The following is a 144,179-nucleotide window of genomic DNA, read 5'->3' as shown; positions in this document are numbered from 1 at the left end:
CCTTATTTTACGGTTTGACTCATTTCCTTTTGGGTTACTTGTTACTAAAAGCTCAGATTACTTTTTTACTCGTTACTGTATCGTTTTTACTCTAACTTGGCCCAGATTTTCGACCTTTTGCTGCTTATTTCACTTAGCTCAGTGGGAGAAAAAAACAATATAACAGCTCCATGTACTCTTCAGTGCTCTTCTTCGTGACTAGCATCGTATTTAACTGTTAATTTCCTGTTACGGTTCAGCATTCAAGATGGAGGGATAGTTATTTTAGGCCAAGTTGAAATAAAAATCGTATAGTTCCACCTTCAGTCATTACTTTATTACGTCACCTGTCATTAACCATCTAATCACTCGTTACCTGGCCAATCATTACCTTATTATGCCTATCATGTCATTACACCGCTAGTCATTACTCGGTTGGGCCCCGATAATTGCTTGGTCAATGTTAATTACACTCTGTCATTATCCTGTTACGCTCTGACAGTCAGTACCCCACCAGCCATTAATTACAGCGGCTTATCATCATCGTTATCATCATCATCGTCATCATCATCATCACCCAAACCCTACCTCCCACTAATTATCATCATCATCATCATCGTCACCAGCACCACCCTAACCCAGCTTCCTACTAATCATCACCATCATCATCATCATCATCATCATCATCATCATCATCATCATCATCATCAGCACCACCCTAACCCAGCTTCCTACTAATCATCACCATCATCATCATCATCATTACCTTACCCTCCACTGTACCACATACCTCCTTAGAATGCCTACAGAGCTAATAAAATGAAATGAAAAATTGAACTTACTGATGCCAAACAAACCAGAGAAACAAGGAGGGGAACAGGGAATTCACCCCCCCCCCTCGACCTACAATTGCTCTAAGCCAAACTTTTGACCGTATCCCGTAACTTTCACTTCCGACCGATTGTTCTCAAAATCGATTTACGTCATCCTTGCCTGATACTTAACCCTTCCCTCAAGTATGGTCCAAATCGAATCCAAAGAGCTTAAGTTAGCTTTGCACTGTGGCCCTGACCTTTGGCATGTTCCTCTTCTTAAAATGCAATCACTTCATCGTTGGCTGACCTCATGTCCTTCCCGCCAGATTTGGTCCACTTCGAATCAGACCCGTTTAAGTTGAAGGACCGAATCTTAACTCTGCCTTGTGACCTTTTATCTTCAACCAATTGCCATCATAATTTAATCCCTTCTTTCTTTCCTGACCTACTGCCGTTACACCAAGTTTGATCTAAATCGGATCAAAACTGGCTGAGTTGACCTTGCTTTTGACCTACGACCTATGACCTTTTTCTGGCATAATTTATTCACATGTTCCTCTGATCTTCAAGTAGTAGAACAAGCAGCATCATTAAATCTAACTAGTCATTACGTCACCACACATAATGAGTCATAGTACCTCATACATCATTACGCTCACCTAATTACATCATTACGCATATAATTACCGCCCATGTCCCACGCTCCGTCTGTGCTCCATCGTAATTCTCGTCCTCATTATCATTTTTCAGTGTCTGCCCCCGTCACTCACTCCCCATCCAGTTTCTTACGCCGTTTGTCTTCTTCCTTCCTCCTCCTCCTCCTCCTCCTCCTCCTCCTCCTCCTTCTCTTCATTATCTTTCTCCCCTCCTTCACCCTCCACCTCGTCCCATCACTCCTCGTCTCTTCTTCTGTCTGTCTGTCTTCTTCCTACTTCCTCCCTCTTCTTCCTCTTCCCCTCACCTCATTCCTCTCTTTCCCTACATTCTTCCCCCACGTTCATTCGCCATCTTCCACTCCCCACCCAATCTTTCTCCTCATTCCCCTCACTCCCCATCCTCTCCCTCTGCATTACTGTAACTCCTCAAGCTGTCTCTCCATTCTCTTTATCAACGCCTCTCCTCTTCCTTTCTCCTCTTTTCTCTCCCTTCCCATCCTCACCCTTTGTCCCCACCCCCACTCTTCTCTTTGTCCCCAACCTCACTCTTCTCTTTGTCTCCATCCTCACTCTTCTCTTGGTGCTCACCCTCACTCTACTAATTTCTCACCCTCACTCTTCTCTCTTTTACTTCCCATCCTCACTCCTCACCTCTTCCTACTTTCACTCCTTTCTCACTTCTCACTTTTTCCTCAACTCCACTCCCTCCCCACCACCCCATCACTCTTCTTCCTCACACCCCAGCCCCCCCTATACTCAACCCCCATACCTACCTCATCACCCTCTTCCCCCACCTTCCACCCTCCCCACCTCCGCTCAACCCTGTCATCCTCAACTTCCATTCCTGCACCCCACTTCCATCCACCACTCAACCCCCACACCCACCTTCCATCCTCCTCACATCTCCCCAGTCGTCCTCCCCTCTACACCTCCAGCCCTGCACCCATCACACCCCCATCCGGCCTCAAATCCATGCATATTACAAGCAAATATTTACTCCCGCCTCGGTAATATTATAAACCCCGGGATTTTATGCTCGCTGAACTAAGAGCTTAATAATTACCAGCTCAGACGAACACACGGGGTCACGTCATCATCGTTTATCACGGCCTGGGTGATTACAGGTTAACTCCCCTTGTTTACCCTCATTTCTTATTACACACACGCTCGCGAAGTGAAAGTGATGTTATGTTTTGATCGGTGTGTGTGTGTGTGTGTGTGTGTGTGTGTGTGTGTGTGAGAGAGAGAGAGAGAGAAAGGTCGTTAACAATATAATTGAAACATATTTTACTAAGTTTAACAGAACTTGGTGGAAGGGTTGAGGGTTAACCAAAGAATAGCCTTATTATTATGTAGAACAAATAGATCAGAGGTCAAGGTAACAATCCTAGGGCAAAGTTTACCTAAGAAAGATTTGGGAACAGTCAGAGGTCAAGGTCATAGGGCAAGGTCGAAGTTCAACCCATATGTGTGTGTGTGTGTGTGTGTGTGTGTGCGCGTCTTTGAACTAAAACATCTTTGATCTGAAATGGATGGGTTAAGGATCACCATGTTGCAATTACCCTCAGCTTTCCCCCATTCCCTCTCCTCTGTCTGGCTAATCGTTAACCAATATCCGCCCCTAACATAAATCCTGGATACGCTGGTAATTAAAGCCCATGTCTGACCCTATATCCTCCGAAAAATCCCCCTTAAGCTCAACAAGAAATCGCCTGGAAGCATCAAGAATAAAGTACAAAAATCGTCCTCTTGGTGATGGAACTAAAAAATATAATGAGGGCTTATTAAACCCCTTCAGTCCGATTTTTTATTTTTATTTTTACTATCTTCAGACGATTTTTTTTTTTCAGTTTTATATAGATTTTTTTTATACTTATGGGTTAGATACAGCATTCATATACCTTTTTACCGCCAGATGGCAGCAAAAATTAAATGAAAAAAAGTTGCCCTCCTCATGAAAGGGTTGATTAGAGTGTGTATGAAGTCCATTTAAAAGAGAAATGAAGACTATAATATGTGCAAATGGTTAGGCCAGTGAGATGAAGCCAGGATTCCAGGGGCTTGAATTATGTGTGGATGATTGTGTGGACCATTTTCCTGGGCATGATTTTGATAGTTCTCACATTTATTCTACTAACTCTTTCCTTTATTTCTGGATCTTGCCTCTCTCCATCTTTAGGTGGGAAAGAGTGAGGATGAAGAGTAGTAGTAGTAGTAGTATCGCTATTAGTATTAGTATTATATTATTATTATTAATCATTTATATTTCTCACCCCATCATTAAGTGGCACAAAGTCAAAATCTTGTCGATGATGATGATGATCATAATGATAATGATGATGATGCCTTTTAACCCTGCTACCGCGCCTGCAGATGTGGGGTCGAGGTGCTGTGGCTGCTGCGGGCGTGTGGGTGTGGACGTGGGCGTGGGCAGGCGTGTTGGCGGGGGTGGGCGTGGCTCAGAGGCCCCCCTGCTACAACTGTCACCCGTACCCCCACCCGCGATCACACCCACCAACACGTATTACAGTAAGGCCAAAGTCTGTTCACAGCCATTCATCATTCCTACCAAGCCTTTATACACCGCCATACATCATTCATACCAAGCCTCTGTACACCACCTTACATCATTCATACCAAGCCTTTATACACCGCCATACATCATTCATACCAAGCCTCTGTACACCACCATACATCATTCATACCAAAGCCTTTATACACCGCCATACATCATTCATACCAAGCCTCTGTACACCACCATACATCATTTATACCATGCCTCTGTACACCACCATACATCATTCCTACCAAAGCCTCTTCACCACCATACATCATTCATACCAAAGCCTCTATACCACCATACATCATTCCTACCAAAGCCTCTATACACCACCATACATTATTCATACCAAAGCCTTTATACACCATCATATATCATTCCTACCAAAGCCTCTGTACACCATTATACATCATTCCTACCAAAGCCTCTACACCACCATACATCATTCCTACCAAAGCCTCTGAACACCACCATACATCATTCCTACCAAAGCCTCTATACATCACCATACATCATTCCTACCAAAGCCTCTTCACCACCATACATCATTCCTACCAAAGCCTCTTCACCACCATACATCATTCATACCAAAGTTTCTGTACCACCATACATTATTCCTACCAAAGCCTCTATACACCACTATACATTATTCATACCAAAGCCTTTATACACCATCATATATCATTCCTACCAAAGCCTCTACACCACCATACAACATTCCTACCAAAGCCTCTCGAAACCACCATACATCATTCCTACCAAAGCCTCTACACCACCATACATCATTCCTATCAAAGCCTCTCGAAACCACCATACATCATTCCTACCAAAGCCTCTGTAAACCACCATACATCATTCATACCAAAGCCTCTATACACCACCATACATCATTCCTACCAAAGCCTCTACACCACCATACATCATTCATACCAAAGCCTCTATACACCACCATACATCATTCATACCAAAGCCTCTGGAAACCACCATACATCATTCTTACCAAAGCCTCTATACACCACCATACATCATTCCTACCAAAGCCTCTATACACCACCATACATCATTCATACCAAGCCTCTGTACACCACCATACATCATTCCTACCAAAGCCTCTATACCACCGTACATCATTCCTACCAAAGCCTCTTCACCACCATACATCATTCATACCAAAGCCTCTACACACCACCATACATTATTCATACCAAAGCCTTTATACACCTTCATATATCATACCTACCAAAGCCTCTACACCACCATACAACACTCCTACCAAAGCCTCTCGAAACCACCATACATCATTCCTGCCAAAGCCTCTACACCACCATACATCATTCCTACCAAAGCCTCTCGAAACCACCATACATCATTCCTACCAAAGCCTCTATACACCACCATACATCAATCATACCAAAGCCTCTATACACCACCATACATCATTCCTACCAAAGCCTCTGGAAACCACCATACATCATTCCTACCAAAGCCTCTATACACCACCATACATCATTCCTACCAAAGCCTCTATACACCACCATACATCATTCCTACAAAAGCCTCTATACATCACCATACATCATTCCTACCAAAGCCTCTATACATCACCATACATCATTCCTACCAAAGCCTCTCGAAACCACCATACATCATTCCTACCAAAGCCTCTATACATCACCATACATCATTCCTACCAAAGCCTCTGGAAACCACCATACAGCATTCATACCAAAGCCTCAGAGTACAAACACACTCCTACCACAGCATTGCACCATTATTTTTCCCATTCCCATATTAATAACTCTGATATGCATTAATGTCAAGGGCTGTTTGAAATGCCGTATGGAGAGCAGTGGGATACCCGTGATGGGATAATTCATGCATTAGCACTGTATAATAATTCTGCAGCCACGCTTTCTGTATCTCGTGCCACAATTTTATATATCAGTGTAACTTACTGGGATTTTTATCATAGAAATATAAGTAGAAGAATATGAAATGAATTCTTGTATATCGCCGAGGGACACACAAGAGCTCTCCGTCTTAGGCAGGAAGCGGCTGAAAGGCTTGGGGCTTTGGGAAAACTGTATTTCCTGTTGAAAATCGTCTTTTAAAGATGTGCTGCACTGAGGCCGGCGTCGGTCTACAGAAAATTCACAGAAAAATATCTGATCTTTTTGTTGTTGTTGTTATAATTTTTCAAGATGTGGTCAGCTTTGTCCCCCAAAAAATATAAGATTTTTTCTAAAGAACAGTTTTGTTTATACCTTTGACTACGTAGTAGTAAATTAGAAAACTTGACAAGTCTTTTTTTAAATACAAATGTGTGCTTCTTTATCATTCATATCGACAGAAGGAAGTATACAGTATTTTTTTATTTGGGAGCAATAGGTGATTATTACTGAAATGTTCCTTTAAAGAATGAAAACTTTATCAGAGAGCGCAATAATAATTCCTGATTCAGTGTATTAACGTTTCTATTTCTAGATGAGGAGCACTCCGAGTGAGATGCCAGAGTTTAATCCTCGTCCATGTGAACCAGTTAACCAGACGGCGTAGGTGTAATAAATAAGGCTAAACAGCGTCGTTGTTAAGGCGAGCTGAGGTAACAAAAAGCCATTACAAAACTGGAGTCGGCCGTGTGTTGGCAGCAGCTGCACAGGAGGCCATTCCGCGTGAACCCTTGCCCACAGCTGAACCTTATTAATGTACTTAGCGGGCTGCAGTTAGTGCCGGGCTGCTGCAGGTAATGGTTCCTCCTGTTGAAGGTTTTACAGCCCTTTGCCCCAGGTTGCCCTCGTCGCTAATGTCGCCCCAGAGTCGTTAACAAAGTTCCTCAGCACCAGACCCGCTACACTGCTCCGGGATCATAATCGTTGCTGTGTATAGCGCTTTATATATCTGGTATGAGGCTGGCTGGTTCAGTGAAGGAGAAACTAAGCATATCGAAAGTATGCCAGTGTGCTGTGTTACCGACATGATGCTGGGTAGATAAAGGTGAGACTAAGCACGTGGCAGAAGAGTTTACTGGTGTTTTTGTGCCCTCGGTTTGGTGATTGATTTTGGGGAGATGAAGTAAACGCATCGCAGCAGGGGTTACCAGTGCGTTGTGTCTTGGTGGCTATAGATGGATTATCATAAAGCAGAAGCAGTTGGTTTTACCCATCAACTTGACCTAAAATTACCATCACTCCATCTTAAGTAATGAGTTGTTATGATAGATTAATGCTAAATTAGGATGTAAGTCACGAAGTTATGCTATAAAAAGGATGTAGAGGCACCGTATTGCCTCTGAGCAACGTGACATATGCTGCAAAAGAAGGAAAATCTTTGCCAAGTTAAAGTTAAAAGAGTATAGTAAGTTTGAAGCTGGGGTGTTGGAGAGAGTTAATACGCAGCATCGGAGGTTACCATTAAATCATCCTATACAGTGTGATGTCAATGGTTTCCCATAATGTGGGTACATGAACGAGGCAGTAAACACACCGACAGTTAGGTTACCGTACCAGTGTGCTGTGTTGCCGATATGGTACTGAGTAAATAAAGCAGAGAGTACACACATCGTAGAATTTACTATTGTACTGAGTTACCGATATGATACAAGGGGAAACGAAGGATTAAGTAAACACGTACGTAGCAGCAGCTACTAGGGTATTGTGTTTATGATATGAGTGCCATACCGGTGTTTTGTAGTAAAGTAGAAGCATTAGTAACCACGCAAACTAACTTTATTTCATTATTTGGATTATCATTATCATGGAAGTATTACATTTTGCATTTATTACAGCCAGAGCGCGAGCCTCGTGTTCCGCTATAGTACAGGACGGGTGTGGATGCTGTTGGGTGTGTACGGAACAGGTGGTAAGCTAGTATATCGATGTGTCCTCACCTGGATTTTTTTTTTTCAGGTGGGAGGGTCGTGCAAATATCCTTGTGAGTGCGGGGAGGTGCCAGAGTGCGGGCCAGGTGTTCCGCTTATCCAGGACGGGTGTGGGTGCTGCCGGGTGTGTGCGGGACAGGTGGGGGAGCCGTGCCACCACACCGCCCCCTGTGACACCGCCAAGAACCTTACCTGCATTTATGACACGACACCTGGGCACACCGGCACTTGTAGAGGTAATGTGCCGTTGCCTTCATTTTCACTTTTTGTTTTTCTGTAAGTTTTTTCGTACCTTTATCGTCTTTCTTTTACTACTTTTCGTTTTCCCGTGTATTTATTTCCCACTTTTACTGACTCGTTTTTGGTGTATGCAGTTATTTGTGTATTTTCATTGTCTTTCTTTTATTAGTTGTTTACATACTTTTATTGCATTTCTTTTACTTTCATTTTACCGTATACAGTCATTTGAGTATTTTGTTCATCTCTCTTTACCGGATACTCCTTTGCATATATTTGCCTTACAGTAATTTCAGTGATTTTAGATTTTCATTAATGCTCTTGTATATGCAGAGTCTGTAGAACTAATGAACGTAGCCTCCGTATTCTTGTAAAAGAAAAAAAAACGAAAAGAAAGAAAGAAAGAAAGAAAAAGAAAACGAAAAGAAATATGTCATGCCCCCGACTTAAAAAAATCGCTTGTGATTCTTACATACTGAACTTTACTGAAAATAATAACTGTTATAGATTCTCGGTATTCTCATCGTCAAATTGCACACAACGAGCAGTTTTATATTATAGGTCACTAATAACACCTTTCAGGCTAGCACTTTGAAAATTATTTATGGCCATGGCTTTAACTAAGAATGATGACTGTAAACCCTCTGATGGTCGCTTCGTCTCTAGTATACTATTCCAGCTAAAGCCAGACGATTTTATTCAGCTGAGAGTGGGTCATAGGAGCTTGAGGGTGTTGATATTGCCACTATCAGCCCTCACAGCTCTACATCTCCTCGTGTACTGTGTTCCAGATACAGCCATACGATTCAGTTTTCCGCTGAGAGTGAGCCATAGGAGCCTGAGAGTGATTAAGAGTGTCATAAGAGCCTGAGAGTGAGTAAGAGTAAGTCATAGGAGCCTGAGAGTGAATAAGAGTAAGTCACAGAAGCCTGAGAGTGGGTAAGAGCGAATCACAGGAGACTGAGAGCGTTAATGAATCCTCCTCCTCCAGATGCGAGGGAGAGCCTGGGGTGTGAGGTGGAGGGTCGTCACTACCACCACGGGCAGAGCTTCACACCTGACTGCCGCACCCAGTGTACTTGCCAGGTGAGACACTCCCTCTACACAAACCGTCGTATCTTCCAGGCTAGAATTACACCAGGTTATAAATTACACCTACCACACCTGTCCATACCCTTTCACACTAACTCCATCACCTGCCTACCCTTCCACACCTGCCCATACTCCCTCATACTAAACTCCATCGCCTGCCGAATCACACCCTTCCACACCTGACCATACTCCCTCACACTAACTCCATCACCTGCCGACCCAAACCCTTCTACACCTGCACATACTTCTTCACTCTATCACGTATAACTATATTTCATTCCAAATCAAAATTATGGTGATGGAGCTAGAGTGAGGGAGTATGAAATGCGGAAGACTGTGAGTCGTGGCCAAGAATTATTTTAGTTTGGAATCAAATATATACCCTTTCCACCTTACCTTGACCCAAAATGTCCGTCTCTTCACCATTTAAATACCGAGATGCAACAAGAGTAATAGCAGAATACGACACTTGTAAAAAAAAAAATTACCATAGAAAGGATGTAAAGAAGCAGTTTGTCTTATTCTGCCACTGAACTACGGGAATTAAGCTGCAAAAATACGCAAAGCCCCGTTAAGGTGAATAATATAATAATAATAATAATAATAATAATAATAGTAGTAGTAGTAGCAGTAGCAGTAGTAGTAGTAGTAGTAGTAATGATAAGTATAGGAGGAAAATCCAAGCCAGGTAGCTGAAGGTCAAGTATTTATGAGAGTTCGTAACACCCCCTTCCTAGCGATTTATTGCATTCTACAGTGCACATTAATACCCTTTGGTATACTATGCCTTTAACAGTGATATGTATTGCATCAGTGACATATAAAAGAATAATTAAGATAAACTACAAAGAGAGAGGCTATAAGAAAGGCTCCAAAACTCTTTCATATTTCGTAATACCTCATCTTTAGCGATTTATTTTTCAAGTTACATCTCAGTATCCTATTTTGCAGCACATTTGGTCGCGTTCTAAGAGACTCTGGAGATTTCGTAAAGCCTCTTCCTTAGCTACTTATTCTGCTGACTAGACCTGAATATTATCTTGTACGTTATTGATACTGTATCGATATTAAAACTGTATAAACAACATACAAGTGAGTGTTGAGATATGAAATGCAAAATAAATCGCTAAGGAAGATGTGCCAAGAAAGAAGCCTCCTATTCCACCTGAAATACAAACATTTTATCCTTAACATTTGCTTACGACCGTTTTATTCATACCTTTTCCTACGACCGTTTCACCCTTAACATTTTCTTGTCTACAATTTATCTGTACCTTATTGATACGCTTCACCATTAACGCCTAAACTGACTGACCCCCCCCTCCTTCACCCACTGTCTCCCTTCTCCTCCAGAACGGTACCTACGCGTGTGTGTCCCTGTGCCCTGCCGAGTCCCTGCTGCCCAGTGCTCCCTGCCACAACCCACACCTGGTACCCGTCAGAGGCCGATGCTGCAGGGAGTGGATGTGCGACGCTGACCCAGGTGAGGCTTAGAGGCGTGTGACTGTGTGCCCGAGGAGGTGTGTGGAGTAGGTGTGGAGGTCTGGGGTTAGTAGGGAGGAGTGGGGTTACTAGGGAGGTGTGGAGTTAGTATGAAGTGTGGAGTTAGTGGGGAGGTGTGGAGCTAGTAGAAGTTAATGTGAAAGTATGCAGAAGTGGGGAGGTGTAGAGTGAGAGTAGAGTCAGTATGGGGTCAAGTGTGGAGGTTTGGAGCTAGTGTGGAGGTGTGGAGTTTGTGTGGAAGTGTGGATCTGGTTTGGAGGTATTGTGCTGGAGGTGTGGGGTCAGGGTTTAAAATGTGAAGTCAGTGTGGTGTGGAGTCATATGTTAAAGTGTGGAGTCAAGTCTAAGGAGTGGAGTGTGTTAAGGTGTGGGGTGTGTTAAGGTGTGGAGTGTGTTAAGATGTGGGGTGTGTTAAGGAGTGGAGTGTGTTAAGGTGTGGAGTGTGTTAAGAAGTGGAGTGTGTTAAGGTGTGGGATGTGTTAAGGAGTGGAGTGTGTTAAGGTGTGGGGTGTGTTAAGGTGTGGGGTGTGTTAAGGTGTGGAGTGTGTTAAGGAGTGGAGTGTGTCAAGATGTGGAGTGTGTTAAGGAGTGGAGTGTGTTAAGGTGTGGGGTGTGTTAAGGTGTGGAGTGTGTTAAGGAGTGGAGTGTGTCAAGATGTGGACTGTGTTAAGGAGTGGACTGTGTTAAGGAGTGGACTGTGTTAAGGAGTGGACTGTGTTAAGGTGTGGAGTGTGTTAAGGTGTGGAGTGTGTTAAGGTGTGGAGTGTGTTAAGGTGTGGAGTGTGTTAAGGTGTGGAGTGTGTTAAGGAGTGGAGTGTGTTAAGGTGTGGAGTGCGTTATGGTGTGGAGTGTGTTAAGGTGTGGAGTGTGTTAAGCTGTGGAGTGTGTTAAGGTGCAGAGTCAATATCTATGTTTGGAAATATTAACACAAAAATAACCACACACTTCGTCCCAATGAAAGGGTTAAGCCATGGCAGCATTTGGCTTGAATGTTGTTTTGTTTTGTTTTTAGACTAATTAACCAGTAAAACAACAGTCAGAGTCTAAAGAATGGGTAATGCTGCTTTTCATTGGAGATATTTGTGTGTGTGTGTGTGTGTGTGGTTGTGTGTGTGTGTGTGTGTGTGCGTGTGTGTGTGTGTGCGTGTGTGAATGTGTGTCTATGTCTGAGTCTGTGTGTGTGTGAATGTGTGTCTATGTCTGAGTCTGTATGTGTGTGTGTGTGTGTGTGTGTTTCTGTGTGCGTGCGTGCTTAGTCACCATAAATGATACTCACGAGGACAGTAGTGTTTATAGGACATTAACCTTGATTGACCTCGCGTTCCCTTCCGCCACCACCATCATCACCATCAACATCATCACCACCACCATCGTCATCATCATCATCATCATCATCACCATCTTCACCATCAACATCATCATTACCATCTTCCCCATCACCATCATCATCACCATCATCTCCATCACAACCCATCACCACAGATTGACCTACTAAACACAATATTTTCCTTCTTATGACAGTATTTTTCCTGTTTAACACAACACATAGCACTTTTTTTCATTCAGGGCAGCACACAGCATTTTTCGTACTCAGCGGAACACAGCATTTTTCCTGTCTCTTTTATCATTTGGGACATTTTGAGTTTATTGGACGTTAGGGTGGCGATGTCCAGTTAGTGTGGATGTGTGGAGTCAGCTTAGAGTCAGTGTGAAAGTGTGAAGTCAGTATGGATAGGATGAGTTGAAGATGCGTCAGTGTTAAGGCAAAACAAGAGTAAACACAACCGTCTGGGTAGTGATTAGTTGGCATTGTGTGAATGAGAGTGAGTTGGGGTTTAGTCAGTATTGGGGTGAGTGAGTCAGTGTTTAGTCAGCATGGAGTGAGTGAGTCTGTTTAGTCAGCATGGAATGAGTCAGTGTTTAGTCAGCAACGTTTGAGTGTGCCATTGTTTAGTCAGAGTGGAGTGAGAGGTGAGTGGGTGAGTCAGTGTTATATCAGTATACAGTGAGTGAGTGAATCACTGATTACCAAAGAGTAAAGAGTGAGTGAGTCAGAGATTAGTCAGCATGAAATAAGGAATCAGGGAATGAGTCAATGTTTACTCAGCATGAAGTGAGGAATCAGCGAATGAGTCAGCGAGGAGTGAGTGAGTGAGTGAGTGTAGGTGAGCATATCTGGAGTTGATTACACAGTGCAGGGAGGGGCGGGTGCTGAGACAATACGCCTCTGTTAATGAGCCTATTTGGGGCTTGCATGTTGAGGGATCATGCACGTCACGGTAATGCTGTGTGTATGTGTGTGTGTGTGTGTGTGTGTGTGTGTGTGTGTGTGTGTGTGTGTTTCTAGCTGGGTGACGCTGACAGAATTACACGAGGTCCCATTTTCCACAGACAAGGTGACGCAGCCGAAATTATACAAGTTTGTGTGTGTGTGTGTGTGTGTGTGTGTGTGTGTGTGTGTGTGTGTGTGTTTTAAGGACTTTGATGCTGCCGAAATTACACAAGTACGCATTTTCTGCAGGCAAAGTGACGGAACCCAAGGCGTGCGAGCGACCATCGGGGAGGTGGTCGGCGTGTTCGGTGCAGAGCTGCGGAGCGGGGGTATCTGTTCGCTGGGCTACCGACGACCGCTGCCAACTCGTCAACCAGACCCGTTTGTGTCAGCTGCGGCCGTGTCAGAGTCAGCAGCAAAATGCCATTGGATATCACGAGCGACACAATGGGAAGCACCACGTCAGGGTAGGTGTGTCTGGCTTGATTTACAAACAGATTCACGATCGTATTTTTTTTACGATCTTCTTCTTCTTCTTCTTCTGCTTCTTTTTCTTCTTCTTTTACGATCGGGTGTCTCAAGTACCTTAGGACCTTACTTTACTCAAATTTCGTAACACTTCTTCCGCAGCTATTTATTCTGTTGTTTTCACCACAGTATACTTACTGAAGACCGTACTTGTTTTTTTTGTGCGTGTGTGTGTTTTTTTTTTAGTTTGCGTAACGCCTCTTCGTCAGTTATTTATTTTGCTGTTTTCACCACAGAACACTCTTGAATGTTACTGATGGAAAGTATGTCATTAGTAAAAATATATGAATAACAAGCGATACCATCAAATGAGGCTCACACACACACACACACACACACACACACACACACACACACAGGCAGAGGGAGATACAGAGATTCAAATATTTACAAGTTTCTCTTTTGCACCATCACCCCATACTCACCCACTCCCCTCACAATCACTCTGGCTGGGGAACGCACACAGGCCAGACCAGTTTATTGCGCAGGAGAGTCGGCAAGAAACTATATATCGAGGCAGGGAAGTGAAGGGAGAGGGCGGCCATCACTCCCCAGTAATTACAATTCTGTCCAAGTCCTCTGAAGCCTTCCTCGTCCCCCTCCTGCATCGAGTTTACAATATATTAATTCACCCTGGAACGCGAGAGAGTGTGTGTGTGTCTGCATTTGTGGATTTGAGATTCGTATGCTGGGAGGGGTGTATATACTGTTCTCAAAAGTATACTACGTTCTCATGGCAGTTTACATAATTTTCCTGAACGTTTTTAAATAATCTGATGCCCGTAGCTTGATATTTATTCACCCCAAAATTAGAGTGTGTGTACGTTTGTGGATTTGAGATGCGTGGGCTGGGCGAGCTGTAATTGCTGGCCAAAAAAGTATGCTGTATTGCACTTGGTTCTCAGGGCAGTATAAATCTGATGTGTGTGTGTGTGTGTGTGTGTGTGTGCGTGTGTGGATTTGAGATGTGTTGTTTGGGACACCTGTGTTTACAGTTATCAAGAATCTAGTGCGTTTCACCCCATCACCCGGAGAAAAACATATCTGGGTATTTTCTTACTACTTCTAGATGACTTTGTTAACTTCATGAGAGATCTCTTGTAGTGGAGAGGTTAATGAAGGCAGTATCTAACCCCTCGAGTTCCAGAAGTCTCTGCTAAGGTAAATAAATGTCTCAATATAACAAAAATAAAATATAAATTGACCATCGGATTGAAAGATTTAAGTTCTCAGGGCAGTGTGAGTCTGAAGTCCATTACATTATATTTATTTATTTATCCCGAAAATTGACAGAGTTGATGGATTTTTGGCTTTGTGATTTGCTGGCCCCCTGGGATGTATTTATAGTTCCCAAAAATATATTGCAGTTTTGCTCTCTAGTTGATGTGCACAGCCTGAGGAGATGATCTTGAAGCGAGGATATTGCTACAAGGGAAGGAGGAAGGAAGGAAAGAAAAAAGGCTGGAAGAGAGGGAGGGAGGGAGGGAGGAAAGAAGGAAGGAGGAAGGGAGAGAGGGAGGGACGGACGGACGGACCGCTTGCTAGTGGGGTGAGGTAGGGTCCAGAAGGCAAGAAAAAGAAAAAAAAAAATCATAGTGAGAGAACGAATCAACGTATTCCCAGTGAACTGGACCACACACTCATTCCTTCACCAATCCAGTCCCGGGACTCCTGGCATCACCTCATAACTATAACATTCCATACGTAATTGCCTTATAATTGCTTATCAGATTGTACTGTTGGCCACACATGAAGCTGGAATGGTGTCTGTGTGGAGTGGAGTTCTTGCTACCATTTCTATCGTTTATGCATCATGGTTACTTGACTCGTTTAAGTTAATATTTGACACCTCGGTTTATTCATGTCAGTGCCACCAACAAACATGTGATTACGTCAAGGTTGCCAAGGGTACCAATTACTAGACCTCTGCTGCACACTGATGCTGTACCAGGTTTATGTGTTCCAACTGTACATCCTTCCATCAACCAGTCTTTTTTTTCATCAGGAGCGTGGGAACCCGGGACTTGGCTACTCATTCCCGACATTTAAGGCGGGAATGACCAGCCTCTCTCGCCTCTGAGTAGCATTTTCTCAATCTGGTTGGAGCTACTTATCATACTAAACCACTCGCCGTTTTTCGGTTCTAGAACAGAAAACCATTTGGCTTATCACTCAGTCTAGAGTCATCCGGAGACAGCACTACTGCAAGTGAGTGGATGGTTGGTGCCTCCACTTGACGACAGCAAAAATAATAAATAAATAAATAAATAGAAAGGAAAAAAACGAATATATACCTCATGATTTTCTTTATGATCATTGAGACAAGGACTGAAATTCAACAAAGACGAGGCTAGCACTAACAGGACGTGATTTAGGGAGATTGTATTTCCATATTTAATTAATAATGTTGCGTGGCCTAAAGATCTTGCTTATGTTCGACCCATGTGCAGAAAAGATTGAGTGTACGTACATGTCATAGCTCTCTCTCTCTCTCTCTCTCTCTCTCTCTCTCTCTCTCTCTCTCTCTCTCTCTCTCTCTCTCTCTCTCTCTCTCTCTCTTTAGTGTGACCCTCAAACCTTTCGCCTCCTCGTCTTAGATTGCTCACCACCCCTACTACAAATTTCAGGCTCTTGCAAAAGGCCGCATAAATTTTGTAGGGCCTTCTTTCCCCTCTCTTTCTGCCCCTTCCCCTCCTTCCCCTCTGACACTTCCCCTCTTTGGTTCTATCTTCCTCTCTCTTCGCCTCTTTCTTCCTCTCATTGCTTCCTTCCTGCTCTCTGTCGTCCTCTTCCCTCCCCTATGTCCGTCTCCTCACTTTCCTCTCTCCCACTACACTCTCTCTTTCTCCCTCACTATTCTCTTTCTTTCCTTTCTTCCTTCCTTCCTGTCACGTACCTTCCCTCCCCAACCCCCGACCATCTTCATACCCTTTCTGTCTTTGTCCCTTCATTCCTTTCTAATTTCTACATACACTTTTCCTTCCCCTCTTTATCTCATTCTAATCTGCCCTTTCTTTCCACTTCATTTTTTATTTTTCTGTGTCCTCGTCTCCTTTCTTCCTCTCTTTCCCCCCGCCTCTTCCATGCTTTATCCTCTCTTACCCGTTCCTTCATCCCCTTACTCCCTCTGGCCTTCCTTCTCTCTTTATCCACTCCATGTTCTTTCTTCCTTGCCCTAGTCCTTCCCCTCACTCCCTCGCCTCTTCCATTCTTCCCTCACTCCTTCCTTCCCCTCTCTGTCCTTCCCCTTTTCCTTCGCTAGTCCCTTATCCTCTGCCTCCATTTTCCCTCTCTCCTTAACTTTTTTTTCCCTCTCTAGGTTTTCCCTGTCTGTGCCTCCTTCCTTCCTTCCTTCCTTCCTTTCCTTCTTCCTTCCTCTCCTTCATTCCTTTTTTCCCTTTCGTCCTCGTCCCTGGCATCTCTGCTCTGCTTCCCTCCCCATTCCCTTCATTCTTCCCCTTCCACCTCTGTCTGCTCTTTTCCTTCCCTCTTCACCCTTCTCTGACACCCTCACTCCTTTTCTTTTAGTTTACTCCTTCCACACCAACCCTCTCTGCCTCTTTACCCTTTCTCCTCTCCACTTTCCCTCTTCCCTCTCCACCCTTCCGTTACCTTTCTATCCTAGTCTGTCCCTCCCTCTTTCCTTTTTACCTCATTACGCATCTCTTTCCTCTTCTCTCTCCCTTCCCCCTTTCTACTACCCCCTTTACCTTCGCATCCTTGTGTGTCCTTCCCCTTTCTTCTCTCTCCTGTTTCCTCCCTTTACCTCTCCATCCCTTCTCTCTCCTCCCTTCTAAGCCCTTCCTCCCTTCCCCCTGCTCCCATCACCTCACCCTCGTGTCTCTGCCTGTAATTATCTTTCCAGTATCAATTCCGTAAAGCGCCCTTCTCGTTATAATTATTACGCCATTACTTCCTGCATATGTACGGCCGGACGCTGCTTCACATTCACTGACAGACTTATTCATTTTCGTTTCGTAATTTTGAGCTGGATGTTAATGGTCGGGTCATTAATGTGTAGAAGCTGAAGGGATTTAGCACCCATTAGCTGCCTCTGATTGCTTTTCCGCTCGTTAGCAAATTATATCTCGCTTATCTTAATGGGCTTGTCATTATATATAGGACTCGGTGGAATTTAGTATCCCCGGCAGTATGTTAACGTTTTTTGTAACTGCTTTGTATCTGTTGCTTGTATTAATTATCTACTTCTGTATCTATTGCTTCTATTACCTATTTACTTTTGTATCTGTTGCTTATATTATCTACACTTTTATTTTATTGTTTATATTTACTATCTCTTCATTATACGTAGGTGAAGGAATATGGTGAGTGGCCCAATTCACTGGTCAAGTTCTTCATTAGTCCTCACTGTCGTATTCTTTCCTTTTCCTGGCTTTCTGGATCCTACTTCACCCAACCTGCAGAAGGGAAAAAAGAGGTGGAATGATGATGATGATGATGATGAGGAGGAGGAGGAGGAGGATATACAGTGTAAAAATTTATTATAAAATATTTACTCTACCCTGACAAAGATTCCTAACCCCTTTCAGCTCAGATGATGGCCAGATGTAGTCAGATTGTAGGGCCGATTTGACTAGTAACCATGGAGACTCATTCCTGCTTAATACATGCAACCGCGACTTAGTATTCAAGCTGTGAGTGAGGGCGTTCGTTATCCACTCATGTGATGTAGTGCTTTCTGTAGGTGACACTATCTAGAGTGACAAGATGAATGGTTTCTTGTAACTCGAGAAACCATTTATTGCGTCGGGTGGTAACCATATAACCAGATAACGCCTGGAGGTCAAGTGGGATAAGACCCTCCAATCAGATGTAGCCCATAACGAAAACAATGAAGGCTTGGGGTTTCGTGCTTACATAATGCCACAAAGACATGATTGATTTACCTCTTTCGCCTTAAACGCCTGGACTGAGCAGCCTAGCCCAGGCCCCTACGCTACTGTTACAGCAATAAAAGATAAGATGATAGAAAGTGCTGTGACCCAGGTGCAGACAAACTTGCAATGACACCCCTCTAGTTAGATCCTTTTTTAAATAAGATGCGGGGCACTTGGGCGCTCTCTTCTGTTTTTTTCCCCCTTCCTGCTCAAACAGTTGTATGTGTCGAACCTGATCGCTAGTTTGTTTGCGTATCCTGAGCCTGGTCTCATAACTAAAGCATTGCGTTGTGCATTGTAGCGCAGTCACCAGTGCAAGGCCACGCTGCGGTCATCAAGTGCGGTGCGACTGCGGGCGGGATGGTGCGTGTCAGTGCAGCGCCACAGACCCAAGACCTGCGCTGACTGTCCACGCCGCTGCTGCCACATCCACGCCTCCACCACCGTCACCCTCGCCTTCCTCTGCCCCCTCCACGCCAACACCAACCTCCTGGCCCTCCCCCATACCAAACGCCTACGCCCACGCCACCACCCGCCCACCACGCCCACCCCCAGCGTGTATGACATGATGGACGAGGGTCAGCCCGTGTGGGAGGCCGTGTTGAGCAACCCACAGCAGGACGACCCGCACAGCACAGTAAGTCAGCGTCATGCAGAGTGGTCCGGAAATAGCGCTCCATTAGCAACTCAACTGGTGGTATCTTATGTGTGGCATGGACGGCTCAGTCTGCTGGTGTGGGTGTAGCAGTGGGAGTAGGAAATGAAGAGATAATGCGGAATAAGCATGGGTAACGCTGAGTGAGCCGTCGCCGCAACACACGAGAAATCCCCCTGCAGAATGGAGGAGTTGGGTTAAACATGGGTCACCGTAGACAGATAGACAGAATGCTTATTTTAATGCCTCTGTGTGTGTGTGTGTGCTTTGCCATTAAGTTCGTGGTATATTACGGAAATATTACCTGTTAAAATTCCATTCCCAGTACACAACACTGTAGTTCATTTATTTTAAGCAGATGGAGATTCTGATACTTTTACTGCTTTCTTCTCCTTCCCCCAGTGTTGGAAAATGACAATACTGTGACCCTTATCCTTTCCACAGCACTTGTTTGTGACTAGCACCATAGTCTAGTGTTGACCTAGTGTTACAGGTTAGGATTCAAGATGGAGATGTGCCATTTTTACGCCTAACAGAGTATAGTTGTTTGAAAAAAGCTGGGACATTTTGAAACACATCACTGATATCACGAGGGACCGTATGATCGTCGGTTAAGGAAGCTCCCTCGCACCTTCTCCTGGGCGACTTATTTTGCTTGTTACACCTTACCGCCCTTATCTGTGTTACGTAAATCATTGTAATATCGCCATACTCTGCGTAGATAACGTGAAAAAGGATATTAACCACCCGCATCCAAAAATAATTCGCTAAGGAAGAGTGCTAGGGAGCTCCTTACCTGACGAGAATGCGGACCGAGATCTTACTGTACTTTCCATTACAACGACCAGCTGGACAATGAGGACGACCAGGAGGCAGTACTCGAGCACGAAGACCTAACCATGGAGGACGACACGCTCTACGACGACATCAAGAGCGACAACTATGAGACGGTACACTACCAGGTGGAGTGGATCCTGCGGTGCAAGTGTACCCCCACCTGCGACACACCCAGGTACAGTTGTCCCCAAACAGGTACACATGCAGGTAGTAATCTTGTCCCCAGATATTTATCAAGTCGCTAAGCACAGAAAGCCTCAAGAAATTTGGTACGATATAAGCTAGAGTTGTTAAAAGTTGGTAACAAAAAAATAAAATAAACTAAGATAAAAACTGTTGTTGAATGTGGGCAGTCAGAGGCTGCTAAACTTGCACTCAAAACGTTACAAAGACCCTGAGCATAACAGTTTCAAGGAGATCACTGGCTTGTAAAGAAGCAAGATCGCTAAAACTAGGTAAAAGTCCGTCAAAAAATACTGTTAAATGTAAACAGATATCTGCAGATCTAACTGTAAAATTTATAAAATGTCAACCGTATCCACAGGGTCCCAGCGCCGCCAGGAGTCCCCACCGCCACCACCATCACGTAACATTAGCACCAGCACCACCACCCGCACCACCACCAGGAGCCATCATTTGGAAAACACCAGCCTCTCAACACTTTTGAATTAATTTTTGTGTTCTTACCAGTGAAAATCCAGTGTAATTTTTTCTTATAATTCACTGAGGTATATGCCAGGTTCTGTTACCACAGTAATCTTGACTACCTATATTCTAGTCATTGTGAGTACCTGCAGTAGGTTAATTTACGTTTTTAACTATACGCTTCGTATGATCCTCAGATTAAATGTAACAGTAGCGACATGAAGGCCCTTCGTCCCCTTTCTCTTTGACCAAGACCCTGATGACTTTTGTTGTTGTTGTTGCTTGAAACCATCACTTTCTGATTTATCCAAGCTTTACGTGTGTAGGCTTTTATTTTTTTTTCCTGCTATATACAGTAACACTAGATTTCTTTTCCTCAAAACTCTGCCTGCTTTTCTTGTATCAAAATTGATGCAGCAGGATTTTTTTTTTTTCTCGGGAACGAAGCATTAACCCAAACATGATGTTAATGCAGAGAGAGTAATATTTGCCTCTGTAAAAACCACGTCTAGGTGTTTGGTGAAGGATCTGGTGTATTCTAAATGATGGGCGCAGGAGGAGGCCGCTGTCACTCATATAACGTGCCTCTCACCTCCCATTGGCTGCCTCTCACATGTAAATAGCCTTATATTAAATACAGTACAGTATATACATATATATATTTTCGCTCTTAAAGGTTTGTGTTTGTATATAAAGAGATAATTTTGCAATGGACGGTCATGAACTGATGTTGTGTTGATGTATCGGTAACTGATTTGATTATTTATAACCTGTGCACTCATAGGAAGGCTAAAGAATAGAGCATATCTCACTGTATACTAGATTAGTTTGCTAGAGTGTCATAATGTACACAGTGTCAGTGTTTATACAGGTAATAATAATAATGCAGGTGAATAATTAGCGTAGTTGTGCGGTCTTGTTTATGATTATTCCACTAACCGAACTTGATGCTCGTGGGGGACGCCTTCACGTGGTGGGATTGATATGACGGAGTGGTGGAGCTGCCTGGTTATACAAACGTCCCTCAACTCCCTCGCTATCCTCCAAAAGGAGGAGGATAGGCTGCAGAAGTGCAGCGTCATTCTGCAGTCCTTCGGGTTCACGTTTCAAAGGAACCTGGGGCCACCACCACCACCATTACTCTGCTACAACTACTACTGCTGCTGCTGCTTACTCTACTACAACTACTACTTCTACTACTGCCGCTGCTGCTTACTCTACTACTACTGCTGTTGCTGCTACTGCTACCACAACTACTACTACTACTACTGCCACCACTACGTCTAGTACTACTACTACCACTAATTCTACTACTGCTACTACACTAACCGAACCTAATAATAAGAAAAAAAGTTGTGAAAGCCTTTTTTTTTTTTTTTCATATTTGTAGTTAGACCCAAATGATGACGAAGTACACTACCGAAGCATTTGGAGGTTAGGTCTTGTTAAATTTGGCTTTTGCAATATTAATAAGACTGTGCAGGTAAACGTGATACTGTACATGGTGTTATAGAGATAATAAGAAGAGTAACTTATTTTGTCTGCCCCTTGTGTACGGTGACGGCATTTAAATTTGTTTATTTTTATCAAGCTATCACCAAATTATTTTACATGAGGTTAGGAAGGGCATTTGTTCGTTTAGGGGTTAATGAAGGCTGTATCCAACGCCTTCAGTTTGAAAAGACTCCCGTAATCTGAATAACATCATCTGGACACAGGAACAAAATGAAAACCACGTCCCTGGGCTGAAAAGGTTAAGGGTCCTCTGTGGAGAGAAATATGATCATAAAATTTTCTACACCTTCCCCATATGAGGGTGCCAGGAAGACCATGTAAACTTCTGCAACGTGTGATGATATTTCCAAAAGCTGCTAATGCTCATAAACCAAATAATATAAAAACCAGTCTAGTCAAGTCAGTCCCATATGCATGTATAATCCAGGGTTCCACACAACAATCATGGATCTGTATGTTTGTGTCTCAGCGAGCTCTCTAACACTCTTCCTCCTTTTTAACATCGACCTAGTTTGCTTAAGTAACGTGCAGCACAATGAAGTTTTCTTTCGTGTGTTTTCATTTGCTAGTTTTTTTTAGTTATTTGTAGAACAGGGCGAGTCATTAGTCCACCCCAAACCTTTGTAGTCGCCCTCATGATACACAGGGAATACGTGGTTACTATGTTTTAGCTGTGGACGAGAGATATGTGTGTGGTAGTCTCAGTACGGACTTTTTGTAATTGTGATGGAGTCCCCAGCCTAGGAGTGCCGTATGCTGCCATCTACCTAGCTTATGGTCTCACAGCACGCCTATAGACCTCCCAGAGACGAGGTGTTGAGGTATATGAATGAAATGGTGTCAGATGGAACGAGGTTAGCCTGACGGCGAGGGACAGGGCGACGTGTAGGCGATCTGTTCTTGACCACCCCTTACGGGATTAGGGCGTCTGGCTATGGAGAGGTAGATAGATGGTGTTATGCCTCTCTATTACAGACGTAATGTGCTTAATTAGCATAAAAAAGAACAGGAATCAGAAACATAACTAAACTTGTAAGGAAAAGGTGCGAGGGAGCTTCCTATGCCCACCAGATAACACTCCATCTTCATTTTTTCCAACAGCTTCCCACATCCCTCACCCTCCTCCATCATGCCGTACCGTACCTTCACGATCAAAAGTTCCTCGACAATTCCCTCCCGGTTGTGGCCATGGAAATGGCTACATGAAAGTTTGTACGTGAAAGGATGATGAAGTACACTACAAAAGAGTAGCAGATGGAAGGATACTCTCCGTCGTTCGAGGAGGGATGGAAAATATGAAAGGCAGGACACAATACTTCCAGGAGACTGTCGGTGAAGTTTTGCTTGTGATAGTAAAGGACACAGTGGCCCGGGTTCGCAGGCTTACGATAAACTTCCTGTCGTAACTAAGAGTCTTCTCGCAGGCGTGACAAGGGAAGGAGAGTGCTTAATCTCCCAAGATCTCTTGCTCCTCCCCCCACAACAAATCCTAGTTATGACGGGAGACCGACCATAAGTTGTTTGTGAATCGGGCGCCAAGTTGAAAGGGAACCAAAATAAAATGTGAAAAGTAGAGACATTTTGGAGAGAATTTTGTAAACCTTAGAAAAAAAATGTATGTCATTGTTTAAGTTTCTGAATATTAGAGAGGGGGATACGGAAAACAAAGACAGGGAAGTAGGAAAGTTTTGATGATTCTCTCATTTTTGCACGTCCCCACTCCTTGTTTCCGTTTCTCAGCTAATTCCGCCTGTAGGTGGGAAAGAGGGAGTCTGGATGATGATAATGATGGGGGTCTGAATAAAGATGATGATGATGATAAGGAGAAGAAGGGGGAAGACGAGGAGGTTAATAATGATGTTAATGATAATGAGGGAGTCTATACAGTGTTATTGTTGATGATGATGATGATGGTAATGATGAAATTTGTATAATAATGATGATGATGGTGTTTATGCTTCTCTCCGGCACTGTACTCATAGATGAGATGTTCATGTAAAAATTTTAAACATAAAAACCTGTGACCTCTGGCAAGAACTGTATGTTGTAACCTGATTTTCATTGTCGCAGGAAAAGTGACTCACAATTCATTATTACCTCTTCTTTATTATAATTTATTTTTTATTCGTAATTACTTGTTTGTTTTTTTGTTACCCCCACCAACGAAGTTTGAGGAGGTTATGTATTCACCTATGTTTGTCCTTTTGTTTGTCTGTCCACATGATGTCTCCAAAACTTCTCAGTGAAATTCAATGAAATTTTGCAGAATGGTGGGCCATGGTCCAAGAAAGAATTGATTAATTTTGGGGGCGGATCCGGATCTGTATCCAAATCCTACCGCACACTGTCTCCAAAAGTTCTTAATGAAATTCAATTAAATTTTGTGGAAGGGTGGGCCATGGGCCAAAAAAGAATAGATTAACGTTTAGGGTGAATCCGGATCCGGTTCCTATGCGTTCCGCACAATATCTCCAAAAGTTCTCAATGAATTTCAATAAAATTTTGTGGAAGAGTGGGCCATGGGTCAAGGAACAACTTTGGGTCGGATCCGGATCCTATGTATTCCACATATTATCTCCACGGATCCGGATCCAGATCTTTTTTAGTGACTGTAACATTGGCGGAGGTATTCTCTCTCTCAGTGCTTTCTAGTTTATTTATATGTTTATTTTTGCTGTTATGTTTATTTTTGCTGTTCGAATAGAAGATTTTATGCTATTCGTTTGTGGCCACACTTTTTGGGATTAAGGCGCCCTGATATATGTATAGAGACTGATAGAAAGATAGATGAGTAGCCAGATAGATAGATAAAGTAGCCACACAGATAGATAGATAGGGTCTCTTGTCAAGAGGTAACCCCTCTACAATGGTGACTCTTATTTTTTTATTATTGCCTCGCGATTTTATTCAGCTTTAGACAGAGAGAGACAGGAAGACAGAGTCACCATTTACCCTTTCACCCCAACGTGTCTCTCAACCACTTCAGCCCGAGAACGTCCCTTTAATTACATCGTTGCTCTCTCCAAGACAGTTTTAGCAGTCTTATTAAGAATCTCTGGTAGTGATGGGTTGATAATGCCTATTTCTAACTCCTCTAGTTCCAAAAATTTAACATAAACTGCAAAAAATCGTCTGGAAATAGGCTGAGGAAAATGGGAAATAGGTTGTCGGTCTAAAGGAGTGAGAATTCAGAAAAAGATCTCTATACTCCTCTTACTCTAACCTGGCCTAAAATTTTCATGTGTCCATCTTGAATGCTGTGTTGTAACAAGAGATTAATATGAAAACACAGAGCCAGTCACGAAGAAGTGCTATGGAAAGGGTGTAGAGCAGAAGAACTGTCTTTTTCTTACCACTGAGCTACGTGAAATTAGCTGTAACAGGACAAAAATTTGGGCCAAGTTAAGGTGAAAGAACTAGTGAAGAAGAAGTAAGAAATTATGTTCAAAGGGTTAAGGAAACACTGTGCTGCCTTCATCTCTGTATTCCCTGACCTCTCTCTCTCTCTCTCTCTCTCTCTCTCTCTCTCTCTCTCTCTCTCTCTCTCTCTCTCGTGCTTCCTTCATTGTCTCCTCCTGCTTCACACTATCCTCCCTCTCTTATCCATATATCTTTATCCCCCCTCTCACCCTTCTGCCTCTCTCCCCTCTCTCTTCCCCACTCCTACCCTCCACTCCTCTCCTCCCCCCCTCTCGTCGCGGCCACCTTCGTCTACTCCAGCTTAAATAAAAAATCCTGAGAAGATTTTTTAATTTTTAAACGCGGCCAGTGGGGTCAAAGGAGGCGCTCATTTGGCCTCTAATTAGCCCATACTTTGATTTTAAAAAATAATAATAATATGTATGTCAAGAAACGAAGGCCTGTTTGTGTTGTGACGAGGCTCTTGTCCTACTGTATAGTGTGTTTAACCTGACGATGGTGGCGAGGGACTCCACGTGGTGACGGTAATATGACCGGGTGGTGGAGCTGCCCGGCTGTACAAACCCTTCACCTCCCTCACTATTACACAGCGGGTTATCGGAAAAGATCTTCAGCCTGCAGTCCACCAGGTTTAGGTCCACATAAACCTTGGCTTACAGCATCAACAACAATGACTACTGCTACTACGAGTGTACTACTGCTACTACTAGTTAGTACTGCTACTACTAGTTACTACTACTACTACTACTAATAATAATAATAACCAATGACAATCATGTTCAAATATTAATCTTGCTATTCTCAGACGACGTTATTTTGCTAGAGAACGATTTAGTAAAAATGTTAATGAAAGTATTATCTAGCCCTTTCAGTTCGAAAAAATTACAAACCGAATAAATTTGTCAGGAAAAAACGCGAATAAAAAATTCGCCATCTAACTGAAGTGGTTAACATATACAGCGAATTAATCAAGAGTTTTAATTTGATACACGCTTGAACAGAAAACTTTGCTCAGCTTACTAATAACTTTTTACTCTTGATTCATTACCTGTGAACCATAAAGATTATTGTTATTTTCAGTCAGTTAACAAAACAAGATAAAAGACCTGAAACATACTGAAGTGCCGGAGTAGTCAAGGTGTTAGTATGATTTTTCTAAGTTGCGAAAAGTGTTGGAGAGGGACGCCTTCACGTGATGTTATTGATTAAGCCAGGCGGTGGAGTTGCCTGGTTATACAAACGCCCCGCAACTCCCCCCATTCCCCCAGAAGGGGATGGTGGACTGCACTAGAAAGATAATTTCGGTCTGCGGTCTACTGAGTTCAGGAGGAAAATGTAAGCCAAATAAAGGTGAATGAACAAAAGAGGAGACAATATCATGACCCAGTCAGCCCTCCCCCTTCTACATTGCAACTTCTGGTTAGTGTGGGCACTGTGCAAACCTCCCCCCCCCCCTCCATCAGAATAAGACTGGCCTCATCCTGCGCCCCCAAGATAGGACTTGGCCTCACCCTGCCTTCCTCCCAGAATAGGACTTGGCTTTGCCCTGCTATCCCATCAATAGGGCTTGATCTTATCCTGCTTCCCTTCCCTCAGAATAGGACTTGGCCTCACCCTGCCATCCCCTTCCTTCCGTCTGAAACTTAAGATTATCTAATGTATGCACACTGCAAAATTCTCCCCCCTCCCCCCCCCCACACACAGATTAGGGTTTGGCCTTCCCCCATTTGTGAAAGCCTACGTCACTGTCCCGACCCCAGTGATGCATTCATTATATTCTTACCATTTCCTAACAGTTTTATCTAGTCTTGGACAGATTTATAAAACTGGAGGTGCTAATTATAGCTTTAACAAACCCTTCAATATGAGTGGCTTATTTTGAACTGAAGAAAATAGTGGAGCCTGGATTCTGTGGGCTAGAATGGTGACCGCACTGTTCATTACTTTTCGTATTCTTTCCTTTCCTGTACGCTTTCTTCCATTTGCAAATGGAGGAAAAAAAAAAAAAGCGACAGGATGCTGATGAGGATGAGGATGGTGATGAGGTGGAGGAGAACAATGTAGTGTGGTAGCAGAGAGAGAAAGATGCCAATGATTCAAGGGGTTATTAAAAATAAATAAATAAATACCTTAATTACCGGTATCTCTTTATTCAGTTTGCACGTTAATTATTGTTTGAAAATATGATTGTCTATTCTCGAGATTCTCTGCTTAAATTCTAATTTTAAAAAAATAAGTTCGGCTTGTAATGTGACGTCACTAGAGCATTGTGGGAAGCATCGGGGAGGGAGAGGATGGCGTCGGTGAGTAGAGATCTCATTCTTTTAAAACGGCTGCTGTCCTATTATTATGGCATTTCTCATGGCCATAATTATACTTATTTGTGTCTGGTGCCATTATCGGGTGCGTAGTCTGCTGATAATGAGCATAGTTATTAGCTGTAAAGGTGATGCCCAGCGGTGTATATTCCCAGGTGACCAAAATGTCCTTTTAACTCAGGTAGGCAGATGCTTATTAAATCCTGTAATATGCATGTCATCGGTGTATATCTTTCGGCTGATTATGGTCTTCTTCATGGGCAAGCATAGGAGATTAATTTTTGGGAGAATAATGACAGGATGTTTAATAACAGTGGATATTTTGATTGGTAAGAAAAGCTTACATACAGGCCCGTGAGTCCCTTTAAACCAGGTAAGGCTGGTGAGAGACATAGCGATCTCCCAAGGATAGCATCTTGCCCTGCAGGGTTCCCTAGCTCTGGGGATTCACTTTTTTTTTTTTTTTTTTTTTTTTTTTAGGTAAGGTCGATTCTACTGGAAATCTCCAAATATCCCAGCCTATGGTTGATGGCAGAGGACAGGGTGACACTGAGGTGTGGCCATTCGGTAAATTTTTACAAGTTGCCAATACTGTACACCTCCCAGGTTGTGCAGTATATTTTTCTAGTACTGTAGTTTTGTATGTGATTTGGGTGATTTTGACCATTTTTGTTGGAAATGCCTCATTTCCCTTCCTTCCCAATCATGAATTTTGGATGAGGAGGTGAAATGAAGCATTGTCGACAGAAAAAGAAGGAAAAAATCACACAAATCACATCAGAAACCAACAGAAAAATATACTGCACAACCGGTTAACCTAACCAAACCGAACTAGACCTAACCTAACCTAACCAACAAAACAAAAGCAGAAATCGCTCAACTCGCATAAAAAACCACAAGGAAAATATACTGCATAACTGGTTAACCTGACCTAACCTAACAAACAGAAAATGAAGGCAAAAATCACAGAAATCTCATCAAAAACCACCAGAAAAATATACAGTAAGACCTTACTATAACAGACTAATTGGGGCCCAAGCCATTCCGATAAATGCGAAATTCCAATAAAAGCGACATCCGGACTTCCCCTGCTAATCCGGAGTTTTTCTGATATACCATATCAGACATTAGTCCAGACTGCATGGATGGTTTTTAAACTGTTTTGACTCTCATTGTGATACTGTCCTGTGTTATAACTTCACCACATTAATCAACATGTGTAATATATATAATAATACTGTACTGTACACTGATAAACATGTCTTTTATTTACCTTATTGTAGTGAACATACCTGAAGTGGTCAGGCAGTCTGGACTGCTTCTGGTTTTATCAGACTTTTTCCGATATATAGGAATTTAATCCGGTAGCTCGAGTCCGATAAAGGCGAATTCCTGTGTATTGAAGTCCGTTATATTGAGATTTTACTGTACTGCACAACCGGTTAACCTAACCAAACAGACCTAAACTAACCAAACCTAACGTGCTGTAGCAGAATGCACACCTTAAGAGATACGATGGTCCAGGTTGTGCAGTTTATTTTTCTGATGGTTTTTCCTGTGCTTTGAGTGATTTTTGCCTTTGTTTTCTGTTAAAAATTATTTACTTCACCTCCTCATCCAGTCACAGTTCATGATTGGAAAAGAGGCCAAATGAAGCATGTCCAACAAAAACGAAGGTAAAAATCACTCAAATCTCATAAAAAATCTACCGTGTTTTCACAATAACTCAACGGCTTCCTTCGCTTCCGAGTGGAAACGCTTAGTAATGCATAAATAATCAGTATTACACCTGGTGCACACTTTCTACTTCATCGGAAGCCACAGCTAGAAGGATTTGAATTTTCTACCCAGAAGGAATCAAAGACCGCGCTTTAAATTGATTGGTAGAATACCATCACGTGACATAAAGTATGCCAATGAGAGGGTGAAACAGACCTAGCAGACACATGCACAGTCAACAGAAGGTGAAACACACATACTAACGTACGCATTTTTTTACACGGACTGGCTGAGTGAAGATCCAAGGTTGAGTTTTTTGGGAAATTATAATTATTTTTATTATCTCAGTAAATATCAATTTCTGAATGAGATTATGGGGGTTCACCAGCATTCTTAGGTAATATACTCTGCATTTTTGGTGGCAGTATTCCTGAACTGCATATTGGCAACTTGTAAAATAATACCAGCCATTCCATACCAGATCAAGGCCTCTAGCTGTAGATAAGTAGACCTTTTACCTTAACCTGGGTCAGAGTTTTGTTTTGCAGCTTTTTTCATGTACCGTAGCTCAGTGACAGAATATGGCCTTTCTCTGGCAGTACATTTCCAAAGCACTTCTACACAACTATCACCATAGTATAGTGTTGGTGCAGCGTTGCATTCAGGATGGAGAGAGGACAATTATAAGCCAGGCTAGAGTACAAAGGGTATGGATTTCCATGTCAGTACAGTAGCAGCCCCAGCCATATTAGTAAATATTTAGGGCAGAAACACAGTCAGTTTGCTGTTACGGACAACTATGAAATTTGATTGTCGTTTTCGATTTTGAAGGCTCCAACATGCATGCATGCGTCGGCCTTGGTCACCTAATGGCGGCTCGCCATGCTGCACGATCTACTGCAGCCTCCCCGTTCAGTCCCTTAACCCTGAGGTCACACTTAATGACCTCGTCCCACGTCTTTCTCGGTCTACCCTTCACAACCCCACCCCCAACATTAACATTTCTCACCCTCTGCACCCAGTTATCATCCCCCATCCTCTCCACATGCCCAAACCATCTCAATCTACCTCTCCTCATCACAGCACCAATACACTCCAGTCCCATCCTACCTCTCAACTCTTCCATCGTAAACCCAGTCCCCCCAGGCCTTGCACGCAGAGATGCACTGCACATCCACCTAATCATTGTCATTTCTGTACGTCTGAACCTGTGAATATTCTCCTCCATTACTGCCCAGGTCTCACTACCATACAGCATTACACTCCTAACACATGCTGCATACAAAGACCCCTTAGCACGAAGGGAGAGTCCTCTGAATGTCAGGAGAGGCAACAGCTCCCTGAACTTCTTTCAACCACCTCTCACCCTAGCCACTGAGCTAGCTCCAGCCCCACTTCCAGCACACAACATGTCTCCCAAATAACAAAACTCTTCCACACACTCAAGAGATTCACCAGCAAGTTCAATCCTTTCACGCCTGGCAATCTCCACCTACTCTCCCCGACATGCCGCACACATAAAATCATTATTATTTCGCAGTCTACCTCTGATACCACTACTTCTTTTGTGCACCCATTTATCACAAACACTGCACAAGATGGCTTTGTGGCAAATTGCACGTGGCCACTCTCCCTTGTCTTTGACAGTACTACCACCAACTCTAGATAGCATCTCTTTTGTTTTATTAGCATTTATCCTTAAGCCCTTGTGCCTCATACCATCTCTCCACTTCCTAAATCTTTCCTTTGCCTCCCTTTCGTTCTCTGCAATCAACACCAAATCATCAGCATACAATGTCTTCCACGGGAGTCCGTTTCTGAAGTCACGTGAGATGGCTTCATGTACCATGATAAACAACATGGGACTCAAAACTGACCCCTGATGCACACCAGTGTTCATGGAAAACTCATCATTCAAATCTCCATTCACTCATACCTGGGTGCAAGCACCCACATACTTAGCCATAACCACCATAACTAGCCACTCCTCCTAGCCAAGCTTTCTCATTGCCCACTTCACCACCTGTCTAGGGACTTTGTCAAAGGTCTTTTCCAAATCAACAAAAACAAAATACAGATCTCTTTTCTTCCCAATGTATTTTTCTTAAAGCTGTCAAACAATGAATATGGCATCAGTGGTCTCCCGCCTGGCATAAACCCAAATTGCATCTCATCAATATTCACTCTTTCTCATATCACACCTTCCAGAACTCTGTCCATTACCTTCGTTATCTGATCTAAAAGCTTTATGGCTGTATAATTTCCTCTTTCTAGGGCATCACCCTTCCCTTTATACACATTTACAATTACGCTTTTCAACCAATCATTTGGGACAACATATTTATCAGGTCAGTGACTAACCTCACCCCTATATCTCCTGAGGCCTTCAACATTTCGGCAGTCAACCCAGACACACCTGCTGCCTTTCCCACCTGCATCCTGCTTATTGCCTCACTCACAGTAGCAGGATCAATCAAAGGCCAAGGGCCAACAGTAGGTGGGGTATGGTGGTATTTCTAGCCCCATCACTAATCTGGGGTATTGCATGGGGGGGGGGGTAACACATAGAAGGGTATCCCTGTGTTGTATTACTGTAGTGCATCATTACTGTACTGTATTTTATGCATAGTTTTCATCTTTTATTCATGGGAAAGTTTTTAGGGTAGAGGGTCAAGACGGGTAGTAACAAAATATCCGGCTTGATGCTGAGTGTTGAGCCAATTGGGTGGGTACTATGCAGTAGCTGGCATTTCACATTATTTGGAATAGGGGTTGGCTGAATTGCACCAGAAAATTGAGAGTTCACTGTTTTGGGAAAAGGTTAGTAGAAGGTGAGATCTGTAAACTTAAAAAAAAAAAATCCTAATTCTTGGTTGTCCGAAACAGCAAAATGTCCAGAACAGCAATTTGTCCGAAACCACAATGATGAGGATGATGATGAGGAGGAGGAGGAAGAGGAGTATGGGATAATAAAGCTTCTTCCTTATCTCACAGGACAGACTTGAAGGTGTCCTCCCTCTCACTTCAAGATATGGGACCAAAAGATATAATTTGGTCCAGATGTCCAATTGCTTTCAGAACTATCTGTGGTAAGTTTGTGTTATTTAGTTTATTATTATTACTACTACTACTACTACTACTACTATTATTACTGTACTATTATTATTATTATTATCATCAGGCCCATGGCCGGGGGTGAGGGGTCGAGAGGGTTGGATGACCCCTCCCTCCTCCTGCTTAAATGTTCACTTCTCATGGTTGGTTTTTAAATATCAGTGCTAATAATCACTCTCTGTTGTTCAAAAATTTTGTGCTGCTTCTCAGCGTCTCATATGCATATGCCCAGACCAAGCATGCAGCAGACCTTTGACCAGTCAACTGCTATGCAAATCCAGATTTAGCAGAAAAGACCTTCCCCACCCTTTAAAAGTCTGGCTATGGGCCTGATTATTTTTATTATTATTGACTGCCCTTTCCTTCCTTCCTTCCTCTTCTGTCTTTCTTTCCTTCATTGTTTCCTTTTCCTTCTGTCTGCAGGTGACTGTACACTGAATGACAAGCCAAATGGTTTCCTGTACACCAGGAATCCATGTACAGTACTACACTGGGTGATAACCATATAAATATGGTGCCTGGTGATTTTGTGGGTAATTTAGGCGCTCCAGCAGGGTTGAGCCTGTGTGGGTTTACATCCAAGGGGTGGCTGGGGTTTATTGCTCACATAATTCCACTCATAATGAGGCTGATCTCTCTGATCTTAAATGTCAGGACCAACTTGCCTAGCACCCTTCTCCTAAGCTCCTTATGGGGCAACACAGGATTGGATGATTATATATTTTTGTACTGAGTATACAGTATAATGCAGAAGAATTAGCAGAATATTAAGAGTTTTAATACTGTTTACTTTTAAAACTTATTTGCTGTACTGCAGTTTTACTTTAATGTGGCCCTTATATTTTTTTTAGAATTCCTATTAATTTTCATCACTACCAATAATTGTTGTTGCAACCCAGGGCTCATTGGGTCATGAACCCAGTTTATTACAGGAAACTGGCTACTTTAACTAGTCACTCCCAGAGGTCTGTTGTTGAGGTAATGTTGAAGGATTGTCTTTGTTATGATATTGTATGTTTGTTGTGTTTTGGGGAGCTTCATTGCAGGTGTGAGAGAGATGTGATGATAACCCTTTCAGCCAGAGAATGCCTTATTTCCAGACTATACAATTGAACTTCAGAAAGATCCCAAGCACTGAATGGATTATTGAAGGGTACATGAAGATGTTTACCATTTTGACAGCAGTAGTTAAAAGTTGTGCAGAATTTGAAAGGGTTAGGTTTTATCACTTTTCTTGCAGGTCTGAATTTCAAAATTAAAATGCGAGGATTAGAGAGTTAGAGGATTGTGCCAAGGTGCTGTTGAGAGACTGTATTGATGAAGATTGTATGAATCAGACTGAATAAAATAATCTTGAGTTAAAATTCAGGACGTGGAGATGAAACATTAAATTTAAGGATTAAAGGCTTGGAGAGCTGTGCCAGTGTGCTATGAGAGATTGTATTGTTGAAGGTTATTATAGCAGGTACTCAGTATGAGTTAAAATATGTGGTGGAGCTGTATAGGTTAATTTTGGTGTCTTTTCTAACAAACCTTGTCTTGAAAGTTAAAGTTGGATGATAGAGGACTGTACTAAGGTACTGTTAGTGACTGTATTGTTGAAGGTTATATGTATCAATCTGGGTAAAATAATCTTGCATTAAAATATGTTGCGGAGCTGAAAGGGTTAAATTTGATACTGTATTTTTTACAGATCTTAATTTGGGTGTTAAGGCCTGATAATAAGAGGATTGAGGATTGTATCATTGTTGTGTGAAACACTATATTGTTGGTTTCCCACGTGCAACCCTGTAAAATGGAGAGGTCAGCCCAGCAGTTGAATTATTAGAGAGCCATACATTCTTCTCATCAACCATCTGATCTGGAAGGTACTGTGGTCTTTATAACTGCCTATAAAAATATGTATTTCTGTCTCTTCTGTTCTTTCCTTCATTCTTTCCTCGTCTTTCTGCCTATGGGTGACTTTGCGCTCCCTCTTCTGTCTGTCTTTTCTTCATTCTTTGCTCTTTGTTCTGCCTGTGGGTGACTCACACTGAGTGACAAGCCAAATGGTTTCCTGTACACCAGGAAACCATTTATTATGCTGGGTGGTAACCATGTAACCAAATTATGGCACCTGGTGGTTTAGTGAGGTGCTCCAGTCAGATTGAGCCGGCAAAGGTTTATATCCAAGGGATGGTTGGGGTTTATTGCTCATGTAATGCAACTTAGGGATGAGTGAAGCTGGTCACTCTCATCTTAAATGTCAGGACCAACTTGCCTAGCCCCGGACTCCTGTGCTCCTCTTGGGGCAAAGTAGGATTGGATGATGGATGAATGGATAGATGGATGTATTTCTCTCATCTTAAATGTCAGGATCAGCTTGCCTAGCCCCAGGTTCGTACGCTCCTTATGGGGCGACGTGGGATTGGATGATAGATGGCTGGATGTTAAATTGGACCAGATTTTTTTCTTCACATAGCTTGCTGGCACCACTACTCAGTCCCAACATTAAGGCAACGGTGGCCAGCCTCACTCATCCCTGATTGCCATTATGTGAGCAGTAAAATGCAACCACTCTTTGGAAGCAAACTCTTAAGCCTCAGGTTGGAGCTCCATAACTCACAAGACCTCCAGGCAGCATTTGGTCATACTGTATGGTTCTCACCCAAAATATTAAATGGCAGATGAGTTTCAGGAAACATCTGGCTTGTCACTCAGTGGAGATTCACCTTTATGTTGCACTGCATCAAGTTAGCAGGTGTTGATTGTCCTTATGTACCATTTTTGTGTGTTCCTTATGTTTCTCACAAAGGTGGGTCATGTGATAATGATTTTCTCAGGTTGACAGGTGATGATGATTATTTCACAGGTTGACAGTGATCATGATGATAATAGTGTTGTTGATGATAATAGTGATGATTATGATAATGGTGATGATAATGATAAAAATGATGGTGATGATGATGGTGATAATGATGATTTTTCTTTCCTGGGATGAATGAGATGGCACCTTGAAGTATCTGCTAAAACTGATTCATAAGCAGAGTGATTGTGGATAATGATGATGATGAATTTCTTATACAGGTCAGATGAGATGGCACTTTAGGGTATCAGATGTAACTGATCCACAAGCAGATCAGTTCTAGATGATGATGATGATGAGGAGGAGGAGGAGGAGGAGGAGGAAGAGGATTATCCACCCACTCAGTGTAGGGATGCCTTATGGTCTCAACACTGAGTGGCAAGCCAAATGGCTTCCTGTAACCAGGAAACCATATACCACGCTGGGTGGTAACCATATAGCTTTTTTTTTTTTTTTTTTTTTTTTTTTTCCCCCAGGATAAATGTCCCCCAGATTCCCCTATCTGAAACCACATAATCATGGCAAATGTTTCGTAGAGTCTCGGAGGGCCCAATACCTGCCCAGGGTCCCAACCAAATGGGCAGATCCACATGGCCATGTGGAATATGAGAGGTGTGCATGAGGAGAACAAGAGGGTGGGAGTGGTGAATGTGTTCAGGAGTGAGAGATATGCCGGGTTGGCATTGTGTGAAACAAAGTTGAAAGGGTGTGAAGTGGAGGAGTGGGAGGGTGTGAAATGTGTAAGAGATGGGCATGAATGGGCAAGGAAGATACAAGGAAGGAGTTGCTTTTTTATGAACGAGGTGTAGGAGTGTGGAATAGTATGTCAGCTTGAGATTTATGTATGTCAAATTCAAGTTTGAGAAGGTGAAAATGGCTGTGATTATAGTGTGTGCATTGTGTGATGACAGGAGTGTGAGAGAAAAAGGCAGTTTTTGGGATGAGCTGGATGGAACAGTGGGAGAAATACCCAGGAGCTATAAAGTGTTCATAATGGACGATATGAATGGAAGAGTTGGCACTGGTCCTGAGGTTGACATAACGGGTTGTAATGAAGTACCAGGAACAAATGATAATGGGAAGCGACCGAAGGATATGTGTCAGGAAAGGAGGTTGTGCATGTGTAACTCATATTTCAAACACAGAGATGCACATAAATATACATGGCATAGATGAAATGGCGATTGTGTTGAAAGGAGCCTGATTGATTACATGCTCTCAGAGAGGTCGATGCTGGGAATGGTTGCTGATACGAGGGCTGTGAGCGGACGATGTCGAGGTCTGTCAGATCATGTGATTGTGGTATGCAAGATCAAGCTGAGAGGAGTGAGGTGGACTGAGAGAGAGAGAGAAGCAGTCAAGGAGAAAGACTGAATGTTGAGAAGCTGAGAATCAAAGAAATGGCAGATTAATATGGGACCAAAGTAGGGGAGGAGTTAGTCAGTGAATTGGAATGAAATCTGGACAGCCTGTGGAATGCTTATAGGGATTGCTTGGTTAGGAATGCTAAAGCAATGTGTGATGTGGCAAGAGTAACAACAAAGAAGAAAGGTACGGCATGGTGGGATGAAGAGGTTAAGAGAGCAGTGGAGGAAAAGAGGAAGAAGTGGCTTGATTGGTTACTGGACAGGGGTTCAATTGAAATAGAACAAAATATTTTGAGAACAAAAGGCACATAAAGAGACTAATGAAGAGGAAAAAGGAGGAGGTAAATGATGATTTAGGAAGAAAAGTGAATGCAAATTATTCTGAAAATACGAAGTTATTTTGGAAAGAGGTGCAGAAATTTAGAAGTGACAGTGGAAAGATATGTGAAAGTGTGAAGGATGTAAGTGGTAGATTGTTAACCCATGGGGATGAAGTAAGGACCAGATGGAAAGAATATTTTGAAAGCCTGATGAATGACAATAGAGAGAGCAGAGCCACTGTAAACATGATTGGTTTTGGGGGGGTGTAGAGATGGAAGACAGTGCCAGGAAACGACACTAGCACAGGTGAAGAACACTGTGAAGCGGCTGAAAATGGGAAAGCAGCTGGGGTTGATGTGGTGTATGCTTAGATGATTAACTGTAGTGGAGAGAGCAGAATGAAGTGCTTGTTGGAGATATGTAAGAAGGCATGGATGAGTAAAACTGTGCCAGCAGTGTGGAGAAAGGCTGTGATTGTGCCCCTGTACAAAAATAAAGGTGAGCAAAGTGAATGCAAGAATTATTGTGGCATAAGTTTATTGAGTGTGGTAGAGAAGGTATATTGAAGAATTATTATAAAGTAAAAGAGATATCAGAAGTCCTAGTGAGTGATGAACAGGGTGGCTTTAGGAGTGGCAGGGGATGTGTGGATAAAATATTTGCAGTAAGACTGATAGTGGAGAAGGCTTGTGAGAAGGACTAGAAGGTGTTTATGGCATTCATGGATCTGGAAAAGGCATACGACAAAGTAGACAGAGAAGGATTGTGGAAGGTTTTGCTCGTGTATGGGGTAGATGGTAAGTTGCTAGGTGCCATCAAGAGTTGTTATGATAGTAGTGGAGCATGTGTAATGGTATATGGGCATCTAAGTGAATGGTTCACAAGCGGTATGGGCATGCAACAAGGTTGTGTGATGTCCCCATGGTTGTTCAGTGTATGTATGAATGGGGTGATGAGAGAAGTAAAAACACGAGTAATAGAGAGAGGGATGGCGTTGGTAATGAATGGTGATGGATGGAATATCTCAAATTTGTTGCATGCTGATGATGCAGTACTACTTGCAAATGCCGGACAAGAACTTGGTTGACTAGTGCAGAGTTTTGCTGATGTTTGTAAGCGTATAGCCTTGAGAGTAAATGTAGAGAAGGGTAAAGTGATGGTTATTGAGAGAGAAGGTGATTCCCAGTGTGATGTTACAGTGAATGGAGAGAGACTGGAATTGGTGAGAGAGTTCAAATACATGGGTTAAGTGATAGAAAAGAGAGGAAAATGTGCAAAAGAAGTGGAAAGTAGAGTGACACAGAGGAAAATAAGTTGTTGGTGCTATGAAGGCCTTGATAAGAAACAGAGGCTCAAGTGTTGCAGCTGCTCAAGGCTTACATGACAGGGTGTTAGTGCCAGCTTTAACATATGGATATGAGACTATGGTGTGGCATGAAAATGAAAAGTCAAGAGTTAGAACAGTGGAGATGGGACTGCTGAGGAATATATGTGGAGTACAGAGAGTGGAAATGATATGAAATAATGTGATTTATGAAATATGTGGGGTGAGGAGGTCTGTGGACACCAGAATCAAAGAGAGTGTACTGTGATGGTATAGTCATGTGGAGAGACTGGATAACAATAGAGTGATGAAAAAGGTATATCTGAGTTAATCTGAAGGAGGGAGTAGGTGAGGTAGGCCAAGGAGAAGGTGGAGGGATATGGTGGATGAGTGTGTGAGGAGAAGTTTGGAAGTTGGTGAGGCTAGGGGACTGACAAGAGATTGAGCTGGCTGGATGAATGTTGTAAGAAGTGCATGATCAGAGATTTGGCATCCCTTTTTAACGTGACAGTGTCCAGATTGACCCTTTCGGATAAATTTATGTGAAGCTACAGAATGTGGTGAATGTTTTGGCATATCAGATAGAGCCAGGATTCCAGGGGCTTGAATGATGAGTGAATGGAAGCGTAGCCCATTGGACTGGTCAAACTTGGGCTGTCTGGATGTTGCTGCTACTTACCCTGCCCTAAGGTGGGAAAGGAGATCAGGATGATGATGATGATGATGGTCATTATGATGATGATGATGATGATAATTGTTGTTATTATTATTATTATTTTATTTTTATTGTTATTGTTATTATTGCCATTACTGTTATTATTATTACTGTTATTATTATTATTATAATAATAATAATAATAATAATAATAATAATAATAATACATACATACATCATCTAATCCTACATTACCCCATGAGGAGCGTAGGAGCCTGGGGCTAGACAAGTTGGTCGTGACATTTAAGATGAAAGTGACCAGCCGCATTCATCTCTGAGTGGCATCACATGAGCAGTAAACCCCAACCACCCCTTGGATATAAACCTTCACCGGCTCAACTTGATTGGAGCACCTTAATTACCCGCTAAACTACCAGGCATCAAAATTTGGTTATATGGTTACCATCCAGCATAGTAAATGGTTTCCTGGTGTACAGGAAATCATTTGGTTTGTCACTTAGTGTAGAGTCACCCACAGGCAGAAGGAAGAAGAGAGAAAAAAAGAAAGACAGAAGAGGAAGGAAGGAAGATAGGAAAGGACAAGCACCTGAGAGCAGCACTACATCGTGTGTGGATGCTGAGTGCCCCCACCTACCACAATTATTATTTTATTATTATTATTAATTATTATTATTATTATTATCATCAATAATATTATTATTACTACTATTTTACAGGTTGAATGAGAGGGCACCTTGTATCACCTGCTGTAGGAGCTGGATCCCAGGAGTGTGCTACCAACAGGTGGGAGAAGTGGGTTACCACTGAGCAAGAGGAGTGGGCTACATTTGGGTGGGATATATGGGCTGCTTCCTGTCAGCAGTAACCCAGACAGTGGTTAATTCAAGATTGCCCATGGTCTTTATCTTCTCCTAGCCCAGCAGCAGACCCAAGTTACAAAAAACGGTCAGTTTATGAGCCGGTTGAATGAGAGGGCACCTTGTATTACCTGTTGTAGGAGATGGATCCCAGTAGTGTGCTGCCAACAGGTGGGAGAAGTGGGCTACCACTGAGCAAGAGGAGTGGGCTACATTTGGGTGGGATATATGGGCTGCTTCCTGTCAGCAGTAACCCAGACAGTGGTTACTTCAAGATCACCCATGGTCTTTATCTTCTCCTAGCCCAGCAGCAGACCCAAGTTACAAAAAACAGTCAGTTTATGAGTGCTGGACCCTTTTTACTCTAGGTTGTCCTAAAATTGCCATATTTACTGTGAATGCTGAGGTGTAATAATAGAATATCACTAGAATATGCTGCAAGTCACGAGGAAATGCACTGGAATGAAGGCAAAGCCATAGTGGCGTCTTTTTCTGCCACTGAGCTCTGTGTAAATGGATGAAAAGGGCCAGGTTAGAGTAAAATGACTGCAATGACTTTGAAAGAACTGCCACTTTGAGAACAGAAGACCTTGTTATTTTCAGGGTAGTTCCTCACTTAGATGTGTTCCAAAAAAGTACTTTGTTAAACTCATGTTAGGGTTGTGTTCCAGCAAGAAAAATTATATTCTCATATAGCCTAATGCTGTACATCATTGTAATCAAGACTGCAAATGATTATCAGCATGGGTTTTATGATATTACTGGGTTTATCGGTGTCTTTTGAGTGTTGGACAGATTCAGGTAATAGTGGTATATATATTGAAATGTACACTCAAACCTCAATTTAAGGGACCTCCATTTAAGGGATTTCAGATTTAAAGGACTCCATATTGTACCTGACAAATGGACAAGACCATTCAGAAAGTCCGCTGCTTGAAACATTAATATGTTTCTATAAACCTGTACCTGTAAAATAATATGATCATATAAATAAATGAAACAATCATTGCATATCATAATAAGATTGTCTTTATATGTGGTAAAACAATGGACATTTTCAAGTAAGAGACCAGTTGATTCCCCATTTAGTCCCTTAAATCGAGGTTTGAGTGTATTAGCAAGTAGGCTGTAGCTCCAACCGATCAGGGTGGTACTCCTGAGGAGGGTGGAAAAGCTGGTGATAGTGGGAACACCTTTTTCACTAGCCCTCAGGTCTACCTCCTGACCATTCCTCTTGGTTGACATTTTTCAGAGTACAGTATCACTAACATGGAGAGTGGGCCAACATGCTCTCCCAGACATTTCTCTGACTGTCTGTGGTACAGTACACTACATGCACTTTACACACCACTCATCATACCCAAGTAAGACAGTAGTTCACGCCAGCAAGGGCATACAGCCAGAAAAGGATGTCTAGTGATTAGAATGCCCTAGTCAAGTGACGGTCATACACACAGGTTTGTTTCCCAAGAGGTAACTGGATTATAGAGAGAGAGAGAGAGACCTCACTATAACGGACTAATTAGGGCCCAAACCATTCCGGAAAATGCGAAATTCCAATAAAAGAAACATCTGGACTTCCTGCTGCTAATCTGGATTTTTTCCGATATATCAGACATTAGTCTGGATCACATGATTGGTTTTTAAACTTTTGACTACTATTGCGGTACTGTACTGTGTTACAAATTCACTACATTAATCAAGTGGTATAATACATATAATAGTTCTGTACTGTGCACTGATAAACATGTCTTTTGTTTATCTTATTGTGGTGAACATAGCTGAAGTGGTCAGGCAGTCTGGACTGCTTCTGACTTTATCGGACTTTTTCCGATACGTAGGAATTTAGTCCGGTAGCTCCTTGAGTCCGATAAAAGCGAATTCCAGTCTATTGAAGTCCCTTATATCGAGGTTTTACTGTATATGTATATATATATATATAATGCACACACACACACTCAAACCAAGGGAATAGGTAGGTCATCTATCCCTATATGTACAGGACTGTGACAGCCAAACCTCATGCTCATGGACAGTCTTACATAGATATGAGCGAAGAGGTGACTTTTTTTTTTTTTGTGGTACATGGGGGCACTCACCATCCACTCACTCGATGTAGTTTTGCTTTTGTTGTCTGCCCTTTTCTCTCTTACTTCCTCTTCTGTCTTTCTTTCTTTCATTCTTTCCTCTTCCTTCTGCTAGTGGGTGACTACACTCCATCATCTGTCTTTCATTCCTTCATTGTTTCCTCTTCCTTCTGTGTATGGGTGACTCTACACTGAGTGACAAGCCAAATGGTTTCCTGTACACCAGGAATCCATTTAATACGCTGGGTGGTAACCATATAACCAAGTTTTCGCACCAGGTTGTTTAGTGGGTAATTATGCCACTCCAGTCAGATTGAGACCGTGTAGATTTATATCTAAGGGGTGGTTGGGGCTTTTGTCCATGTAATACCACACAAGGATAAGTGAGGTTGGTTACTCTCATCTTAAATATCAGGACCAACTTGCCTAGTCCTAGGCTCCTACGCTCCGCATGGCCGACATAGGATTCGATGATAATGAATGAATGATGAAAATCATATGTGTGCATATATATATATAAAATATACATATACCTGTATATATAAAATACACGTGTATATATATATATATATATATATATATATATATATATATTTATATATATATATATATATTTATATATAATAATGTGGTAGGTGGGGGCGCTCACCATCCACTCACTCGATGTAGTGCTGCTCTCGGGTGTCTGCCCTTTCCACTCCTCCATCCCTCTTTCCTTCCATCCTCTTCTGTCTTCCTTTTGCTCATTCTTTCCTTGTCCTTCTGCCTATGGGCAACTTTACTCTCTCTCTTCTGTCTTTCTTTCCTTCATTCTTTTCTCTTCCTTCTGCCTGTGGGTGACTCTACACTGAGTGACAAGCCAAGTGGTTTCCTGTACACCAGGAAACCATTTACTACACTGGGTGGTAACCATATAACCAAATTTTGGCGCCTGGTGGTTTAGCGGGTAATTATTGCGCTCCAATCGGATTGAGTTGGTGAAGGTTTATATCCAAGGGGTGGTTGGGGTTGATTGCTCGTGTAATGCCACTCAGGGATGAGTGAAGCTGGTCACTCTCATCTTAAATGTCAGGACCAACTGCCTAGCCCTGGGCTCCTATGCTCCTCATGGGGCAATGTAGGATTGGATGATAGATAGATAGATAGATATATATATATATATATATATATATATATATATATATATATATATTATTTATTTATTTATATATATTTAATTTATATATATATATATTTATATATACATAGTGTGTATGCTAACTACTGTATACTATCCTCACTTTAACTTGACCAGAAATTGCCATTCCTCCACCAAATACTGAGCTGTAATAAAATATCAACAACAGAATATGATGGTAGTCACAAAGAAGTGCAATGGAGGAATGTAGAGCTGTAGCAGTATCCTTTCCTGCTATTGAGCTAAATGAAATCAAGCTGCAAAAGAAGAAAAATCGTGGTCAAGTTAATGTGAAAGAATGTAGCAGGCCTTGAGTTAGGATTGTTTAATGCGTTGTAGGTGGCATAGGAGGTTGTGTAGCACCTGTTACTTGGTGATTTGTTTTAGCATATTTAATCTCAATAATGTGTGTTATTTGTATAATTTTATACCTATCTGTTTATTTGTTGTCAGATGCCCAAATCCTGTAGTGGGTGGCCATAAATCAATTGCCTCCATGTTATCCTTCCCTTTGAGATCTGACTGCCCCCTCTCCTGGTCACACTACCCTCTCTCATTTACCTCTCCACTCCATCCCCTCATCTTATCCTTGGTCCTCCCTTGTGCCTCTGTCATGCACACTCTCCTAGTCAGTCTCATCCTCCATCCTCTCCACCTCACCTCTTCATCTCCTCCTCAGTCTTCCCCTCTCTTACTCCCCCCCAACTCACTCTCATAGTCAGTCTTTCAGTCTCCCTCCTCTCCTCCCAATCCCTGCATCTCATCCTTGGTCTCCCTTTCTCTCTACCTCCCTCCTCCTCTGTCACATACACTCTTAAAGTCAGCTTCATTTTCCATTACAGTCCCATTCCTTCTCCCCCTCCCCTAACCCCCCTCCACCTCACTCTCACACACCCTCTTAGTCAGTCTCTCATTCTCCATCAACAGGGACGTTTTTGGCATCAGTAACATACAAGAGACTAGAGGTGTAATGTGCAGAATATGTCACTGAGGAAGAGGTGCTGCAAAATAACCAAAGCAGTTAGGAGTATGTCACTGGGTTTCTGATGAATGAATGTATGTTGGTGGGAAAAGAGATGATGATGTAAAATTTATGTTAGGGGTAGGTCTTTCAGTACATATGAATCCAAGTGGGAATTTTTCTTCTGGCTGTGGCAGTGGAAGGTTTTAGTGAAATAATGGTGTGTGATAGCAGGATGATGCACACAGCAGTGAGAATGAGAAGAAAGGATACCGGTACTCTAATGGAAGGTGATCGGTGAACTAGTTTTATGTGATAGCAATCTGAAACACACCACAAAAGAAAATGAGATGGAAGGATACTGTATCATTTGGGGAGAAATGAGAAACTTAAAAGGTGTTACATGATCTGCTTGTGTTTGATAGTAATATGAAGCAAGGAAGAAAATGGTGTGCATTTGCAATATGAAGCACACAAGGAAAAGTGTGTGCATTAGTGGTATGAAGCACACAAGAGAAGTGTGTGCATTAGCAATATGAAGCACACAAGAAAAAGAGTGCCATTATCAGTGTGAAGCACAAAAAAAGTGTGTGCATTAGCAATATGAAACACACAAGAAAAAGAGTGCCATTATCAGTGTGAAGCACAAAAAAAGTGTGTGCATTAGCAATATGAAACACACAAGAAAAAGTGTGTGTGTTAGCAACATGAAGCACACCAGAAAGTGTGTGCATTAGCAGTATGAAGCACACAAGAAAGAGTGCATTAGCAATATGAAGCACACAAGAAAAAGGAGTGCTGTTAGCAATATGAAGTACAAAAGAAATAGTGTGTGCATTAGCAATATAAAGCACACAAGAAAAAGAGTTTGCATTAGCAATATGAAGCTTACAAGAAGAGTATGCGCATTAGCAATATGAAACACACAAGAAAAAAAAGTGCCATTACCAATATGAAGCACATAAAAGTCAGTATTAGCAGTGTGAAGCACGCAAGAAAAGAGTCTTGAGAAAGATGGAAATTCTGATGTTTGTGGAGGAATGAGAAATACAGGTGTTACATCAACTAATTTCCTGTGATTGCATTAAGAAGCACGGAGCAAAAGAATATGAGAAGAAAGTTTACTCAGTGGTTCAGTGAAGAGTGGTAATTATTATGGAAAGTGTTTTGCAAATTTTTTTTTTGTGATAGCAGTGTTAACACACCACAAAAGTGAAAGAAAAATGAAGGATACTGTCATTTGCAGAGGAATAAGAAGTGTTGTTGTCATGGCAATGTGAAACACAAAAGAAAAGGGTGTGAAGGAAGAATGCTTTGTTGTTTGGGGAAGAATGAAAACAGTGGAAAGTGTTGCATGAACTGTTTTTATATTATAGTATTATGAAGCACAAAAGAAAAGAGTATGAGAAGCAAAGATAATCTCCATCATGTGGGGAGGAATTGTAAATATGAATGGTGTTACGATGAGTTATTGAGACAGTAATATGAAACACACAACAAAGGGCTTGAGAAGGTGTTGTTTGGGAAGGAATGAGTAATATAGAAGTCAGGAGACAGTTTTGGCATAGGATTGTCATTTAACTTTGCACATAACTACCACTGCAGACAGTAACATTGATCCACTTTTTGTTTAAACAGTTATGAAACCCATGCACATCTAAACAGTTGTGCAACTCTTACACAACATTTTGAGAATTTTGCTACTTAATGCAGAAGTTACAAATGCTTGATTTTTTAAATTGCATTTTTTTTTTTTTTTTACTGTGTTGATATATATCTTACAGAAGTCCACATCAGTGTATGGTAAAGAGAAAAAAAGAAAAGAAAAAGAAAAAAACAAGTATCACACATAAGAATCGATACATTTACAAAATTCAGCTCTTTATTTTGTCGTGGTCATCTCCCTCTTTAAGCAGTTAATGAATCCCAGACCTTTTCTATAGTTTGTTTACTACAGTTGATCAGAAAAGTATCATGCATAATGGATCAGAAAATTTTCTACACAATTCACCTCATTATTTAGCCTTGGCTGTACCCATCTTTTAAGTTATGTAGTGCATCCAACACTTTTTTTAAATCATAGTTGTTGTGACTGGATTAAGGTACTGTATAGTACAGTCTATACATTCCTAGAACCACATTTCTTTGAAATTTGCTACCCCAGATTTAAAATTTACTACCCCAGATTAATTTTCATCCTAACTTCAGGTCATAGTAGTTGAAGTCCAGCAGTTACAGAATTTTTATGAATGGAAGACACCTGTAGTCCCGTATATGGATTTTTTTTCTCTGTACTGTATCTGGTATGTAATTTGTTTTTCCATCCTCAGTTCACATGTTTTAAAAAAATCCACTACAGTTCATTTGATTCAAAAAGTATCACATATGGATCTGACAGTTTCCTGCAGAGTTAATTTATATTCTATTGTGGTAGGTGGGGACACTCACCATCCACTCACTCAATGTAGTGCTGCTTTTGGTATCTGCCCTTTCCTCTCTTCCTTCCTTCCTCTTCTGTCTTTCTTTCCTTCATTCTTTCCTCCTCCTCCTGTCTACGGGTGACTTACACTCCCTCATCTTTGTCCTTCATTCTTTCCTTTTCCTTCTGCCTGTGGGTGACTGTACGCTGAGTGACAAGCCAAATGGTTTCCTGTATACCAGGAAACCATTTACTATGCTGGGTGGTAACCATATAACCAAATTATGGTATGTGGTGGTTTAGTGGGTAATTAAGGAGCTCCAATCAGATTGAGCCTGTGCAGGTTTATATTCAAGGGGTGGTTGGGGTTTATTGTTCACATAATGCCACTCAGAGATGAGTGAGGCAGGTCACTCTCATCGTAAATGTCAGGACCAACTTGCCTAGCCCTGGGCTACTACGCTTCTCATGGGGAAACATAGGATTGGATGTTGGATGTAAGGACTCTAGGTTGTCCCCTTGTTTTAGTTTTAAGTAAATCCTAGCTGTTTTCTATTAATGGGTTATTACACATGATTTAAAAGAAAATGTGTGGTGAATAGTGCAGCAGGTGATTTCCTACTTTTTTTTTTTTTTTTTTTTTTTAATAGCTCGACCCCTACTTTTGACTGATTTATGTGTATCCCAGACCTTTTCCTTACACCATTTAGTATTGTTTGTAGCACATACTGGTTCTTTTATATGATTTTTAGTCTTGTACTTACCTACTGCTTATTGATTTTCTTGTTTGTGTCCTAGCTTATCTTGATTTTGTATCATCCACTGTTTTAATCGTGGTTTTTGCCTAATGATCATATTCTGCCATTTCTGATAGCCTATGTTCTGTAGTTTTATTTATTTTTGTATAGTTAGTGCCATATGTTCTTTGATGCCTGAATGAATCCATTTATTAATTCACTTCAATATAATTTAATTGATATGAGTGTAATCATGTACAGTATGTCACAAGACCAATGGCCAGATGACAGCACAGTATACTCTCTTAGGTGCGAGTTAAGCTTGGTGCTAGTTTTTCTCACTGTTCATTCATTCATTCTTAGGTGTGAGTTAGAGGGTAGGTAGCTTGATGGCAGAGGACAAGATGACATGGTGTTTTCATTTTGAGCTGCCCTTTATGGGATTAATGCATTAGGCAGTTGATAGATAGATAAATAGATAGAGGCCTACATAGATAGACCAGTTGAAATAGGAAGGTAACACACGAACATAGATGGAGTGGAGATGAGTTATCTGAGAGGAACATATAGAGTAATGTGAATGTGTGGAAGTTTGGGAGTATTATAGTTAGGTAAAGTTTTTTTTTATTTATCTGCTTGGCTGAGTTAGGGTAAATAATGTTTAGTTATTTTAATTCTTTAAAGATTAGGCTAAGTTAGGTTAGGTTTAGTTAGGAGAGCATTTGGGGCTGTGTGGAGAGAGAGAGACAATAAGGAAGTTGAAGAATGCTGTGGCATTGATATGGATGTGGTGTTGATGTGGTTTATGTGGAGAGAGAGAGAGAAATATAGATGTGAAGGAGTGTTGTGGTGTTGATGTGGATATGCTTTTAAGTTAGTTCATGTAGATGTATGCATGTTTTCATGTCGAGTTATATGATGAGGGAGAGAGACAGACAAATGAAGGAGTTAAGAGAGAGTTGTGTTGTGAATGTGTATGTGCATGTGTGTAAGTTTTTGTTTTCATGTAATGTTATGTGGAAGGAGAGCCAGACAAATGAGGAAACCAAGAGTGTGTTGTGATGTTGATGTGAATGTCTATGTACTTGTTTGTAAAATAATACAAGTTGGTTTTCATATAGAGTTATGTGGAAGGAGAGACGGACAAATGAGGAAGTTAAGAGAGTGTTATATTGATTTGAATGTGTATGTTCATGTAAGTTTCATGTTTTCTTATGGAGTTAACATGCAGAGAGAGATACAAATGAGATTTGGGGATGTTGTGGTGTTGATGTAATGTGCTGGAAAGTGTTAGGAGGAGTACCCTGAGGTGATTTGGCCTGATGGGGAGACAGGAGAATGACAGATTGACTAGGAATGAGTTGGAGGGGGAGAGGGATACCAAGATTGAGGTGGAGGGATTGGGTTGAGAATGAGTAAAAATGGAGGTGGTGTAAGTTAGAAGTAGAGAGGGGAAGGGGAGATTGAAAATGAGGTGGAGAGGTATGTGAATGAGGGAGGTGTTAGTTGGAGGGAGGGTAGCGTGAGGGTAGAGGACAGGCCCACTTGGAGACTGAAATTCCAGTGTGGTGAGAGGCACTTATACATAGTCATATAGTCTGTTTTAATCTGACAGAACATGTCCTCTCTCACACCATGAATACCAAGCTGTGGCTGCATGAATTCTGATGAGTTTAGATGTGGGGTAGAAGTGAGTCTCCTTGGTTATTAGTCAAATTGACCCTGCAGTCTGACTAACTTGGTCATCACCTGAACTGAAAGGCGCTAGGGCTTTTTGTCATGTTAGAAACAATTACACTAGATCACTTGAAGTTGGAAAAAAAAACTTTGAGAAACATAGACTAATTACTCTGAACCTTACACAAGCTTGGTAACTATACTGTAATTGGTTTGCTTTCATCTGATGGAACAGGGCCACTTGAATACTGGTTCGTGGTTGCATGAAATTTAATTGGATGGGCTTATAGGTTAGTAATGAGTGTCCATGGTTACCAGTCAAATTTACTCTGCAGTCTAATAACAAAGGCCATCAACTGAGCTCAGAGGAGGTAATGATATTTATTTGTTTAGAGTGAATGCACTTTAGTGTTGCAGTCATTACTTTAGGAAACATTCAGCCACAAGCTGATCGACTCAAAGTCCAGGTTGACACTTTCGTATTGTTACAGTTTTTTATACATCACAGATTTTTTTTCTTTTTCTTTTCTTTTTAGTCATCAGCTTCCATTAACTGTTGTGAAGTTATTAGCTGTTTTGGCATTTTGTCCAGCTCCCAGTCAAAGAAAATAAAAATACACCTTGGCCAGCTTCAGTATGAGGATTTCTTAAAAGGAAGTGTGAACTCATTTGACTGTATTTTGAAATGATTTGTACTGTACATGAATGACAAAACTGGAGACTATTAGAGACAGGCAAAGGGTGAGGACAGGTTGTGTCCCAGGCTTATCAAAACTTGAACTTAGTGGACTGCATGCTGGAGTTACCTTCCCGCAGTCCACCAGCCTCTTTTTGGAGAACTGAGGTAGTTCAGGAACATTCTTGTAACTGTTGTAGGGTTGTATTGGTGCAACCACATGAAGACTTCCCTATCCAACAACATGAGAACAGGTAATGTACAGTACTGTAGATACATGTAGATACTGTAGACACACTAGTATACTCTGTTCACTTTAACTGGGCATAAAATTGCCATCTCCATCTTGAATGCTGAACCACAAAATGAGATTAACACTGTAATGTGGCACTAATCATGGAAAAGTTCTATGAAAAGTATGCAGAACCATAGTATTGTCTTATCCATTGACTTACAGGAAAGTAGGCTGTAAAAGGATGAAAAATTCCACCAAGTCAAAGCAGATGAAAGAATGAAAATCTCGGCCAGGTTAAAGTGAATAAACTGTAGATGCATTTAAACTGTAGGCACAGCACTTAGAGGCACTGCACTGCACATTAGAATGTTAGAAACTTTGATGTCCTAGAACATTGACAGCCCTGTGCTGAACTATTACATCAGTTTATTTCCCTGTTCTCACCCTTTACCAGCCTGTTATATATCTACAATTTACCCTTAGAAATAAGAACAGCCCCCCCCCCCCTTTTATTTTTCTTTATTAATGCCCCAAACTTTTGCCCATGTGAATCCAGTTGACCATACACTTTTGGTTTGGCCAAGGAGGATGTACAAACATGATATTCTACTAGGAGGGTATACAGACATGATCCTCTACTCGTTGTTGTGACCCCAGGATTATCTAGCTGTGGACTTAGTGGACTGCAGGCTGTTGTTTGGTTAGGCCAAGGTGACATACACACACATGAACTTAGTGGACTGCAGATGAAAGGTGCATATCTCTTACCGTCCACTATCTTCCTCTTTAGGGACAGGGAGGGACTTAAGGGGTATGTGCGTTGGTAGGTGTTATGTCGGTGCCATCCCATGAAGGTATCCCTTTCCACCACAGTTCTTTGTTGCAGATAGATAGGTGGTATGAGGTGCATAAGTGTGGATTTCTATGCATGTCAGGTGGAGTCAGGATTCCAAGGGCTTGAGTGATGAATGTGTGGCTCATTTAATTGTCTCTAGTTGATAGGTGGTATGAAGCTTGTAAGTACAGATGTTTATTTCTGTGGGGTGGAGTCAGGATTCTGTGGACTTGAATGGTGAATGAATGAGTGTGTGGCCCATTTCATTGGGCAGACTTTTGTATATTTCATGCTGCTATCATTTTTTTTTTTTCTTGCTTTCTAAATCATACTTTAGTTTAACATTAGGTAGGAAAAAGAGATCTGGTTGTCAATGATAATGAAAGTGCTGGTATGGTGAGGAACTGAGGAGTGGATGGAGAAGTAGAGACTGACTAGGAGAGAATGAGGTGGAGAGGAAAGGGGGAGAGAGTGAGGGAGACCGAGAATAAAAATAAGGGAACGGGATCGAAAGATTTCATTCATTCATTGCCAGACGCCATGTATCCCAGACGGGGTGGCCAATGGCTTAGAGTTAATTGTTTTACAGGGAGGGGCACTAATCCTCCACCAACCTCACTTGACACGTAGGGATGCCAACAGCATCTGATGTTCCCAGGCGGTCACCCATCCAAGTACTAACCAGACCCAACGTTGATCGAAAGATGCATAGTGTAAATGAAAGTTCTATAAGTTGGATGGAAGGGCAGGGTGACAGGCAATTTGTTCATAGCCACCCATTGTGGGATTCATGTGGCTGTAGATAGGTAGGTGCAGACAGATTTACATGTAGAAAGATAGATACCGTACACAGACAGGGATTGATGCCAAAGTAGTAGCTTCAGACATGTATACTAGTTGCTGGGAGTACTTATATGGATAGGTACAGATAAATAACAGACATACAGGTACATAGGCATAACCCAAAATAACAAGATTTTTGGACATTGGAATAGCAGTTAAATCAGAGTACTGTATACTCTATATGTATTGGCCTAGTTTTATATCTATTGCCAGTTCCATCCATGTGGTAGTAGTAGCCCCAGCTTCAGTTAGAATGTGATCCCAGTAAACTACAGGTTGAAGTTGCCCTGTTCCTGTAGTCCACCATCCTCCTTTCGTGGGATAGGGAAGTAGTTGAAGGACATTAGTATAATCAGGCAGTCAAGCCATCCCATCATAACAGTGCCACCACATGAAGGCGTCTCATTGCAGTATCTGTTGATATTATTCACACACTTTAAATATCAGTATAATTTGCACCAGTGACATAAAAGAGGATGTTAAGTTGCAAGAAGCAGAGTAATTTGCCGCAGAACAGATGATAGGGAATTCATTGATTCTTTCATATTTAGTCTCATTAAGGTGGAAGAGAGAGAATAAGTTGCTGAGGAGGAGTTGTTAGGAAGTTTCTTTGATTCCTACATGATAGCCAAGAAAATCAGTAAAAAGTTGGAAAGTACAAGCTTGTCTTAACTATGTATGATACTTTTTGTTTTTTTCCAACCTCGTCTGCTATTTCCAGTTCCTTGCCTGTAACATCTTCTGATTTATTGGCATACTTTGGTACCTGGTGCTGGGATGCAGTACAGTAATAACTCATTTAACTTACTTTTATGTAAAAAAGTTGTCACCATAAAGCTATTTATTAACATAGGAACAGTTTCCACTAAATATGCCATTGTTCATTGCTAAGTGATCAGAATGTCCAGTGTAAGATCAGGGCTGAAACAGTTCACAATCATATATACAGTATATATAACTTTTCTCCATGGTGGTAGGTGGTGGCAACCATCATCCACTCACTTGATGTAATGCTGCCTACTTTTTCCATCACCTTTATCATTCTTTTTCTGTCTCTGTGCTCCTCTTTTCCTATTTCTCCTACCCATCCTGTCACTTAATCTTCATTCCACTCTAGGTGGCCCTGCACTGAGTGACAAGCCTATTGGTTTCCTATAACCCAGAAAACAATTTACAAAGCAGGGTGGTAACCATAAAACCAAATACCGTACTGTAATGGGGTGATGTGGAGCCTACTATGGTGTCACTGTTAACTGGGTGGAGAGAGAGAAATGCAGTGGCCATCCCGGAACCAAATTTCCACACTCTTCCCCACTCCTCAGTGTGGTGAGGCACTGTCCACCACAAGGGAACATCACTTTATTGCACAAGATGGCCCTGCAGGGGCAGCTGTTCTACGGTTGATGAGGCTCTGAGCCAGAAAGACCAGGGTTGCCCCAAAACAACAAAAATTTCTTTCCATAAACACATGCACATTCGGATAGGTATATGCAATCTTTGTTGTTATTTTTAATAATTGAGAAGATAGTATGTTATGCTGAATGATAACTTAAAACAGTTTTCACTTTAGTCAGTTCAGTTCAGTCTCCCCAATTGACACATGCTTGGATTCTTTTTTGTACAGTAGTTGATTTATGTTGATAGGGTGGGAGATGATGATGCAGTAGTTGAATTATTCCTGGTAGCTAAAGTTGTGTGGTGATGAATATTTTTGTGCTGAGTGTCACTGTTAATGTTAAATTCATATCATGTTGAAGAATATTAGTACAGTTTTTAGTTCAGTAATTATGTAACTCATTATTCGGATATGTTTGTTAGGCCACAAAGATCTCATTAATCTGTTTCAAAAGTCATCATTCACTATCTTGTTATTTATCATAGTTAAGTGTATCAATATTAATGTCTGCAGTTGTAAAGTATATAGTTGAATTATGCTGCCAGTTTATGATGGTGGTGGTGGTGGTGGTGGTGGTGGTGATTGTTAGGCTGCAAAGAATGCATTACTGAGTTTCAAAATTCATAATGAAGTGTAGCCTATCAATGCCCGCAAGAGTAGTGCTTTAAATTTGGTGATTATGAATATTTTTATGTGCAAATAAAGCAAAGAGTATAACTATATAGGTAGGTTGGCCCGTAGTACACAGCCAACCAGTTAATATGTAGGAATGAGGAACGCCACTTTTGTCTTTTGATAAGTGACCTGCTCCTTCCCTAATGTTTATAGATGTGGAAGTCTTTTGAAGTGTAGGGTGAGAAATGCATATTAGGATGCAGTAATCTTTATGTAATGTACAGTCAGTTACTGAAGTCCTCTGTTTCATGGCTGGGTTCATAGATGTTTATCATGACTTAATGGATTGCAGTTCATAATATCATTCATTGCTTGGTGATAATATGCACTTTTGTCCACTGTGCTGTATTAAAGCAGCTATGAGTCCAGCAATGAAAAACTCATCTGAGTCTGTTTCATGGCTGGATTCATACACGTTTAATATGACACTAGGTTACGGTGCACTCATTGGTAAGTGATTATACCCTTGTCCACTATGCCATATTAAAGCAACTGTGAATCAAGCAGTGGTAAACTCCCCTGCCTCTGTTTCATGGCTGGATTCACACTTGTTTAGTGTGATGTGATCCGAGTTGCTTGTTATCATTCATCTGTGAGGCAACTCTCATGCCTCAATTTTTTCTCTGGATTGGTTTCTCCTTCCTTTATTTCATTGCTGGATTCACAGACAATCAATGTGATGGAATGGGCTAAGGTGCATATTATCAGTCTACTGTTAGTGATAATATGCAACTTTGTCCACTATGTCATATTGAAGCACATGTAAATCCAGCAGTGAGAGAGAGCTAGGGATGACAAATGGACTTTGTATTTGACAGTACAGTAGATGATTTAGGGTCCAGTTGTAGGTGGCATAAGAGACTTCATAGCTCCTTTTCCTTAGTGACTTAATTTCCATATTACTGGTACACCATAGCATTGTCTTGTGTATTATTTATATGTTTTTAATATCCATATACTGTATTATGCATCAGTAACATGCAAGAGGATGTTAAGGTGTAATGTTCACAATAAGGTGCTAAGGAAAAGGTGTTAGGAAATATGCATAGCGACTGTGAGTATAGCCCTTATCCTGCTGTACTATACACTTAAGGTGTATCAGCATTTAAAACCTACTGTTTAATGTTTTTATTCTGACTGCAGCCAGACTATTTTATTCAGCTGAGGAAAGTTTTTTTTTTTTTTTTTAAGGGGTTGATGAAGGTTGTGTGTAACTCCAGGCTTTATACAGATACTGTAGATAGGTAAACAGACAGACAGATAGAGCGATGTAGGTAGGTAGATATGGACAGATAGATAGATAGATAAATATACTGTATATATGCAGTATATAAATACTGTATAGAGAGAGAGAGAGAGAGAGAGATTGCTCACCTAAACTTCTATTCAGCGTACAACATTCTAGTAGTGAAGGGAGTTAACGAAAACTGGATCTAACCCACAAAGTTCAATGAGCCTCCCATGAAGCGAATAAAACTGCATGGAGATAACGGGAATTAAGTACAAAGTATAATGAATGACATAGTTAACTGTTTGTGGTAGGTGGGGGCGCTCACCATCCACTCACTCGATGTAGTGCTGCTCTCGGGTGTCTGCCCTTTCCTCTCCATTCTTCATTCCTTCCTTTCTCTTCTGTCTTTCTTTTCTTCATTCTTTCCTTGTCCGTCTCCCTATGGGTGACTTTACACTCTCTCATTCTGTATTTCTTTCCTTCATTCTTTCCTCTTCCTTCAGCCTGTGGATGACTCTACACTGAGTGACAAGCCAAATGGTTTCCTGTACACCAGGAAAGCATTTACTACGCTGGGTGGTAACCATATAACCAGATTTTGGCGCCTGGTGGTTTTAGTGGGTAATTATTGTGCTCCAATCGGATTGAGCCGGTGAAGGTTTATATCCAAGGGATGGTTGGGGTTGATTGCTCATGTAATACCACTCAGGGATGAGAGGCTGGTCACTCTCATCTTAAATGTCGGGACCAATTGCCTAGCCCCGGGCTCCTACGCTCCTCATGGGGCAGTGTAGGATTGGATGATGGATGGATGGATGTTAACTGTTCCAATGATGTAGAGCGTTTGATATTGGAGTGAGAGCAGCCTGATGGCGTAGGATAGGATGACTTGGAAGCAGTTTTTCCACCCCTGGGAGTAAGATATTTTAGCTGTGAATAATAGATGGATGTACAGTTGATGTTGTTAGGTTTAAAGTAATTACTCATGTAAAGCTTTTATATAGCTAGGTGAAGCTTGGATTCTGGGTCCCTGAGTGACTGGTTTATTTATATGCTACTAGTCCTCTGTTTCTCTCAGCTTAGAACATTCATATAGTAAAGAGGTTCTGGTACTGTACTAGTTGATATATGGTATCAATTTAAATCAGGTGTGAGTTATGTCAGTGAGTTGTGAGGTGGAGCTAGGATTTGCGGGGATTGAATGACTGTGGCCTAATTATGTTTTTGCTGATCAGCTATTTTTATTAATCTTAGAACACTCTAGTAGTAAGATGCTGATAGTGTACAGTTGTTTTTGTCATTGCTGATTTACCCCCGTCTGTCTGACTGAACAGACCTGTTGAGTACAGGTGGGCAACTGCTTCTGTGGGGCCATCCTACAGGGACAGTCCAATACCTACATTGTGTAGGTATCCAATACCCCCTTGTGGTTGACAGTGCTTTACCAGGGTTGGACCAGGGTCCTTCCCAAGGTTAAGTTTGCCTCCTGGGTGGATGCCACAGCTGCTTCACCTGTGGTATAGAGAGCCACCACATGTAGTCTTGTCATCAGTGCACAGTAACTGATGTTTGCTTGTAAGTTAAATTTTAAGTTTATGAGTTGTGAGGTGAAGCAAGTATATGGGGCTTGAATACTTGTGTGGCTGCTTCACTGGGCATGTTGTTGATGCTGTAGTTTTCATGTTGTTAAGTTAGATTTGAGTTGTTTTTGCATTGTAAGGTGAAGTTAGCATTCTGGATGCTTCACTTATTGTCCTTTTTCACCAGGCATGCTGTTGATAGTTCACTAGGTAGTAGATGGGTGGTAATCATCGTCCCCGGGAGGTACTACCATGGGAGTGGTGTAGGGACAGAATCCTGGTAGCTGGCCTTGCACAACACTCCCAGGCGGGGAAATCAGCCACATTTACATAGTAGTCTGAATCCAGGATGAGACTACAACACACACATATCTTTTGTACATAACTAAACTCTGTTCACTGGGGTAGGTTGGGAATATTGGCTTGCACAACACTCTCAGGTGGGGAACTCAGCCACATTTACACAGGAGTCATAGGAATGGCTGTAACTACACTTACTCATCAGATGTACAGCTAAGGTTAGAGATCTTCATCAGATTGCAAATAATTCACTTAGGAGATCATCAGCAAGAATAAAAACGAGGTACACATTCAACTCCTTAGATTACTCATCAAATCAGCCCTTCAGTCAGACTACACCTGCCCATCAGCCGAGCTGAAAGGGATTAGGGATCTTCGTTAAGTTATGAAAAACATAGAACAGAGGCCAGGAAAAAAAAATAACAACTTTCATATGCAATCTCCTGGGTTACTAGTCAGATCAACCCTCCAGTCAGACTACATTTGCCCATCAAATGAGGTGAAAGGAGTTAGGGATCTTCATCAGGTTACATAATACGTACAGCAGGGTCTGTCAACTAATGGATAAACACTTACATGTGCATACACAACCATGGCATTCAAAATGTAAATGCAGTGCTGTTGATAGTTAGCCCAGTTTTGTAATATATAATTTTTGTGTGTCAGTCCTGCCTAACCTGTCTCTAGGATGGAATTTGGGGTTGGGATGTTGATGTTGATGATTTACGTAGCTCATGAATTATTTTTATGTCATCAGGAAAAGAATGTAGTGATCCTAACATGTGTTACAATGAGAGAGAGAGAGAGGCACTAATAATAAGTGGGGGTTATAAAATAACTATCGTGGGCTATGCTGCATCCAGGTCATTATTCTTCCCTTAACCCCTCACTGCATATTGGTTCTGTCTTCAATAAAGTTGTCAGGAGGTAAATAGAAGACAATACCCAACTTAAATCATACAGAAGAATTAAGGTTAAACTTTTTTCCTTTAATAAAATTCATCAGTAGTTAAATCAGGAGTTAAATAGTTAAATAAAATACCTAAGCTAAACCATTCTTACTGAATAGTTACTATTATTGTTAACATTTTCACAGTTTACGGCATCTCCATTGAATAAAATCAGGCATAAATAATCGGAACAAAACTAAATACCATGGCTGTAAAACAATAAAGATTATTTTAAACCTCATATAAGTTTTCTCCTGGAATAAAAAAATCATGAAGTATCTGATACTGTACAAAGTATCTGCCGTACACCATTGCTGTAAAGAACTAAGATTTCATTCTTGGGTATAAATTTTCTCCTGAAATAAAATCAAGAAGTAACCTGAACAAAACCCTTAAATTATACCATTGCTGTAAAAGAATAGAGATCTTTTTAAAGTCTAGTACATCATCTTAAATTTAATTTTCAAGAGTAAACAAGAAGCCAGCACCAAGTTCAGCCATTGATATATAAGAATTGTTGAGTTAATTGTAACCCTGGTTATATCTCCTGAATAGAATTGTCAGAATTTAATGGGAACCAAATATGCAGTGAGGGGTTGGGGGGGGGAGGGAAGAATGTACCTGGATGTGGTTGAATTAAATAATCCACCTCATGAGATGCTTACTTTGGTTAAGTAATAGTTTAACTAATGTTTATACAGTCAGTGCCTTATTATTAAAACTGAGAGTGTTAAAACATTAACAGATTTCTAATTTTTATAGTAATTTTTGGAACATGTAAATTTTAGATATGATCAGCCTGTATCCCATATTGCAGATCGTAGTAAGCAGTGATACAGAAAGGCCAGACACATTTTTCTAAACACCTGTAATTTTTAGATTTGGTTAGTGTGCATCCCACATTACAGAGTGGTGTCAGCAACAGTACTGGAAGATCAGATGTGTTCCATCACTGATGTGCCTGAAAAATTATCGTATGAATTGTACCACACACTGACACTCTTAGTTTTAATAATATGGCTGAAAGTCCTCTTTATAGGTCTGGGATGTGTTCAGGCAAAATGGGAAAGCAAGTTTGAGACATTCATCCTTAATTAGGGAAGGGATGAGGAAGGAAATAGGTCAATAAACAACAAATATATAGAAAATACATAAAAGGCTTCAAAGCAGTTGTATAATCACAAGCAAGTTTTAAGTGCTGAGAAAGGTTTTAGCTCATATACAGCAGAGTACTGATACAGCTGTGAAAATAAGAGCTTCAGACTGTACAGCAAGTTCCATTGGACATGTATTAGGTCCACAACAAGTTAGAGAAACAATGGCTCCTTATTAAGTTCCATTGGTATCTGTAAACCTGACTGACCACTTGATGTACAGTACCAAGTATGGAAAAAGGTTTGATATATTGGAACACATCCCTGTCTGGTATGGAAAAAGTTTTGGTATTTGGAATGCATAGCTGACGTACATGGAAAAAGGTACAGTATTTTTAATACATTCCACACTTAGAAAGTTGCAATACCCATATTTTGGAATGCATCCCTTGGTTATATATATATAAGAAATGGCATTATGGAGAGCACCCCTGACCTATAAGAGGACAGACTGATTGAATACAAGAAATAGGTTGCATATTAATGCTTACTACTGTATTTAGATTCACAGACAGATTGATGATGAATTACCTGCTGTTAATTTCTTTTTTGCAGGCCGGACAAGGAGAGGAGAAAGCAGTATTTACCCCGCATTTTTCTGTAACGAGAGGAAATATATCCTTAGTCTGTCTGTGAATCCCTCGTAAGAATGATACCCTTAACTCCTCGTACTCCCTATACATTAAAGCAAATAAGTTAGTATGTTGAATCAGATAGGTTACATTTCTGTGTTAAATAGTTCATGTTGCCATTCAGAGTCAGAAGATCCGATCAGCCAATCACTGACTTTGTGCCTTAACCCCATCCATGCGAGGGCGCCACCGTACTGATGGGGTTAAATAAATCAGTTCATCATAGTTTTGGTAATCCATTTCCTTCTGACTCAATATGACTTAGTGCTCAGTTCCAGAGCCTTTTAGTAGTCTTTTATCATTTATTTTTCTGGCAGTTTCCTTTTTGTTGCCATTCTTCTTAGGGCCATTATGTATATGATTAGTGTCGTATGGCCTGTGTTGCCTGGTGCTTGGGATGTATTATGCCGTTCAATTTTAGGTCCATGGCATAATATCATAATGGTAGATTAAATATTATATGTGCCATGGTTTTGTTGAAGGCTATGCACCTTAAAATTTGTCACTAAACCACAGCATAAAGCCTCCAGTATTTAAAAAGTACATAAAATAATAATAATTTTTAGTTACTAATATCCATGAAATTCAACCCTGTTTACCTCTAAGTGTATGTGTGGCACATTTTGGCCCCCTCTGGTTCAAAATTCAAAATGGAGATGGCAATTTTACACTAAGTTAAAGTGAATGGAGTATACTGTAGTTACATAGACCAATAAACCAGCTGCTCATGTACCTTAGAGCTTATGTGTGGTTGGTTTGGTCTTCTGGCTCTGAGGGTGAAGGAGTTAAGGGCTACAATCTTATGTAAGCATCTCATGAGGTGTTTGTCTATAACAGTTTTTTATTATTACTGCTCTTGAGTGCATGGTGAGTGAAAATTTAATAGAATCCAGAAATAGAGAGAGAGAGAGAGAGAGAGAGAAAGGGTGGGGGAACAAGACAATACTGTACAGTGACTCACTCAGTACGGGAAGCCCCATCCGATAAAGCGGACAATCCAATATGATGATCCCACCCCCTGAAGTGGGATTTCAAGCACATGATAGAAAATAAATGAGTGAAATAGCATATTCTTGTACTACAAATGAAAACTATACCCATTTTACATAAACTTGGACCATAATTTCACACCTTTATCATAGCACTTATTCATGACTAGCCCAAGCGGGTAGTGAAAAAAAATACCACGAGCGTTGGTAACTGCTAATGATTCACCCTGTGTGTAGGAAGCGATCTGATGGCCTTGAGTCATACGCCCCAGGTAACCGTATACATTAAATTAATGCAAGAAAGTGTCCGGTGTCCCCAGAGTTGTCTGAAAGGTCTGTTTTTTTTTTTTTCCATTTGCCCGACCGTGTCCGATATGTACAACGGTTTGGCTGGGGGTCTTCAAAGTATTTGTTAAAGCCAATATCTGGTCTAGCAAAGTATATTAAATGTGGGTTTACTGTTTATGAAAACTCAGTCATCATCATCCTGACCCTAATAGTATTACAGTAGCTTTAGCCTCCCATTCATCAGCATGTGAACCTGTTAGACTGTAGACTGAAGCTGCCTTCATCCTCCAGTCCACCTTTCACGTATTGGAGGAGAGAGAGAATTGAAGGACATTTCTATGATTGAGCAGCTCCACCTCATGGTTATATTGATGCCATTGCTTGAAGGCATCCTTCTCCAGTTCCATCCTGATTATAATTTCCCAATGCAAAGGGAGAGGAAGGAATCAGCAGCAAGGTAAAAATATAAATATATCAAACATCATAAACATAAAGAAGTGAGAACTATTAACAGCATGCTCGGTTATATGGGCCACACGCACATTCACACATTCTATCCATGTGCTATATATTCAACAAGTGTCTTAACCACCTTAAAAGGTGATTTCTTGTGCATCTAACATCATAATCTAAACCTCAATTTACGTTTCAAGCTTGAGTGAGGTAGGATCCATAAATGGTAAGGAAAATTATAAGTGAGGATAATCAATGGCATGCTTAGTGCAATGTGCCACACTTGTTTACAGAAGCCCCAGTTACAATTGGATAATCAGAATAAGATCTAATAGCATACCATAATGCCCTGTGAAGTTGGCCACACAGCAAAGCCTTTGTTGCATGAAATTCAGTGAATCTTGATTGTGAGATGTCTCTCCTCGGTTACTGTAGCATGCGATAGAAGCGAGTCTCCATGGTTCTTGTAGCTTAAAGTACGAGAATCTCTCTCTGGTTACTGTAGCATGAAGTAGGAATGCGTCTCCTTGGTTAGTGTAGAATGAGGTAGGAATGAATAGCCATGGTCACTGTAGCATGAAGTATGAGTGGGTCTCCTTGTTAAGTGTAGCATGAGGTAGGAATGAGTCTCCTTGTTTAGTGCAGCATGAGGTAGGAATGAGTCTCCATGTTTAGTGCAGCATGAGGTAGGAATGAGTCTCCATGGTTACTGTAGCTGACATGTTTTAAGCTCATGGAGCTAGGCCGCTCTCACAGTTTGTCAAATTAATTAGTTGATTGCCTGAAATTGTGTGAGCTTCAGGTATTAGTTAGGAAATAGTCTCCCTGTTTACTAATCAGATGTCTGACTATACTCTGCCATCAACTAAGTTAAAAAGGGAGTTATGGATCTGCCAGGTTAGAAAAAATGCTTTGTAGAAAGCTGTAATCACATTAGGAAAACTATTATAATCAGCCTTTCTTCCAAGGGAACTGCTATCCATTTCAGACTCTATGAGGCATTGTTTTTCGCAAATATGTTCTAAACAAACAGTTGGATCAATATGACATTTTGGCACAGCTAGTTTGACACCGTCCCCTAATTTATGACAATACAGTGCATTGCCAAGTATGTTTCATTGAGGAGTTTACTCTTGGCTTTGAAGGCAAAGCTGGCAAGAGCCGAGTAGACATTCGGACAGGAGAAGACGGGAGTGGAGGGAGAGGTGGTGGAGTGATACACGTCACAACTACATCACGTAAAACCTTCCCCTGTCCGAATGTCTACTCAGCTCTTGCCAGCTTCGCCTTCAAAGCCAAGAGTACACTCCTTAATGAAACATACTTGGCAATGCACAGTAGTGCCATAAATTAGGGGACGGTGTCAAACAAGCTATGCCAAAATGTTATATTGATCCAACTGTTTGTTTAGAACATATTTGCAAAAAACGATGCCTCATAGAGTCTGAAATGGATAGTAGGCCACTCCCACATGTTCAGTTCTAAGCACTGTACTGGTTACTGGAAAATGAGTCATAATTTTGAGGTAGGAATTAGTTTCTGGGTTACCAGTCATAATGACCCTCCAGTCTGACAACGCTAGAGGCTAGGAATCTGTGATAGGATAGAATAAAGACTCTGTTGGCAATTTTGATCACATTAGGGTTCCCTTTAGCCAGTATTTAATCAAACAGAACTGGGCTGAATGACAGTTTTAATCATAACCCCTCATGTTTGTGTAGCATTAAAGCTGAACGAAAATTACTAAGAAATAGCAAGAATAAAATATATCGGATACAAAGGAGGCGGAGGAAAGATTTTGGAGATGGAGAGATGGTATGGGGCACAAGGGCTTAAGAAGTAAATGCAGATAAAACAAAAATGATGGTATCTAGGGCTGGTGGCAGTACTGTCAAAGAAGAGGGAAAGTGGCCATGTGCGATTTGCCACAAGGGCGTATCTAGGGCTGGTGGCAGTACTGTCAAAGAAGAGGGAAAGTGGCCATGTGCGATCTGCCACAAGGGCCTGGGAAGCAATTCCATCTTGTGCAGTGTCTGTGATAAGTGGGTGCATAAGAGATTTAGTGGTATTAGAGGTAGACTGCAAGATAATGCTGATTTTATGTGTACGTTGTGTTGGGGAGAGCAAGTGAAGATGTTGGGCATGAAAGGATTGAACTTGCTGGTGAGTCTCTTGAGTGTGTGGAAGTTTTTTTTTTTTTTGGGGGGGGGGAGACATGATATGTGCTGGAGGTGGGGCTGGAGCTAGCTCTGTGGCTAGAGTGAGGAGTGGTTGGGAAAAAGTTCAGGGAGCTGTTGCCTCTCCTGACATTGAGAGGGCTCTCCCTCCGTGCTAAGGGATGTATGTAGCATTTGTTAGGAGTGTAATGTTGTATGGTAATGAGACTTGGGCAGTAAAGGAAGAGGATATTCGCCGGCTCAAACGTACAGAAATGACAATGACTATGTGAATGTGCAGTGCGTCCTTGAGTGTGAGGCCTGGGGAGGCTAGGTTTATGATGGAAGAGTTGAGGGGTAGAATGGGACTAGTGTGTGTTGGTGTTGTGATGAGGAGAGGTAGATGGAGGTGGTTTAGGCATGTAGAGGATGGGGGACAATAATTGGGTGCAAAAAGTGAAATGTGTAAATGTTAGAGGTAGGGTTGCGAGAGGTAAACCAAAAAAGACCTGGGATGTCATTGAATGTGACCTCTGGGATAAGGGACTGAATAGAGAAGCTGCCAGAGATCAAGCAGCATGGAGAGCTGCCATTAGGAGACCAAGGCTGACTAATGCAAGCATGTTGGAGCCTTCTAAAACAAATGAAGTGTTACAGCATAGAGACCCATTGATTAAGTAGTGGCTTGTAGTTTTACCAACCTAGCTCCAAGGACAAATCTATCACTTTATTCTAGCAAGTCAGTGCTCATACAGTGTTATCCAGCGTGGGAGATTTTTTTCAGACTGGAGGGTGTACATACAGCCTTCATTAACCCCTTCATTACTAGATGTCTATCCTAAGTTGTATATATTAGGTCTGGTGGTAGTAACAGTGAATAGGAAAGTGCATCATTGAATGGCAGGACTTGAACTGCTCTGATGACTTGCTTCTTATTTTTATTCTTGCTACCTTCAGACAAATGTTATCCAGCATGGTACACATTTCAAACTGGAAGGGTTACATATAGCCTTCAGTAACCTGTTCAGTAGGAGAGAGAGAAAAATTGCTTGGAAAGACTACTCGTGGAGTTAGAGACAGCCTTCATTAACACACCTTCAAATGATGTTATTCAGCATGGAAGAGACTTTTCAAACTTGAGGGATCACATTTGACGTTCTTTAATCTGTTTAGGAAAAAGACTGAAGAAAAGGTGCTTGGAGATACTTTTGAACTCTAAGGGGTTATATTATACCTTACAGCCTTCATTAGCCATAACTGCAGCCTTTAAATAATATCATCCTGGAGGGGTACATCAGCCTTCATTAACTTATTCATTATGAGGGACCTTCGTAAGTTAATTGGAATAGTCTGGAGGCAGCAGGAATAAGCATTAACATCACCCATATTAAAGGGGACAAATTAGGTATGATAGGAAGTGTATGAGAATGTGAATAGACGAGCTTATTCATATCCACTACTTACACTTCCAGTCGGAGTTTATACCTTTCCTGTTTATAATCTTTGCAGAATGATTCAAATAGTTAATGACTGCATATTATCTAACAGTTTATCTGTCTCATTGCACTGTAATTGGTTTACCTTAACTTTGCAACTTTTAGTGTTTATCTAGCTATCAAATTAGCAGGGTAAGACAATGCTGTGGCTCTGTATCCTTCTCATGGAATTTCTCTGTGACTAATGTGATATTTTAATCAGTCTGTAGTAGCAGCTCAACATTCGAGATGGAGTTTTTAAGTTAGGGTGGACAGACATTAAGGTTCGTTTTTAATACATTCAGTCATGTGTACCGGAGTCCTTGATTTATCTTAGCCAGTTGATAAGCCTTCATTCTCTCAGAAGGTATGAGCACCGAGCATTGTCTACCCGTGCAGTGCAGGTCTTGTATTTTGTACTCTTAGTAGTAAAGTCCCATTAAAGAATTTGTATCATATATGTTTCGTTTCTATGTCATTGTGTGATGTATGGAGCTAACATTAATTGTACATATTTTATGCTTCTTACTGTCTGGGTATTTAATTCAACTTAGAAGTGGCCTTTTGTCATCTATGGCTTGCTCAGTATGTCACTTTAGTTAACATTTTTTTTTCTTATTCTTTCTGGTCTTCTGTTCTGCCTTTCCCTTTTTTCTCTTCTCTTCTCTCCTCTCTCTCTTTCCTCTTCCCCCCTCTCCCTCTCTCTCACTCTCCTCTCCCTCTCTCTTTCCTCTCCCTCTCTCTCTCCTCTCCCTCCCTCTCTCTCTCTTCCCTCTCCCTCCCTCTCTCTCTCTTTCCTCTCCCTCCCCCTCTCTCTCTTTCCTCTCCCTCCCCCTCTCTCTCTTTCCTCTCCCTCCCCCTCTCTCTCTTCCCTCTCCCTCCCCCTCTCTCTCTTCCCTCTCCCTCCCCCTCTCTCTCTTTCCTCTCCCTCCCCCTCTCTCTCTTTCCTCTCCCTCCCCCTCTCTCTCTTTCCTCTCCTCCCCCTCTCTCTCTCTTTCCTCTCCTCCCCTCTCTCTCTCTCTCTTTCCTCTCCTCCCCTCTCTCTCTCTCTCTTTCCTCTCCTCCCCTCTCTCTCTCTCTCTCTCTCTCCTCTCCTCCCCTCTCTCTCTCTCTCTCTCTCTCCTCCCCTCTCTCTCTCTCTCTCTCTCCCTCTCTCTCTCTCTCTCTCTCTCTCTCTCTCTCTCTCTCTCCTCCTCTCTCTCTCTATCTCTCCTCTCCTCTCTCTCTCTCTCTCTCTCTCCTCTCTCTCTCTCTCTCTCCTCTCCTCCCCTCTCTCTCTCTCTCTCTCTCCTCTCTCTCTCTCTCTCTCTTTCCTCTCCTCCCCTCTCTCTCTCTCTCTTTCCTCTCCTCCCCTCTCTCTCTCTCTTTCCTCTCCTCCCCTCTCTCTCTCTCTTTCCTCTCCTCCCCTCTCTCTCTCTCTTTCCTCTCCTCCCCTCTCTCTCTCTCTTTCCTCTCCTCTTTCTCTCTTCCTCTCCTCTCTCTCTCTCTCCTGGGGAAGTGAAATTCCTATGTACACTTGTAGCATTTTATTGAATTACATATTACAATACTTATGTCTATGTTTTTATGAATGTGCTCACACAGGTGAAATGACATACAGGTGTAATATATGTAAGTAAATAATTACCTTTTTTGGAGTCCTCTGAGTGTAGAATCTGTAATAAAAAGATATTATTTAACCTGTAAATAAATAGATTAATAACCTGAAATAGAAAAAGAGATTAATGAAAGAAGGGAAGACTCATTCACACTGATGTGCAGGGGTGGGGTACCTGACCAGCTCCAGCTACACCTCCACCAGGGTGTCTGGCTCAGTCACTCACCCCAGGCATCATGGTGGAGCCCAGTGAGTGGAGGGTGTGGCAGTAGCCGCTGCCACATCCTCCACTCACCAAGTCTACCACAGCACTGAGGGTGGTGGTGGTGGTATGGGTATGTGTGTGGTGGGTTAGTCCACACACATATCCATACCACCACCACCACCACCAGTCAACTGATGGTGGTGGTGGTGCTGGTGGTGGGAGTGTTTTGTGTTATGTATGGATGTATGTATGTGGAATGACCTAAGTCTCCACAAGCACACACCAGAACACTCACACTCCCACCACCAGCACCACCACCACCATCTTGGCTGGGGTGAGTGACTGAGTCAGAGCACTCCTGATGGAGTGTTGGGTGGGGGGGGAAACCCACTGGAGCTGGCCAGGTGGGGGAAGAGAAAGACGTTAAGCTGGGAGGAGAAGAGAGAAACGATGAGTTGGGGCCAAGATGGGGAGACAGATTGCCCCTCTGGCAGGCCAACCCCGAAAATCCCAACCGGGATGGGTAATCTGGCCCTATCTAAACCCCTGCCCACCCCTCCCCTCCCCTCCTCCCAGCCCTTTCCCTTCCCCCACCACCCCTGCACATCATGGCTCATATTCTCATTGGTTAAGGACACTCTCTACCACCTCCCCCTTGCTTGATTATTTATACATATTGACACCTAAGTATTTCTAGGTATAATATGCAAAATAAATCATTTGGATAGAGATGCTAATGAGGCCCTAAACCAATGAGAATATAAGCCACACAGACACACACACAGGAGAGAAAGAGAGAAGATGGAGTTGGAGAAAGGCAGGTAAGAGGTAAGAAGAAAGGATAGCGAAGGAGGTGAGGACTCGGGGAGACGGTGAAGTCCTGCAACCATCTGAAAAGAAAAGAGAAACTGTCAGTACAAATGCTGAAAAAGTGCAAGTGTTTCTGATACTAACATAAAGTCCTAGCTACAGTTACAGAACCCCTTCAGCCTGAGAAGGTAATTTTCATCTTATTCCTGCTATCCTTTGATGATTTTATTCAGCTTAGGATTAACTTCAACTGAAGTAGTTTGATACATTCTTCATTCACCCCTTCACTCTCATAAGTCTCCATTAAGCTGAAGAAAATCATCTAGTGGTACCAAGACTAAAACATGAAGATGCATGCTGGCATGCTGGGAGCTCTATAAACATGTTTGTGTTGAAGAATATAAGAGCTAAATTAGAACATCTGAATATGGACTTAAACTCTGGCAATAATCCTAACCAAAAATCACAAACAAGGGATGGAAATATGCAACACAATATTCTTGGTGACACTGAAGGCCTCATAATACCTCTTCCTTGCTAATTTATTATCTGAAATATACCTCAACATCCACGTATATGCTATTCATGTCATCTTAATACCAACCTACTTTGCAAAAATAACATACATGAGGATATATTGCTATAAAAGAAGTGTTAAGACATCTCCAAAGCTGTGTGTATTATATCTTACCAGTTGCTTGTATGCTATGTATATCATCCTACGCCAACATACCTTACATCAAGAACATACAAAAGGATACTGAGGTGTAATGTGCTGAACCAACTGCTAAGGAAGAAGTGTTGAGGAAACCTGAGAATGGTATCGACAGAGGAGGGGCGAGATGAATCATATGGAGATGTGAGGGATGGAGGAGAATACGAAAGTGAAGCTGTTCGTAGGATATCAAGGGGAAGATGCCTGGTGGTCTACCAGGGCTCTTGGGTCAGAATGAACTGTGGTTTACATGGTAGGGTTGAATGCCTTTAAGTGACTGGAGCCTTTTCTATCACATAAAATGCTACCAAGGGCATAGGTCAGTCTCCTACCCTTAACCCCTAGGCTGCAGTGGCCCTAAACATTTCCTATGTCCATGGTGCGGGGGGAAAAAAATGGTATGTTCATCATGTATGTTGACTCATACCTAACCAAACATGATAACATTTTAGTCAGACAAAGCTTACACTCCACACTGACAATTCGCAACCCACTCATCAAGTACAAGCAAGCAGTAGGCGCGAAAAATGACCGAAAAATTCACAATATTTAACGTGGCTTTTCCGGAATGTGCAACACAGTCTACCGATCGGAATTTCCAAAATGTCATACCCAGCAGAGAGGTTAAATGTTCTGACCTACAGTAGTTTGCTCAAGCTCCTATGCTCTGAAGGTGGTAATCTTGGACTGGCAATTCTTTATACCTCTGACTTCCACCTTACCAACCTAGCTACTTAAAACACCCATCCCCACAGCTTATGCTATACCAGTACTCCATCATGATCTTCTGTACTCTGTTTACTGTAACTTGGCCTAAAATTGCCATCACTCCAATTTGAATGCTGAACTGTAACAACAGATTAGCACTAGAACAAGGGGCTAGTCACCAATAAACAATATGGAAAGAATGTAGAACCACAGCATTATCTGATTAAGCTACGAAGCTAAGTAAAACAAGCCAAAACAGGACTAAAATCTGAGATAAGTTAAGGTGAGAGAACTATAACTCAACCCACCCTACTCATTCTTTTCTGTCCACTCCACTCACCTTTCAGTCTGAACCTTACTGGTGTAGTTACCTATAAAACTCACCACAGTGCATACTTCCCATACAGTACTTCCCATGTTTTACATAGCTCACCTTCCACGGCCTAGCTGCAGACCCCTACGCCCCTGATGGGCCAGTAATGAGTCAGATGACGGATGGGTGGTGGTAGGACAAAACATGACACTATGTCCTGACTGAAGGGCCTAGCCAAGCATTTCTACACTCATGATGGGACAGTAAAGGATTAAGTGACGCAAGAACGGCCTAACCTCAGCCACCCTACACTCCTGATGGATTGTATGATGAATGGACAAAATCATCATCATCATCATCATCACCCAGACCTCCTTTCCCATCCAAGGGCAGGGTGAGGACTGGACAAAAGAAAGAATAAAATAAAAATAACATCCTCAGGCTGATAGGGTTAATTGTTCTCCCCTTCTACTGTCAAAAGCTGGGCAAAAATGACTGAGAAAACTAGATAATCAAAAACATGTAAATACTGTACTGCATTAATTAAGAGAAACTCGACACAAATAACTGCCTACCTAATGCTTTCAGAACATGGATGCTCAACCTTTTTTTAAACAAACAGCCCAACTTCATATTCAAACTGACCTGGTGAGAACTTCATATTCACACAAACTTGGAGGAAACTTAATATTCAAATAGGCTTGTGAGAATTTCATATTCAAACTTGGTGGGAAATTCATGTTCAAACTGACTTGGTAGGAATTTCATATTCAAATAGACTTGGCAGGAATTTTATACTCAAAAAGTTTAGGTGGGAATTTCATTCTCAAACAGACATGGAGGGAACTTCTTATTCAGAAAGATGGTGAGGATTTCATATTCAAACAGACTTGACAGGCTACATTCTACTTTCATCAGTTTTATGAATATATATATATTACTGTTGTGCATGGTTTTGATGATGAATGCCTTCTCATGGTTGTAGTGATAACATCAAGCGGTTCTGGCACCTGGTTATATGAGAGTCCCTCAACTCCTTATCCCCTCAAAGAAGGCTGGTGGACTGCAAGTGAAGGATAACTTCTGCCTTCAGTCCACTGTGTTCACATTCAAACAAGCATGAGGCAATAACATGAACAACATTATTCAAGACTAAATTTGATAACCTGATGAAAATAATGGAAGAATGTCCCATGCTACAGACAAAAGTCACACAGAATTTGCCTGAGAGGGTAACATGGTAGGTTGAGCATCCTTGTTCTATATTATCCTATCCTGCAAATCACAGTTCCTGAATACTGGTAATTATTATTGCACTGTGCTTTAAACCCTACTCAACAATGAAAGGAACAATACAAAACTTTAGGCAGCTTCCACAGTCTCAGACTATTTTTGTTAATATGCTCTGTCTGACAGGCAATTACGAAGTGTACAGGTACGGAATGGTCTGCAAGTGAGGTGTAGTCAGGATACTGGGGGGTTTGAATAGGGAATGAATGTGTATGGCCCATTTCACTGGGCATGCTGCTGACTAGTTTTCTCTCTGAGATATTTTTCTCTTTCTTTGATTTCTGAACCCTATCTCACTACATCACTGGGTGGGATAAGAGAGATTATGATGATGATGACATTGGAATCTTTACTGTTTTCTGTACCTCTGCAGTGAAGGTTCCCACAGTGTACCCTTTTAACTGAGATGCCTGGTATCTACTGCAATAAGGCAATCCAACATGATGAGGCCCATAAGGCTTTACATCCACAACAAGGCTGGGGTTTACTGCTCATATAATGCCACTCAGGGATAATCAACTGGTCACTTCTGCCTTTAAAGTATCAATTAAGTAGCCTAGCCCTGGGCTCCTACACTCCTTGTGGAGGAGTAAATGACTGCATGATGTACAAACTGTATTTAATTATGAATATAAACACACACACACACACCCATATATATATATATATATATGTACATATGTATGTATGTATGCAAATGAACTGTGGAAGCAAACCTTAAGCCTTTACATCCAGATGCTGTCCCTTTATTTCATTCCTGCCACTATGAGACAACTGTATCCACATCAGGAAAGGCATCTGGTACTGAGGGGTTTCATGAAGGCTATATTTAACCCCTCCAGTGCCAATACTCTCTCACAAGATGAATGAAATTATCTCAAGGTAGCAAGAAGAAACAGCAGAAACACTGGAATCAACCGCTTAAACATTAAACAAAAGCAACAGAGGCTCACCTGTATGCCATTTCACCCTAAAAAAAAAAATAGTGTGAGCACATATCTTCCTAAGCCCCTTAACAACACAAAATTAAAGCTACTGGATTTAAAAATAGATTAGTGAAGATAGTTGTTAAGGGGCTTTTTAAAAAATTGAGTTACATTTCTCACTCAGTCCTCATTATAAGACATGTTCAAAATCTTTTTTTCCACAACTGATACTGTTAACTGCGACAAACTGGCCGAAACAGTGCAACTTTTTACATACAACTGGTATTGCAATTTTTGAGAAACAGCAATTCAGTTTTATTGACTTCCACTGGAACTTTTCAGGGGAAATCATTGATAAGTTAATCTAAGTAAAAAATCCAGAATCATCCAAAATATAAAACTTATTCCACATACCTATAGTAGCCGCAGCGAGAAATGAACGCTGTGGTGGGGCAGGCGGGATGACCTGGGATTCCCCCATTGTTGCCATATCCACATGTCACCGACCATAGAGGTAGGATGTCACCGACCATCGGCCACCGCTGCAGCCCCGCTCCATGATCCTTACCCTGTGTCTCTGGCTTTCTCTTTCTCTCTCGGTTTCTATATAAACTGGTGTATTTCCGAAACTAATTATGAAATTATTATGACTTTTGTTCCACACCACCACTGAGGTAAAAATCAAGGAGAGTTTTCTGTATAAAGGTTTCCCCCCCCTTGTCTGAGGGCAGGTCAGTTCTGGCGAGTGTATAATTATAGGTCAGGCGGAGGTATCGGCAAGGCTGCACTCCCCCGCTCATATGCCACATTTAGGAGGGGGGGGGAACCTTTATACAGAAAACTCTCCTTGATTTTTACCTCAGTGGTGGTGTGGAACAAAAGTCATAATAATTTCATAATTAGTTTCGGAAATACACCAGTTTATATAGAAACCGAGAGAGAAAGAGAAAGCCAGAGACACAGGGTAAGGATCATGGAGCGGGGCTGCAGCGGTGGCCGATGGTCGGTGACATCCTACCTCTATGGTCGGTGACATGTGGATATGGCAACAATGGGGGAATCCCAGGTCATCCCGCCTGCCCCACCACAGCGTTCATTTCTCGCTGCGGCTACTATAGCACAGTAAATTTTCAGTTAACTGGCCAATCAGCTTTCCAGGTACCATAGGAACTTTTATGAGGCAATCCTTCTACAGGTTAATCTGGGTTTAATGGCTAAAATAATGCACAAAAACAGATCCTGGGATGTACTCCAAAGGATCACAACTCAATCCATAGAACTGGTACTTTACATTTGGGGGTAACCTAGTCAATCTGCTTTACAGATTTTGATGATATATTTTAGTGGCAATTATTCTATTCGTTACTGAGGAGTTAAAGGCAAAAAAATATATATATATATATTGTTTTTAAAAATCTGCCTTATAATGAGGACAATTTATGTATCTATCAATATATCTATCTCAAGCCAGGTGTCTTCTTGATGTTACTAGTTGTCCATGGAGAGCAGATGTGATGATGGTCGTAGCTGAGTTGTTGTTCTTGAATATCTTCATACTGCTTATCACCTGAAAATACAAGAGAAAATGTTAGCCAGAAATAACAAATTTACTTGTAAACAAATGTACCAGCTAATATTACCAGGGCTCTTGCTAACTGCAGACAGTTGTGAGCCACTTGGCTCCTAAGGTTTCAGATTTATGAGCCAAATAAATTTTTAGTAGCCAAACTGACTACAAGTCGCCATATTTGTAAACAAACCAGCTCTGGAACGTTCGGGCTTTAGTTCGGGTACGCTCGGCAACAATTGCCGGTCTATTTATATACATTCAGAATGGTGACAAGGAAAGACTTAAATCACAACGTGCTTTTTTGTTCATTTAAGTGCGATTTACTTATTTTGTAGTTTTCTGGGTTTTGAAGTGGATGTATTTTCTCCTCGCCGAAAGGCGACTTGGATGTAAAACTTGTTCGCGGAAGGGAAAAAATATTCACATTTGCGAGCTGTGGCTCACCAAACAAGAGCCCTGATTACTTGTATATTGGGTGGGAATGATAGCTAAATATGAAACTAGGTATGGGCAAGTGTACTATCACGAGGAGCAAAGACTAAGGGGCCTGAATGGTGTGTGTGTGAGACCCAGTTCACTGATCATGCTGTTCATTAGTTCTCTCACTAGTTATCATATTTATTATTTTCTTGGCTTTCTGAACCCTGCATCACCCCACCTGCATATAGGAAAAAGAGGTGGGATAATGATGATATACACAGTACCGTAAGTCCTTGTTACCATAATGTATTCACGCTAACCTGACAAAGATCCCTAACCCCTTTCAGCGCATATGATGGACAGATGCAGCCAGACAGGAGGGCTGATTTGACTTATAACCATGGGGGGCTCATTCCTATTTAATATCTAGGGCTCATTGCATTTCATGCAGCCACAACTTAGTACTGTATGCAAGTTGTAACTGGTTCAGTTGACAAGTGATAATAAACAAGTTACAAACATCTTTATTGGTACTATACTTTCGGTACTAGTGAGGGATGCTTTCATGTGGTGGCATCAACATAACCAGGCAGCATTTATGTAACATCATCAATTTCCTCCCTACACCTTCAAAGGAGAAGGATGTACTGCAGCAGAAGAGTAACTTCAGTCTGCAGCCCACTGGGACCACATTCAGATATACCATACTTAGAGCCACAACAACAATCACAACATCAACACTATTTTAAATCCAGAGTGTAATTGTAAATGTGTATAAAGGGAAGGGTGATGCCCTGGAAAGAGGAAATTATAGAGGTATAAAGCTTTTAGATCAGATAATGAAGGTAATGGAGAGAGTTTTAGAAGGTATGATTAGAGAAAGAGTGAATATTGATGATATGCAGTTTGGGTTTATGCCAGGTAGGGGGACCACTGATGCCATATTCATTGTTTGACAGCTTCAGGAACAATATATTGGTAGGAGAAGGGATCTTTATTTTGTTTTTGTTGATTTGGAAAAGGCCTTTGACAGGGTCCCTAGAGAGGTGGTGAAGTGGGCAATGAGAAAGCTTGGCTTGGAGGAATGGCTGGTTAGGGTGGTTATGGCTATGTATGTGGGTGCTCACACCCAGGAAAGAGTGAATGGAGATTTGAGTGATGAGTCTTCCGTGAATGTTGGTGTGCATCAGAGGTCAGTCTTGAGTCCCATGTTGTTTATCATGGTACTTGAAGCCCTTTCACGTGACTTTAGAAACGGACTCCCGTGGGAGTTGTTGTATGCTGATGATTTGGTGTTGATTGCAGTGAACGAAATGGAGGCGGAGGAAAGGTTTAGGAAGTGGAGAGATGGTATGGGGCAAAACGGTTTAAGGGTAAATGCAGATAAAACAAAAGTGATGGTATCTAGGGTTGGTGGCGGTACTGTCAAAGACGAGGGAGAGTGGCCATGTGCTGTTTGCCACAAGGGCGTGGGAAGTAATTCCATCTTGTGCGGTGTGTGTGATAAATGGGTGCATAAGAGATGTAGTGGTATCAGAGGTAGACTGCAAGATAATGCTGATTTTATGTGTATGGCGTGTCGGGGTGAGCAGGTGGAGATTGTCTGACGTGAAAGGATTGAACTTGCTGGTGAATCTCTTGAGTGTATGGAAGAGTTCTGTTATTTGGGAGACATGTTGTGTGCTGGAGGTGGGGCTGGAGCTAGCTCTGTGGCTAGGGTGAGAAGTGGCTGGAAGAAGTTCAGGGAGCTCTTGCCTCTCCTGACTTTGAGAGGACTCTCCATACGTGCTAAGGGGTCTTTGTATGCAGCATGTGTTAGGAGTTTAATGCTGTATGGTAGTGAGTGAGACCTGGGCAGTGAAGGAGGAAGATATTCGCTGGCTCAGACGTACAGAAATGACAATGATTAGGTAGATGTGCAGTGCGTCCCTGCGTCCAAGGCCTGGAGGGGCTGGGTTTACGATAGAAGAGTTGAGAGGTAGGATGGGACTGGAGTGTATTGGTGTTGTGATGAGGAGAGGAAGACTGAGGTGGTTTGGATATGTGGAGAGGATGGGGGATGATAATTGGGTGCGGAAGGTGAGAAGTGTTAATATTGGGGGTGGGGTTATAAGGGGTAGACCGAGAAAGACATGGGACGAGGTCATTAAGTGTGACCTTAGGGTTAAGGGACTGAACAAGGAGGATGCAATGGATCGTGCAGTGTGGACAGCCGCCATTAGGTGACCAAGGCCGACACATGCAAGCATGTTGGAGCCTTTAAAAACGAAAACGAAACTACAGGAAAAAAAGTATCTGCTAACTAGCCCCGGGTTCTTACGCTCCTCATGGGGCAACATAGGATTAGAAGATGGATGGATGGATGGATATTTTTACTTTTGCTAATACAGTATACACCTTTTTCTCTGACTTGTACTAAAATTGCATCCCTCCTTCTTGAACTCTAAGTTATAACAATATTTTAATACTGGAATACAGTATGGTAGCAGTCACAAAGAAATACCATAGAAAGAATACTGAGCAATAGCATTAACTTTTCTTGCCACTGATCTATGTGAAATAAGCTACAAAAGCATGAAACCCTGGGCCAAGTTAAGGTGAAAGGAATATACCAGACATTTTACTCTACCTCACAGAATGCCCTTAAGAGTAACTCGATGATGGAAAGGGATGCCTTTATACGGTGGCACCGATTCAGCTTGGCCATATCAGTGCCACCACGTGAAGACACCCTTTTCCAGCTGTACAGAAATTCATGTGTTGTACCTTCACACTGTCCCTGTAAGGTTGATGTAATCTTGTGAGGACTATGCTTCTGAAGCTTTATTACTAGTGCCAATCTTGCCGATACGAGTGGTTCCAATACTGATGTGGCTGGTAAGTATTTCTTGTCTCTTTATGATCTCCCATTCTCCTGGAAAGCAAAAAACAGCATTTAATATTTTGCTCTGAAATGCCACTCCTCATCATTATCATCACTGTCTTTGTCATTATCATCACCACCAATGTCACAATCACTGTCATCATCATCATCATCATCATCATCAACATGATTATCATCCTTGTCATCGTCTAGACCTCTGTTGACACCTAAGGATGGGGTCATGTCCTTACCTGACCCCATCCAGGAGGTATAAAAAAAAAAAAAAAAAAAAAAAAAAAAAAAAAAAAAAAATGAGAGGAGGAGAAACTGACCTAAAGTCTACCCAGCTAAATGGGCCACAGTCTCATTCACTTACCACTCAAGCCCTCAGAAACCTAACTCTACCTCACAGGCATTAGCATCCAAAACACTTTCTCTTTTCTGTTAGCTTCTATTCCCCTTATATTTCCATTAGAATTCCTGTGTTGTATTTACCTGACAGAACTGGGCCAATCTCACAGCTTAAAAATACATGAAGGGCACCACTTTTTCCCTCAATAGACAATCCAGACAGGTTGTGTTGGGTTATAACTGGCTTTCTTTCATCCAACAGAATAGGCCACTCTCATAGCTTGAATAAAGAGTTGTGGTTTGTGAAATTTCATAAGCCTTAGTTGAGGTAGGTTCCCTCTATCTATCTATTGCCAGACGCCTCAATCCCATAAGAGGTGGCCACAAACAAATTGCCTCCATGTTGCCCTGTCCAATGCAACTTCACTGCCCCAATCCCAGCTCACACACCTCTCTCTCATATACCTCTCCACTCCATCCCTTCATCTAATCCTCAGCCTCCCTCTGCCCCACCCCACTCAAATACACTCTCCTCGGTAGTCTCTCGCTCTCCATCCTCTCCACATGGCTAAACCACCTCAAAGTATTTCTCCTAACGCTTTCTATCACATCCACATCCACACCACAGTGCTCCTTCACTTCCTCATTTGTCGGCCTGTCTCTCCATGTAACTCCACATACTCTTCTTGGTTAGCTACCATTAAATTTATCCTCTAGTCAGTGAGTTGTATGGTACAAGAGTCTAATTAATGGTCAGATTTATCTTCCAGTCAGTGAGTTACCATATGAGGTAGGAGTGAGTCTCCTTGGTTACCAATCAAATTAATTTCCACTCAGTGAGCTATGAGGCAGGAATGAATCTCCCTGGATAGTAGTCAAATTTATCCTTCAGTCACGAATTATGAGGTAAGCATATGGCTCCTCTGTCAATTAAAAACAGACTTGTTTCATTTCATTTTGTTAATAAAGGATCCAACATGCTTGCAAGCATGGGCCTTGATCACCTAATGGCAGCTCATCACGTTGCTCAATCTCTGGCAGCCTCCCTATTCGTTTCCGCTTCGTTTCGTTTTTGAAGGCTCCAACATGCTTGCATGCGTCAGCCTTAGTCACCTAATAGTGGCTCTCCATGCCGCTTGATTTTTGGCAGCCTCCCTGTTCAGTCCCTTAACCCTGAGGTCATACTTAATGACCTTGTCCCGGGTCTTTTTTGGTCTACCACTCGCAACCCCACCCCTAATATTAAAGCTTCTCACCTTCTGTGACCAATTATCATCCCTCACCCTCTCCACATGTGCAAACCACTTCAATCTACCTCTCCTCATCACAACACCAATACACTCCAGTCCCATCCTACCTCTCAACTCTTCCATCATAAACCTAGCCTCCCCAGGCCTTGCACTCAGGGACCCACTGAACATCCACCTAATCATCGTCATTTGTGTACGTTTGAACCGGTGAATATCCTCTTCCTTTACTGCCAAGGTCTCACTACCATACGTTACACTCCTAACAAATGCTGCATACAAAGATCCCTTAGCACATATGATGAGCCCTCCCAGTGTCAGGAAAGGCAACAGTTCCCTAAACTTCTTTCAACCACTCCTCACCCTAGACACACAGCTAGCTCCAGCCCCACTTCCAGCATATAACATGTCTCCCAAATAACAAAACCCTTCAACACAACACGCCTGACAATTTCCACCTGCTCTCCTCGACACTCTGCGCACATAAAACAACATTATCTCCCAGTATACCTCTGACACCACTACATCTCTTATGCACCCACTTACCACAAACATTGCAAAAGATAGAATTACTTCCCACACTCTTCTGGCAAATTACACATGGCCACTCTCCCTCTTCTTTGACAGTACTGCCACCAACCCTAGCTATCATCACTTTTGATTTATCTACATTTACTCTCAGGCCCTTGTGCTCTCCACTTTCTAAATCTTTCCTCCACCTCCCTTTCATTCTCTGCAATCCATCCATCCATCCATCATCCAATCCTACATTGCCCCATGAGGAGCGTAGGAGCCCGGAGCCAGGCAGTTGGTCCCGACATTTAAAATGAGTGACCAGCCTCACTCATCCCTGAGTGGCATTACATGAACAATCAACCCCAATCACCCCTTGGATATAAACCTTTACTGGCTCAATTCGACTGGAGCGCAATAATTACCCACTAAACCACCAGGTGCCAAAATTTGGCCATATGGTTACCACCCAGCATAGTAAATGGTTTCCTGGTGTACAAGAAACCATTTGGCTTGTCACTCAGTGTAGAGTCACCCACAGGCAGAAGGAAAAGGAAAGAATGAAGGAAAGAAAGAGGAGGGAGTGAAAGTCACCCGTAGGCAGAAGGACAAGGAAAGAATGAAGGAAAGAAAGACAGAAGAGGATGGAAGGAAAGAAGGATGGAAGAGAGGAAAGGGCAGACACCCGTAAGCAGCACTACATCGAGTGAGTGGATGGTGAGTGCCCCCACATACCACACACCAAATAAGCACATCTCCCACAGGAGTCCATTTCTGAAGTCACATGAGAGGGCGTCAAGTACCATGATAAACAACAAACGGCTCAAAACTGATCCCTGATACACACCAACATTCACGGAAAACTCGTCACTCAAATCTCCATTCACTCTTACCTGGGTGCGAGCACCCATGTACATGGCCATAACCACCCTAACCAACCACTCTTCCATTCCAGGCTTTCTCATTGCCCAGTTCACCAGCTCTCTAGGAACTCTGTCAAAGACCTTCTCCAAATCAACAAAACAAAGTAGAGTTCCCTTTTCTTTTCTATATATTTTTTCTGAAGCTGCTGTACAATGAATACCGTATGGCATCAGTGGTCCCCCTGCCTGGCATAAACCCAAATTGCATCTCATCAATATTCACTCTTTCTCTAATCATACGTTCTAGAACTCTCTCCAATACCTTCATTATCTGACCAATATGCTTTATATAAACCTCTATTATTTCCTCTTTCCAGGGCATCACACTTCCTCTTGCACACATTTACAATTTTGGTACACTATTCAGCCTTTCATCTGGGACAACACACTCATATACAGTATAATCATATTTATCAGGTCAGTGACTAACCTCACTCCTATATCTCCTGAGGCCTTCAACACACCTGCTGCCTTCCCCACCTGCATCCTGCCTATTGCCCCACTCACAGGAACAGCGTCAATCAATGGCCAAGGGCCCAACACTTGATAAATATGTACATATGGAGATTTCATGCATGAAAGCACATACTAATACTGTAATGACCAAACTGAAGCTTAACAAATTAATCACTCTGTCCTGGCCGAGATTTTATCTCTGACCCTCGCGCTTCACAGGGGCACATGCACTTTACCACTGAGCCAAAGAGAGGATCTCTGCTTTGCCTCTAAGCAACGTGGGCTTTTATACATCCAATTACATCACTCTTTTCTCACCCTAGTGATTAATTTGGTCAGCTTCAAACACACACACAGTAGAGTAGTGCACTGGAAGCCATTATTGGGGGCACCGCGGACCACATCAGACAGCTCACCCCCGGGATGTAAGGTTTAAGACGCTGTCAGCAACATCATTGCCCTCTAAGCCTCGCCTCACATCCCACACTGCTGCCAACCAGTGTACTGACCGAAATGAAACTTAACAAATTAATCACACTGTCCTGGCTGAGATTTGATATCAGGCCCCCGCGCTTCATAGGCAAGCACGTTACCACTGAGCCAAAGAGAGGATCCCTGCTTGGCCTCTAGGCAACACGGGGTTTTATACACCCCACTATAATCGTTTCGTTTCGTTTTCGTTTCGTTTTTAAAGGCTCCAACATGCTTGCATGTGTCGGCCTTGGTCACCTAAGGGCGGCTCTCCACGCTGCACGATCCATTGCAGCCTCCCTGTTCAGTCCCTTAACCCTATGGTCACACTTAATGACCTCATCCCATGTCTTTCTTGGTCTACCCCTCATAACCCCACCCCCAATATTAACACTTCTCACCTTCCGCACCCAATTATCATCCCCCATCCTCTCCACATGTCCAAACCACCTCAATCTACCTCTCCTCATCACAACACCAATACACTCCAGTCCCATCCTACCTCTCAACTCTTCCATCATAAACCCAGCCCCTCCAGGCCTTGGACGCAGGGATGCACTGCACATCCACCTAATCATTGTCATTTCTGTACGTCTGAGCCGGCGAATATCTTCCTCCTTCACTGCCCAGGTCTCACTACCATACAGCATTACACTCCTAACACATGCTGCATACAAAGACACCTTAGCACGTAGGGAGAGTCCTCTCAATGTCAGGAGAGGCAAGAGCTCCCTGAACTTCTTCCAACCACTTCTCACCCTAGCCACAGAGCTAGCTCCAGCTCCACCTCCAGCACACAACATGTCTCCCAAATAACGAAACTCTTCCATACACTCAAGAGATTCACCAGCAAGTTTAATCCTTTCACGTCTGACAATCTCAACCTGCTCACCCCGGCACGCCGTACACATAAAATCAGCATTATCTCGCAGTCTACCTCTGATACCACTACATCTCTTATGCACCCATTTATCACACACACCGCACAAGATGGAATTACTTCCCACGCCCTTGTGGCAAACTGCACATGGTCACTCTCCTTCGTCTTTGACAGTACCACCACCAACCCTAGATATCATCACTTTTGTTTTATCTGCATTTATCCTTAAACCCTTTTGCCCCATACCATCTCTCCACTTCCTAAACCTTTCCTCCGCCTCCATTTCGTTCTCTGCAATCAACACCAAATCATCAGCATACAACAACTCCCACGGGAGTCCGTTTCTAAAGTCACATGAAAGGGCTTCGAGTACCATGATAAACAACATGGGACTCAAGACTGACCCCTGATGCACACCAACATTCAAGGAAAACTCATCACTCAAATCTCCATTCACTCTCACCTGGGTGTGAGCACCCACATACATGGCCATAACCACCCTAACCAGCCACTCCTCCAAGCCAAGCTTTCTCATTGCCCTTAAGCGTGGGCATGTCGGAGGCGGTCCGTGCACCTCACGCGGAGATATTTGCGCTCCGAGTGACTTTTTAAAAATATTTGCCAAAAATCAGTTATTAGTCCTAGAATATTATAATTACATATGCATATGGCACATATATTCAGCTTTCTCCTGGGATGTTTGTTGAGGCTTTGTCGACTACCACAGGACTTGTGGAGACTTCTGAAGTTGGGTAACAAAGTCTCCACTTAACACTTCCCGACACCTCACAATATGATTACCACAGCCTGATATTATCACTAGAAACGCTACCTGTACTCTATGATTTTCAAGTAGTTTGGAATCCATACTAATAAAAAAAAACACTGTGAAAGCAACATAAATTACGAGCGTGTACGAGCTTCCCACTTGCGCTCGTTCCCCACTGGTATTCTGTCATTTATCATTCATAAACACTCACACTTTATATTCTTATTACTTTATTACACTTATATATACAGTATATAATATTTATCCATAAGTTTCCTTCAGTAATAGTAGTTTATTTTCACTCCAGGCATTCACTTTCTCGTTCAGTAAACTAGCGTAGAGAGCGAAGCATTCACTTTCACTATTACTCCAAGTATTTGTACTCATATTCTTATATTAGTAATTATTTACATTTCTGTTTACATTTTCTATTTTATTTACATTTCTATTTTATTTACACTATGTTATACACTGTCATTTGCAGTAACTAAGGGCTCCTTTCCCTTGGAGCCACACTGAAACACTCGTACTGGGAGTTTATCATCATTTCCTCCACTGGCTCATCACACGATTCGCCAGAAAGATTGTAGTCACCGTCCATCATTATCATGGATAACTTAGCCAGTTCATGTTCCACAGCAGTCAGTCCTTCACTCCTTCCCACAAGAGGTTTAGTAGGGGTAGAGGTCACAGGGCCCTCTAGAAGTGGCGGAAATGGAGAGGCAGGAGTGCAACATGGTTTCATCTCAATAGACAACACTGAACTGAATGACAAGGCGGATATGGGTCCGCCAAGGGTTGACAACGTCAGCGTGGTAACAGCTGCTAATTTATATGCTGTGAAATGATTGGCAGGAAATCTAGACAATATATAATAAATTAGGTAGTTCCAGGTGAATGTAAATATCACTTAGGCTTCTCCCTTCCTTTCTTATATATATTTCTATTATGAAAACAGGTCATACGGCATTTTTCAAGGGGAAATAAACAGGGAAAATTAGCGAACGAGTGCACGTGGGGTGTTGCCAGGTGATAATTAGCTGATTCCTGTATGGCACTATCAATTACCTTTTTTTCTTTTTTATATATATTATTTTGTATAAGAATAGTGCATAGGGCTCATTTCAATGGATGAAATGAGTGGAAAAATCCGGGCAAGATTTGCGTAGCATGGCACAGCTGGGGCAGGCGGGAGGAGAGGGTAATGGAGGGGAGGTAGGGAGGGGAGTCAAGAACGGGGAGAAATGGCTAAATTGTCAACAATGGATTGGAGTACAGATGACATTAGCAGCACTAACTATTGTTGGACACTGGCAGTACATACAGATGATACAAACAACCACTTGAAAGCCCGGGCGAATTCAAAATAACATAGAATCGCAAAAGTGACGCCCCGCGGTATGATCCATTGCACCCGAGTGTCACGAAAGTGACGCCCTGCAGTTAAGGGGTTAATAAAGCTCCCACAAAATTAACAATGACACACCATGTAAATTAATGGTTAAAGTTCAGCAAAATTTTCCAAGATTACTCTCACTCATCTTTGCATTCAGTTTTACCCCCAAATAGTTTTTAGTGTGATTTCTTTGCTTTTGCAATTCTTACCTACAGAAAATCACACCTCTCTGGTGGAGATCAATGTTTATAATACAGAGAAAATGCCAGAAAAGAAAAGTTGTAGGAGCTGCCAAGTATGGGCCAACTGGCCTACTGCAGTAATCCTATTGTGTTCTTATTTGCAATTTTTGTCATACACACAGTAACCCCCTAGTTACGAATATTTAAAAAAAAAAATCTTTTTAAAAGGCCCACTATATAATTATGTAAACCTATGAAAAATAACAAAGGAACCTGTCAACACTTCATTCCAATAGGAAATTACGAAATGCCGCATCACTGAGAAATAATTTAAGAATATAAAAAATCGAACACACCTTGAAAAACTGAGAGAGAAGACTTAAATCTTTACCCTCACATCTCTACCCAGATTCAATATCATAATGGTGCAACATACAGCTTTCACGTTCTTGTTGCTGTGGCCCCTGGCCCATAGGAAATGTGAACCTACAAGTTGCCATCTTCCTTTCAGGGTACAGGGAGGGAATTGAAGGACATTTGTTTAACCAGCCAGCTTCGCTACCCAGTCATTTTAGTACCACCATGAAAAGGCGTCCTGTCCAAAGCCACAGCTTCCATGGAAAATTCTCTGGTCCAGCCTCTCAACACATCATGAGCCACTTCTCCCATTACCACAAATCCATAAGCATTATTACCACTTCTACTTAATCTTACAATATACCAAACTCACTGTCAATACTCACAACCAAAATTTAAGTCACAGATGTCTAGATATGATATACTAGAAATTGTTTCTCACGACGGCTGTTTGTTGTCACCACAAAACGTTCTCGCGTTTGTACATAATCATAATTATTTTTAATGGTCTTCAAAAAGATAAAACACTCATAGTGTTTTTAAATATGGCATAATAATCAGCAGTTTTTACGTTTATTTTTAATTTCTTCCATTGATTGTTATTTAATTCTACTTTTCGTAACTCTGAATTTCATCAAGCGTCATGATTGGTCGGAAGAAATGCCATATCGACGGCTCCTGTGTTCTTTCGTTTTTCTATGGCTAGTTCTTCCGTTTCCTTGTCCTTTTTCCCCACATAATGTATATGATTTTCTTCTTCTTATCTATATCTCCATTAATGAAAGGTAATTCTGCCATGGCCCTTTATGTATCTTCTTGATATGGTTGTTGTATTAGTAACGTAGCTACATCTCTTCAGCATACCCTGGGCATCATTGCAAGAAGTGTTCTAGATCTTCATTAATTTCACTGCACATCGCATAAGATGAACATTCTCTTTGCTGCCTTCTGCCATTTACCAGCAAGCAAAACTAACGATGCCTGCTACCCCTCGTCTTGCATGCTTATCTCCGGGCTATAAACCACAGTACAGTATAATCCGCTTGATAATGACGATATACATTTTAAGGGATTTTGAATTTGTAAATATTAATACTTCTTTTCCATTATTATTACTGTCCTGAACATGGACTTCCATCGTAGAATATAAAAGATGTAGCTATCTCTACAATTTTTTTTTCTTTTTTACTGCTTATGATAATGCTCTGAAAACGCATTTGTGATATTCATACCTATACTATAGTTCATTCACTTTAACTTGGCCGTGATTGTCCTTTTGCACCTTACTTCATGTAGGTCAGTAGCAGAAAAAGACATCTTTCCATGGGTCTTCTTGGTGTTTGTCTCTTGTTACAGTTCGATCAGTATTCAAGACAGAGATGGCAATTTCAGGCCAAGTTAAAGTAAACGGAGTATAGCAGCCACATCACACCAAATCATTATAGGTACAAGAAAGAATATTGAAAAGACTAATTCAACATGCACAATCCGTTTTCAGTTCGTAATATTCCTTTTACAGAAACGGAAAATTGTCTCATAACAACTAATTCTAAAATAAAATAAGTGCCTTTTGTGGTGAGCTAGACATTCCATTAAGTCTGTGGAACTTACAGACTCACAGCGCCACAGGGACAGGCATGTGGGCCGTTGTTTTTTTTTTTTTTTTTTTTTTTTCAATATCAGCAGTCTCAACAATGTTTTCACATATGCAAGTTTCAACATATTTTAAAGCATCTGAGTTTAATTCTGTATTAACTTTTTCACTGGTTTACCATATGAGCTAAAATATGATCATTTCAATTATTTAAACATTTTTTATGCAAGGAAGAAACTAAAGGCTAGAAGCCGGCAATGACTGTTCCCTCTTAAGAAAAAATAAATGAATAAATGAGACAAATTCAAGATTCGTTCAAGAGGATTGGAGGTCAGAAGGTAATAGAGGAAGACAGAGTTGACAACAACTGTTGCACTGACGCCACTTCCAGTGTTGACAACAGCTGTTGCATACAAATGCTCATAATCTTCAAATGCACTTAGGACGCGCTGGCTGAGAACTAACCTTGAGTTCTTCAGCCAGTCGTGAACTGGTCTACCCGTGTCTTCAGTGTTATGAGAAAGAAAGACGGTAGACGGATCTCATGATAAGAACTTGCGTTGCTCATAAAAAAAAAAAAAAAAAAATGCTATTCACTGACCAAACAGTAAAAACGACTCGAGTCTGCAGTGAAAACATATGTAAATATCTCTGTAGACGACTGGATGAAGGTGATGGAAGCATCTTCCAGTGTGGTACAATATGGCAAGAATAAGCAGCCCAAGCGATATGAGACCGTATGACAAAATACATAGTTGTCCCTGACCAGCAGAGCTGCACTGATCACTGGGCTGCACGAGTTGGTTGGCAACAAGGTCATGTTCAATTCAGGCAGGGCATAACCAAGGCCTCCACCCTTGCGGGCTGTGTTGTGTTTAATTCAGGCAGGGCATAACCGAGGTCTCTACCCTTGCTGGCTGTGGCAGAGCATAACTGAGGCCTCCACCCTTGCTGGCTGTGGCAGGGCATAACTGAGGCCTCCACCCTTGCGGGCTGTGTTGTGTTTAATTCAGGCAGGGCATAACCGAGGTCTCTACCCTTGCTGGCTGTGGCAGAGCATAACTGAGGCCTCCACCCTTGCTGGCTGTGGCAGGGCATAACCAAGGCCTCCGCCCTTGCTGGCTGTGGCAGGACATAACCAAGGCCTCCACCCTTGCGGGCTGTGGCAGGGCATAACCGAGGCCTTCACCCTTGCTGGCTGTGGCAGGGCATAACCGAGGCCTCCACCCTTGGGGGCTGTGTTGTGAGGGTGATAATTATCATAAATTTGACCCTCACGACACAGGTCACTGGCCCCAAACACGCCAATGACTGTGGCCACCAACCATCACACCCTAAGCCAACCCTGACACATCTTCACTATAGCCTTCCCTTACAAACTACGTACCTCACCTGTGATTGCCGCCAAAATTCTCAATAATTTTCTTGACCTTGTCTATCAGCTCTGATCCCGAACCATCATCACTGTCCATTACCTTTTCCACCAAGCGCTGATCCTGAACATCATTCCACGAAAGATCCTTAGTCAAACTTGACAGCAAATTCAAAATATTCCTAACATCACGCTTCCTCTCCTACACCGACGAACCATCCAACTCTTCCGCCGTTCCAAAATCAATTAAACGACACCTAAACTTACCATCTTGTTCACAAACTATAACATTTTCTTCGTGGATGTCTGTGTGAGCGTAGCCGCATTCATGAAGCTCTCGGATCCGCTCGGCAAGGTCCATCAACACGTCATAAATCACTGCTTTATCCTGCTGACACTTCTCATCGTAAAACTTCTTTAGTAACATTCCCTCACAGAACTCCATTAAAATCACAGGCTCGTCCGAACCAACAGCGAACAGCCTTGGAGCACCACCTGCCCCGTCCAGCTTGTACAGCACCTCAGCCTCTTGCTCAAAGTCAATTTCGGGATCAGAGGCACCATCGGCATAATAACATTCCCTATTTGGCATTTTCAAACAAGCGTCTTTTCCTTTGTAGCGGACGTGATCAACCGTACCGTACATCCCGCTGCCAAGATGCTGGACAACTCGTACGTGCCGCATAATGGTACTGTTTGGGTGTGTTAGGGCCTTCATCCCCCGGCCCTCACGCACCTCAGAAACCATAGCGAATTAAAACGGGGGGGTGGGGGGGCGCAAAAAGTAAACGCAAGATATAAAAGAAAACTAGTGAAAGGCGCACTAGAAAAGGATAAATGCAAGAATAAAAGCAACCGCAAGGATAAAAGCAACCGCAAGGGTAAAAGCAAGCCGAAAAAAAGGGGTATTAGTGGAAGTGCGCAATATAATGAAGGAGAAAAATTATCTTAGTTCCGATAAGAGATTGCGCACTACGACTGACCTGTGTCGCCTCTCGCTAGCTTTATATAGTTGTGGAAGTTGAAAAGCCCGGGCGGTAAGCATTCTCGTTTACATTATAAAATCTGGAGAACTTATGAAACCAGTTAAGAGGTAAAATATCCTAACTATTTTATTTGTATTATTTTGTGCATAATATATTTACTCAATGATGGGAAATACTGAACTATTAAATGTTTATACTATTCATGTCGAATCGAATGAACACAGGCATTTTTAAAAATGCAACTTGTTAGCCTAAACTTCATGCAAATTATGGTAAGCGACATTTTTCAGACACTAAATACAGTGAATGTAAAAAAAAAAAAGTTCGTAAATTAACACATGATGAAGAAATAACAGCAAACTTACAGAATTATTGCAAAATAACTGGTGGGGATTGCGATATTCAAATAGTATTACCATGATTTACGTTTTCTGTTTCGTAGCAGTTAAAAAGAAAACGATAATAGTAAGGCGAAGTAATAGTAAACTATTATATATTTTAATGGCACACTGGTGAGTGCCTCAACACTGATTATAGTTTTCACGCCCACTTCAGTCATGGTCTTTTAAAACTCCACTGGTATCCATACATTCATGCTACCTATACTCTGTTCACTTTAACCTGGCCTAAAATTGCCATCTCTCCGCCTTGAATACTGAGCTGAAACAAGAGATAAACACCAGAATATGATGCCAGTTACGGTGAAGTTCCGCGGAAAGCATGAACTGAATTAAATTATTTATTGTTGTAAAAGGTACAGAGTGCTAATACAACAAAAGAGGGTTGTGGGTCTTGCCACACACCTTCAGCCAACACAGTTAGCAGAGTTGTAGCATTGTCTTTTTCTGCTGCTGACCTATACATGAAGATAGCTGCAAAAGTACTATTATCAGGGCCATGTTAAAGTGAATGAACTATAGCATACTTTTCAAAACTCATACTTCCATCATTCCACAGTATCTTTTTTTAAGAATTATGTCTACTTACCAAAGCATACTGTGGTAAAAACTTACACCCTCACAAAAAACTAAGTTATCTACCTATTGCCAGACACCTTAATCCCTAAATGGGTAGCCACAAACAGATCACCTGCATGTCGCCCTGTCCCCCGTCATTCCACTGCCCTCCCCTCCTCTTATATACCCCTCCATCTCATCCTCAGCCTCCCCCTCCCTCCACTTCATTCACCTACACTCTCCTTTTAGTCTCTTACTCTCCATCCTCTCCACATGGCCAAACCACCTCAATTTATTTCTCCCAGTGCTTTCTATTACATCGGCATCCACACAACGCTCCATCACTTCCTCATTTGTCATTCTGTCTCACCATGTAGCTCCACAGGCTCCTCTCTATTAAGTCATTGCCACTGCTCTCATTTGACTACAGTAATGTCCTTCCAGCAACGTCCATGCTTCACTTCCTTACATTAGGGTTGGTATCACAATACAATATTATCATGCAGCAACTTTTTTATTTCCATCCTTGCTTTTCTGTTTCTTATCGCTGCTTTCAAAGAATCAGCCACCCTCCTTCCCTGTTGTACCCTTTCAAGCATTACATCCTTCAAACTTCTATCATTCATCACACTCCCCAATTACTTAACCCACATTTTCCATTTACTCATCATCCTACCTCATTGTGCATTCAGTGATTTCATTTACTCTTCCCTATATTTACCTTTACATTCCATTTCTAACACACTCGCCCGAACTCATTCACCAAGCCTTGCTGTTCCCCTTGGTCTTCAATTTACAATATCATCTGTAAACAATTCTGGACCAAGAGTTGCCCTCTCATTTGGGCCATTCCAACATCCACTGCTCTACCTTGTACTGTAACTCTTTCATTGCCCCATCAATATCCAGACTGAACAACTATGGAGACATGACATCCGTTTCAATCCAACATTCAGATAGAAAAATTCACTAAGTTCACCATCCACACGCATTGAAGCCTAAGTTAGCATCCACATACATACATTTTACAGTATTCAACAACTTCCCAATTACTCCATATTAGTATCTTTCATATTCCCTGTCTATCCAATCTGTCATATGGAATCTCCAAATCCACAAAGGCCGTATATATAATAACTTCTTTCCCTTCTCTAAAAACTTTTCCACTGAACACCTTGGATGAAAATACTGTATATCAACACAACCCCTTCCCTTCCTGAAACCTCCCTGTCTAGTATTAAAATTACCTGCCTAGTCATGGTGGCAATGCATACTGGTTTTGGTCATTAACACCTGTTCCTTAGTATTCTATACACTAGGTTGCACCTCAAAATCCTCTCATTATATTACTGCTGTAAACTGTCAAAACACATAGAAGTGTGTTACAAAGCCTACCACCTAGAATACAACTATAGTTTCATCTCCAAGAGGGTATCAGAATTTCTTCCATCACTTAGGTATTACCTAGAGGATGATGTATTATAAAAGAGAAATATCATAACTTTGCCTTCCCACAAAAGGATAGGGTTTGACTGAACCAATAAAACTAAACGAGAACACACAAGAACCATCATCAGCATCCCAATGACTGCACTTCCCACATACACCTTCAAGTGAAGTGCCAAACCATTTTTATGAGCTCTGAACATTTTTTATCTAGCAACTTCTCAGTTTCCTTGACTTACAAAATTTAATGGGCAGTTACCTCATTTTTTACTGTTTTCCATTTTCTTACTCCATTACTCTCAACAAAATAACTGACAAACCTCTACTGATCAAGGAGAAACAGGCTTTTATGGAGAAATTAAAGTGACATGGATAAACAACAATGTCAAAAACTTTACATGGATGAAAGGAAGAGGAGTTTCAAAATCAGGACAAGCATTTCACCATTACTGAACCTCCAAGAATGGTGGTGGAGGTACACACACGCGAAGTGGTGTATATGGTACAAGTCAGTGTACTCATATGTCAATGATGTTTCACAATATCAACTTTTTTCCATGAAACGTGGGGAAAATAACAAAAACATCAAATAAGCTACACAATTAATGGTAGCACTTAAACAGGCCATTTTCCTGTATATAAATCAGTGAACATAAAACCCTCGTCAAAAAAAGTTACTGTATAAATAAGGCCGATTGCTTCAGGTTAACCCAGACTATTCAAATTTCCTTATCATCATATCAACCCTCATTTCTTTACATGGAAAATTAAAGATTTTTTTTTTTTTTAATTAGCCATGTTTATTATTCTAATCTTCAGACTTTGTAGTTCTGGTGTAAACCACCTGAGCATGGTGCTTCACTACTTGCCTGATGAGGCCTGAAACAGAAAGGGAAAAATTTAGTACTGGTCACCAAACACAGCACTGAGTAAGGGACATTTATATGCTAATAAGCTGCAGCACAATCTAATGAACTGTAGCACAATCACTGTTACAGCATCTGCTGTTGTGGCCCTAAGCTCATCTAGACACAAATGAACAGACTGCATGAAACTGTCACTACAGCTTGACACTCACAGATCACTTGCTGTGGCTAGGTTAAAGGACCGTCCTTTCATGAAAAAGTGGAGAATATGGTGTAGGACACATATTGGCAGGGGGGGGGGGGGATCATTCCTCTCAATAAGGGCACTCCAGTGCCATCAATCAGAAACAAGAGAAAAGGGAAAAAGTACAACTATTAAACTGCATTTCCAGTGAAGAACCATCATTCACACACACATATTCAAAGTCTTTGCTCTACCTCACATGCAACACTACCTCCACACCTTGATTTATTTACTTTTCTTCTTGATATACGTTGCATATACCTATATGATGTCATTCCATCTACTGAAAGTCTAAACAACTCATGAAATGTATATCCCCATCAATGCTCCAACCACTCACTTCTCTCCCTTTATCCATTAATTTCTCCCTCATACAAATTCCTTAGCTTGAACGTCTTCTAGACCTCACCTCCTCACATAACAACTGCATCATCACTTTCTAGGCCTAACATGCTTCATCCCACCCTGAAACTCACATACGCTCTTACATCACAATATGATTATAATTTTACTTCGCTCTTACATCACAATATGGTTATCATTTTACTTCACTCTTTCATCACACTATTGTCATCATTTTTCTATGTATAGTCATTACAACTAAGCACTCTCTCTTCTACTCTTAACATACTTCCTTACTCCACATGGCAACCATTACCCACTCACTGGATGTGTTGTCATCTACTTCCTCCTCCAGTTTTTTTCATTCTTTTTCTACGTCTGTCCTAGTTATATATGTATATATACATCATATATGGGAGTCGCGTGTGCATTGGAGGGAGGGCAGCCACATGGCGGAGGACAAAGCAACACATGGAGGCAATTTGTTTGTGGCCAATTTTATGTAATTCTTTAATACTGGCTAGCAGAAAAGGTGATAATGAAGCCCTACTGTCATCTCCCCAAAACTGAATACCTGAATACGAGAGTGAGAAAGAGAAAGAGAGAGAGAGAGAGAGAAATGGATTGAAAGGGTTAAGACAGTCATCATTACAACTGGTACTTTCTAACCACTGGATCACCATATACTTTACGGTATTGCATATACTGTAATAATGGAAGCTAAAAATCACCTCCAGTCAAATCCAATTACCCATGTTCACTAGATGCCTTGAGCACATATCTTACTTATAGAATTCTTTCCACTTTCTGTAAAAATATGTATGAGAACTTAAAGTACGGTGGCAATAAGCAATTTACATATCTGCAAGTACGGAAGAATAAGGTTATGGTCTTTGAGAGAAATGAAGTCACTGAATGCACAGTGAGGTTGGATGATAAGGAAATGAAAAACGAGAGTGCATTTATGTACTTGGGTAGTGTGATGAGTAAGGAAGTTTGGAGGATGAAGTACTTGAAAGGGTTCAGGAAAGAAAGCTTACTGGTACTTTGAAAGCTGTGATAAGAAATAGGAAAGTGAGCACAGATTTAAAAAAAAAAAAAAAAAAAATCACAGCATGATAATATTGTGATACCAACTCTGACGTATGGAAGCGAAGCTTTGATGTTGTTGGAACGACGCAAGTCAAGAGTGAGAGCAGTGAAAATGAGTTATCTGAGAGGAGCACGTGAAGTCACATGGAGAGAGAGACTGACAAATGAGGAAGTGAAGGGGCATTGTGGTGTGGATGTGGATGTGACAGAAAGCATTAGGAGAAATACACTAAGGTGGTTTTTGGCCAAGTCGAGAGGATGGAGAGCTAAGACTAATGAGTAGAGTGTTTGAGAGTGAGGTGCAGTGGGGGTTGGCGAGGCGGAAGCAGAGCATGATACTGAAGGAGGGAGTGTTGAGGTATATGAGAGGGAAGTGTGAGCCGGTGGGAGGGCAGCAAAATGGCAGGGGACAGGGGGATATGAAGGCAATTTATTTGTGGCCACCCCTTAAGTTAAGGGATTAAGGCGTCTGGCAAAAGATAGATAGATGGACGTATCTAAAGCAGGGGGTCACTATGACCAATGATCACATGAGTAAAGAAGCCATCCCCTATTTACCAGATGGTGCAGGAGAGGGATGCCTTCACAATGTGGCACCAATATAACTGGGCAGTTCCATTGCCCGCTGACATAAATGTCCCCTCAATTACTTCTCTATCCCTAAAAGGAAGGATGGTGGACAGAAGGATTATTTAGCCTACAGTTCACCAGGTTCAGATGAGCCTGGAGCCACTGTGGCAACATCATTATCCAGGTATTTAGTACATTATATAAATGTATTGACAATTTCACTGTGGTAGGTGGGGGTGCTCACCATCCACTAACTCGATGTAGTGCAGCTCTTGAGTGTCTGCCCATTCCTCTCCTCCATCTTTCTTCCTTCCACCCTCTTCTGTCTTTCTTTCCTTCATTCTTTCCTCGTCCTTCTGCCTACTGGTGACTTTTCATTCCCTCTTCTGTCTTTCTTTGCTTCATTCTTTCTTCTTCCTTCTGCCTGTGGGTGACTCTACACTGAGTGACAAGCCAAATGGTATCCTGTACACCAGTGAACCATTTACTATGCTGGGTGGTAACCATATAACCAAATTTTGGCACCTGGTGGTTTAGTGGGTAATTAAAGCGCTCCAATCGGTTTGAGCTGGTGAAGGTTTGTATCCAAGGGGTGGTTGGGGTTTATTGCTCATGTAATGCCACTCAGGGATGAGTGAGGCTGGTCACTCTCATCTTAAATGTCAGGAACAACTTGCCTGGCCCCGGGCTTCTACGCTCCTCATGGGACAATGTAGGACTGGATGGTGAATGATGAATGAACTGACAACTTCTGTCCCCAGACTTATTCTCTATTTTATTTTTGCTATTTCCTTTTTTTTTTTTTTTTTTTTAAATTCAGCTCAGAGACTTCCTGAACTTGTGGGATTAGATATAGCCTTCAGTACTGTGGTGCTCTCCTAAGCTGAACGGAATCGCCAATGAACGACAGCAATAAAGTAAAAAAATACATCATTCAACCAAAGAGTCTAAGGACCACCCCAAAGTATACAACCGTAACACCAAAACATCAATAGTGTAGTTAAAAAAATAAATAAATAAATCTTGCCTTATTTGGTTGTTGCCACTCCTCACCCTGCCCTAGGGTGGGAAAGGAGGTGTGGATGATGATGATATGATGATAAATATTCTGAATACCAGCTATACAATATAATCTGATACCAACTACAAACTTTGGCATCAACATAAGCAACCCCAGAGATCACATTTACTTTACATCCAATCATTTATTGCCACAAATATCAATGAATAAGTAGATAAACATCATTCACAAAAGAAATTCAAATACCATGAGAAATATACAGAAACAAATTCACCTTTATTCTGCAGCTCGTCGAGGGCTCGTCGAGCTAGGGATCCCGTGATCTTCAACCTCTCACTAACAACTGAAGGAGTGATCAGTTTGTACGACGGAACTTCCTTCAGCAACTTCTCATAGGTGACTTTGTCGAACAGTACAAGGTTGTTAAGCTTGTCACGAACCTGCAAAGAACAATCAATTTTGGCTGCTTGTGCTAGACTTCAAATTCTGATCACAATGATGACGTCAGTATACTGTATAGTAGTAAACCAGTATGATTCTGGATATAGTACCAGCTTTTTAAAAATGCAAATACCTTCAGCAAATACATAATTATAACTGACCCTGGAAAAAAGATGTATCGTAGTTAGTAGCTACACAATACCAGAACTCGAGAGCATAAACACAACCAAGGGCAGCCATACTGTACATATTCCCATGAAGGATGAGGTGAAAAGATAGAAATCCTATGCATAATGCATACACATCAGGTTTCAATCTTGCCTCAACTACACTGGGTCATCACCACAGACAAATCACGAAACAGTTTGGATCTCAAGAGCTGCAACATTACAAGCACCGTGAATTTCACTCCAAGTGCGAATTTTATTGAATGGTGATTAATGATGAAAATCTGTGTGTGTTAATTTTACTGTCTGAAATGAATAACCTACTTACACAATTCACCTTTTCTATCAGCTGGGATCAATCTGATAACAATCATGTCACTGGGAAAAACAGATGCCATACAAATTTCTTCAAACCAGCTCAATTGTGTCAGATCACCAGCCTAGGGAACTGACACTGAGCTTTGTATAAAGGAGTGTATGACGGGTTTGGCACATGCTTTTTCCCAGTTATATCATAGTAAACAAACTGACTACAGCTGACAGGCAATACAAAAGGCTCAAGTATGGATATTTATGGCTGTGAGGTGGAAGATTTTGGAGTCTGAATGGTGATGAATGAACATGACGCCTGTTTTACCAGTCAATCTTTAGATAGCTCTCCCCCTACTGTTTCTTGCTCTCAGGACAGTACCTCATGGCATCCTGTAAGTGGGAAAAGAAGTTGGAAAGATGATGTCTCACGTACTTCTTAACATTAACAGGTCCAAACTGTTTATTACATCTTCTTTACATCTTACTATACTTTGTGCACCAGGTTTAGACTGTCATATGGGTGAGTGGCTTCTGTTAACTCTGAAAGGTTCGACTATAAAACAGTAGGTGACTTAGCTACAGCCTTGGTAACTACCCACATATTCCTGGACCAACGCAAATACCACTACATTGACTTTACATGCTGAGATCAGCTTCCGTATCTGTCCAGCAACTAAATGTTCTGAAAATTATTTAAAACTCTAATTTCTATTCTATTATGGACAGGGTACAATTTTTTTTCCCTCCATCCCAACTCGGGGCCTAGAAGTAAAGTACACTCTCTGAGGCCCAGCTCTCCTCCTCAACATAAGATATGGGACTCATCACAAGCCACAACCTGGGTACTAAGCTTCTATGTAACACCTTCAGTTGAACAATTAACAAATTCTTTTCTGAAGTATTCTAAGCATCACACAAAATGACTAAATGAAGGAGACATGACTTCTGCAAACTGGTTCAGTTTCATTCATGAAACTACAAGTCTGACATTACATATAGTAATTTACAAGCTAACAGTAACTTCTGTAATTGCAGATTAGCTGATGTCTGAAAATTAATTAAGCTCTAAGTAAAGTAATGGGTGAGAAGTTATGATTATGATAAACTGCTGAATGAAAGAATACAAACTGGTTTAGGAGTATAAATACCTTGGTGTATCAAAAGGACGAAGCAATATCAAGGAAAAAAAAAAAAAAGTCCTGCAATACAAGCTTTGATATATGACAAAAATAAGCAAAGTGGCTGCAATTCTTTTTTTAATGCAAGTACGATTAAACCACCAGCCATGAGCCAGCAAAATTATTCCCTCCAAGAAAAAAACAACAGAACAGACAGCCAAATTCAAGACCCGTTCATTTCAAGATGCCTGGACACACTGCATTTAAAAGACTGATCATATGCAGTAGGAAATACAGACAGAAGGAGACAGTTCAAGAGCTGACCTGCTGCATACATGAAGGACTGGGAGTAACAGTTAACTCTTGCAACAGAGAGTTAGACAGAGAAGGGATGAGAGTTTGTTACTAGACGGGTGCTACACGCCCACCATAGTGGTGGAGGGATGCAAGCAGACAGTTCAGAGAAGTAGCAACCACTGAAGTAGTTACCGTATAGAAAAAGAGATAAAGATGCAACAGTGCAACGAAGAGACAGAGGTTGAAGGGAGCCATTAAGAGGAGGAGAGTTAATGAGACGAAAAGCCTTCGACTCTACCTCCTTGTTGAGAAGAGCTGTATGTGTGGAGCCTCCCCACACTTGAGAGTTGTAATGTACAAGGACGAATAAAACTCATTTATAAAGTCCACAACTGTGCAGGGATAAAGAAAGCACGGAGTTGGCTTAGCACATCTAATGCCTTAGAAGCAGATTTTACAAAAGAGGTAATATGATCTTTCCAAGATAAATCCCCAGAGAGTGAAACCCCAAGAATGTTTTAAAAAGATGCAGGATTGATCTGAATATTGTTGAAAGTTAGAGGATACTCCTGTGGAAGATTTTGTCAGGCTGAAAGATGTAAGAACTGAGCTTCTGAGGCATTAAAAACAAGATTACATCTACCTGAATCGGAGATATAAGCCAAGTCAGACATTAGGTGTGCTATAGCCTCATCCCTTGTTTGTTGAAGTAACAGTTGAGATGAAGAATGCGGGTAGCAAATGGAAAGGTGGAGGGTGAAGTCAAATGTACAGCTTAGGTCATTCATTAATAGATGAGATTTGGTGATACGACAGAGCCCTGAGGAACACCACTACTGATAGCTCTGTGAGAACAATGGTGGCTGTCTACAGCAGCAGCTATAGAACGACCAGACAGGAAGCTTGAGAGAAAAGCCCAGACAGAAGGACAGAAACCACAGGGGGGTAGTTTGGAACTTAAGATTTATGCCAGACTTGATACAATGCCTTTGGGATGTCATGGGAAATGGCAAAGCTTTTGCAAAAGTCCCGAAAGGAGGATGACCACGAGTCTGAAAGGTAGGTGAGAAGATTGCCAGTGGTGCGTCCCTGGCGGAACCTTTACTAGAGATCAGAAAGCAGGTTGCGATAAAAAAGGTGCTTTATTTATTTATTTATTTTTTTTTAAGAACTCACTCAAAAACTTTTGAAACACAGGATGTTAAAGGTAATGGGCAATATGGTCACCCTTCTGGGAGACTGGCTGAATGACAGCAAACTTCCACCGAGAAGGAAAGGTACAAGTTGACAGACAAAGGCAAAAGAGTTTGCCTAGGCAGGATGCAAGCATACTGTAGAGGCAAAGTTCTTAAGGGCAACAGGAGAGACCCCGTCGGGCCCAAATGCCTTAGGACAGTGATGGCAGAAAACATATCAATTGAAGAAATTTTCATGTCGCCATGAGGAAATCAGAAGAGGGAAGTGAAGAAGGAACAGTGCTGGAATCATCTAAGGTGGAACTGGTGGCCAAAGTCAGTGCAACGAGTTCTGCTTTATCAGTAAATGAAACAGCTACTGAGCCATTAGAGAGGAAAAGAGGAGGGAAGGAAGATGAGGTACATTTGTTAGAAAGCTCTTTGGCAAGGTGCCAGGAGCGGGAAGAATTTGAGCTGGAGTCCAAAACATTTAGCATGAATGAAATTATTTTTAGCATAGAGAAGAACAAACTTAGCACGATTCCAGGCAGAAACACGGAACAGATGAGATTCAGGGGTGGGTTGGCTCCAGTACCTTTTGTAGGCCTTCTCCTTGTTGTGGACACCATAGAACAATCCATCCATCCATCCATTATCCAATCCTACGTTGCCCCATGAGGAGCGTAGGAGCCCGGGGCTAGGCAGCTGGTCCTGACATTTAAGATGAGAGTGACCAGCCTCACTCACCCCTGAGTGGCATTTTGTGAGCAATAAACCCCAACCACCCCTTAGATATAAACCTTCACCGGCTCAATCCAAGTAGAGCACAATACTTACTCACTAAACCACCAGGTGCCAAAATCTGGTTATATGGTTACCACCCAGCATAGTAAATGGTTTCCTGGTGTACAGGAAACCATTTGGCTTGTCATTCAGTGTAGAGTTGCCCACGGGCAGAAGGAAGAGGAAAGAATGAAGGAATGAAAGACAGAAGAGGGAGTGTAAAGTCACCCGCAGGCAGAAAGACGAGGAAAGAATGAAGGAAAGAAAGACAGAAGATGGAAGGAAAGAAGGATGGAGGAGAGGACAGGGCAGACACCCGAGAGTAGCAGTACAGTGAGTGAGTGGATAAGTATGATTAAATCAAGTTTTTTTTTTTGCATTAGTCACAGGATAAGAGATGGAATGTATGCTTCCATGCCTGAGAGAATAACCTCTGTAATTCACAAAGCACATCCAGATGACTCTCAGCCATGGAAGCAATTATCATTCCAGGAAAAATCAGAGTACTGTACTGCCCAAGAGCCTCCCAATCAACAGCTTCTAAGTGCCACAGCCACTGTATCTTGAAGGATACACAGGCCTTACTGGAACAACAGGACAGGTTATGGTGATGAGATAGGAGGAGCCCAATGGAGAGAAAAGATTAACAAAGTAGATGTATTATTTATAAGAAAGAGGTCAAGTATGTTGGAACTCTCTCTACGACAGTCGGGGATACGGGTAAGGTGCTGTACAAGATGCTCTAGATTTTGAACTGCATAATGGCTTCAAGAGTCCACATTAATGAATGGAACATTTGTATGACATGAGTATAAAAGGGAAATAAAGACTTCTTGTTAATAAACAGCAATATGCAGACTAATAGCCTAATGGCTCAGTTATCTTGCTGGGTCTAAAAATAACAAATGGAGAAGCAAAAATAAACATATAACAACCAAAAGACCTACAATGTATCATTATCAATATAGAGTGCATTAACAACAACACTGACCTTTCCTTTTGACCACTTCTTCTTCTTTGCCTTACCACCACCTCCTCCTTCCTTCTTTTTAGCAGTCTGTTTGGCTGGCTGTTTAGCCTTGGTATCTTTCTTGGGCGGCTGAAATAAAAAGGCTACATAAGTAACCTACACAAGGAAATAGTCACTGAGGACTTTTCAACACTCAAAAGAGAGCTCTCCTGGACTGTGAAGCAATGCACATTTGTATGAAGTATTCCAATCGTCATACAGTCACCCTTTTCTCAATGATGATCAAGCTTAAGGTTTCAGACCTTTTTAAAACACTTTATCTGTTAACTCCCAGTTTTTACTGTTATGATGATTCAAAGCAAAAATATTAGCATATGTGCTCTAATGGAAACGGCATTGAAAACTGGTATTTCTGGGAGTAAATGTTAATCCAACCTGGCCTAGCAACTCTTTACCAATATATAATCAATATCTTTTTCACTTTTACAACTGAAATACTGCAAACCCTGGCATTATGTTTCAGGTGATTATCACCATTATTTATGTTGGTTTGGGATTCTGACCCTGAGGGCAACAACCTTGGTAACATTGGCAGTGAATCCCCAATGATCCTATGTTGTAATGTTCACTTGAGGTTATTGTGAAATTTTATAGGAAAATGCAGAAAGAAAAACGAGGAAAAATAATAGATTTGTAACAAGGACATCTGTTTATACATAACCCTCATCTGTCATATACAGTACTTAATCTAACCTAAGCTAGAAATTCTCAATGGAATGGGCAGCAATTACATCAGCTTATTCCATGCATCCACTACTCAACTGCCAAACCAGTTTCTACCTACTGTATGTCTTGACAAAAATGGAATTTATCTAGTCTGACACCATTACTTCAAGCCCTGTCCTGTACATCCAGTTTCAGTACCTTTCTAATATCCCCCCATTTATTCCTTGCATCCACTTAACACCTGCTGGGCCAATTCTCTGTAAGGCAGTTTACCTCCTGCGATATTGTTATAGAACCAATTTAAATTGTACCTCACATAAGGCTTGAAGCTTGGCCTGTGCAGACCTTCAGTGCCTCATATGAGGACTGCAGCTCAGCATGGGTTAAATATTTCTTACCAAGAAACCGTTGAGACTACCCAGTCCAACTGAACTTCAAAAATTTTAAGTACATTCATGTGGAATGATTTATCAGAAAGTGTTATAGTAGTGGAAAACTCTGATACTGAGCTGGAGTCAAAAGATCTGTAATTTTGGGGCTGAAACTTAATGTTTTCATTATAGAGTATTACTGTACTTTTTTCTTACAACGTAGTATTCAAAATGGCAATTTTACCCCTAAGCAACCTACAAGGGAACAAAACCCTCACAGGAGAAGCACTTCAAGGTAAATTCTGACAGTGTGGGTAATATGATACCAAAAAAACAGATAAGGAATCATTTAAAGTGGAACAAATGCAGGATGAGTTCCCATTGATGGATGCTGAAAATTTGGTAAATATACAGTTTAGCTTATGCAGCATAAAGACCTAACCCATTCACTTATTCCTCCAGTTTTTCAATATTTTCCTGATTATGGTGATGTTGTATTTTGTCTTTACCCAGGTTTGACTCTCCCATCATGTGTTGTTTTTTGGGTGTAATAACAGACTCTTACTAAAAGCTACTCCAATCTACAAACTTTCATTTGCTTTCCCATTACAGCAGGTTTGGTTAAGTTACGATCAGTTAGGTTAAAATAGGTTACACTAGTAGGTTAAGTTAAGCTGCCATTATTTCATTAGTTTATGTTAGGTTAGGAAAGACTAGGTTATGGATATGTAGGACTAGGCTAATAACAATAAATTTCAGATTTCAGAGGGTTTTAATAAGTCTGCCACTGCACTTAAAAAACAAACATACATGAGGAAGTCAGACCATGGGTAAAACAACAGGAAAATCAAATCAAGAAAAGTCATTTACCTTAATAATTATTACAAAAATACAGAAAACAACTATGAAAAAGAACTGAGTTGGTAAACTGCTACTGCCACTTGCAATGTGTTTACCAAAAATTTTATACCAGTGACTGTTTCATAACTGCCTAGCTCGTACATGACCAAAATTCTGTGGAAATAACAAATATGATGCTATGAGTAATAACATTAGGCTTGCTGACACCAGTGTTAGCAGCCTACTGACCTAGAATTCACTCATTCTCAAGTTGTTCTGGTTAGGTTAGCAGAGACGAAATGACTGGTAACATTGAACATAGGGCCAAATTGACATGAAACCTAACTTCATGGTGGCCATTTGCTGCAGTCAGTGTGCATAAATTGAGTTAGATAAGTTAAAAAGCTTCAAAATTACACATTTCTGTAACTTTTTATCTCTGATAATCAGGCTATGGAAAAAAAAAAAAAGGGGGGGGGGTGGAAGGGGGGGGGAATCAATATGTTGGGGAGTTCCAAGTCAACTTTCTTGTGATGTTTCTTCCACAAATTAAACACAAGCGAGATATTGTGGGATCTTTAATGTGTGTCTGAGGTGACAGTTCGTTACAGATTTCTCCATAATGGCAATGCGTTTTTGTTTCTTACGGTCGTAGATGGTAAGCTTTGTTTCCGATGGTGTGTTAAGGTCCCAATTTCCGTCAATCAGAGGGCCAGAAGAGTGTTATGCTTTCCAACATGAGTCTACAAGGATTCCATGTGGTGGGTGCATTTCACCATCACCTACAGCCAATGACTCTGGTTAAGACTGGAAATGGTCTCTGGCTTATATTATATGAAATATATCACACAACATCCATTAAATGTGTTTCATGATGAAGTGCAATCATGTCAAGGATGTGAAATGACCCACAAAAAGGTGAAATTATGGGCGAAGTTTGTGTAAAATGGGTAGTTTTCCTTTTTAGTACTAGAATATGCTACTGTAAGCTACTTATTTACTTTCAAACAAGCACTTGAAATACCTCAGGGATGGACCATCAGATACTGTATGACGGATTATTGACTTTTTCGGACCAGGCTCCCCCCCCCTTTTTTAGTCCATTACAGGGAGGTTTTACTGAATTAAGTGACATTTGGTTTGGTAACATAGTAAAACCTCAATATAATGGACTTCAATAGAACGGAATTCGCTTTTATCGGAATTGAGGAGCTACTGGACTAAATACAGTACAGTACATCGGAAAAAGTCCGATAAAACCAGAAGTCCGGACTGCCTGACCACTTCAGCTATGTTCAACACAATAAGGTAAATAAAAGGCATGTTTATCATTGTACAGTACAGTACATGTATTATTATATATATATATTACACCATTTGGTTAATGTACCGCAGTGAAGTTATAAAACAGTACAGTACCGCAATGGCAGTCAAAACAGTTTAAAAACCGTTCGTGCGATCTGGACTAATGTCTAATATATCGGAAAAAGTCCTGGTTAGCAGGGGGAAGTCCGGATGTCCCATTTATTGGAATATTGCATTTTTCAGAATGGCTTGGGCCCCAATTAGTCTGTTATAGTGTGGTCTTACTGTACCTAAAACTGCTTGCAATTTGCTCATTTTTATATCTTCACCATTAGGTATGTACTGTATTTAAAGATTCCCCTATTTTATGCAAGCTGTGCAATGTCTAGCTTTAACCATATGTGCTCCCTACGTGTCAACAAGTGGGTTGGTGGAAGGTTAGTGCCCTCCCTGTAAAATAAATAACTCAAAGTCAAATGGCCACCCATTATGGGATTATGGTATCTGGCTATTGACAGGCTAGATAGATAGAACTCTGATAAAATTAGTTTTCTCCCATAGTTACTCTACATTATCAACTTAGTTTTACTCTGAAAATCACTGCAAAATACTAGTTTCTGAGGTATGAAAGAAAAATGAAGAACTAGCACCAAGCCACTAAAGTAGAAGGGAGAGGGAGAATAATAAAAATTTAACGTAGGATGTGAAGAGTAGTAAGAAGAGAAAATATTGGAAACAGAAACAGTGGGAGTCATGTAAAATATCAGTAAGCAGTGTGGGCTGACAATGAGGAAAGAAAGGGGAAAGCCAGGAGGCTGCTGGTGTAAAAAAAAAATAATAATTAAAAAAAAAAAATAAATAAAAAAAAAGTGACACATAGTCTCTGGAGTGAGGGCAGCTGCTCTTTAGCTTGGAAACTAGCATATGTGAAAACTTATGTGGTCAAACTTGAAAAAAAAAAAAAAAATCATTCTTCAGAATCCAAGCCAGTTATGGCTTTGCAGATTTAAAAAAATAAATAAATAATAAAAAATGTACACTTCATTTGAAGCAGCAGAAAGACCTTACCAATTCAATTCATATACCTCCAGTTTGCTATCTGTACTTTACCGTCTAGTTTCAGGGTGGTAAATGACCTTTTCCAGCTGGATTTTTATTAATCTTTGCTATCCTTATCTCATTCTAGTAGTTCAGTTACTCTTCTAGGAGCTGCCTAGCATGGGCCAACCGGCCTATTGCAGTTATCCTCTCTTCTTATGTTCTTAAACTGGCACAGCCTTTCCATACTTTCCATTGCATGAATCTTTCACAAGTACTTGTTATTTTTCCTGGATTACCACAGCTACAGGGCATTTTTATAAGCTTACTTCTGAAAGCTATAAATGAGGATTTTGAATGGGTACATATTCTGCCGATATCTACCAGCAGCTGATCACTAACGCTCTAATGAATGTTTTTAAATATGAAACTTGGCTGTCAAATGTAAGTTACTGTAGGTTAGGTTAAATTATTAAGTTTCTCACTGCTTTGCCATGGTTATTAGGGCTCTAAGTATGTCTGATACACTAACGCAGCCAGTCGGAGATCGTCGATAAACACGGTCACAGGCAATCAGGCTGCTTCCTCAAATACCCCAAAATAGGCATAGCTGTATGGTATTTTGTTTTTACCAACTGCTTCATACATTCAGCATTCATCAGTTAACTAGTTGTGTTGCATACTGTATGCACCAAAAATACTTACGGTACCACGAGATCACGTGTCTGTTATAGTTGGAATCAGTGCCCCTATTTGGTAATGAATCACCAAATTCTCCCCCCTCTCTGTTATCATAACATTCCTCAAGCTGTGCCTACAACTGTTTGTTTCCCCCGAGATGGAAGAAACTTACTGAAAAGTGAATTTCATTTCCCACTTCCCAACTGGAAGGCTAAGTTAGGTTAGGACAGTTGCTTCCACCATTATGCTGACGAATCAAACAGGAGTTGACACAGCAGAACATAGATAAAACCAATAGGAAAACAGATTTAGCAACAAACATTTACCACCCCCAAAATAATCAGAAAAATACAAAAGACCATCAGGAAGAAGTAACTTGATAAGGTGCCCCTAACACTTAAAACTTATGTTTACCTTAAAAAAAAAAAAAAAAAAAAAAAAAAGTAAATTGTATGCAAGGAGGCATCCCCCACATTTTCACCTAACAGTAACCCAAACCTGCCTAACCCAATGAAAAACTTAGGCAAGAAAATAAGTGGCATCCATTTAGCACAAACTACAAATGCAATTATGATAAATCAGAAAAATTAAATAAAGACCAAAGCATTTCAAAAATTTTACCTGGAACCCAGTATACATTACATTTTTAAAGGACTTGCAAAATAAACTGCTGGTCAATTTGCAGTAGTCCCCATCACTCGATTTGAAAACAAAAAAAAATTTTCTGGTCGGTTTTAGTATGATTTGAATGAATCTTTTCTGGAAATCATTCGTTTTGGAGAATAGATCTACCTGTACCCAAGGCAAAATATAGCTACCTAAACTGGGATAGTTATGGGAGTGGATCCAAGGTAATCAAATATTGGATTTTCATGGTAAATATATATTCCCGAAAACAAGTTTATTGTGGAATAGATTCAAAACATGAAACGGTGCCAAGGCACAACAAACCTGTACCCGGCAGTCATTGTAGTGCTAACGTATAAACACAAAAAGGATACCCGTATCTAATCAAGGATGTAGCATATCAAATTTGGAGTAAACTGGGTGAAAACTGACAATTTTATGCCCACTTAAAATTTTAGGCCTGACCAACCTGACACTGACCCCCCTACTGCTAACTGGGGGTGACCCCCATATGTTATGAGTGAAAACTGACAATTTTAAGCCCATTTACAATTTTAGGCTTGACCAACCTGACACTGACCGCCCTACTGCTAACTAAGGGGTGACCCCCAGATGTGATGAGGCATGTTATTGGATGCAGATTTGAAAGATGTACCTTTAGGTTTTAGTTTCATGTTCATATGACGAATTTGAAAGGAGTTATAGCAAAAATAAAAAAAAAATTTACCCATCTCCATTTTTTAAGATACATATTTTGGTCCCATACAGCCTGGGCCTTGTCCCAATTTGGCCTAAAACTTAATCATGTGATCAGAAGGGCCATGGCCCATCACCCCAGTAGCTTTCACGTAATGTTAACAGACAGACAGACAGATATGCAAACAGTGAAAACAAGCCCCTCCGGGCCGGGGACAGGTAATTACATGCCACCATTTTCTCAGTCGCCTCGGACTGCACACCCGAGGTCATCTGCTAGCTCCCAAGAACGATTTGGTTTTCTCAGTGGCATTTCCGAGGCCTGTGACACGGCCATTATTGGAACAATCGGGTGGAGGCACCCGACTGTTAATCAGGCAGGGTACACTGTCCGAGCTGGGCAGGCTGTTGTAAAATTTATGTTTATTTTTAAAAATAATATATGAAAATACGTGTGGTATGTACTGGGTAACGTCAGTACATATTATTTCGATGTTTTGGTGCAGAGTATTGTTAAAACTTTGTACACACTCAAATGTTTTACAAGAATATGGTGCAGCCACAATAATACTAGCTAATGTCAACAAACCATCTCCATCGTCTGGCTTGGCTGCAAGTCACCACTCCAGGCGGTTGGAAAAAGTATTATGTACCTATTGTACATTCAGATATACGCTTAAAACAATACCAAATCACGTTTCCTGCCTTAATTAAGATGCCTTAAACCATTGGTAATGTGGGTAAATGTTCCGTGAGTGACCTTGGCTCCTCTTGCTGACCAATCATTCAAAACACACCCAAAAAACTACCCAATATATAATAAACCTATGCAAAATTAAATATGACTGGTCACTATTTGGTGGTAAAGTACTGCTAACTACCACAGGCGGGCCTGGTCAGTATTGCCAGCTCAGTGCTGGTCACTCAAGCGCTAGGTTTACTCACCTGGTTTACTCACCTAGTTGGCTACCCTACTACAATTAACAGTATGGCTCGGTAGGAATCTGCATTACAAGAAGTAGGGCAGCCCATACCTGCTGGCACGCCAGCCTCGTTTCCTATATACATCATCATCAGAATAGACTATTGATTAGAGGCTGAGTTTTGTGCCATATGCACGGTAGTTGCACTACTTGAAGGACTTCGAATTAAGAGTTGTAGTTATTCTATATAGTCGAACAGGATGTGACCTAGTTGTGAGTGGAGGGACTTTTTAAATGATGCAACTGAGTCAGCACTAACAGCATCATCTGAAAGAGAGTTCCAGAGGTCTATACATCTGATGCTGAAAAACCTGCGTCTACACTCAACTGAAGTGCGGGACTTGGCCACCTTGAATCTATGGCCCCTGGTGTGAGTTAATGAAGGAAGAGAAAAGAGCTCAGGCGGTGCAATTGGGGACTGGCGATGGAAGATTTTCCAGCATTTAATGAGGTCAGCTCTGATCAGTCTCCCTTTTACAGAATACAGGCCCAGGTTTTTCAGACGGTCAGCATAGCTGAGTTCAGACAGGCCATTGATTTGCTTAGTCCATCTGCGCTGTACAGACTCCAGGAGCCTCTGATCTCCGTGGTAGCCTGTGTTCCATACAGTGGAGCCAAACTCCATGATGGGTCTGATGTGGGATTTGTATAAAGTCAACATAAAATCTCAGTCTCGACAGGGGGTGGACCTAAGTAAATTATTTGACAGGCCTGCTGCCTTTTTTACCGTATTTCTTATGTGCGAATGAAATTTTAGTGAACTGTCAACCGAGGTTTGGGCGCTCACACTCAAGAAATTCATTGACTGAGAAAACCAATCTCAATTATCGGGTGCTGGCGTCCGAGGCTCGGGAGCGGGTGCCCGATTCGGGTGCTTAGGCGACGAGAAAACGGCTGATGGTCTACAGCGTGGTTGTGCAAGATTTCCTGGGTCGTGCTGTGAACAACCGAAAATTGACTAAACTGCCTATGGGGCTATTCTGATATATTCCGTAACTTGGCCTGTCAGGGTAGTTTGCCGTGACCTGTAAAACTCCTACTGCCTTCCCTGAAGTTTTCACCAACTTCGGATTGTATACAATCTTCAGCATCTTTTTCAAGCCCATTCCTATAAAGATCATACCACATATACAGCTGAGAACAAAATATTATATTGTCACATTGGACTTGGAGCTTTACTCAAGTTTCAACACTGACAGCTTGGTGGTCAATCAACATTTATAGTTCCTGCAAGCCCGAAAAAATCCTCCAAACCTACACACGTGCAACACATCGTCCCACTCCAACCATGCATGTACCCGATAATAATAAACATTGGATCCATTTTAACTCTGAATTACAACAACACTACCCAGATATTCCTAAATATGCGTAGCTGTCGATATTGCTGTCATACGAACTATGAAATGAAGTCATAAAACAAGAGTGGACCCTCACCATCCTGCCCGCGTTTGTTGTTGTGGCGAAGAGGGAGTCACCGGAATCGCTGATTGGCTACTCCAGACGGCTGGTCAGATGGTTCCTTCCCCATACACCCATTGATTATATTTATTCCGAAAAAAAAGTGAGGCCGCTTCTCGGTCAAAATAATATAATAAAAGCTTTCACTAGTATTATATCTCAAGTTACCTCCAATAATAACATTACCATTGAGTTGAAATATTGTTGTTAAAGGTAAATTTATATCTACGGTACAGAGTACATCATCATCTACAACAAAAATTAACGAGGTTGTGGGTACTCACCTTTTTTATCCCATCTCAAGATGGGTTAAGGAAGGGAAATCCTGATGACAAAACAAGCACAAAAGAGGCAAAACTAACAATACCTGTACGGTACAAACTCTCATCCACTCTCCATTCATCTTATGATAGCTCCAGCTTACAGGAATAGCCATCTGCATTTTTCTTTCTGTGGGATATTATTCTTTACAGATGTGTTTCATGTTCATCTTCCACACTCCGTCGACTATCAAGTTAAAAAAAAAATAGTATCAAAACCGTATCCCACCAACTCAACTCCTGCTGTTAGTTCCTTTGCCTTATCAACTTCCATGCTGCACTTTCTTACACACAAACTTACCAGATGCAGTCACACTTTTGGCATACCGCACCTGTTGCCACTTTCAAACTCACATATTCTTTTTTCGCCACCCAGTCTACATCCATTCTCGCCATATGACCATATCTTCTGAGCTCACTCTTCTACTCGATTGACAACTGTATTTCCTTACTCCCCGTCTTTCACGAATCACACTATTTTTTATCCTATACACCCTACGCACTTCACACACCTCAATAATCTCATATCCTCTGCTCTTACAGACTTTTCACTCTCATGTCAAATTAAAGTCTCATACCGAAGCGTTTACGTGGGCAATATCACAGGGTCATACAGTCTTCCTATAGCCTTCACACTGTTTAGCATCATGGCCTTCAAAGCACCAGCACTTTTCTTACCTTTAGGCTACTTCTTTATTTTCCACTTCCTCTGGATGTTTACCTATTCTTATTTCCTTGCACCGAGGTACTAAAACTCCTTCACAATTTCACGTCTCTCCACTCGCTGCAACATCACACTGGGAGTCACCTCCATCATCAACCATCACTTCACCATTGTATTTTTTTTTTCCAGCACACGACACTCACAGACGTTAACAAACTCTACACCAATCCGCAAAGCTCCTGTTCACTACTGCCATAAAACGCAGCATTATAAATCATTATACAGGCATCGGATTTTAAATACTCTTCCCCAAGTCTAAAGCTCTTTCGATATGCTCCACCCTACAAAATATTTTATTGTCCTGCTTTGTTCTCCACAACTCTAGTTTTAATCTTTCTCATAACCCCATCCATATAACTATAATATACTGTAGGCTGAGCAGCATGGGGGACATCATACACCCTTGTCTCACTCCAACTCTTAGTAATCCATACACCCTTATACATGCTTCAGTATCAATATAAAAGTCCTTTATAGCATTCAGCAGCTGTCCATCCACACCAAACACAGTGGCGTGACCAGATCTCGCTGAATGGAGGGGCCAAGGTGGTGCCAAGCCCTGATTTTGGAGGGGCAAAATGTTACACATTGTATACACAGTGATAATCCAGATTTTCAAATGAGAGTGCCAGTGGGCGGGCCAAGGTCTGACTGGGAGGATCCGATTACACACTGTATACACAGTAATAATCCATATTTTCAAGTAAGGGTGCCAGTGGGGGGGCCAAGGTCTGATTGGGAGGACCCGGGCCCCGCAAGCCTCCTCCTAGATAAGCCACTGACTATACATACGTAAAGTCTTTCATAATACTTCCCTATTTATATTGACATATACTTTTTATAGATCTGTAAATTCCATAAATATCTTACACTCCTTACATGCTTTCTCCATACCTCTCTTACTACAAATATTCCACCTACATATTCCCTACCTTTCTGGAAAAGAGACTGTAGCACCAGCGGAATACTGAAGTAGCCAGCTCCAGATGGGTGATGGAAAAACTGATGACGGATATCTGGAGCTCCCGTCTCAGTAGCATGCTTTCATAAATGATGAATAATTTTCTTTAACTATATGCACCAAATTGTGCGCACATACATCACCCTTAAACATTCCTGGGGCTTCATTCTCTTGAGACTTATCTTGGAAAGATCATATTACCTCTCATAAAATCTGCTTCCAAGAGATTAAATGTGCTAAGCCGATTCCGTGCCTTCTTTACCCTTGAACAGCTGTTGACTTTATGCACCGGTTTTATTCGCCCCTGTGTAGAGTACAACTCTCATGTGTGGGGAGGCTCCCCACAAATAGCTCTTCTCAGCAAGGTGGAGTCAAAGGCTTATCGTCTCATTAACTCTCCTCCTCTTACTGGCTCCCTTCATCCTCTGTCTCTTCGCCTCACTGTTGCATGTTTATCTCTTTTCTATCGCTACTTCAATGGTCACTGCTCCTCTGAACTGTCTGCTTGCATCCCTCCACCACTACGACTGAAGCGTAACACCCGTCAAGCAACAAACTCTCATCCCTTTTCTGTCCAACACTCTAATGCAAGAGTTAACCATTACTCTGAGTCCTTCATGTATGCAACAGGTCATCTCTGGAACTGTATCTCTCTGTCTGTATTTCCTACTGCCTGTGATCTCCAGTCTTTCAGACGCAGTGTGTCCAGGCATCTCGAAATAAACGGATCTTGAATTTGGCTCTCTGTTATCTTTTTTTTTTTTTTTTTTTTTTTTAGGGAACAATTTTGCGGGCTCCTGACCTTTGGTTCCTTCTTTCTTGCATTAAAAAAAGAAACGAAAAAGAAATAACACTTTGTGCAGTCTGCTCAGAACTGCAGCAACATACTCGACCTTTCGTAAAATTTCCTCTCTCTGAAACACCACCTTTCTTCTTGTAAGCCTCATTTTCTACTGCTAACTGAAATTCACCTGCCTGACTACAGATAGAAGTCCATTTTCTGCATTCTACACTCGGTCCCAACCCCAAGATGAATGTTGTGTCTCTGTTTTGTTCTGTACGTATCAACCTTATTTGTTCTTTAATTGTTCCGGTGTTCCTGAGCTTTCATCTACACTCGGCCTATGGCTGTCCTGTCGGTCTCCAGCAATATATTTCTGTGCTGCTTCTCTCTCTCCTTACGCTACCGACTGTCTATAATTCTTTAACAATCTAACTTCTAAAAGGGAAAAGTCTTTCCATTTTTCGTGTTTTCATTCTAGATATCAGTGTTCACCACCACCTCTGGCTCTCTTAGCCTTTTACTGATCCACCTGGTGAAAAAGACAAAAAACTAATTCGTTTCTATCCTGAATGATCTCAAGCAGCTTCTGCAACAACGTACCCACATCCCTGATCATCCTTTTTCCCAGGAAAGAGTCCCACGTCACTTTTTCCCGCCTGACTGGGCGACCATGGTAGCCAGCCTCACTGTAAAGTTATTACTTAACCAGCATTGTTTATTGTGTCTTACGCCCTTTTACTGGAAAAGTCTACTCATTCTTATAAAGAACAGTCATGTACTGTACTTATCTAGATGATCTAATGATGATACGTTCCAATATGGTGGCACAGCCTACTGTTCTACTGCATCTGCCTCACACTTAAGGCAAATCAGTCACTTTTTTCTAACTCATCCTATGGCAGCATCTATGGGTACAGAACATAATAAATCTTTCTTAGCTTAGGCATGTATGACAGCAGAGGAAAGTGAGAGTGGAAGAGGTAAAATACTCGTATTAGGCCAACTTTTGTTCCTTATATATATATATATATATATATATATATATATATATATATATATATATATATATATATATATATATATATATATATATATATATATATATATATATATATATATATATATATATATATATATATATATGGGGGAAAGGAGTGGACAGAACTTGTCGAAATCCAAAGCGTGAAGGAAACTATGAAAGTATAACTCATCTCGAGCGTGTATACTCCACAGTGACAGGAGGTACCTGCTCCTGCCTGGTTCATTACTGCAAGACGCCTAGCTGAGCTCACTACCTCTCAGCTCCTTGTCTCGCCACCACCACTCTCTCCCGCTCATCTCACCGGCGCGCCACAAGTATTTTACGTGTTTATCGTTTATTACATACAAGTCCTTGATAATATACACTGCACCCTACCACGTGAACAGTGCATGAAAGGTTTAACATATCACAAATGAATCCGATGACAGTGAAACAGCGGCAGAGAAAAGATGACAGACTAAAACCTGACAGAATCAAAGCTAAAAACTTGGCAGAAGTACATGATTGATTGAACGGTAACAATCAGCTTGCTATCTGCTTTGAAAAGAACAAGAACGCCTCTCCTCACAGTGCAGCTTTCCCTTAACCCCTTGCATCCGGTGACTTACTATTTACTGCAATATTGCCACTTCCAGGCAACATTGTTCAGCTTACGAAGGATGTCTAGGTTTGAAGGGGTTAATGAATGCCATATGAAAATCTTCTTATTTGAAAAACCTCTCCTAATCTAAATATAATAGTCTAGATGTAGTAGGAATAAGAGAAAATATACGTAATCGGATTGTATCTGCTAAAAAGAAAAACAATCGTACTGCAGGTTTGAGGGTGTTGGACGAAGAAATGGATTACGTTATTTTATTAGAGGTCTGAAGATGTTTAAAAGAAATACAGTACGTTATCGGATCGAAGGTGATTAAATGAGGAAATACATTATAGGACTGAAGGTCTGAAGTGTTTAAGCAAAAAAATACAGTACGTCATAGAGGTGAGGGCGCTTAATCGAAGAAATACATCCAGAATGAAAGAGTTAGAGGTGGGCGTGGGCATGAGGGAGTGTGTAGTTGTGTTAGTGGTGGTGTTGGCAGTGCAGGTTGACGGTGGGTTGTGTCTGGGTGATGTGCACACCTCGGTAGCGACGGTGGCTCAGCTGGTGCAAGCGGAACACGACGTGGTGGCCGCCCTACAGCAGTACCTCACCACGGAGCACCACAGACTCCACGCCATCGCACAGTGAGTTCACTGAGAAAGAGAGAGAGAGAGAGAGAGAGAGAGAGAGAGAGAGAGAGAGAGAGAGAGAGAGAGAGAGAGAGAGAGAGAATCCTATTGACCTCCTCTAAGGGATGCTGATGAGGAACCTACACGTGGTGGCACTGTACACCGCGTGCATCGTGGATGGAGCAGCTAGGATACTACTTCCACCCGGGAGCCAAACCTCCGATTTCCCTGCACCTCGCAGTGGGAAAGACCTTTGTCCGACTCTGATGAGGCGTTGTCTCCCACAAGAGGACGCCTGTTCCCATCACAATGTATACAGTATATGTACTGTACTGTGCCTGTAGGACGGCGCACAGAAACATTTGTTTACCTGTGATCGACGGGTCTGCTCAGTCAGAGATCGAGTCTGAACAACAACAAAAACAAGTTCAACTGTTACAGAATATTAATGAAAGGAAGACACCTGTAATCTGGTGTACTGTAAAAATTGTTTTTCCTTCCTCTTTTCATCTGTATATAGGAAAAAAAAAAAACGGTGTATGGGGTCAGGGATTAGTCTATCGTACACTAAGGCCCGTATTCCCGTCGGGTAAGGAGGTTCCCAAGCATTTCTTCCTTAGTGATTTATTTTCCAGTTTCCCCATTAATATCCTCATTTTGCTTTTGATATCTCTTCAGTGTCGACAGGGACTGAGTGGATAATACACAAGAATATGGTAACGGAGCAGAATTAAAATAAACGGGTAAGGAAGAGCTGTTAATAAACCTTCCTATCCACACGAGAAAACAGCCCTAATTATTAACACATTCATGTAAAGTGTGTGCGTGTGTTTGTAGTGGGATATCCTGCCAGAGTAACTGTAATAGTACTACAAGTAGTAGTAGTGGTGGTGGTGGTGGTAGTAGTAGTAGTAGTAGAAGTTGTAGTAGTAGTAGTAGTAGTATAGTAGTAGTAGTAGCAGCAGCAACAGCAGTAGTATAGTAGCAATAATAGTAGTAGTAATTGTTGTTCTTATTGTAGCCTCAAGTTCATCTGAAATGTGAACCCAGTGGACTGTAGGTCGAAGTTGCCCTCCGGCACTTCACCAACTTCCTTTTGGGGGAAAGGGAGGGGGTTGAGAGAGGTTTCTATAACTGAGCAGTGGAGCCACCCACTTATATCGGTGCCACCACATGAAGACCCCCTTACCAGCCCCAGGTAACAAACAGTAGGGGTGTGTTATTACCGCCATTATCTATGCATGGCTGCCTGTCCCATATCCATACATATTATTTTTATTATTATTATTATTATTATTATTATTATTATTATTATCAGTAGATTTCGCAGCACCTATCACCCATGATGTATTTTTCACATTACATTCATCTAGTATATAACTGATGCAAACTATGTAAGAATTAAAAAGATTTCAATAACATGAGAGAAAAAAATAATATGTACAAAGCAAATTACATCGATAAAGAAGCGCTACGAAATCTCCAAACGAGCTTACGGCGCCTTGATGTTACTCTGCTCCGTGACGTTACTCAGTTAGATGACGTTACTGCCCTCGTCACGCTACTTGGTGGATGCACACGGCGGAGAGGTGACCGTTATGCCCTCTCGTAACTCATTTTATGCTTCTTCTACCTTCTTTCAATTTATATACCTCTCCTAACGCACCCACATTATGATTTTTCTCCCACCCCAACCTATGTTCCATTCTTAACTCACTCATATTGTGTTTTGACTCTCACCCTAACTTATATTCCTCACCAAACTCACCCACATTAGGCTTCTGCTCCCACTTCAATCTATATTCCTCTCCTATCTTACTCGCATTAGGCTTCTTCTTCCAGTTTCATCTATATTCCCCTCCTCTCCTCGCTCACCCACATAAATTAGTAAAAGTCGAGGTGGTTTTATACGCCTACTTGAGATAGGGGAGTTTGCGATGTGGGAGATTGGTGCTTGTTGTATAAGAGTATCCTAGTACACACACACACACACACACACACACACACACACACACACACACACACACACAAGCTCTCCATCACGATTCTGCCCTACGTAAATAATTCATGTCTAGAGGTAACACTGAACTTATCCCATTCTGGCCACGCAAAGCATCAGTAGGCAGTCACTTCCTTGTGTTCCAGTTCACAACCAATGACATCTGTTTAAATTTATTCTTGCTAATACCTTAGAGCTTTTATTGATTTACTTAGAAAGGATTATTTGCTATACCCTTTTTACTCTAACCTGGCCTAATATCGCCACCTCATCATCTTAAATGTTGAGTTGTAACAAAAAATTATTGCTAGATTATGATGCTAGTCAAGAATAAGTGCTTTGGAGAGGGTGTAGAGCCGTAATATTGTCTTTTTCTATCATTGAGCTACATGAAAAAAGGGTGCAAAAGGTCAAAATTCTAGGCCAGCTTATGGTGAAAGAAGTATAGATTGAGGGATCTTGACTGCATCTAACCGACCTATTCCTAACTTATCTCCTAAATAAAAGTGTCCGGGAGTAGCAAGAATAAGATATACAATACGTCGCCGATCTGAAGGGGTTAACTATACTTCCAGCCATATATTCTTAGCGTTGTACCCGTTATATGCGCCCCGTTAACCTCGAAAAAGAGTATAATGTGTCCTGGTGGTGAGGATGTGACGTGACCCCACCTGCCGCCATTATCAGAGAACTTCCGGTCATTAGGGCTCTCCAAGCTTACCTCTCTCTCTCTCTCTCTCTCTCTCTCTCTCTCTCTCTCTGTGTGTGTGTGTGTGTGTGTGTGTGTGTGTGTGTGTGTGTGTGTGTGTGTGTGTGTGTGTGTGTGTATGTTCATTAACGTGTCCGCCTGTCTGCTTCTTTCTCTCTTCCTTTTCTATCTTCCTTCCCTCTTTTGTTCCTTTCTTCCTTTCTTCCTGCCTTTTCTCTCTTTCTTTCTTTCTTTATTCATTCATTTATTCATTTATTCTTATTTTCATCAGATACATAGAGAACTGGAGAGGTGGCAATGCTGACTACATACACAACCCAATCAACAGCTACCTCCTCCTTCGCCGCCTCACGCAGGAGTACAACGCCGTGCTGGACGCCCTCACGCACACGCACACGGCAGGTCAGTAGCAGGGGCACTATACTCCTTCACTTCAACGTGGCCTATATTGCTATCTCTCCATCTTGAATCCTGGGCTGTAACAAGAGCTTAACACAAGAACTCGGCGCTAGTCACGAAGATGCACTATGGAAAGGATGTAGAGCCGTTGTGCTATCTTTTTCTCCTTTCAAACAACAGAAATAAGCTGCAAAAAGACGAAACTCTCCCAAAGTTAAGGTGAAAGAATTATAGGTCCGAGATAGCATAAATATTCGATGGAGACCGAGGATGAGATGGAGGGATGGAGTAGAGAGGTGTATGAGAGAGGAGTGTGTAAGTTGGGGGTAGGGCAGCGAAATGGCAGGGGACAGGGATTAAGGCGTCTGGCTATAGACAGATAGATAGACAGATAACAAGAAAACTTAGGTTATGTTGTGTGATTACTTATGACTTGATTTTCTTACTCTTCGACTTTTTCTTTCTTTTTTCTTTCCGATGTCCTGGTCGATTTTTACCTACATTTTTATCGTCTTTTTCAGATTAGAGTAAACTTTGAAAGATGTTATGTACCTTTACCAGGAGAAAAAAGAATAAAACTAATAAAAAATAAAAACGAAAACCTAAGAACAGAAAACCAACAACAAACGTCCTCTAACGCCAGTGGGCGGAGGGGGCGAGGTGGACGCACTCGTGCTGTTTAGTAAGATGAGATGGCAGGGGACACTGTGACGTCCACCCAACCCTCACCTACCGTTATCTACATTATGCCACACTATCGCCTCGTCTCCGCCAAGGAACCGTGCTGCCTCGTCATACACACAGGGAGGGGTTCATAAACTGTGTCCTCCTGTCTTGTGTCAAGGGGACGGTTCAGTCTGTTGTGCGGAGCGATTCATAATACACATTACACCTTACGTCCTCTTTCATTTTACTCTATGTATTTCTTGTATCGAAAAAGCTTACCTCTGGAGTCTACAAAGGGAATAAAAAAATATAATGGGGCAAATAAATCGCTGAGGAAGAGGCGTTACGAAATACGACCCTTAGTTACGTTAATGTGGATATGCTGGAAAGGAGAAGTACCCTGAGAATGTTATGTGGGGAGAATGGAGAATGAGAGACTGAGCAGGAGAGTGTGAATATGCTGGAGGGAGAGAGGGAGACCGAGGATGAGAAAGAGGAATGGGGTGGAGAGAGAGGTATGAATGAGGATGGTGTGAGCTGGAGGAAGGGCACCCTAATGGCAGACATCACGGTGACATGGAGGCGATTTGTCTGTGGCCACCCCGTCCAGCATTAGTTGGTAGCCTTGACAATGTGTAGGTTATGGTATAGTTAATAACGTGGTGGCACCCATATGACTGACCTTGTCTTGCAGTCCACCATTCCCCAAAAGGAGGATGGTTGGCTGCAAAGGAAGGGCAATTTCGGCCTATAGTCCACTGGGTTCAGGTTCAGTTGAGCCTGGAATTATAACTTCGAACAAATACTTCTAACCCTCCCCCAGTGGTTGTGCATTCTTTTGTATATTATCCCAGCTGAGACCAGACGATTTTATTCAGCTGAGTGGGTCATAGGAGCTAAAATTGATAAACCTGTCACTGTAAACCCTCTGATGACCGAAACAACTCTATGCCATCTTCTCGTGGATAGAAATGGCTGCTCTATATTGTTCCAACTAACATAAGACAATTTTTACAAAACTGAGAATAATCACAGGCGCCTCGGTTAATATTATCACTATTAAGTCTCTTTTCGTGACAACTCTACCGTTCTGTCGCAGCAATTATATTCATCAAAAATAAAAAATTAATGAATATCTAAGAGTGTTGATAGGGATACAAGAAACATCAGTAAATGGAACATGATGCGCAATCATGGTTTTATCACATTACCTGGGCCCGTATTCTCAGGAGACTCCCTAGAACCTTCATCCTTAGCAATTTATTTTTGGATATGGCTGGATAATATCCTTTTGCACGTTACCCATCCTGAAATGTCATGACAGACTCTCTTCGTTCCGGATTACATTTGCCTAGAGTATAAGGACTTAGGAGGCTGCCATAACGGTGTTCCGGCCTCACCTTTACCTGAGTAGTGAACCGAACATTATACCCGAACCTGAAATTCACGTACAAACATACGATCAGCTCCTCGTAACTATATCCTTTTTGCTAACTTGATCCAGTTTTTCGTCCTTTTGCAGCTTATTTCATGTAGCTCAGTGGCAGAAAAAGACAGTGCTACAGTTCTACATCCTTTCCGTGGCACCTCTTCTTGACTGGCATATTTATTGTTACAGCTCAGCACTGAAGATGGAAAGACGGCAATTTAAGGCCAAGTTAGAGTAAAAGGAGTGTAGGAGTTTGTTTTTGAGGGAAGGACAGGAGAGAAGGGAAGGATATGCTCTCTGATCGTCCCTCCAGAAAAAAAAAAAAAAATTACAGTTACGACGCTGAACGGATCATCAGTTCGTGAATCGCGGACAAGGGTGACGGAGAGAAGTTCTCGATTGTTCCGCCCGCTGGCTACGGTTATTACGATCGTGGGAACATTGAACGTACAGAAGAAGTCTGTTTCCTGCAGTCTTCTCTCTTTCTCAGCAATATTTACAGAGATGTAGTTTCAATACATTTAACCCTTACTTTGCCACCCTCGAACTTAAAGCATCTCAGGCCACTACTTGTCCACGTCACCCGTCTATGTCTGCAGCAGCAGTAGTAGTAGTGATGGTGGTGGTGGTGGTGGTGGAAGAAAATCAAAGCTTTCCTGGCGACATAAACCCACATACTCGTATAACCAGTAATTATTCTGATGTGTAGTTGTCAGTGCCACCACTACTAATTAAAGATTCAAATAAGAACATTCAATATACAGTATACAGAAGTCTCAGATGATGATCAGTTCTGAGATGTTACCAGGAAATCATTTGTTCTTGACTTTGCTTAAATACGAGTATCTTGTGCCTCATTACGAGTATTTTTGTTGCTGAGTTTGTGACTGCATGTCAGATAAAGTTGGTTGTTTTCATCATCATCATCTACTCCTGCGTTGCCCCATGAGGAGTGTAGGAGCTAGGCAAGTTGGTCCTGACATTTAAAATGAGAGTGGCCAGCCTCAATCACCTCTGAGTGACATTACGTGGGCAATAAACCCCAACCATCCGTTGGATATACACCCGGCTTACAGTACGTACAGTTTGCCACACTGGAACCTAGAACAGCAACAATGCATAGCGAAAGTCTGGCAGTTGGTACACCCGATAACTTTGACGTATGTGCACATGCTTGTTGGTGGTAATAATAAGAGTGAATGAGGTTGACAATTATCACCTGATGTGGCTAAAAAACAACTCTAACGCATGCCACTTGGAAAGTGTAGCTAGACCTCCGCTTCACGCTGATGCTCTCTCAGATTTAGACTGTACATACTGTATAATTAGCCTATTCTTCGGAGTCAGTCTCACGTCACCACACCATGACCCGGATTCACAATCACACGTGTGACCAGTTCCCAGTCGTAACCAAGACTTTCTTTTGCAGGGTCAGCAAGGAAAGGAGAGGACAGAGTTTCCCCTGTTGTCCTGTTCCTCCTACAAAACCTCAAATCTTGGTGATGAGGAGAAAATAGTATCATTGGTTATTTCTGTTTTCTGCAGGGGAAACAAGGAACGGGAGTGTAAAAGCCTCTCGTGTCTCTAGATCTTCCTGGATTAAACAAGCATAAGTTACAACACAGAATCTATCTGAAATATGACTAACAATTCCTCCATAGATTTGAGGAACAACCTGACGGCGCTACGTGAGAGCATGGAGGTTCCCGTGGAGGCTGACCTGAACGGTGCTGCGTACTCCCTGGTGCGGCTACAGGACGTGTATAACCTCACCGTGGACGACCTGGTGCACGGACACATCAGGGGCACGCAGGCACTCCAGGTTCTTACAGGTACGGCTAGCGACAGTACGGTTAAAGTCAATAGTATCCCTTAACACTAAATCTCCCATGTTGGCTAATATTCCTAAACTGAACGAGGCTTGATGGATTCTCTGCCCATATGAGGAGCGAGGAAGGAAAAGTGACTGGCATATACCCTAAGTCTAAAGTAGATGCAGTGCAATAAAAGATAAACCTTTTGTCCCTGACTTTGCAACACTATTCGCATTTTTCTTCATTGATGATCTCTAATCCCTTTCAGCTTAATTGATGGCCAAGTGTTGTCAGACTGAAAGGTCGATTTGACTGATGAGACAGGTTCTATCTTGTCTTGTAACTAAAGTTCATTAAATTTCATGCAACCACTGCTTAGTATTCAAGCTGAGCGAGTGGCGCAGTTCCGTCAGATGAAAACAAACTGACTCTGTAATGTGTACTTACCTAATGTGTCTACTGATTAGGAGACTGAAGCATAGTGACAAAGACATCGAGGCTTATACGCTTCTGGTGTACGATACGCTAATGTAAAAAGAATATTTCATATTTATTAACTCATCCTTACTTTGGCACTTACTTTCCAGCTGACGACTGCTTCCGTATGGGCCAGCAGAGTTTCAACAATCTGGAGTTTGATCTGAGCGAGCAGTGGTACCAGAAGGGGCTGGAGCTGCTGCAAGCCAGACAGCCCCTCACCCACCGCGAAAAGAACAGAGTTGAGAGCATCAGTCGCCAACAGGAACACCGGACAATGATGGTTGGTGTTTGCGTGTAACTGCGGACACCATTACTTTTATCCACTTCATAACGATAAAGAGATGCTGGAGAGAGACGCCTTCTCGTGGTGGCACCTATATACGTAACAGAGCGGTTCAATTGACTGGTTATACAAACGTCCCTCAACTCCTTCCCTCTTCCCCGAAATGGAGGATAGAAGGCAGCAGGAGGACAACTTCATCTTGCAGTCCGCAGGTCCACATTTCAGATGAACCAGAGGCTATCACCACCACCACCACTACCACCACCACCACTACTACTACTACTACTACTACTACTACTACTACTGCTACTACCACTACTACTACTACCACTACCACTACTACATAACGATAATTAACAAGACAATGAAGTTAACGAACAATGACTTCCTAAACCCATTAGTACTATCTTTGGCGGTCAACAAATTTGTCAAAAGTTCATATTATATTTTCATAACATTTCGACCAGAGGGAGGAACTACACTATTGTCATCTGCTGTACGCGGAAAATATATACAACAGAAGTGTTTGTAGGATGTAGCTTTCCTCTCATATTGACTTTATTGACTTTAATCTCTCACCACCACTTACCAGTTCCATTTTACTCTTGTCTGTCGAATGAGTGTTTGATGGAATTAGTTATATTAATCGCCTAAAACTGCAGCGGACTCTGGTGACGAAGATGGCGCGGGAGTCTGATGATAAAGTGCACGACCAGTTCTCCGGGCTGGGCATCCCCTCGTCCTTCCAGCGACAGATCTACGAGGGACAGGACGGCGTGGACCAGGTCAAGGTGCTGGATGACAGGTACCGACGCCTGTGCCGCGGTGAGAGGGTACTGGTGAGTTATTAGTTTATCATTATTATTATTAAAGGTATTTCAGTGGTATTAGTATTAGTAGTAGTTGTAGTAGTAGCAGTAATAGTAGTTGTTGTAATCCCAGGCTGATCTATACGTGAACCAAAGAAGTTGCCCTTCTTCTGCAGTCCACCATTCTCCTGCCTCCAAACCTAGTTATTGTTTTAAACTCTCCTTACAGTAGCGTATCTTAACTTCCGGTGTGTGAAACTGAGAGATGTGGGGTACAAAGTTACCAGGTGTTAGTATCTTCTAAAAGAAAAATGAAAACTCGAAAACAATTGGGAAACTCGTTATTTATTTATTTATTTACTTATTTCACAAGTTTTATTTATTTCCAGGCTCATGCAGCCAAAAGTGCAAAGCCAAGAGTATCCCTTCTATATTTTCTTTTTTTCTTTCAGCCTGTCGAAGTTTATACAGGGCTGAAGTGTGGGTACGTGTTCGGCAATTCTGGGTTCCACCGCCTGATGCCGTTCAAGGTGGAGCTGGTGTGGGCAGACCCGATCCTGGTGGTGTACCATGACGTGCTGACGGTGCGGGAGGCGGAGGCGGTGAGGAAGCTGGCCACACCCCGCCTCGCCACCACCCAAGTCCACTCCTTCACCACTCACAAGATACGAAAGTCACTAGCCAGGGTCGGAAAAACGTGAGCATATAGATTTTTTTTTTTTTTTGTTACTTAAAAGAACTTATGCGTATCCACTGCACAAAGATAATTAAGGTAAACACACACACGCACACACACACACACACACACACACACACACACTATGGACGTGAGATTTGAGGAGAGGATGTTTCTGGGACCTCAGCCTCCCTTCAGACTGCTCTAGAGTGGATATTTTGGCTGTGTCCAGGGCGTGGGTGAGGCGTGGGGATGAAAGGACTGTGGACAAGCTGCTGAGTCGAATCGAGGACATGACAGGCCTCACCACCACCACAGCAGAGGACCTACACGTGCTTAACTACGGCATCGGTGGACATTACGATGCCCATGTGGATTTTTTTGACCTGCAAGAGGTAAGCTGAAGGAGTACAAAGAAGTTCTATTAATACCGTTTTGTTCACACTTGGTTTGATAAAAGTGGCGTCTGTTTCAATGGTTTTTATTTATTTTCTTTACGATAAGTGAGTTCAAGTACTTTCTCTTCTTCATTCTTATATTAAGCACATGCATGATGAAATTTTACATTGTTAAATATGTGTATATAGTCAGTTTCTCTCCTGAACATCAGTATAGTCATTTTTTCAACCAACTGCTTAACTTTATTACTGAAATGTTTAAAGTGATATATCTGTAGTGCTTTACTTAACAGAAATCCTTGGACAAAACACCGCACCAGGGAGACCGTCTGGCTACCATGCTGTTTTATGTAAGTGCTGGCTTCTGGTTGAGAGAGAGAGAGAGAGAGAGAGAGAGAGAGAGAGAGAGAGAGAGAAACTGGTGTTATAATGATTAACTTGTATTATATTCCTAACAATCTGATGACCCCTGGCTAACCTTAGATGATTTATGATGGGAGTGAGGGCGACGGACTATAAATAGATAGAGTTTTACAAGCTTGATCTTTAACAAACTAATGACCCCTAATTACCAAATGACGTTTAATTAACCTAACCTAACCCAACCACCTATACACCCAGATGAACGACGTGGAGGCAGGTGGTTCCACCGTGTTCCCGATGCTGGGTGTGGGTGTGGAGGCAAGGGCTCGGTCGGCGCTCTTCTGGTTCAATCTTAAACGCAACGGCAGTGGAGACTACAGAACCGTCCACGCTGCCTGTCCTGTGCTGCTGGGCGAGAAGTGGAGTGAGTTGAGAGTGGATTGTGTGGTAGGGGTGTGGATTGGTGTGTTAGCTGTTTTGGGGTTGTTTTGGAATGAGTGTGGAAGGGGTGTAGATGTTTAGAAGGGCTGTGAAGTGAGTGAGAAGTGAGTGTGGAAATGTGTGGAGCGTTCGTAGGGTATGTGAAAGCTTTGGAGCAACGTGGAAGCTATGTGGAGGAGTGTGGAGTATGAGGAGTAAGTGTGGAGTGTGTGAAGGGGGTATGGTGTGGGTTTGTAGGAGAGGGCACAGCTGCACAGGAGACTACAAAACCGTGCATGTCACTTGTCCTATGCTGCTGGGCGAGAAGTGAAGTGATTTGGGGTGTCGGGCGTCTGCAGTATCTAGAATGTGTGTCGCAGCTTTGGAGGTCATGTAGAAGGAATGTAGAGTGTGTAGGTGTATATGGGGAGGTGTAGGAGGAATGTGAGTGTACGGTGTGTGGTGGGTGTGCGAAAAAATTGGTGGGAATGTGGAGTGTGTGAGCCAGCTGCAGGACTGCATGCCGGCTGTCCAATATTGCTAGGGGAGAACTGGAATGAACTGAGAGTGTCTGGGAGGGGGGAGAGAGAGGGCATATGGAGTGTCTGTAGGGTGTGTGGAAAGTCTGGTATGAACGTGGAGTGTGCGGAAGCTTTGGAGGGAGTGTGGAGTGTGTGGTAAGACTAAAAAAACTGTTCACAACTTCTCGACTGTACTGTTGAGGGACAGGTGGCGTTAGGTGGGGTGTGTGGGAGAGGTAAAGTGTAAGACAAAGTTGAATGTATGATGAAGATGAAGTATTCATGAAAATGGTAGTTGAGTATGTGGATGAGTGGGAGTGTCAGTGAAATGTGACAGGAAGTGGTGACAAGTATGATAATGGTTCAGTACACATAATTCAGTTTAAAGTGTGTGTATTATATTTCCTCTATTTTCTGTCAGATTAACTGCACCTTTCCATGCTCTTTTGCGTGTCTGGTGCTCTTCAATCGCCGAGAATATATGGTCACTGCTATTAATTTTCCAGTCGCCAACTTGTGGCTGCATGAGTGGGGTCAGGAATTCCGGTGGTCATGCACGAGGAACCCGGAGGAGTGACCTGACCTGACCTGACCACAGCTTCACCTTCACCGTTACCTCCAGCTTCACCTTTACCACACCCTGCTGTCAAACGAGTGCTTCAAAATAATCTAAGGTTGTGTTTTGAAAATGGTTTGTGCAAAGAAGGGGTACATTGTCATGGGTTTGTGCTTTGGGTGGGATAACATGGGGCATTGTATCTTTCTGATGACCAGTTTTGATTTCTGTTATTATTATCAGAGTGACGTACACCTTGTTAGTGTGACAAACGCCTGGGTAACACTAAACGAATCAACTTAGGGACACTCCTCCGAAGACACTGATTACTAGAGTTGTTTGATGTACATTAAAGTATACAGAATAAACTTCACTGAGATAGTCATATCTATACTATGAGGTTAGAACTCATATATCTTCCTGTACACTTCCGGGGGTTTTCGTAGTCTCACTTTAGCCTAACTGAAGGAGTATAGGTACCTGATAAAATTTACCCTTGTTCAAATTATTAATTAATTAATTAATTTATTTATTTTTGTTTATTTACGTTTATGATCTGTGCTGAGGAAATGTTGTAGCGACCCCCTCGAAACAGGAAAGGAGACATTGTTACTATTCCCTGTTCACTTTTCCTTGGCCTAAAATTGCCTTCCCTTCATCTTGAATGCAGAGTTAAAACAACAGATTAACACTAGAACATGACACTAGTCACGAAGACGTGCTATAGAAAGGATGTACAGCCACAGTATTGTCTTTTTCTGCCACTGAGCTGCGTGATATAAGCTGCAAAAGGATGAATATTTGGGCCAAGTTAAGTGAATGGAGTATAGAGCCTCGCTTCTCACAGGAATCCATAGAACCTTGTTCTTTATTGCTATATTATTATTATTATTATTATTATTATTATTATTATTATTATCATCATCATCATCATACAAGGTGAGCTGCACGTCTGACTCAACACACAACATTATTATGGAGGTGGTGTGAGGCAAGTCATGTAATAGCGCACAATATCAACCACCACCACCATCTTCACTCGGCCATTGCTCTAGTTCCTTGTGGGGTGGATTTCGAACCTCCTTGTGCATTATATATACTCGTGTCATGTTAACTTGGCCTAAAATTGACAGTCTCCATCTTGAAAGCTAAGTTGCAACAAGAGATTAACATTATATACTCTCGTCACTTTAACTTGGCCTAATATTGACATTTGTTCATTTTGCATACTCGGTTACATTAAATGATTGACATTAGAATGTGCTTCTACTCACGAAGAAGCGCTATGGAAAGGATGTGTGGCTGTAGTATTGTCTTATTCTGTTGTTTAGTTACAGGAATTATCAGTCTGCAAAAGAAAGAAAATGTCCATAAAAATAAAAATGAAGGAATTATACTCTTTTCACTTCGTCTTGGCTTAAAAATTGACATCTGCCCATCTTGAATGCTGAGTTATAATAGGAGATTAACACAAGAACATATTGCTGGTCACGAAGAAGTGCTAGTACTATGGAAAGGATGCAGAGTTGTAGGACTGTCATATGCTGCTATCGGACTTCGGGAAATAAGTTACAGTCGATCAAAATTCCCGCCAAGTGAAGGTGAAAGAACAATGTGTCAAGGGACGAGCTAAGAAAAATTTTGAAAGATGTTTTATAGGCCACAGCATTTAAAATACATCGCTTAAAATAATTGCACAATAAAGTGATGTACGAGTATATTATAAAGCAGGAAACACATAAATCTAGAGGTGAGAATACGCATTATTTGAGCTACACTGTTATCTGATTACTAGGCTATAGTTGTTTCATCTTAACTTGCTGGGGTTTTCGTCCTTCTGTAGCTTATATCACGTAGCTCAGTGGCGGAAAAAGACGGTACTACAGCTCTACATCCTTTCCATGGTCTTTCTTCATGGCTAACATCCTATTTTAGTGGTATTCTCTTGTTACAACTTAGTTATGAAGATGGAGAGATGGCTAGTTTAGGCCAAGGAGGAGTAAAAAGGGTATAATAATGCAAAAACAGTATATGGCAGGAGAGAGAGAGAAAGAGAGAGAGAGAGAGTTCCCTTGAATACGTCCGTAATTTGCCCACGTAAGAATGGCTCGGAGATTATAATGGCCAGTATTTCACACATTTTATAATTTCTTTTTATCACTGCATGGTTCCTACGTACGATTACACTTCATTAGACTCTTTAATATGAGCCAGAATCAGATTTACGTAGAGTTAGCTGAATGATGTGCTTAGCTGAATAAAAACACGTATTTTAGCATGAAGAGGGAGGCTAAACATAGTGAAACAAATCCTTACAAACAAAACTAGTTTATTGAATGGCTATACAGTTTATAGTACAGTGAAGTTTTTGTAACATTCGGTACTATGGTTTGATATTTACAGTTTCTATGGATACATTCTTTGCCATGGGACTAGAGTTCATACAGTAATTTCCCACATAACAGTATCAGCATGTATGATATTGGTGTGAGAAATATACGTGGAAATTATCTTAGTTTATCATGAGCCTTTTACTGCAGCTTCCTTCGTCTTTGCTATCCTTGTCTTATTCTAGTAGTTTAGGCACACTTTTATAGGAGCTGAGTAATATGGGCCATCCGATCTACAGTAAGCTTTCCTCTTTTTTTTTTTTTTTTTTATGTTATGTACGGTATTATTGTCAGCTTAAGATAAATAAAAGGAAATGATAATCAAAGAGGCATATTATGTTTTGATTTCCACCATATCAGCGTCTCAGAATGAATAGATATACAGATATATGACTAAGTAAGATCCTTGTAACTGAGTGAGGTACTGGGAATCATGGTTACTGCTGCACTCTACCTCCTTTGTTTAGATAGGCGAGGCTCAGAGTGATTGCTACGTCGGTGTGTGTGTAGTGTGTGTGTGTGTGTGTGTGTGTGTTTATGCGTGTTGCTGTGAGTCGTTCTGTCCTACGTCGTGTTGGGTCTGCATGTCATCTTGGTTCGTGCATGAGTGTTGTTGGTCTGTGTGTGTGTGTGGGTCCTGTGTGTGTGCGTGCGGTGTCCATGCCTGCTGCAGCTTGGATATATGTTGTGTCAGGGCCTCTCTCAGACGCTCCTCCTGCTCTGGGATGCTGGCTAAGATGTCTTCCAGCCAATTTTCCACCTGCGTACAAAAGAAAGACTCACACTGGTTGAAACTACGAGTATTGCAAGGATTCACGAAGACGCGCACACGCATCCACGCACATACACACATACCTACCTACCTACACACACACACACACACACACACACACACACACACACACACACACACACACACACACACGTCAAAATACAAGCACATATATTACTGATTAACCATTATTATTTACATACAGCAACATGACACAACAGAGAGAGTTTAGACATGATATCCAGTAACTCTCAGTATGTGATTAGAAAGCTGTTTTTTCTTTTTCTTTTTTTTACATAATGCATATCATAGCTACATGCCGTGAGTTACATGAAGCACCACATATACAGTTATCAGTGTAAAAAATACTCAAAACACGCAGGAATAGTCTTTAATAAAAAAAATAAAAAAATCCACAGCAGCTTTGACTCATTTCCAAATTGTGAGAAGGGTAGATCATTTCACCCCTTCAGTCCGAGAATCTACTTCATTCTCGCTCTCTTTAAGCAATTTTATTTAGGTTTAGAAAGAAAATTCTAACTGGAGTAGTTAGAATTAGTTTTTATTATCCCCCTAACAACTAGAAATCTACCTCAGATCGTATGAAGGTGGCAGCAATAAATAAAAAGCACGTCACCGGACTGAAGGGGTCAAGGAAAAATGTAAACCAGTTATCAAAACGAGATTTTTACTTCCTAGACCCTCTGATGGTGAGAACTTTGTGGCAGTACTAGTCACCGCATCCTTTTATCCTCAGTCGTATGTCCCGCTCCCCCTCATTTCAGTCCAACAGCAGGCTAATGTCTAGATGTCAAACTAACTTCTCTGAGGTCAAATAGTTTTGTCTTTGAGGCCTCTCATAGTACAGACTGCTATTGGCCTTTATGAGATCTCAGAATTACTTCTCTTTTTATTGGTATGAATAAACACGGACACACCAGTAACATTAGCTTAACTGTCCGGTTATAGAGTTTTCTGCCTAGAAGCCTCAACATCTTATACTTTCTTGATCTCCTAAGCTTTTCACACGAGCGGTGAGTTTACTTATTTTTTCTTTATTTTTTTTGTTATTTTTTTAAGGTAAAGACATTACTCACTCCCACACGAGACATTCTCCCCGGCACGGGAGCACTGAATGTCTTCATGCCGCAGTCAGTGGCGTCACCGGGGGGGGGGACTAGGGGGGGCTTAGCCCCCCAAATCAAGGACTCAGCCCCCCAAAAATTGCAGCCTCCCAAAATAATAATAATAAAAAATCACCAGCTTACATAGTATGCTTGCAGCTCGGCATTGGCCCACCTAGCTTTCCCCCAACCCCCTACCGCCAATCCACTTTTATTCGTGCATCCATATTAGTTTAATACAATATTATTTATAGCTATATAATGTGATAAGTTATTCACAATTTACGTAAACCTATGACTCAAATCAGAATAGTTATAATATATTAGTTTCCCATATACTTTTTCCAAGCTTGGTTTTCTTTGAAATATATTTATTGCACAAAGAATGCAAGATTTTATTAAATTTATCAAACTTATTTTATATTTACAATATATAATATGGTATGTATTAATCACGGAGCTTTAAAATTGGATTATGCAGTCTAAAATATCTGATTTATGCAATTTTTCACAAATTCGAATGTTCAGAGTATCGAAACTCGGAATGTTTGTTTACATTGAGAAGTGTCTGTGAACTGTGGCTAAATCCTGTGTTGTTTTCGGCTTTATTTGAATGTATTGGTTTCAGTGGCTGTATAGACGTTACTACGTTCCGGCATATTGCTAGCCACCTCACTTTACCTGTTCATTTTTGTGTTTACGGATATGAGATCTAGCCTATACTTTATACAAAGAGTCGGCAGTACTTGGTTCAGTCGACACTCGACTGTCAGAACTGAATGTCATTTCCCTTTTATAGGCTATTCTACAATAATACATTTGCGGATATCAGCCATCAGCCACTCAGGTGATGAAAAGGTCATCTAAAAATCCACAGGGACAGGGTGACATAAGGAAATTCTTTCGCACCTGCACCTCCAAAGATGACTCAGATGAGTGCCAAGAAGTGGCTGTTATTGGGAATGAGGTGCCAGAAGCAACCCCGGATAACCCCAAAGCTGAACCCATTCAGACATGTAAGTAGCCCTATATCAAACTTTTTCAGTAGTCATTTTATGAAGCTTAGGCCAGGATTTTTTAAATTGATTTATTTTTAAATTGGCTAGGCCTAGGCTATTTCTCAGTGTTGCAAATATATTGTCCTAAACGTACAGAGTGGGAAAGTGAATGGCCTTGTTTTCCTATCACAGTACCGGTAATGGAAGGTAAATCTTGGCAATTATATCTATATACATTGAGCTTCTTTGAATTATCAAATTTAATATGGTAAGTCTAAGAAACCGTTATGATACCACATAATACTAGCAGTTTAAGAAAAACTTATCTGCAAAAAAGCTTTATACAGTTACCTTGTACACATTATATCATAAGGTTTACTGATACCTAGTATTAGGCCCATCAATATTCATGTGTCCTATAAGTTTCTTATTAATAGCCTGTGAGACCTTATTTTACTTTTTCTTCATCTATAGGCTTCAAAAATTCCCCTAAAACTGCTCAATTTCCGAAAAATTTTCCGGGGGGGCTTACAGCGCCCCCCCGTACCCCCCAGCTGCATAGGCTCGCTTCGCTCGCCCCCCCCCTTCTACCTACACCAGGGCCACAGCCCCCCCAAAATCTGACCCCTGGTGACGCCACTGGCCGCAGTACATAGGCCATACGCATAGCTAACAGTGACAAGGTGCAAAACACTTATATCAGCATCAGGACACTACCGGGACTCAAACCTACCAGTGATAGCGGTATGCCTTAGCCAGACGGCCTCTCATACACAGTGTTTCAACCCACTCGTTCACCATCTATCCCACATGAGCTGAGAGGTAAGGCTGTTTGATAACTGACCTGTGAGAGTGTATGTGCGGCTTGGGTGAGACGGTCCTTCCACTGGTCCATCTGATACTTGTGCAGCTGGTCCTGGCGCTGCAGAATACGTGCCACATCCTCCCACGACCCCGCCATCGCCACCCTGACACACACCACAACACACATTTATTAAGAAACTCACCACATTAGAGGAACATGAGTGGAAATCTTGTGTACAATAGTCATATGTTCAGAAAAAGAAAAGGGCTGCGGGATAAGTCAGATCACAATAATATTAAAAAAGAAGTGGACATAATAGATCACGTGACAAATAAGAACAGAAGGTGTGCAAGACTTATCCAGCAGTGACGGTAGTGGAATGGTGCTACTGCTGATTTCTTATACTAATTCTACGCACAAATATCTATCAAGTAATGGGCAGCTCTGGTAACGGATGCTGGTAAGGTATTTCGTGGAGCCTTGGGTCGGGCGTGTCCTGTCGGCAACTGAAGTCTTGGGGATTTAGGGCTGTATTCTAAAATGGCACCGGAGGCTTCATAGCAAATCTTCCTAAGCGATTTATTTGGCATATGACATATTAACATTCGCTTGTATGCTGTTTATGCCATTTTAGTATCGACATAAATTGCCTCACTAACATACAGAAAGGTACTGAAGTATAATGTGAAGGATAAATCGCTAACGCAGAGGCACAACGAAATCTCAAAAGCCACTTATCGGACTTTTTTCTCGTCGGTTAAGGAACCTCCATAACACCTGTTCCTAAGCTATTTACTTCTGCTTATGGTTAGTTATTATCTAATTTTACGTTATTTATGCAGAGTATGCCGGCATCACAATGACTTTAATAACACAGAAGAGGATAAGAAGGTATAAAAAGCAAAATGAATCGCTTAGAAAAAGGTGTTAGGGTTTCCTCATCAAATGAAAATAGGAGCTTTGACGTCTCCCCTGCTTTCCTATCCATATACTTTGAATTTTGCCTTGAATATTAATCTCTTCAGTCCGAGGCCGCTGACACAGATGACCAAATAACCAAATAAAGGCCAGCATAATCTCCGGTTAAGGAAGCTCCCTAGCATGTCATCTTGATTGATTTATTTTTAGACTTGGATGATTAAAATCCTTCCGTACGTTATTTATGCAGAGTATGGGGATATTGGCAGGATTTATGTGACACAGGGAGGATAATAAGGTGTAATAAGCAAAATAAATCACTTAAGAAAAGGTGTTAGGGAACTTCCTTAACCGACGCGAATACCAACCAAAGTCATTACTAAACTAATTTTAGAAGACCATGGAGGGGGAAAAAAAATGAGAGGCGACAGGTGATGATGATGATGATGATGGTGATGATGATGGTAGTGGTGGTGGTATCACATCTAGGGCATGTCCACCAGCTTCTTCCTTGACGTATGGTATCGAAGGGAATATATGGACAGAGAAACATACGAAGCCTCTCTCTCTCTCTCTCTCTCTCTCTCTCTCTCTCTCTCTCTCTCTCTCCCTCCTTAGAAATGTTAGCCAGCCGAGGAAAAGAAGAAGCGGGAGTGAAATATTAGGCGAAGAGGAATGTTCTGCTTGTTAGCTGACCATTTATGAAACCCTTACACAGTATTCTGAAAAATTAGGTACTTGGATTTCGAAGATCTTACCACTGGGTTTCGTAAGACATTGTTCACTTTTTCGTAATATATCGTAGCTTGTAGTCCGTTTGTGTTCATCTGGCAGAACTGGGCCACTCTCATTACCTGAATATTAAGTCGTGGTTGCATGAAAGTCAGTGGGTGTTTTGAATTTCCTTGGTTACTAGTCAAATTAATAACAAAACCTGGCCATCTTTGCAAACTTAAAATTGCGAAGTTAACTGATATGCATGTCGTCACCTGTCCTTTACCTGGGTGGGGGTGACGCGGTGTGTGTGATGGAGTGTGCGGATTGCTTCTCCAGCGAGGCAAGTCTGGTATACAACACGACATTAGTGGCCACCAGCACCGTTATGGACGTCAGCACCACCACAGGCAACCAGCTCAACCCACCGCCGTCTTTGTCTTGTGTTTCTGGGCAGACAGGGAAAATTATCAACTCAAATGTTCCCAACAACTCAAATGTTACGACTCAGATACCGAATTGTTCCCCACCGGCTCAAGTTCCCCGTCAACTCAGATGTTCCCCGCCAAGTCAAATGTCCCCTGCCAACTCAAAGGTTCCCCGTCAACTCAAAAGTTCCCCGCCAACTCAAATGTTCCCTGCCAACTCAAAGGTTCTCCGCCAACTCAAATGTTTTAATTATAGTCCCAGGTGTTGATGGGAAGGGCGCGTCCCTCTGGGTCTTCATTTATAGTGAATTTAAAGGTGATTGTAAAAGTGATTATTAAATTACGTACGTGACAGAGCGGGTCCTACTTACGTGACTGACAGATTGTGGGTGCGTCCGTGAGTCCTACATTCGTAACTGGTAGGGTGTGGGTGCGTTCGTGGGTCTTACGTACGTGATAGAGGGTGTGGGTGCGTGTCTATGGGAACGTACATGACTGAGAAGGTATGAGTACCTGACTGTGGGTCCTGGTTTAGAGCGGACGTCTATTTCACCTTCTTCTCCCCATCTTTCCGTTAAAATAAATATTAGAATGAAAAATAAGACTACCCAAAAAACTCAAAATATGACCTACTTGTCTGGGTGGGGATGGGTGCGTGTCTGGGGGCGTTGGGTCTTCTTCGTCGCTTCGTTGTCTTAGGGTTGGCCATCTTGTCTCCCTGCGAGGCTACCTGTACTGATATTTCCGCCAGAAGAGCCTCCATCCCGCTGTACGTGTTCTTTTCTATCACACCTGCCGCGGGATTTATTATTATTATTATTATTATTATTATTATTGAAGTGTAACAATGAATTCCAGTGATGTGCATAACCAGTATTTGGTGTGTGTGTGTGTGAGAGAGAGAGAGAGAGAGAGAGAGAGAGAGAGAGAGAGAGAGAGACCATACTCTTCATAATCCCCAAACATTCCTCTTGTATATGGCAGACCCCCACACGGTACTCCTTAAGAGACAGACAGACAGAAGGAGACAGAAAAAGAGACAGCAAGGAAGAAAAAACATCACGTCTTACTCTTCATAAAGCTCCAGACACTTTTCTTGTACTTGACGGAGCCCCACACCGTAAGTCTGGTAAGGTTCTCGTCCTCCTTCGTCAGGCAGTAGTGGCTAAACACGTAGAAGGCGTCAGCGTAGGGGATACCGCTATTGAAGGTCTCAAACTCTATCACGTATACCTCTCCTGCCCGACTTTGTGACTGGACCGTCTGTGGATGGATGGATGGATGGTTACAGTGGACTGACTGATAGGTGGATGGATGGATAGACAGATTGATAGGTCGGTAGGTAGGTAGGTAGGTATAGGTACGTAAGGAGATATACATAGGTAGTCAAACAGGCTGACAGATAGATAGATAGATAGACAGATGGACAGGTAGGTAGGTAGATAAATAGATAGGGAGATAGAGAGATACAGATACGCTGCTCATCACACAGTCACATATCCTGTACAGGTACTTTTCACATCACGCTTTTCACCACACACACACACACACACACACACACACACACACACACACACACACACACACACACACACACACACACACACACACACACACAGAATGAGAGTTATCTTCCACATAAATTCGTCAATAAATTAACTGCACATTACTGAGTTATGTGTCTATCTATATGTACAAAACTTGGAAGGGGTGGCCATAAACAAATCGCCTCTGTGTAAATCTGTCCTTCGCCATCAAGCTGCTCGTTCTCCAGCTCACACCCTCCTCATTCATCCCAACCCTTCATTTCATATTTGGTCTTCCCCTTTCCCAACCACCCTCCTCCTCACTCAGATGCACTTTCCTAGTCAGTCCCTCACTCTCCATCCTCTCCACGTGGCCAGACCATTCAGAGTATTTCTCCCAATGTTTCTAGCACACAAACATCAACATGACACAAATAATCATAAAACTAACTTGCTTTTCAGTCACGTAGGACACTTTGGGGCCGAGATTGGCGGATGGGAGCGTCATGGTGTAGGTAACGACGCGGTTCCTGTACCCCTCCTCATGATCCTCCCACGGATTGTACACCACGTCTGTATACAAACTAAAAGATGTTTCTGTTTCGGTCCGTCTCTCTTTCCCTGTCTACCTGTCTCTCTGTCTACCTTTCTGTCTATCCGTTTATCAGTCTGTCTGTCTGTCTGCCTCTCTTTCTATCTGTCTATCTGTCTGCTGTCTGTTTGTCTGTCTCTCTCTCTCTTTCTGTATTTCTGTCTGTCTATCTCTCTTTCTGTATTTCTGTCTGTCTGTCTGTTTGTGTGGCTTCCATCCTTATTGCTGAATTGCTTACGGCTAACAGTGACAGGCAAAACAATGAGTCTAAAGTCGGGGCTGCGGGCAAAGTTACAAAAGAACATCCTTATCTAGTTACTTTCCATTTCATCCTCCCCCCAAAAAAATAAAAATAAATAAATAAATAAATAACTAAAATAAATATCACTATCCAAGAAGAGACAAATGCATTGGACAACTAAGATTATATACTTTTTTCTCTCAACATCCACAAAAAGGATAAGCCAGGACACATTTGATTCCTCCTTTGTAACTTCACCAGTCTAACATCTTCATTTTGCCCGCGAGCAGCATGGCCGTCGACTCTTATGTTAAAATGGATGATGGTTATAAGTATTTTTCCTAAACTGAATTACATCATTAGGTGGTAACTATAATTAAAAGGAAATTATTTAAGTTGATGTAAAAGTCAATGAATAAAACTCTACGTGTTAGCATAGTAATGGGGGTTGAAACTCTACATGTTAGCATAGTAAGGGGGGTTGAAACTCTACATGTCAGTATAGTAAGGGGGGTTGAAACTCTACATGTTAGCATAGTAAGGGGGGTTGAAACTCTACATGTTATCATAGTAAGGGTGGTTGAAACTCTACATGTTAGCATAGTAAGGGGGGTTGAAACTCTACATGTTAGCATAGTAAGGGTGGTTGAAACTCTACATGTTAGCATAGTAAGGGTGGTTGAAACTCTACATGTTAGCATAGTAAGGGGGGTTGAAACTCTACATGTTAGCATAGTAAGGGGGGTTGAAACTCTACATGTTAGCAATGTAAGGGTGGTTGAAACTCTACATGTTAGCATAGTAAGGGGGGTTGAAACTCTACATGTTAGCATAGTAAGGGGGGTTGAAACTCTACATGTCAGTATAGTAAGGGTGGTTGACTATTACGTTATTGCAGACGCTGACCATAAGTTTTCTTGATGGTGTACACGTCAATCATAAACTGTTCCTGCCTGAAGATGAGGTTGAAGACAACATCAATGGGCAGAGGCAGCACAGTGTTGATCAGCTCCTTGCCCTGGTGCTGGTCTTCGAGGGGACAGGGCGTACCCAGACTCACACCGACACCACCTGGGGAGAGGAAGATGGAGAAGAAGATGATGATGATGATGAAGGGGAAGAAGATGATGATGATGATGTTTAGGAGGAGGAGGAGGAAAAGGAGATGATGATGACGATGATGATATGATGGTGGTGATGATGATGATGATGATGATATGACGGTGATAATGATGATGACGATGATGATGATGATGAAAAAGAAAAAGATGAAGAAGAGGGATGAGGAGGAAGAGAAGAAGAAGAGGCAGGAGGAGGAGAAGAAGGAGAATATTGAGGAGGAGGAGGAGGAGGAGGAGGAGGAGAAGAAGAAGGAGGAGGAGCAGGAGGAGGAGGAGATTTTTTGGGGGGAGGGAGCTTAGCCTGAGAGTATAATATCATCATGTTTCGGGGATAGAGTAGCTGAGGGACGTTTGTTTAACCGGGCACTGGAGCCACCTGGCTATATCGGTGTCACCACATGAAGGCGTCCCTTTTTAACATCACTTAAGGAGTTAATAGAGCAAATCATGTCGCGCAGTAGACCAATAGACCTTGTCCCTTATCTTTAATCTCTCCATTAGATAGCAGGAACGAAGTTGTGTTGTAGGCTTATCTCTCAATAATTTGTTGAATAACGAGGGAGTTAAAACACTTTCCGTATCAGTAACTCCATCTTGCCTACTAAAACATCCGTGTGACCTCAGCTACACTACAAATATGCTGGCTAATGGTATGGAGAGATAAAGCAGACATTAATGAGCCCGGAAACATCAACAACAATAACAACAACAACGACAACATGGGAGGTATTCTTGCGCTGTTAGGAAGCTTACAAACACCTCTTCCTTACCGGTTTATTTCTTATTCATTTCTGCTACTGTATTCTTCTGTTATTCATGTTATCAATATCTATACTAAAAAGATACAAGAAGCAAAAAGAGGACATTAATAAATAGTTTGGAAAATAAATCGATAAGAAAGAAGCAAAAAGAAGATATTAATGGGTAGTTTGGAAGATAAATCACTAAGAAAGAAGTTACTAGCCTGAGAATATTACTACGCTAAATGTTAATATACCCTCACCATTCTGTAGGGGTACTTGTGGTGGTGGTGGTGGTGGTGGTGGAGAGTATTACTAGCCTGAGAATATTACTGCCCTAAATGTTAATACCCTCACCATTCTGTAGGGGTACTTGTGGTGGTGGTGGTGGTGGCTGAGGCGCTGGCTGGGCTTCGTCACTCTCGGATGATTGACGTTGCTGGAGGTGTTCTGTTGAGGTGTAGCGTGGCAGGGGCGCCGACACTCTGCGTAGTCCCGCCCCTGCCAGCGCCGGGGACGAGGCATACCTGTCGTCCCTCTCACCTGGCGCACCCTGGGAGGAAGAGAAGGATGATGAGGATGAGGATGAGGAGAAGAAGTAGGAGGAGAAAGGAGAAGATGAGGAGAAAGAGTAGGTTAACAATAATAATAATAATAATAATAATAATAATAATAATAGTAATAATAATAATAATAATAATAATAATTCACTCTTATCTTAAATGTCGGGACCAACTGCCAAGCCCCGGGTTCCTACGCTCCCCATGGGGCAATGTAGGATTGGATGATGGATGGATGGATAATAATAATAATAATAATAATAATAATAATAATAATAATAATAATAATACGTACATAAACATACTTGCATACACACACACACACACACACACACACACACACACACACACACACACACACACACACACACACACACACACACACACACACACACACACATACACGCATGACACACGCAGGCACACGAACCCCTCGCCCCACTCTCTCTCATGACATCACGCCTTATCACACGACTGCTCAGCTTATCACCAATATTATCTGTAAAATATCCAATACCACAATGAGGTTTACACTGTTACTCGTATGCTGTATTAACTTATTGAAGCTCATACTCTCTCTCTCTCTCTCTCTCTCTCTCTCTCTCTCTCTCTCTCTCTCTCACACACACACACACACACACACACACATTACGGCATAATTGTTAAAACACAGGTTAGCCCATAAATAGCTCTGCACTAGAAACTCACGTGGCAGCATCGTATGTGTTGCAAGGACGGCTCAGTCGGCTGGTGTGGGCGTGACAGTGGCAGTGAGAGTAGAAAGTGAATAAATAACACACAAGAGATCGCCCGGAGGAGTGAAAAGGGAGCGTTATTTATGGACCACCTTCTATATATCAATGGAGAGCCTTGTATTTTATTTTTTTTTTATTTTTTTTAAAGATCAGAAAATGCCATCGCAGCGAGAGGGTTAAGGGCAATTATCCATGCAGGGGCACACAGAGAGTCGTGCCCCCGCAACCAGTGCTGAGAAAAAGGAACACTCTGATCCGAGTCAAAATAAATCCGTTCGCACTTCACCTAACCACTTTGAGCTAAGTTAAGTTGTATTAAATAAGGTTAGGCTATATTTGATTAGGTTAGGTTAGAATAATTTAGGTTTGATTAAGGTAGATTAGGTTACAATAATTTAGGTTTGATTAAGGTAGATAAGGTTACAATAATTTAGGTTAGGATATTTTAGAATCTATGGATAATTTAGATTAAGGTAGGTTACGTTACATCAGTTTAGGTTAGGTTTGGCTAGGTTCTGTGACATTATGCTAGGTTAGATTTGTTAGGTTAGATTAAGGTATATAAGGTTAGATTTATCACGTTGGATTAACTGGGGGCGGATTAGCTTGGGGACCAGATTCACCTGAAAGTCCGATGAAAGAGAAGTGTTTGGCAGGACGTCAAAACCAAGATGGAGACAGCGGTTAAAAAAAATGAATCGGTATTGCAATAATGGTTAGAACAAGAAACTAAAGAGAGAGGATAACTACAGCAGGCAGTTGACCAATGTTAGGCAGCTCCTAGACGACTGTAACTAAACTACTAGAATGAGACAAGGATAGCAAAGAAGACGGCTCTCCTACGCCCACCAAACCCTCTTTCCAGCCTTATTTCCAGTCTCGCAAAGGCCTTAGTCCATGGCCCGTATATTAGGTGGCATAAGAGTCTTCGTAACGCCTCTTCCTTGGCCACTTATTCTGCATTTTTCAACTTCATGATCACTTGTCTGCTACTCATTTCGTTTCAGCATCGTTATAGTTGCATTTATAACAAATAAGAGGAATTTAAGGTGTAGTAATATGTAGAATAAGTCTCTAAGGAAGGCTTGCTACGAAATATTCAATGCCACTGCCCATACGACCATGAGAGAGAAGAAGGATGATGGGCGATTACAACACCGAGGCTATCGATACTTCAGATATTATCGAAAAAAAGAAACAAAGAAGAAAGAAATAAAGAAAAGAAAAAAAAAATCCTGTCACTTTTCCTTTTTTCTCCAGGAATTAGGGGATTTATTTGGTGAATCTGAAGCACAGGTGCTAAATAGCTATGGCTAAATAAACTCATCAGTGTCAGTTGCTGCGGGTTCCCAAGGGTGATATCTGAGGCTCATGGAGAGAGGGAGAAGTTAGGAGAGGACATAAGACTTTTGCTGGCGATTGTATTTTGGTTCATTGAGAGAGAGAAATTAGGAGAGGACCCAGGACTTTTGTTGGCTATTGTACTTAGGTCCCTGATGCCACGTGACCCTTCAAATATAACCACAAATACGTTTACCGTGGTGAAGGGATTAAAATAAGAACGCTTACCTTCTCTCTGAAAATTTAAGTTATAAGAAAATAGTCGTTACTAAGGCTATCGAATTTCATGCAGTTACGACTTTGTATTCGGGTTACGGAGGTTGCCCAGTTCCGTCAGATAAAAACAGACTACAGACACAGGGCGGAGAGAGGAAGGAAAAAATAAATTTGTTTTCGCCATGTTTAGCCTGTGCGTGGCAGTGGCGTAAAAATGGTGCAAATAGGAGTCAGTTCTCACCTTGTCCAGCCTCATTTGTGGCGGTGGTATGAATACATATAACTATGGTGCAAACAGGCGTCAGTGGTGCAAATAAGAGTAACTTCTCACCTCGTCTATCATCGTGCATGATAGTGGTGCAAATATGGTGGATATATGGTGTAAAGAAGAGGCATTTTTCATGTTGTTTAGCTTCAAGTGCGGTGGGTGGTGTGAACACGGTATAGAGGCAGGCAGGTGTCAACTCTCACTTTGTTTAGCTTCATATTTTGTATGGTGTTAATAGGGTATAAATACGATGCAAAGAGGAATCAGTTCTCACCTTGTCTTGCCTCAAGTGTGGCGGTGATGTAAACAGAGTGTAAATTCAGTAAAAATATGGTGCAGACAGGAGTCAGTTCTCACCTTCTCCAGTTTCATGTGTGATGCGGTGAGGTGGGGCGTAACAACTGAGTGGCGGACCCCGATATCATGATGGCTACCAAGGCTACAACACCGCTATCTCTCCTTATCTCTCACAACACCGCCACTTCTCTGAGCCCTCTAAAATTATTCATATCTCACGCCACAAACTGTGCGTGTCTTTCTCATCTATCTATCTAACTGTTGTCAGACGCCTTAATCCCGTAAGGGGTGGCCACAAACAAATCTTTCTCTTACTCTCCTTAAAATACTTTTCCTCTATCACTTTCTTTTTTCCCCTTTCTCATACTTTCATTACAATAAACCTCCTTTTTTCTTCTTCTCTGTCTCACGTTCTTTCTTTCTATCCATCCTTCTTTCTGTCTCTTTGTCTCGCTATCTCTGTCTATCCTTATCTCACACACCATCACTTTTCTCCACTATCTATAAGCACTACGGTAATCTCTCACGCAATAAACTGTGCACGCCTCTCTTTCTCTCACATCAACACCCACTTCCGTCCTTTCTCTGTCTCTTATTATCTCTTTCGTGTCCCTCCTTCTTTATGTCTCTTTGTCTCGCTGTCTCTGTTTTTCCTTATCTCTCACACCGTCAATTCTTTCTACTCTGTAAAGGTATTAGTTTCTCTGCCTAGTAAGTCTCTCACGACACCACACTTACACCTCCCTCTTTCTTTCCGTCTCTTGTTCTCTCTCTCTCTCTCTCTAGTTTGCACAGGCATTAGTCTCTTAAACTTCCATCTTCCTCTCTGTCCTTTGCTCTCATTATCTCCCTCTCTCTTTATCTCTCACACCACCCTTCTCTCTAGCTTGCAAAGGTGTTAATCTCTCCGGCAGTACCCGCACGTCTTTCTCCTGTCTCACTACAACAGAGACTTTTGCCTATCCTTTCTTCTTCTTATGATATTAATAGTAAATAGCGCTCCCATTCCCTTCGTGTAGTGCTAGTTCTAGGTGACTCTACACTGAATGGCAAGTCAGATGGTTTCACGTAGCCCAGGGAACATTTTACTGCGTTGGATGGTATCTTTATAACCACATGGGCGCCTGGTGGTCAAGTGGGTTTAGGCTGTCCCATAAGAGGTTAATTCTGTCTCATAAGAGGCTAATTCTGTCCTATAAAAGGTTAATTCCGTCACATAAATGGTTAATTCTCTCCCATATGAGATTAAATCCAGGAGGAGGAGGGGATTTATTGCTCACATAAATCCACTCAGGGTAGAGAGACTGGTCACACTTGCCTTAGATGACTAGAGTAGCCTAACCTCGGACCTACGCTCCTGAAGAGGTAATAAAAGATTAGACGATGGATAGAGTAAATGCATATATAACAACAGAAGAGTATATTAGTGTGCAATAGCGGACAAAAAGCTAGTAACGAAGAAGTGTTGAAAAACCTTTTATGCTGACGCGAATACGCCCTCCCTACCTCTCTCTCTCTCTCTCTCTCTCTCTCTCTCTATTACTAAAACATTCACACTCATTCTTACTTCATCCTCTCTCATTCCTTCCTTCTTCCTTCTTCCTCTCTCTGCTTTCTTCCTTCTTTTTCGTGTTTCTCTCCTTCCTTCCTTCTCATCCATACATCGCATCACAGTCAGTAACTCTGTATCACCTATCTGCCTATCAAAAGGATTCTAAAATTACGTAAATGTCCTCCTTTCTGATTTTTTATTATTTCGCAACAACGTCAATAATAGCACGTTCCACCGAGAGATAAGACAGACAAACGAACAGATTGAGACAAAGGGGCTGACCGTGCATATATATACGAAGAGAGAGAGAGAGACAGAGAGAGAGAGAGTTAAAGAATATTGATCGATGATTCATATAGTAAGCGCTTCCATAGTAACCACCCACAGTTACAAAATACGTGTTTTTCTTGTCATTGATTTGGGCTTGTTTTCTAGGCAGCAGTGGAAGCTTCGTAACACGGTTTTCTTGGCGCTTTATTATACACACTGCACATTTATATTATAATCTTTCATGTTATTTTACAGTATTGTTAATAATGTTTAGAATCGTACGGAAAGCAATGAGAAGCAAAAGAATGAAAGAAAGAAAGAAAAAGAAAGAAGGAAAGAAAACAAGAGAAAGAAAAGAGGAAGGAAGAAAGAAAGAAAGAAGGAAGGAAAGACGGAAGGAAGGACGGAAGAAGGAGCTGAAAGACGAATGCCCGTGTCAGTACTGTTTTAATGGATGGACGAATCTATACAATCACAATCACAATGAAAGACAAAGAAAACGGGAACTGCGAGTGAGAACGCTAGTAACTTATATCCCAAATTAACTACAATTATATAGAAATTTCCTATTAAAGAAAAAAAAAAAAAATGGTGTGCAGGGCGTTACGAAAAGACTCATAATTTAACTGGGTGTCCATAAGTAATGGCGCCTGCTGGTCCATATCCCTTTTACTCTAACTTGGCCTAAAATTGCAACCTCCCCATCTCCGGTACTGTGTAATTAGCGTGAGATAAACACGAATATGATGCTAGTCACGGACAAGTGCTATGGAAGGGATGCAGAGCCGTAGTATTGTGACTGTAGCACCAGTCGAGCAGGGCAGTACTCCCGAGGTGGATGGAAAGCTGATGACAGGGAGTGCTGGAGCTCCCGTTTCATCAGCCCTCAGGACTAGTTCCTGACCATCCCCCTTTGCTGAACTTTTTCAGTGTCTCAGTTACACAGAGAGTAGGCCAGCATGCTCTCCAGTACAAATTTCTCTATCTATCTTCACCAAACTACATGCACAGTACACACTACACTTCCTATTCAAAATTTACCAAAATGGCGTCAATTCACCTAGCCTCGGAGTCCCCAGGGGGACCATAAATGCCCCCGCCATCTGCCCTCTCCCGGTGACGACTCGAGGTGCCTGGAACCACTGTCTGACTCTCTTCTTCTTCATTTCTGCAACATTCGCGGCCTTTCATCTAACTTTCGCTCTGTTGAGCACCACCTCTTCTCCTCTAAACCTCACCTTCTTTTTCTAACGGAGACTCAGCTGTCTGAGGCAACTGACAGCAAACCCTTTTCTGTATCCTCCTACTTTCTCTATACTCATTTCAAAGCCAAAGGTGGCTGTTGTGTATACATACGCAACGACTTATCTTGCTCTCGTGTTGATTCTTCTGAATTCTCCACTCTCTGGCTTCGGCTTTCCTGTCATTCTCTGACTAAATATATCTGTGCTGTTTACTTATCCCCTAATTCTACTGACTATCAAAAATTCTTCGACTATCTTACTTCTACGATGGAACACATTCTGTCCATTTCTCCTTTCTCTGAAATCTCCATTCTTGGAGATTTCAATGTTCACCACCACCT

The 144,179-nt window shown here is 41.7% G+C and overlaps 5 protein-coding genes across 5 annotated transcripts in view; 2 read left to right on the top strand and 3 right to left on the bottom strand.

The window, feature by feature from the left end:
* Window positions 1-20,559, top strand: part of LOC145397789 (uncharacterized) — a 49,259-nt gene extending 28,700 nt beyond the window's left edge. Inside the window, exons 4-11 of the mRNA XM_080270812.1 lie at window positions 3,824-3,979; window positions 7,916-8,123; window positions 9,116-9,210; window positions 10,570-10,699; window positions 13,241-13,458; window positions 18,719-19,054; window positions 19,921-20,084; window positions 20,454-20,559. Of these exons, the coding sequence (XP_080126938.1) occupies window positions 3,824-3,979; window positions 7,916-8,123; window positions 9,116-9,210; window positions 10,570-10,699; window positions 13,241-13,458; window positions 18,719-19,054; window positions 19,921-20,084; window positions 20,454-20,499 (1,353 nt within the window). The 3' untranslated portion in view covers window positions 20,500-20,559. The remainder of the gene's footprint in view (window positions 1-3,823; window positions 3,980-7,915; window positions 8,124-9,115; window positions 9,211-10,569; window positions 10,700-13,240; window positions 13,459-18,718; window positions 19,055-19,920; window positions 20,085-20,453) is intronic.
* Window positions 20,560-72,982: 52,423 nt separating this feature from the next.
* LOC145397788 (serine/threonine-protein kinase mos-like) lies at window positions 72,983-87,632 on the bottom strand. The gene is made up of 3 exons (XM_080270811.1): window positions 87,152-87,632; window positions 86,690-86,823; window positions 72,983-73,087 (listed from the first exon to the last, which is right to left on the bottom strand). The coding sequence occupies exons 1-3, from the start codon at window positions 87,630-87,632 to the stop codon at window positions 72,983-72,985; spliced, it is 720 nt and encodes a 239-aa protein (XP_080126937.1).
* Window positions 87,633-91,028: 3,396 nt separating this feature from the next.
* Window positions 91,029-109,105, bottom strand: RpS25 (ribosomal protein S25). The gene is made up of 6 exons (XM_080270810.1): window positions 109,020-109,105; window positions 108,003-108,071; window positions 107,416-107,569; window positions 99,692-99,799; window positions 94,682-94,847; window positions 91,029-91,151 (listed from the first exon to the last, which is right to left on the bottom strand). The coding sequence occupies exons 1-6, from the start codon at window positions 109,103-109,105 to the stop codon at window positions 91,081-91,083; spliced, it is 654 nt and encodes a 217-aa protein (XP_080126936.1). The 3' UTR covers window positions 91,029-91,080.
* Window positions 109,106-113,247: 4,142 nt separating this feature from the next.
* LOC145397786 (prolyl 4-hydroxylase subunit alpha-2-like) lies at window positions 113,248-124,987 on the top strand. The gene is made up of 10 exons (XM_080270809.1): window positions 113,248-113,459; window positions 116,424-116,554; window positions 120,308-120,478; window positions 121,048-121,220; window positions 121,886-122,062; window positions 122,485-122,729; window positions 122,941-123,103; window positions 123,400-123,456; window positions 123,728-123,893; window positions 124,917-124,987. Exons 1-10 carry the CDS (start codon window positions 113,248-113,250, stop codon window positions 124,985-124,987), a joined length of 1,566 nt encoding a protein of 521 aa, XP_080126935.1.
* A 2,904-nt stretch (window positions 124,988-127,891) lies between these two features.
* On the bottom strand, window positions 127,892-140,550 carry LOC145397785 (protein Aster-B-like). The gene is made up of 9 exons (XM_080270808.1): window positions 140,539-140,550; window positions 137,693-137,888; window positions 136,381-136,545; window positions 135,093-135,214; window positions 134,186-134,378; window positions 133,749-133,907; window positions 132,974-133,136; window positions 131,095-131,218; window positions 127,892-128,116 (listed from the first exon to the last, which is right to left on the bottom strand). The coding sequence occupies exons 1-9, from the start codon at window positions 140,548-140,550 to the stop codon at window positions 127,892-127,894; spliced, it is 1,359 nt and encodes a 452-aa protein (XP_080126934.1).
* Between the last annotated feature and the right edge of the window lie 3,629 nt (window positions 140,551-144,179).

The sequence above is a fragment of the Coenobita brevimanus genome, chromosome 43 (assembly GCF_032717465.1).
Source record: "Coenobita brevimanus isolate Jiangsu-jjx chromosome 43, ASM3271746v2, whole genome shotgun sequence".
In the NCBI taxonomy this organism is placed as follows: domain Eukaryota; kingdom Metazoa; phylum Arthropoda; class Malacostraca; order Decapoda; family Coenobitidae; genus Coenobita; species Coenobita brevimanus.
The sequence above is the reverse complement of the archived record's forward strand: the minus strand, read 5'-3'. Positions and strand labels throughout refer to the sequence as shown.

Bases quoted from the DNA above. Each gene is read 5' to 3' on its own strand.
- LOC145397788 (XM_080270811.1), bottom strand. From the start codon at position 87,632: ATGGTTTCTGAGGTGCGTGAGGGCCGGGGGATGAAGGCCCTAACACAC. The intron at 86,824-87,151 runs GTAAGTTTAGGT...TGGTGGCCACAG, and splicing joins TATAGTTTGTGAACAAGATG to TCATTGGCGTGTTTGGGGCC. The intron at 73,088-86,689 runs GTTATGCCCTGC...TTGTATTTTCAG, and splicing joins CAGCAAGGGTGAAGGCCTCG to GTGATAAGCAGTATGAAGAT.
- RpS25 (XM_080270810.1), bottom strand. From the start codon at position 109,105: ATGGATGTAGACTGGGTGGCGAAAAAAGAATATGTGAGTTTGAAAGTG. The intron at 107,570-108,002 runs GTTGGTGAAAAC...ATCCCACATCAG, and splicing joins AAGATTGTATACAATCCGAA to ACCCATCATGGAGTTTGGCT. The intron at 94,848-99,691 runs GTCAGTGTTGTT...TGTTCTTTGCAG, and splicing joins AGAAGTGGTCAAAAGGAAAG to GTTCGTGACAAGCTTAACAA.
- LOC145397785 (XM_080270808.1), bottom strand. The intron at 133,908-134,185 runs GTAAGACGTGAT...ATCCCGCGGCAG, and splicing joins TGTCTGGAGCTTTATGAAGA to GTGTGATAGAAAAGAACACG. The intron at 131,219-132,973 runs GTAAAGGACAGG...GGTGTGTGTCAG, and splicing joins ACCGCGTCACCCCCACCCAG to GGTGGCGATGGCGGGGTCGT.
- LOC145397786 (XM_080270809.1), top strand. From the start codon at position 113,248: ATGAAAGAGTTAGAGGTGGGCGTGGGCATGAGGGAGTGTGTAGTTGTG. The intron at 120,479-121,047 runs GTACGGCTAGCG...CTTACTTTCCAG, and splicing joins GGCACTCCAGGTTCTTACAG to CTGACGACTGCTTCCGTATG. The intron at 122,730-122,940 runs GTGAGCATATAG...GGCTGTGTCCAG, and splicing joins CTAGCCAGGGTCGGAAAAAC to GGCGTGGGTGAGGCGTGGGG.